This window comes from Micromys minutus (assembly GCF_963924665.1).
Source record: "Micromys minutus genome assembly, chromosome: X".
Taxonomy (NCBI): domain Eukaryota; kingdom Metazoa; phylum Chordata; class Mammalia; order Rodentia; family Muridae; genus Micromys; species Micromys minutus.
Genome location: NC_137970.1, coordinates 25,072,781 through 25,216,959, shown reverse-complemented (window position 1 = coordinate 25,216,959; position 144,179 = coordinate 25,072,781).

Below are 144,179 nucleotides of genomic sequence, written 5' to 3'. Positions count from 1 at the left end.
TGACCTAAGTCAAGTTGCAAAGATTTAATAGAACATTAAACACATTTTTGTTCTCAAATTTCTCTTTCCTCTCATAGGCCATTATGACTAGATAATTTTTAGTATTAAGGCCATAAAATCTTTAAAAATATGATATCCATCTGTTTGAGCTGTTCCAATGCTAAGAAAACAATAAAATTTGAGATTTATTTCTAAAAGACACAACTAGCTCTAAGATGTGAATCTGATAATGATAATGTCCTTACTCCCCAAAACTTCTTAATAAATTTCATTAATAAACGTTATGGTGAGGTAAATTTAAAAGATTTCACGAGATACAAGATTATGTCAGATAAATTGTATGTCAGAAAATGTTTTTATATGACTAAAAATAAGACATTTGCTTCTCTCAAGAGATTTGTGAGCCCTGCACTCTTTATTGTGTATTGGTTAAAAGTCAGAAATAAACTATCAAATGATAAATTTAATGTAAACATGATCATACTCCACTGTATTCATGTATGAAATTTTCAAGAATAACAAACATTTTAGTGTATACCCTTAAGTAAATCAGGCACATCCCTTGGAACCAAGAACAAATATTTTACAAAAATGTAAATATAGGCATTTATATTAGCAATAGGATCAAGACAAAAATCCTCATAGTCAACTCGATTTTCAGCATCTTCTTGTGCCACATGAAGTACTCAAAGTTTTCAAAATCTTTCTTGCAACACGTAACATCTCTGAGTCAAATATGTCAATTTTTTCTTAATCCAGTTTTTTTCAAAACAACGCTGTGATAATTTCTTTAATTATCAAATTGCTCACTAACTAAAGAGAGATTGTTTCACCTTTTATAGACATGTGATATCTTTCCCCATGTCATTTTCCGGATGTTTCTCTGAAACCATTCTGACACTTTGGTTCTCTCTTGCCTTCACATGTAGACTATAATTATCTTCTATGTGTCAAATAAATCAAACAGAAGAGAGATGAAAGACCTAACCTTACCCTCTCCTCTGGCTTTCTACCTTCCGTAGTTTCAGAAATAGCAACATCCTTCATTTTCCAAAGCAGGATTTATATCTTTGATCTACTGTTCTCTGAATTCCCATTAGTAGTAGAGGCATGGTGGTGACTGATTTAGAAGCAAAGCTACTAGCACTACTGCCAAGGCGGTAGAAAATCACTGTTCCTTATTAACAAACAAAATATAGTTAACTAGTAAATTAACCAAAGAGCATACATAGCAGGCTCAACATCCACAAAGGTGATACAAAGTTCTAATGAGGAAAGCATTAATTACAAATGTTGAATAAGTTAATCTGTGGAAAAAAAATCTACTTTGAAACCTTCAGTCTCCATCGAATGTCATTCTTAAAGATTGTGATAATTTTAATTTTCACATATTCTTCACTGGTTCTAAAATCACAGTAAATTGGAGTGAAGTTATAGTCAAACACAAGATAAACTTATTTCATGTGTTATGTTTGTGCTGATAACTGATGATGTTATTTAGTCTAATGAATCACATGTAGTTGGGAAGATGGTAGCATTTTGTAAGCAATATTGGTAAATCATATAAATTAATCCATATATGTATGCATTTAGGCAAAGACATCAAAATTATACGTTGGAGAAAGTGTTCCATTAAAAGATTCTGGGAGAACTAGGAAAGTTCAGAAGTGTGAAACTTGTTTCTCCTCTTAACATACAAAAATATCAACTAAAAAGTATGTCAAATAAATATTAAGATCGAAAGCTATGAAATTGCTATAAGAAAATATAGAGAAAATATTATAAGACAAATGGGAACTATTTTCTTTGTGGAACATATTACAAATATATGCACATATGTATACTTGTAGAGGGTGTGTGTGTGTGTATTTATGTAGGATGTACACATATGTGTTCACATGTATGGAAAATAGAGAGTAATCTCAGGTTCCATTCTCCTGGTGCTTTCTACCTTGTTTATTGAAACAAATTTCCTTTCATTGATCTGGAGATCATCACCTAAGCTAGGTTGGTTGGTCAGAGAGCCCATGAATCTGACTCCATATTTCCAGTATTAAAATTATAGGTGTGCACTACCAAACCTGGCCTTTATACAAGGATCCTGGAGATAGAACTTGTGTCTCATTATTACATGATATTTCATTTTCCTTTCTGTTGCTGTGGTTAAACACTCTCACAAATGAAACTTAGAGGAAGAATGAATTAATTTGGCTTATATTCCATCATTGAAAGAAATCTGGGCATGAATCCAAAGCAGAAATCTGAAATAAAAATCATGTGTGCTGGCTCACTTTTGCTTAGTTATCTTTTCTGTATAGTTCATGACCACAGGCCTAGGGATGGTGCTACCTGCAGTGAATCTCCTACATTAATTAACAATCAAGACCATTCCCCATAGACATGCCCAGAAGCCAGTCTGATTTCCTTTCGGAGGACTTTTGGCAGCATTGGTTGGCAATTGAAGCTAACTAGGACATATGGAAAGTACTTTACCAACTGAGCTCTCTCTTAATGGCTTCCCAAGATTGTTGTAAGACCCTAAACACACCAGAATCAAAAGTAAAAATCAGAGAAATGTGATTGTGCCAAACTAAGAAACATCTTAACATGAAAGGAAACAATCAATGGAGTTATGAGACAAACTACAGAGAAGAAGAAAATACTATTTTGATGAGAAGAAATTCATATACAAAATATAGAAATCACTCAAAACCTTGATCCCAACAAATAAATAATTCAACTAAATATGGGTTCTGGATCTGAATAGAGACTTCTCAGAAAAATCCATAAACATGGCTATCAGGTATATGAAAAAATATTCAACACCATTAGTCATCAAGGAAATGCAAATCAATACCTAAATGAGAGATCATCTTATCTGAGTTAATGTGGCTATTGCTGAACCCCCTGAAATAACAAGAAGAGACGAAATCGCATGCATTAATTGTAGAAAACATAAACATCAATTTAATTGGAAAATTGGAATATAATGGGAAAAGAAGGGGTAGAGGGTGAAAAGGGCCATTTAAAACACAGAAAGGAACAATTATTTCTAGGTTTCTATGATATCAGATTTGTGAGTAGCAATCGCCTGTGACATATTTGACACTAATTAGAAGTGTATGAAAATCCCTATTGTATAGAAGTAATGCTGGAGGAGCTAGCAGAGATTCTTTTCAAGATTTAATCACTACATATTATATGCATGTGTTTTCATCATTGCTGTTAGAGGAAGAAGAGACTGCGTACTGGCCATTTGTGTTCACTCAATTACATTTTATGAACTATAGTAGAATAACACAACCAGGACACTGGTATTGGATGAATACTCAAAATTGCTCAATTGTCTCTAATTTTCCTTGTACTTACTCAAGATACTGAGCGATTCCATAAACACGCACACATACACACACAGACACATACACATAAATTAGTATTTTAAAGACCCACTCACCTTCCTGTTACCCTTTCCCATTTTTAACTATAGGTAATCAGTATTCTGATCTCTTTTGATAGACTATGACTTTGTGACATTAATACTTTTTTCTAAATAAGATTTTAGGGATATATAAATCACCATTTTTAGCTTAATTCTCAAAAGATTAACATGTTGTCTGTATTGATAACTAATTCTTTTTATGTGTGAGATGGTCCATGGTTTCTTTAACTGTGTACTTATTGCAGGACATATGTGTTTCCAGTTTGGGATTGCTATGGACAAATCTCCTTTGAATATTTGTGCACAGATTTTTAAAAGTAAAATAAACATGTTTCCATTGAATAAAATGCCCAAGAGTACACTTATTCATTTTATTGACAATTAACAGTTTAGTTTTATGGGAATATATCTTTCAAGCCATTTTCCTTACAGGCAACACCACTGTACATTCCTACAAGCAATGCATGGTTGATTCTGCTGAATGTCTTTACAGACTTGCCAGCATCTGAAAGGTGACTTTTTAAACTTTTAGTCAATTTAATAGCCGTTTTCTGTACTTTTAATCTGAGTCTCTCAAGTGAACCATTGCTGACTTTTCTAGTAGAACTGGATGAAGGGTTCTGTTGATTTTATAATCTTCAGCAACATTCACCCCCAACTTCAAGCTACAAGCTATCTGCAGCACACCATACCCACGCCCTTCTATTCGACTACCTTTATGACAACCAAAGCATGTCTTCAGAGATTGCTAAATGTCCCCTGGTATGGGGGATGATTGTGTCCCTTAAAAATCCCTGTAATCCACCCTATCATTTTAAGTCTACACAAAACAGGAGTGCCAGTGTTCATTTATCTCCTTTAGGCTTTCTCCTTTATTGAAATTTCCAACTTCTCTTAATGCCCAACTATAATACTCTTTTCCAACCAAATCCCTCAACTCATCATTCAGATCCATAAGATCTGATGACTTACTGGACTAAGACCAAAATGAAATTGCTTTCATATGCTCTTGTACAGGCTATTAACTCTCAAATCTCCTTCCTCGTCTACAAATGTAGCAACCTCAACTTGTTTGTTGGATACTAATTCCAGGGGAGAAGCAAATTGAGAATATTTACAAAATGAATGAAAAACAAACAAACAAACAAAAAAAAAGCCCACACCTGACTTATAGGTGTTAAAGACTGGGGCTGAGGCAAATTAGAAAGAACTCATTTTACAACAGGTAATGCTGATGTTGGGAAAAAACTGTAATTCTAGTTGCTAGACCTGCAGATTTCTACAGACATCTATCATCACTTCAAGTATATGTCAAAACCCTAATCTCCCACTTCTCAGTATATTAGAATGCTGCACATCCTTTAAAGCTCAGATCAAGTGCTATCTCTTCTGTAACACCTTCTGCAATCCTCCCAGCCAAAACAAAATAATCCTTCCCCAGTTTTTGCTAACATTTATCTCCACCTTGATCATTACTGGGACTCATATCTTTCAGTCCATGCTATGATTATGTGTGCATCTGTCCCCATCTTAAGTTAGCTAGCTCCTTGGACTGTATTTAACAGTGGCTTTAGGACCAGGAACAAACTGCCTCTAGAGGAATACCGTGGCTACTCAGAAATTAGAAAGGGTGAAAGGTGGAGAAGCAGCAGGTAGTAGTAAAACAATGAAAGAAACAGGGATTTTTCAAGAGAGGGTTTTTAAGGACATTTGGGTCTAATTGCTCTTTCAAATTTGGATCCAAGAAATCTTTGGGGCAAAGTCAGAAACATGTTGACTATGAAATCAGGTCAGTGGATATTTTGTTATTTATTTTTGAGATTATAATTTCTCCTTTCTCTTTCCTCTCTCGAAACTCTCCCAAATATCCATTCCTGATCTTAAAATTCATGGTCTCTGTCTTCACATGGTTATTGCATGATGGTTTTTGACAAGATACAGTTTTCAGCAAAAAAAAAAAAAAAGAGCTTCAGTTGAGGAAATGTTTCCATAAGATTCAGATGTAAGGTATTTTCTCAGTTAGTGATCAGTGGGGGAGAGTCCAACCCATTTCAAGTGGTGCCAGCCTTGGGCTGGTGGTCCTGAATTTTATGAGAATGCTAGCCATTTAAAGCAAGCCAGTAAGCTTCACCTCCAGGGCTCCTGCATCAGCTCCTGCCTTCAGGATCCTTCCCTGTTTGAATCCCTGTCCTGACTTCCTTCAATAATAAACAGCAATATGGAAATGTAAGCCAAATAAAATCTTTTCTCCTCAACTTATTTTTTCATGGTATTTTTTTTTTAAAGCAATGGAAGCCCTAGCTAAGAAATGTGTTATTCTAAGTAAAATCTATTGAGTCTATATAGTGTAACTTGTATGCGTGTTTTCATAGCTGACTACTTAGGGCCCTATGCCAGTGAATTTATCTCCAATAGTCTCTAACATCTAAGGCTCAGGGAACATTGCGGAAGAGAGAGAGGAAAGATTGTAGGAGCCTAAGGATTAGGGAGTTTTCTGTGAGATTGTGTCTTGTAAGAATGTTAGAAGCTGCACTTATAAAGTCTTACCAGCAATGGACTTTCTTAGTCAGTGATTAACCTCTGTAATCGTCTTGACAGTTTCATAAAACACAGACTGCTTGGCTGTATCCTTTGTGTATTTGTTAGGTCTGATGTAGTGTTTGAGAATATGTGTCTTTAGCAGGTTTCCAAGTGATTCTGGTGCTAGAGGTCCAGCACTAAATTCAGAGAACCAAATGGATTCATAGCATTTATATTGACTGCATGGCTGTCCTTTCATGGTTGCATTACAATCTGTAAATGTTAGCCAAGGTGCCTGGCTACTAAAAGCCAGATAGTACAAGGACTTGAATAGTAGGACTTGAATAGTGGGACAAAACTGTATAGCACTTCTTTGCTTATTTAACTTTAGAATCTTCTATGGGCGTAGGATCTGGAGCTGTCTTAATGATAAAAAAAAAAACATTTAGAGGGGCATTCACATTCATGTTTATATTTCTGAAACATTTGCTGCACAATAGTTAAGGAGATACCTGAAAAAAAGGTATTAAAAATAATGGAAAGATGAGTTTAAAATATTTGTAATTTTTATACAGCCCATCAGAGAGCAGTTTCCTAGTAAGTTTGTTCTGCCATTGCTATTTTGAAGCTAATAGACTAATAGTAGCCTTTGCAAAGTAATGTTAAACAAGGTTTTACAAACAAAAAATGAGGAAATGTTTAGCAAAATAGTCAGTTTTAGGGAAAAAATCTGAGGATGAAGAGATGGAAACTCAGTAAAGTACTTGTCCTTAAGAAGGGGTTGGGGGCAGGAACTAGACACCAGTATCCTCAAAAGCTGGACAAGCTGGTGCATGCCTGTCATTCCAGCACTAGGGAAGCAGAGACAGGAACCTGTCGGCATTGCTGACTAAATGGCCTAGCCGATCAGCTATTTCAAAGCTCAATGAGAGAACCTGCCTCCAAAGAAAGTAGAGAATGATGGAAAGAGCTAAGAATATAGCCTTGTGACAATTTTTGTATTCAAAGATCATTATGCTTAATCTATACTCACCAAGAAAACTGTTTCCATGTTACATTCTGTCCTACATGTACTTCATGCTTATGGTCACTAGTGGGATTTCAATGCCTGCTATCAATCCTCTAAAAGAATTAAGTACTGACAAAAATATTCATATAGTGTTATGCCAAAATACCTTTTAAGATCTGTATATGTATCCCTCTTTTTAAAAATAAAGTTGTAAGAGAGAAAAAAATACCAATATCATCCCTAAATGCATAGACAAAGGTGTTGATGTGCACACACACACTATAAAGGCACAGGAAATTGATATATGCTGCAAATACTGACAATATAGAATTGTTTGCTCTTTTTCTGTCTTTATCTCTCCACTTTGTGTATGCAAAGTCATGAGTCTAGCTGCAGTATTGGGTGATGCCTTGTCGAGCAGCCATCTAGCAACAGACAGAAAAAAAACCTCAGGCTATTGGCAATGACACTAACAATCTCAGAAATAGACTAAGGAGAATCTGATCCGTGCTGTGTAGCCTTGAGATGGCACAGTAGAGCCAGTTAAGCCGTCTGTGGATTCCTGATCCACGGCAACTGACATAACAAATGTGAGTTCTTAGAAGGCACTCAGTTTGGGGGCAATTTATTAAATGTAGAAATAGATTAACTATACAAGGGTTTTCCCACAAAATAATGTTTTCTGTAGAACACTAAAGTGGTGTGCATATGTGCATGTGTGTGTATGTGTGCATCTGTGTGCATCTGAGAAAGAGCAAGAGCAATGTGACACAAATATTTCTGACATCCTAACAGGAATTGTTTACTGCTGAAAAATAGTTTTGCTAATCTGATGCCAAAAAAGCAAGAAACAAACAAAAACCATAAACATCCAGATTTCTAGAATTAATTAGGGTTGTCATTATTTTTCAAACTTCCCAAACCTAACTCTGCCATACCAGTCACCTCTTCACATCAGGATGATAAAATTGTAGCACTTACAATAAAGAAAGGTGACGTGTATTTCCCTATCTGATTTGCATAGAAATCAAATTGTATTCTTTTCAGTTACACAAGACTCATAAATAAAGTAGCTATGTACTGACCATGGCTAGAGACTACTACTCACAAAAAGCATTCATTTTCTTATTCATCCAATTTTCATCTGATGTTTATTGACTGCTTACATTGAGAAACACGCTATTCTACAAACAAAAATAGAAAAATTGCCGTGAAATTCATATACTAATATTTTCCTTTAAGCATACAGGTGATATACTATCTTTACAATAATTTTATTTTAGTATTCTCTCTCTCTCTCTCTCTCTCTCTCTCTCTCTCTCTCTCTCTCTCTCTCTCTCTCTTTCTCTCTCCCTCTCCCCCTCCCCCTCCCTCTGTGTGTGTGTCTGCATATGTACTTAAACATACTTATACAATATTCTGCCAATAACAACAGACTGAGAAGTATTCTGCAACCTATTGCATATGGATACTCAGATAAGACAAAATTGAACTATATATTAAAAGTTCCCGACTACAATTGGATTTCCTGTTTCACTAAATAAGAAAGAAGTATTATTCAAAATAATATCCACATTAGAGAAGTGCTTTTCAAAATGTCATTATCCCCAATATAATCTCTCCCAAATATATCTGCTACTATGATGGCTGATATGAGGAGACAATAGATTGTTGTTCATCTGGCTTACTCAGACCTTGGATCTAGTTAGTTAACTTCCTGGTTCCCTTGACTGAAAAATTAACACATTAAGAAATTACTTATTTATTGCCTTCTTCCAGGTCGCTGGCAACCTTTGAACATTTTAAAAATTACTTTTTGTTCTTTCTGCTCACTGCATTATGCTCTGCCATGCTAATACCCAAATGTGCTTAACCTTGCTGAAGACGAACTGAACAACTTTAAAATAATTTCAACTTTTATTTTAAAACTTCACAAGTACAAAATATTTGCAGCATTACTGAGAAAGCTTTGATGATTTATTTCTGCACAGCAGAGCCAAAAGTATTTTCATTAAAAAATGAACCACTTCTTAATATGAAAATGACTTTTCTCTTTACTAAAAAAAAAACAAAAAAAAAAGCAGTCATTCATTTTAGATTCACGAATAACTGGTTGTGTGATAAATATACCAAATAGGCTTGTGATATTAGTAATATTTTTAGAAATTTTAGCACAATTAAGAAAACATGACAAGTTCTTTTCCCTTTAAGCATCTCCTGCACTTTGATTCCCAAATGGAGTCACAAACGGAAAGGAAGGGAAGTTGTCAATTCCAAAATGTTTGGCCATAACAATATTCCTTGGATGTATAGAAAGCTAAGATTTTGATCTCAATTCCTGAAATACAGTTTTTCTATAAGCAAAATCTTTGAAAGTCTGACAGTACCCACTGTAAGACAATCCGAACAGAAAGTACCTTTTCTGTTTTGTCTTCTTAGTTTAAATTGGAGTGGCTTTGGGATCCCATTTCCCCTCTCAGTCTGTCTCCCTTCCTGCTTCTTCTCTTGATTAAATGATGTTGGCTGCATTCTGATAGGATATGGAAATTAATTCTGTATATGTAGAGATTCTCCCTGACAAATCTGATAAAGGCAACTTCCAGGAGCAGAGTTGGAAAAGGGGGCCTGAATAATAACACAGCACAGGATTAACAAAGGACAAAAAACATGTCTTACTTACAGTACTTACTTAAGCAAATGTCAAAACACTTGAAAAACAAAAACAAACAAACAAAAAACCCAAAAAACAAGAGCAAGGCAAGTCATGAATATTTAAACTGAAGCATGCCACTCTATCGAAGTACCACTTGGAAAGGGAACTGGCCCCGGTTAGTTCACAACTCATATGCAATGTCTATATCTTTATAACGGGAAAGCTGAGTTGTAATTGATACAAACTGCACAGACATTTTCTTTAATCTATTAGTGCCTTTCTGCTCAAAGTGCTGTCTGTGGTGGATTCACTATAACTCATATCTAGACCCAGATAGACAAAACCAGAACCTAGATTTTCACAAGATCCCCAGGTGTTTTCCATGTTTGGGATTCCCCTTCTCCGAATGTCTGTAATGGCTCTCCTTTCAGTGAAGGCCTGATCTAATTTCTGGTACTTACAATGCTTTTCTAGAGTGTAAAATGGCTATAGTTAGCTCAGAAAATACAACTCTAAATAATTTACTAGCCAGTCTGGTCTGCTCAAGAATCTGAAGGGTCCTGAATGATCCAACCATGCTAATGTATAAATATAGAGAATCGCAGATTAAGTTTCAAGAAGAAAAGACTGAAGTAGTTACTGAAGGCTCTAGCAGGTTGGACATGGCAAACATGGTGCTGATGAGTTTGGCCTTGTACCCCTTTCCTTCTTGCTAAGCCATTTGATTGTGTTCCTAAAGCTAGTCACCCAGATATAGACCCCTATTTGGCCACTGACTCATTCCTGCTGACTCATTCCTGAGACCGATCACAAATGCCCAACTACATAAAGAGACCAAGGTCAAGTAATCAAATTCATTTTGACTAACCTAATTGAAATACCCAGTTAGAACTTACCAACACTTCCCAGTTCATCCTAACACAGATATCTGCTTTTTCCTCTTAAAATTAACACTTGCAAAGCTATTTGCTGCGATGTCTGCCCCAGTCAGTCTCAGCAGTCTTGTTTCTTTTCCTTGCTTAATAAAGGATCTCTTTCTTTGCTTTTGGTTTTGTGCTTAGAAGTTGGTGTTTAGGAGTGGTCAGTGCCTAGTCCGGAGTCCAGAGGGGAGCACCCCATCGTATGCAGGCCCATTCAGAGATAGCCCCTGCTGGGTCTTCAACATCCACTGGGCCACCAGCATCATCCATGGGCAGGTCCTGGAAAAGGCATTCATAAAATTGAGACAACTTTAGTTAAAATATTAATTGGAAAAATTCCTGTCATAAAGAGCCATCCAATCTCTTCATTTCCTTTAAACATTCATGCAGCATGTCTTAGAATAAATTTAAATTTCAGCTGCTAGTGGGAAACGTTATCCAAATATGTATGACTATAGCCAGGGGATTGAATCAAGTCAGCATCAAGGAAAGCACAGTGTACTCAGGGCTGATAATGATTTGAGCTGCCAATCACTTTTGAAAGAAACTAACATACCACCAATCTATTGCCACTCTTTAGAAAACCGAGCACCAAGCGATGAAATGACACATTCAAAATTTCACAAATGAATGATAAAAGATGGAATCATAGGCCTGGTCTTATCAATCAAACCAATGCCATCTCTCTGCTCAATGTGCATGTGTGCAATCTGCAAGATTATTTGAGTTGTGAAAATGCACAAGTCCTCAACTTTCCCTGTGAAGACAATGGCATTATCCAGTGCAGTTAACAATACCTTCACCTGCTCATTAGGAAACACAGTTATTTTAAAAGGAATTTCAAAAGCCATGTCCTAAAATAAAAAGAGGTGTAGCCCTGAAAAAAAATAGAGCTGCTTCAAAAGGAGCTAGGTGCCTGCTTGAGTAGTTAATGGATAATTTTAAGCACCTGACTGAAGTTAGCATTTATACCAATTATGTGTGCCAATGGAAGCTTTTCTGGAGAAAAGAAGAGGTGGTTTGAGAAAATTATTTTCCAACTTGAGACCTGCAAAGTCACACTGAGGCAAGTTATTTCTCCACCTGCCTTTGCCAATCAGAAAAGTGGATTGGCAGGAAGTTCAAAGGGCAAGCAAGTTCTCCCCCTGAGCAAGACAGTGCTAGATTCTGAATACTCAGCCAATAAACTGACATAAGACAGCCAGTGTGCTGCCCCCCACCCACCCACATACACACACACAGCTTAGGGGAAACATTGCCCATCAGAAGAAGCTCAAAGCAAATCACTGTCTCAAACTTTAGATGAACTAGTATTGAATTAGGCAAGATCATCATTAAATGTCTTGCTGTTTGCTACTGGTTTTCTCTAACAGCCAACAAACATCCCCTTAGAATATACCACCTTGAAGTAGTGTATATCTTTTAAATTAATAATTTATGTGCTAATCTATGATTATTAGCTGTCCTCAGGGAAGGCTAAATTGTAAGCATATCAACAAGAACTTCTTCCAGTGCACATGATGCTTCTTATTTACCATAGTTCAGAGAAACTAGTGGCATCCTGAAAGACAGACATGAGAGAAAACTGTTAAAGTGGTCACTCATGTGAGACTAGATAGGACATGAGCCTAGGGAAGAACCTACTACTACTATTCTAAAGAAACAGTAAAGGAATGACTCCTGGTGACATACCACTGTGCTTACAGATCAGTGTTTTGCTCAGACCACATCAGAGAAGGTCAGACCACATCTTCCTGTAGGAGATGGGAACTAGCAAAGAGAACATCTTGGCAATGTGCAGAGAGTGAAAGACCTTAGAGCACTCAGTTCTAACTAGGATGTCTTTCTCCAAAGCCCTTCTCTCAAGGCTCAGGGTTATAGGAGGAAGAAGGGGTAGAAAAATGAGAGCCAGAGGTGATGGATGACTCCAAGGAAACAGTATCAACCACACACAACAGGACTGAGACACAAAGGAAAGGAAAGTAACAGTGACAACTCCCACAAGACCTGAACAAGTTAAAGCCAGATGGGGTTCTTCCACTGAGACAGGGAAGTGTTCACAAAGTCCCACCGGGAACCAAGAAACTATTTGCAGTTCATACCTGCTGGCAGAGAGAAAAGTCAGTTTTCTCCAATAGAGTCTCACTGGGTATATCAACCACACTCTAAGGCGGGCACCACAGACAGGAAGACTAAGTCAACACAAAGCAAATGTGTTGGTGCTTTTGTGGACTTCTCGTTTTGTTTTGGCTTTTTTCCCCCTAAACCATTATCTGTATCTCTTTTAAAAATTAATTATTTCAATTACATTTCAAATGTTGCCCTCTCCTGGTCCCCCTCCCTGAGTTCTTCACACAGTCTCCCTTCCCCTTAGTCTCTGAGGGTACTCCCAGCCCTCATGCTACCCTCCAAGCCAACCACCCCACCCTGGGCATCTCCCTTTCCTGGGGCATCAAGTATCTATAGGATATATCCTCTCCCACTGAGGACAGACCACCTTGTTGGCCTTTTGCCAGGTTTTTTGTTGTTGTTGTTGTTTTTTGTTTTGTGGGTTTGGTTTCTTGTTATTGTTGTTGTTGTTTAGTTGCTTTCTAGGTGGAGTCTAAAAACACTTTTAAATAAAAGTTTAACAAAAGAGAAGGTAAAGGTCACTGGATAATAAGTTGAAGCTCTCCTTCCTCTCTTGCTGTTTCACTGAAATACTACAGAACAAAACAGGGGCCAAAATCCCACATTCCAGACCCCAGACTGAGAAAAGATACTTCTGAAGGGATTTCAAAACAGAAACAAAGATACATCAACAACAGCAGCAACAACAACAATCACAAATCCTCAGTAAGTTTCCTCTCCCTGAAATTCTGTTCCCATATGGGAGTGCAACCACAAGGATTTTCCTGTCACAAATGAATCCATCTTCTCTAGAAATAAAAGTACACAACCCAGATACTGCTATTCAGTTATGAACATAGGAATTAACTGTGAGTTGATTTGATTTATTTGCCTTTAGAAACTAGAACAATGAACTCCAACAGCAAACTGCATGCTTATTCCAATTGAGTCAAATGCTGATCATGGCTTCTTGAACAGCCGAGACTTTTCCAGCATTCTTCATACCACCCAGTATCATCTACTACCTTTACCAAATAGGATGCCCCTGTTGGTTGTTAAATAATTCCCCCTAATGAATAGCATGTCCCTGACATTGTTTTCTGTATTCCTCTACTAAAAGAACACAGACCTTGGCTCTATGCCTTGTTTTAGCCAAGAAAACATCAGCAAATGTGATCGAAGCAGAGGTTTGCTACGTGCTTGAGCAGTGACATTTGCTCCCTGGGAGACCTGAGAGTACATGGTAGAGAAGCAGAGCTTTTCCTGATGAGTCACTTCTCCACAAAGCATTCATGTAGAGAAAGGGAGTAAAAACCTGAAACAATAAAACACCCCTCACTTCTGTGAACAGGTGATCACAAATGATGCCTCCACTTATCCAGTCTTCTACCAAGTGATTATGCTATAACTAGGCTTGGATGGGACACTAGCATCAATAATTCTAAAAATTTCTCTAGGCTTTTAGCTTACAGATGCCGGTATATGGTTGTTATTGTTATCATTGCTAATTAAAATCAAGGGATCTTTAATTTGTTTATAATCATTTTTGTACTTTTTTAACTTGGGTTTTGATTCGTCTCCATTTATTTATTTATTTATTTATTTATTTATTTATTATTCACTTTACATCCAAATCATAGCCTCTTCTCCCTCCTCTCTTCCAAGTCTCACCCTCACAAATCCCTCCCCACACTGTCTGCTCCCTTTCTTCATAGAGAAAGTAAAAACCAGTTTAAGTCCCACCCCACCCTGAGATATCTAGTCCCAGCAGGACTAGGTATATACTTTTCCAATGAAGCCCAATGAGGCAGTCCAGATAAGAGGAAGGGAAAAGAGACCAAGACAGTCCCCACTCCAATTGTTAGCTCACCCACAAGAGGACCAAGCTGTGTACCTACTACAAATGTGTAGGGAACCTAGGTCCAGCCCCTGCATGCTCTTTGGTTGGTGTCTTAACTAGAGCTGGAAGTTGTATCTGTTCTTTTGAAAATAAATATCCATTCCTTCATCTTCTACTGTTACTTCTATGGCATTTGAAGTCAAATTTCTAATTCTGCCTAGACCTTGTAATCTGTCTTTGCTACTTCTTGGGTTATCCATTCTTAGGGTGGAGAAGTATAAAAGAAAGAATAACCCACAAAGTAGCAAAGACCAGTTATAGGCAGTGTTTTGTTTATTGATTTTATAATTCTTTAAGTAGTCCTGAGAACACACAGGGTGTCAGAAGAAGATCTAGCCTATTTTCTGTTAACAATGTCTTTCTATTGGCCTAAAATTAGACTTGACAGATAGTAAATTTAAATTTTCATGACTCATTTTAGGTAGTCATATGAATCTATACAATCACCATCTTAATTTTGTTTCATACATTTTTAAAATATCATATAATACTATATTTTATTACATTGTATATGTCTTCACAATTTTGTCATGGCTGTTCATTTAGTAAGAGTGTTCTAAACTTCTTAGTTCATGATAAGCAAAGTATAGCTTTTTTTAAGATCAAAGTTCAGTGTTCTACCATACAAGTCTCCTCCTGCTTGTTAAATCAAAACTATCCATTTCTGTGTTAGTTGATTTTGTTGTTGCTGTAAGGAAAAGATGACAGGGCATTAAGGAAAGGAAAAGTCACTGAAAGGAAAAGTCACGGGGCACCAATGTTGTGAAACGATGACCTCCCGAGTTCAAATCTGAGTCATGGCACCAATGATAGGAGAAGGATGAAGAGAGTGGGGGCATATGGCCCATGGAGGTGCAGCAAGGCCTGGGGGTTAGAAAGATGCCTCTGGGGGTCCATGTTGGGAATCCCTTCCACCTGAGGGAACAGCCACACAATGGTATAGTAGAGAATAGAGCTTATTCAGGTCATGGGAGAGTTAAGTGGATGGTTGAAATAGAGAGAGAGGAGGAGGAGGAGTAGAGACTGGCCATGAGCACATGGAGGGAGAGGGGGAAGGGAAGGGAAGAGGAGGGGTAGGGGTGGGAGAGCAAGGCAGCAAGAGAGAGAGGAGGGGTCAAGTAGCTCCTTTTATAGTGTCAGGTCACTGGGGCGGAGCATACCTGGCTACTGCTGGGTAATTGAAGGGTGGGGTATACCTTGCTGTTGCTAGGTAACTAAGGGATGGGGTTTACAGAATCCCAACATTCCCCCATTTTTGTTTAATTGTAAAATAAAAATTAGAGGCGATGGTGGACCAGGAATAGGGTTGTTGTGATCTCTTGACTGCTTCATGCTTGTTCGGGGCGATGTTTTTAGAGTGTCCAGAAAAGTGGGAGTAGGGATGTTTGTCCAGTCTTAGAGTTGGCTGTTTCCTTGTTGTCCAGGGTCTGTGGAACCATCTGAGGATAGGTCAGAAGGAACAGCTCCAGTGGAAGTGTCTGTCTGCAAGAGAATGCTGAAGCATCTGTAGGTTGCTTCTCTGGAGCTGTTCTAGGTGTAATAAGCACCTGGACTTGACAAGATGCTGGAACACACATATGTATACATTATAGGTAGAGATTAAGTACTTTTGGTTTGGAAGAAAAAGATTTTTCAGGAGCAGTCCTAATGCTGCCATTCCTCCCCTTTTCTTATTATAAAATGGAGAAAAAAAGGGAGGGGGAGGCCAATGGTGAAAGGGGAATAGGGGCATCAAGTCTCATTGGCTACTTCCTGCTGTCTTGGAGCCTTGTAAGCGGGTGCAGCTGGCTTTCACCATCGGGATCCACCTGACAAATGTTCACATCAGGCTCATCTACGGGCAGTGGTTGGTAGTCCTGTAACAGGAACTTATTAATAAGTTGGTTAGAAAGTTTCTGTGTCTATCATTGAGGTAGACAGAGGATTGATAAGATTTGGAGAAAATTACTACAGAATGTGTCTCGATGTCTTAGAACAGTTTGCCATGCCATGAAGAGGGATAGAGGAAAGGTGTGGAGTCATGGCAATGTATGAGTCAGGGTAGCTGAATGTTGAAAGTACTTACTGGGGACCCTGGTTGATTTTTTTTACAGTAGAGCTTACCAACAACTTCTGTCTCCCACCTGGGATCTCATGGACCTTGTATGTGGAAAAAGAGCTGAAAGCATCTCGAGAATCACCTTAAAAGGGTCCTGGTAGGGTCTAGTAATTGGATGACAACAGAAGAATGATGTTTAGCAACAGACTTGGGGGTTTACCTGAGAAGCTGGTAAAGAAAACATGTTTGTGTTAGTAGGTTGACTGGCTAGAAGAAGCAGAGGGGTTGCTAGCAAGCTTGGGTTCAGGCAAATGGGGGGAGGGAGCAAAGGAAATAGAGGCTCCCAACTTAGCTAAAAGATCTCTTTCCCAATAAGGGGACAGGACATGTTGGCACTACCAAAAAGAAATGACTGAGAGGTACACCCCTAAAAATGTAAGTAAGTGGTAGGGTCTAGTGAGTGGTGAGGAAGGTAAAGTTGTCCAATAGGAAAATGGGAAGGGGAATTGGGTCCCCAAATCTCTGGCAGGACCAAGTAAGTGGCCCCGGTGTCCAAGAGGAAGGAGATGGGCTGCTCACATACCATGATAGCTACCCATGGCTTCCTGTTCGTGATGGCAGTGGTCAGGTCAAGGGAGCCTGGGCCTCTTCAGTTGTCCATAGCCAAGCCTAGAAGGCTGGAGGGTTATTTGGGCATGATGTCCCTATGTCTTGCGTGACCTAGGGCAATTGACAGTCCAATGTTCCTCTGGATCGTACTTAGGACATGGCCCCTTTGGCTTGTGAGGGCTGGAGCAAGCTTTTGCCCAATGACCTATTGACCACATCTGTAGCAGGGGCCCGGTGGTGTAGCAGTGGCTGGGGCTGGTCCAGAAGCCTTTGCCAGCATATGGTATTTGCTTGTGAGCCTTTTTACCTTTCCCATGGTACACTTTAAAGGCCAGCACCAAGATTTCTGCCTGTGAAGTTAGGGGTCCCTTCTCAATCTTTTAAACTAGTCTCTTATGTCAGGGTAGCTCTGGGAAAAGAAATAGGTCATTAGAAGTTGTTTACCTTCTGGGTTTTCAGGGTCTAAGTTAGTGTCTATCTGTTTGATGGATCTTGTCTGCATGCTTTTTTTTTCTGCTCCCAAACTCACTGGCTTTCCTCAGGAAATAAATTATTAGTGAGATCCATAGTAAAGCATGGAACATCAGACTATAAGACTGCAGTGCAGAAGAAGACAGATAGGGAGGTAAGGGGCACTGGCAGCAGTGCTTGAGGCCAGGTGTCTGGCCATGGAGGGGAGGGTTTTGAAAAGCTTAGAGTAGCATGAGTAGAAACTGAGGTAGAGGTTTGGATTTTGTGGCGGAGAGAGGATGGCTCATTGGCTGGATTGAGAGCTGTGGTGTCATCTGCCTTATTGCCTCATTGCTAAAAGGAGGCGGGTGGGGCTACAAGAACACAGAGAAGGATTAGAGTGGAGATAGATAAATGCCTGTGCATAGGGAACCTCTTTCCATTTACCAGATCTTTGGCAGTATGAGTGACAGTCTCATAAAATTAATGAGTCTAGGGTGCCATTTTGAGTCATTATCTAGTGGATACTGAGTCCAAACATTGTTGCAGAGGTGTATCAATTTAGATGTCTTTAGCTGAGGTGTCAGTGTTAGAGATTTGAAATTTTCCAGAAGACATCCCAGTGGGAAGCCTGGTGACACATTTTGAGACATTGAGTTGTCCATTGGGAAGGTACAGGGAGGGGCTTCCGGGCTATCGCAAACCAGCATCCCAGTGGATAAACCTCGGTAGGAAAGTTTCGCCTATGTGCAGGGGTCACGAGTCATCACTCGGACTCCTGGTGGCTTCACCAGATCCCAGATCTGGCAGAGAGTGCCCTCGCCAGGCCTGGTCTTCAGCTGAGTGAACCGGCTGCTAGAGCCCTGGGGGAAGGGATAAAGTGAAGGGCACTCCCAAAGGGACCTTTTCAATGGCCAATGTCTGTCTCAAAACTGTGACTATAGAGAATTAACCCTCTTTGCCCACAAAGGCTGGCCAGGCCTTGTTTGGGAAATCGGGGATTCTCTCTGCCAACGGGAGTGATAATCTCTACCAATTTGCCAATGTTTGTGCAGGAATCTTAGCCATGATCTGGTTTCAGAAAAGGTGAAACTTTTTGGCTTAACTATCTCAGTGGCCTACACGTCGAGAGCTATAGTCATGAAAAGAAAGAAAAATTCTTAGATGTACATTTGAAACCCACATTTGAAATCTAGAGGAATCCCACCCCTTAGAATAGGTAGTGAGCTTTAGGCAGATATACTTATCTGGGTGGAGTCTTATTTGGTCCATTGGAGGAAGATCTGATTGGGTTTCCTGTAGATTATAAGTTTATAAAAGAGATAACAACATGAGTTAACAACAAACATTTTTAGGATGAGCCATTATGAAGCAGAAGGAGCAAGAATTATATGTAGTGGAAAAGAAAATTTATCAAGAGGAAACATGAAGCATTAATGGAACCTGAGGTTACATAAGAAAGTAACCATATACCCGAACTACTTGTTAAAACATAGAAATCTGTTTCTTTAGTTATTAAGCTGCAGTTACCTTAGCTGTCAGTACAGTAAGAAATCTGGCTTAGAATAAATAAAACTTTAATCTAGCAGGCAGAATAAGATTGCAAATAATAAAGGGAAATAAAACATGCTGTCTGAGACAAGCACTATTACACACAGGTGAGAGAATGCAGTTGATGCACTGGAGGCACTCACATACAGGGAGGGGGTGTGGTTCTGTGGCAGCAGGGCAAGGCTAAGGCAGGCAGAAGTCCTGGACAAGTCATTCTGGCCAGGGGGCACGATACCCTGCCCCTTGGTGGGTGGGGGAGTACTGGTGCTGGGTGCTGCCGCCATGGTTAGGGGGACCATGTGTGTGATCCGCTAGGCAGGGGGCTGCTTACTAGGAGGCCTGCTTTCCTGGTTTCCCTAGGGACTGCCAGCAGGGCCAGGGTCCCTGTAGAAACACAATCGCCACCCTCCTGCTCGCTGCCTCCAGGGAGTGGCCAGAGCCTGGGGGTACTGGGCACATAGGACCTTTGCCCTGAAGCTCCTGCGGGAGAGGTGTCCTTGGCTGCTGCTGCTTCCAGGAAGCCTGCCTACTGGCAGGTGGTTAGCTCCGGATTCCTGCCACGGGCCCAAACAACCAAGGCTGAACCTCCTGCAGGACCAGATGCCTGCCCACCGGCTCCCAGTGGACAGAAAGAGTCTGGGACAGAGACCAGGACAGAGAAAGCACATGTGGGATAGGAAGAGCTAGGTCTAGCAAACAGTCCCAAGCGGAGGCTAGGGGCGGGGCCAGGCCCTCTATTCACACAGCAAAGTAGGTAACAGATAGCTAGCAAGGGAGTACAATTTATTGACTTGTTTACTGTAAATTAAACCAAAGCATCCCAGGAAATAGGGACAAAGGCAGCAAAGACAAGACCATGGGTGAGGGTAGGGATAGCTGCCATGGCGGTGCTAAACTCCATGGAGGCTGTGCTCCATGGAGGCGGCCCACGGGTGAGAGTCTAGTAAAAGGAAGGGGGGGGGGGGTCCCAAGGGCAAATGTCCTAGAATGAGGGTCAGTAAAAACATCTGTCCTCAGGGGTAGTTCAGGAACACTTTTCTGGGACCTCTTGGATGCTTACTCTGACCAATGTGGGGAGGGAGCTTACCAGGTCTTGAGCTAGTGAGCATCAGGAAGCGAACTTGCATTTTCTTGAGTCCCACTGCACCAATCCAATGTTGTAAAAGTCACAGAATGAAAGGAAAGAGATATCTGGTTGTGAGGAAATCTAATCTCCTCACACGGGGCACCAATGAAAGGAAAAGTCATGGGGCACCAATGTTGTGAAAAGATGACCTCCTGAGTTCGAATCCGAGTTATGGCACCAATGGTAGGAGAAGGATGAAGAGAGTGGGGGCATATGGCCCATGAAGGTGTGGCAAGGCTTGGGGGTAAGGGGGATGCCTCTGGGGGTCCATGTTGGGAATCCCTTCCCCCTGAGGGAACAGCCACACAATGGTATAGTAGAGAATAGAGTTTATTCAGGTCATGGGAGAGTTAAGAGGGTGGTTGAAGTAGAGAGAGAGAAAGAGAGAGGAGAGAGAGAGGGAGAGGGAGGGGGGATAGAGAGAAGTAGAGTCCAGTCATGAGTATGTGGAGGGAGAGGGGGGAAGGGAAGGGAAAGAGGAGGGGTAGGGGTGGGAGAGCAAGGCGGCAAGAACACAAGAACAAGAGAGAGAGGAGGAGTCAAGCAGCTCCTTTTATAGTGTCATGTCACTGGGGCAGGAGCATATCTGGCTACTGCTGGGTAATTGAGGGGTGGGGTATACCTGGCTGTTGCTAGGTAACTGAGGGTTGGGGTTTACAGAATCCCAACAGTTGCTGCTGCTGCTGTGACAAAAATCTCTAACAAAAGTAAATTAAAGGGACGCTAGGTTCACTTTTAGCTCATAGTTTCAGGTCATAGTCCATCATAACTGGAAGTCATAGCAATAGGAGCCCTAGTGATTGATTAATGCATTTGAATGCTAGAGTTCTGTCTCCTCTCCCCTTTATATGGTCTAGAACTGAATCTTCAAGCTCAAGGAAGGATACTACCCACAGAAATCAGATCTTTGTGCACCATTTAACATAATTATGGTAATCCCTCAGAGACCCTTCTCCAGGGTAGATTGTGTCCAGTTGATAATTAAAATTAACTACCACAATTGTCTTACCATGGTTTTCTTTCTTCACTTTGTTGTGCTTTCCATGAATGAAACACAGAGCAAATGGTCCCACCTCCATGGAAGCACCTAAAAAGAAAATTTGTATTACAATTACTGTTTGATGCATTCCACACCTATTAAAGGTATACTGGTCTGTCTTACCCTTAGACTCAGAAGAAGATAACAAACACTGAAAACACATTATTTTTCCTATTGATTTTGCTTCCACATTTTGCTTTCCCCCTCAGTGCCTTGGAACCACTGCACCCCAGTGGGAAAGAATAAAGTCCAGGATGAAGACTGAAATCCAGGTCCACCTCAGTTCTGGGGGTGGGGTAGGGGATAGCGGGTGGGACTTAAAGTTTGGGGAAATGTCTTCTTCAAGGATATCTGTTATTTTTTAGACTATATTCAGATAAACAGCTATCTTAGATGGTATTCCATAAAACAGCTTGTGCTCATTTTTTCAGGGTAAAAAAAAAAAAAAGACTATATAAAGCTTGGAATGTGGGAACTTCTTAGGAAAAGTTTCATTGCCTAAGACTTGCACTTCTGCAGATAACTCATTTGCATAAAGAGCCATTCTAGGAAGTTGAACCTGTAATTTCCCCCAAGGACTAGTTGACCTTCCTTGGGTAGAGGGGGTTGAACTCTCTCAGATAATGTTGGGCAAAGAGGAGGAAGTCCTGATAGGAAAGGGAGTCTTCCATTTTGCATCAAGCTCAGGGAGATGTCTATACATTGTAAACTATTACCTTTAAATAGCAGGATTGTGGAGAGCATTTTTGGTGGACAGTTGGTAGGGGGAATTCTTATTTCACCAGGAAAATCTGAGGCTGGCCAAGGCAGAAGAAACCTGGCTATAGTGCTACACTCAGGAAACTGGCCTAGATTAAGAACGTTAACATTTAAAGCCCAGGGCAGTACATTTGCATTTGAAGCTCTGTACCTGGCAGATTCAAGCACCGCAGTGTCTTTGATCTCCTTTTGTTCCTGATCTTCACACCTGGCCTCCAGAAAGACAGTTACAGGATCTTTGATTGTTAACTTGCTTGTTTCCTGTCTCAGAACTGATATTATCTTATCGCATGTAATTAAAGTGGTTTAAAAGAGGACATAATAAATGAAGCAGCCTCAAGTCTGGCCAAAGTCCTGTTACAATTTTAACTGTCCCTTTTTCTTTCAATCCTCACTCTGTCCCTGGGGAACCTGTTGTTTGACCGAGCTGGTCTCGAACACAGGATCTTCCAACATATTTTGTCAACTATTAAGAGAGTTCTATACTTCATACTTTATTTCTCACAACAATCTTACCTACAAGGGTAGGTTTTATATTAAATCCATTTTATAGATATACAACTTGAGGGCTATATAATCCAAATAATTTGTTAAATATAAATATGCAAGGAAGCTTGAGTTGTAACTGAAATATGTCTTGGACCAAGCAATGGACTTTTAGCCACTATATACTATATACTACTACCTACAGTGAGAAAGAGCATGTAGTAATTTCTGCACCCATCCCTACCTTTCAAAGTCCCAGATGATTCCTTAGTAAAAGAAACTCCCAAATGTTTCTTAAGTTGTAGGGTTTAGAGGCAAAACATCCTCCATTGTACTATAAGACACAATTGTTTCCCACAAATTTATTCCATATGTCTTATACTTGAGATATAATCTGAGCTATTCTGCTTGGCATGGTAATGTGTACAAAGTTAGACTTAGATATGAGCAAGAAGTCCTGATGCATTAGTGCCCAGTAGGATGTCTATAAATAAGAACAATATAGTGTATATTTCAAAAAGCTAGAAAAAAAGGATTTTGAATGTTTACATCAAAGGGATAATAAATAATTGAAGATTTAGGTAGCATTGCTTGGCCTAACCTAATTTGTACATTAAACAAAACATGCATGTGTTACATGTAATTTTATAATGCTCACTTGCTTCTTTCCCAGTGCTGGCAATGGCCCACAGCTAGCTTCGCCAAGCTGCTCTCATCTCTGTTCCTTACCCAGTGCCAGCACGGTTGTCTACTCAGTTCCCACAGCTAGCTCCACCAAACCTTTAATGAGCACTTGGTAGCTGTTCCCTTTCTCTTGCCCACCTGAGTCACCATGAATGGAAAATACCAGACAGCTTTACTATTTTTAAGCCAGCCAGATAACACAACTGCTAGATGAAGAATATCCTGCCCCATCCTCCTTAGCCAAACTCTCAGTTCCCACGAGTTACATGACTGCTACTTCCTCTCTGCTCCATAACCTGCTCCCAATCATTTCTGAATCCCCTTCTATTCCTATCCAGCCTGGAAATCCCACCTCTATATCTTAGCCCAGTGATTGGCTTCTTCTGTCTTTATCGACAAAATCAAAGTACAATTAAGGAACCAGATTTTAGTTATCAGTTCCTCCCCCTACATACTTATCTCAAAATACCACATGGTAGCCCATTTATATAAATAATGTTTTATGTATCCTTTCAAAAATTTGAATAGAAACATTTTAAATAAAGGTAAGAAGAAAATATTTTTGGCCAGAGGCAACAATTATAAATGTATACAGTATTTTATGTACAAAAATAATCATTGAAACAAAAGGGATTAAAACCATAAATCTTCCAAAAACATTTCCAGTAAGATATAAATGGAAATGATGATGGGTTAGTTGGTGATGAGATAGGTCTTGGGAGAGATTGTTAAAAAATTTTTACATAAATTATTCTTTCTGGACTGCAGATGCAGCTATGGTATATATGAAGCCCTTGGCCTAATTGCCAACAACACAAAAAAAATTGTAATAACATGGGTAAATCTTATCAGAAACTAGTCATGGTATTATTGAACCAGTTGTTACATGTTGAAAAGGTCTAGGAAGATATGTAGTGATGATAAAGGAGATAGGTATGATCATTTTAGATTATACCCATGTAAAAAATTCTCAAAGAATAAAATGTGAAACATAATGGATTGACTTTAATATAAGATTTAAGATGTAGTAATGTTTTTTGTTTTGTTTTGTTTTGTTTATTTATGAATATAGGTGTCCTTACATTTGGGGCATAGATGTTCAGAATTGAGAACACCAAGTCTTCTTGGTGGATTTTTCTTTTCATGAATATGAAGTGTTCTTCGCTATTTCTCATGATTCTTTTTGGTTGAAAGTCTATTTTGTTAGCTATTAGAATGGATGGATACTCTAGCTTGTTTCTTGGGTATGTTTGCTTACAAAACTTTTTCCAGCCCTTTATTCTGAGGTAATGTTTGACTTTTTTGCTGAAGTGTATTCCTTGTGTGCAGCACATCCACTCTGTTAACCTGTGACTTTGTTGCCCTTGGTTTTGTGTGTGTGTGTGTGTGTGTGAGAGAGAGAGAGAGGGGGGGGGGGAAGAGAGAGAGAGAGAGAGAGAGAGAGAGAGAGAGAGAGAGAGAGAGAGATTCTCTTCTTTTGATTTTATAGCTGTGAAAATTACTTATTTATTGCATCTTGAGTGTAGTTAGACTCATGAGGTTGGAGTCTTTCTTCTAGTATCCACTGTAGGGCTTGGTTAGTGGAAATATTATTTAAATTTGGTTTCATCATAGGATGTCTTGGTTTCTCAAACTATGGTGATTGAAAGTTGATAAATGTTCCAATCAGCTATGCCTCCATGCCGGTCTATGTGTGTATGAATAAAACAACAACTATTATGACTGTATAGATAATTCATTCAGATGAACACAATGTGAGACTCTGATGTCTCATCCTTTGTCAAAGCCTTGTCACAATAATATAACATGTCAATGCACTGTAACAGCTATGTTTGTCACTGCTGGCCTGTATACACAGGTACCCTCTGTGAGATGGACATAAATTAATGCAATAGCAAACCCTGCCAGTTTAGGGGGAAATGAGCCAAGCTATCTTCACAGGATCAATAGGGAAATACAGCAGGCCTCCTTCCTCCTTCAGCTACCTTGGAGCCTCAGGCTATGTTTGTATCTGTCAGCCTAGATTCACAGACAGGAGCCCAGCATCATTGTTTTCTGAGAGGCTCCCCCAGCATTTAGTTAAATAGATGCAACAACTCACAGCCAAACATTATATGGAGCTCAGAAAGTCTTGCGGAGGAGTTGGGGCAAGGATTGAGAAAACTGGAGGGGATAAAGATCCCATAAAAAGATCATCATTTCAACTAACTTGTACACTTCGGGCTTCCCAGATTTTGAACCACCAACCAAAGAATATGCAAGGACTAGACCTAGGCCCTTTACACATATGTAGCAGATGTACAGCTTGTCTTCATTCAGGTCTCCAGACAGCTGGAGCAGGGGCTTACCCTGACTCTATTGCCTTCCTTTGGAACCTGTTCCCCTAAGTTGTCTGCCTTGTCTGGCCTCAGTGGAAGAAGATGTGACTAGTGCTTCAGTAACTTGAAGCACCAGGGTGTGTTGATACTCAGGGAAGACCTTCCCCTACTCAAAAAGTGAAAGAGAGGGGCTGAGGGGAGGGGATATATGAGGCGGTACTAGGAGGAAAAGGGCTGTGATCAGTATGTAAAGTGAATATCATTTAAGGAACAATGTCCATTTGTAAATGATGGAACATAAGTTATCCTTCCTTAAAGAAACTCAGTTGCCCATGTGTGATGCTATTTCCAAGGATATTACCAACTGGAGTTTCTAGGATTTCTTTATTGACTCACAAAAACATTTTGCTGTATTATCCACCATCACTCTAAAGGCATAAAAATTCAGAGGAGAAAATTTGTTAGATATTGGATGGATTGTGTCCCTTTCAAACTGTGGAGTTTCAAGTGTCAGACATTCATTTATAATCATAGCAACGAGCCATGTTACCTCTCACACACAGATGTAGTAGTTTAAAGTTAGAAGTACAATCACTACTTAATGTTGCCTTGAGCTGAAAGGGGGACTTTAGAATAAGATTCAAGAGAAAAAAATGTAATCTAAAATTGAGCTATTTGATCCATCTGTGATTACAAAGTACCTAAAAACAAGAATAGACATTTTACTTGTATGGCTACTTTGTGCCCTGAGCTAAATTCTTCTAAAAGCACGGAAATAAACCCTTTTACTCCAATACGATAGACTAGCTCATTGTTTTTTTTTCTGAATAATGGAATAAGATAAGCTGAAATAAGAATATTAAATGTCATATTTCCAAAAGTTTGTATGAAAGAAATGTGGAATGTTTTATAATATATTTTGCCAAGTTGAAGTATTTGAGTTAACCACAATTAATTTAAAGTTTTTTTCCACAAATAAAACAGTTCATTTGTCACTATAAAAAATATGGATTTTCGACAGATTCTGGCATTGGTGATGCAGCTCTAAAGTTCTATCACCTGTCTCATCACTAGCAGTTTTTTTAGAACTCCCACCTACATCATGAAGCTCTGAGATTTCCCAACTCAAACCTGGGCATTTTCAGCAATTTTACTTTTTTTCAAGGAAGACATCACACAAAGGATAAATAATTGTAAGCTTTACTTTCCCAAGGCTGTGTAAAATCAATTTATTAGCAACTCCTTTCAAGTCCTTTGCTTGAACTGCTCAGCTCATGATTTCTATCATCTTCTTTTGAATCTAAAAGAACTAAAGAACTATTGGTATTATACATAGGGCATCTTGGGTATCTGGGTGTGGAGATTTTTAATGAGACCAAAACAACAGATACAGCAAACAGCTCTCAGTTGTCTTGATATCAACATAAAATTCAATCTTGGATTGTCTTTCTTTTTAATATGAAACACATTTTGTCCTGGAAAGATTCATGCTATGGAAGTTAGACAGTTTTGCCCTAAATGTCTTCAGTAATTATGTTGACTTTTCTAAGTGAAACTTCATCAAACTATGAATCAAGTCTCACTTCTTCAAACACAAAACTCCAGAGGCCATTTAAAGTCATTTTGGTTACCTGAGTCCTTGTGACAATTTTTTTTCCAGGAGTTTCTTGTTCTTGCTGACCATCATGATGTTACTTTGAAAGCCAAAAACTAAACTGAATTATTATTAAAATTATTTTAGTTCATTTCAATTTTTCCAGTTTTTGTATGGGTACCAAAATATTATATTTGAATCATATTGCAAGATATTAAACAACCATGACATAGCTAAAAAGAATCTGGACCGACTGTCATATTGGCTGGGGTTATATGTTTGTGTGTGTTTCTTCTTTTCATTTGTTTGTTGAGACAGAATCTCATTCTGTCACTCAGGCTTTTCTTGACCAAATGGGTTTCAAAAATTCTTTTTCTCAGCCTCCTAAGTATTGACCACAGGTATATTTCCTCATGCCCAACATTTTTGCCTTGACTTCATATATATATTCCAAACTATTTACAATAGTTTTGTTAGTAATTGTCTCCTTGTGCAGAAACTTCCAGAAGTTTCCTATTGACACTAAGATTGTAAGTATCTTAACATGTCTAAAAAAAGAAGCCTACAGATGTTGACCCCCAGCACAATTATTTCTCCCCATTCTACTCTGTTTCTTATAAAAATAAACTTCCTGTGTTCCACTGTAGTGTTCCAAGACAGATGATCTCATTTGTTGTAGACTGGGCATTATTAGCCCTGTCTTCCAAGATTTTTCTCCATTCTACTTTTCTACAAAATTCTTTCCAACCCATTTGGATGTGTTACATTCTCTATAAAACTTCATCCTATTTTCAAACACATTTAGACATAATTAAGACTTCCCTATTTTCTATGTAACTGTACATATAAAAATTACTGTGGATGGCGAACCACAATGTAATTACAGGTGTGTTTTTTAATATTATTCATACAGCATCAGTGATTTCAAGGGTAACAATACATTTTCAGTCAATGTACAATAATGCTTAACGGAATTCTTGATAAAAGCTCAAAGTCATCTGCTAGTTGAATTACTAGATGCCTAATAATATGATTTGTGGATTTCTAAACACATCTCAATTAGCTCTCTCCAATTCCTAGCTATCCTATTTCTCTAGGCATAGTTCTAACCAATAAACCAAGGTAGCATGAATAAAGTTGCTGTTTTTCCTACAATACATACATACTTACACACATATATACATATATATCTATATATACATATATAGATATAATTTCCCTTACCCTACTTTCTCTTTGTCTCTCTTCTTCTTCCCTTCCCCTTTGCCACCCAACAAGAAGCCAAGTAGTGTAACATGACAGAATTAAAAAATTAACTCCTTGATAAACAGGTCAGTATTTGAAAAAAGACAGGCAAGTGAACAAAAAAACTTATGATTACACTGTGCTCTAAATGATACCTCTGTGTGATCGAGTCATTGAGACTTAGAAACTTGTTAGTGAATCACAGATTTGCACATCCTAGCTAACAAACCCAATTCTAATAAATACAATTTGAAATGTTCTTTAATTGTAAATTCCCCTGAGAAGAACAGAAACACATGACAATAACCCATTTTGATAATAATATCCTTCCCCCTAATCCGGAGAAATCAAACAAAGAAAGGATATATAGTTTTGGAAACCTAAAAGAGCTGAGAAGAAGGCTTGTAGAGGAAGTACTTTCTTGGTTGCAGGACAGCAGGTTTGTTTGTTTGTTTTACTTTTTATTGGATATTTGCTGCATTTACATTTAAGATGTTATCCCCTTTCCTCCAAATCCCATCCTCCCTCCCTCTCCTATTGCCTGCATGAGGATGCTCCCTCTACAAACCACCATCTCCAACCTCAGCACATTGGTGAGCAAATGAACCTTCTCTGGACCAATGGCTGCTGCTCCCACTGATGTCAGAAAATGCTATCCTCTGCTGCGTATGCAACTAGGGCCATGGGTCTCTCCATGCTAACTCATTGGTTTGTGTTTCAGTCTTTGGGAGCTGTGGTGGGTTTGGTTAGTTGATAATGTTCTTTCCATGGGGTTGCAGAGTCTTTAGGCTCCATCAGTCATTTCTCTAGCTCCTTCACTGGGGTCTTCGTGTTCAGTCTGTTGTTTAGCTGTATTCTCCTCTGTATTAGTATGACACTGGCAGTGCCTCTGAGGAGGCATTCATATCAGGTTCTTGCCAGTAAGCACTAGTTGGCATCAGAAATAGTGCTTGAGTTTATTGGCTGTATATGGGGTGGATCTCCAGATGAGGCAGTCTCTAGGTGGTCTTTTCTCCAATCTCTGCTCCTCTATTTGTCCCTTTGTTTCCTCCCATGAACCTTTTGTTCTACCTTAAAAGATAGACTGAGGCATCCATCATCTGGCCATCTTTCTCTTTGAGCTTCACAAGTTCTGTGGATGCTTTCTTGGGTATTCCAAGGTTTGGGGCTAGTATCTAGTTATAATTGCATACATACCATGTATGTTCTTTTGTGACTGGGTTACCTCACTCAGAAATTTCATGAAGTCATTGTTGTTAATAGCTGAGTAGCACTCCACTGTGTAAATGTACCACAATTTCTCTATCTATTTCTTTGTTAAAGGACATCTGGGTTTTTTTTTTCCAGTTTCTGGCTATTATAAATGAGGCTGTTATGAACATGGTTGTGCATGTGTCCTTGTTATATGTTGGAGCTTCTTTTGGGTATATGCCCAGGAGTGGAATAGTTGGGTCCACGGGGAGCACCATGTCCAGTTTTCTGAGGAATTTCAAGACTGATTTTCAGAGTGGTAGTACTAGTTTATGATCCCACCCAAAGTATTGCTCTTTCTCCACATCCTTGTCAGCATCTGCTGTCACCTGAGTTTTGGATCTTAGCCATTTAGACTGGTGTGAGGTGGAATCTTAGGGTTGTTTTGATTTGCATTTCTCTGATGACTAGAGATGTTGAGGAGTTCTTTTGGTGATTCTCAGCCATTTGGTATTCCTCAATTGAGAATTGGTAAAGATCATTTCCCAATCTGTTGGCTGACAATTTGTTCTTTTGACAATGTCCTTTCCTTTACAGAAGCTTTGGAAATTCATGAGGTCCCATTTGTAGATTCTTAATCTTAGAGCATAAGAAACTGGTGTATTGTTCAGAAAATTTTGCCCTGTGCCATATAGTTTGTCTGGCTAAGGGTTTGTTGATCTCATTGATTTTCTCAAAGAACCAGCTCCTGGTTTTGTTTTTTGTTTTTTTTTTTTCTTACAACTTAACTTTTTTTTTTTAAAGAGGAATTCATATACAGATGTTTAAAGGTGTTTTTGCATAATACTATATGAATATTTTGTCAGTACTTAATTCTTTCAGAGGTTTGATAGCATGCATTGAAATGAATAATACTTTTTTTTATTTGATTGGTTTCAGCTCTTAGTTTGATTATTTCCTGCCATCTAATCCTCTTGAGTGTATCTGCTTCTTTTTGTTCTAGAGCTTTCGTGTGCTGTCAAGCTGCTAGTGTATTGTATGCACTCTCCAGTTTCTTTTTGGAGGCACTCAGAGCTATGAGTTTCCCTCTCAATACTGCTTTCATTGCATCCCATAAGTTTGGGTATGTTATGCCTTCATTTTTGTTAAATTATAGAAAGTCTTTGGTTTCTTAATTTATTTCTTGAGTAGAGCATTGTTTAACTTCCATAAGTTTGTGAGCATGTTTTTTTTTTGTTGTTGTTGTTTTTTTTTTTTTTTTTTTTTTTTTTTTTTTTTTTTTTTTTTTTTTTTTTTTTGTTATTGAAGACCAGCCTTAGTCATTGGTGATCTGACAGGATGGATGGGATTATTTTGTAATTATACTTGTATCTGTTGAGGCCTGTTTTGTGACTGACTATATGGTCAATTTTGAGAAAGGTGTCATGAGGTTCTGAGTAGAAGTTATATTCTTTAGTTTTAGGATGAAATCTTCATTAGACATCTGTTAAATCCATTTGGTTAAAACTTCTGTTAGTTTCACTGTGTCTCTGTTCAGTTTCTGCTTCCATGATCTGTCCATTGATGAGACTGGGGTGTTGAAGTCTCCCACTATTATTGTGTGTGGTGCAGTATATGATTTGAACTTTAGTAGAGTTTCTTTTATAAATGTAGCCACCTTTTTATTTGGAGCATAGATGTTCAGGATTGAGAGTTCATCTTGATAGATTTTTTTTAAAGAGTAAAAAGTGTCCTTCCTTGTCTTTTTTGATGACTTTTAGTTGAAAATCTATTTCTTTCAATGTTAGAATGGCTACTCCAGCTTGTGCCTTGGTACCATTTGCTTGGAATGTTTTTCCCAATGTTTTACTCTGAGGTAGTACCTGTCTTTGATGCTGAGATGAGTTTCTTGTATGCAGCAAAATCTGGTTCCCGTTTACATATCTAGTCTGATAATCTATGTATTTTTATTGGGGGAATTGAGTCCATTGATGTTAAGAGACATTAAGGGAATGGGGATTGTTGTTTCCTGATGATTTTTCTTGTTAGAGGTAAAACTATGTGTGTGCTTTTCTACTTTGAAGTTTGTTGCAAGAAGATTAATTTCTTTATTCTCCTAGTGTTAAGTTTTCCTCTTTGTAGTAGAGTTTTCAATCTATTTTCCTTTGTAGTGCTAGATTTCTGGACAAATATTTTATAAATTTGCTTTTGTCCTTAAATATCTTGGTTTCTTCATCTATAGTAACTGAGAATTTTTCTGGATATAGTAAGCTGGGCTGGCATTTTTGTTCTCTTAGGTTCTGCATGACATCAGTCCAGGATCTTCTAGCATTCATAGTCTCTGTAGAAAAGTCTGGTGTAATTCTGATTGGTCTGCCTTTATATGTTACATGTTCTTTTCCCCTTACTACCTTTACTATTCTTTCTTTGTCTTGAACATTTATTGCTTTGACTATTATGTGTAGGGAGGAGATTATTTTCTAGTCCAATCTACTTGGGGGTTCTGTAGGTTTTTTTTTTTTTTTTTGTGTATTCATGGTCATCCCTTTCTTTAGGTTATGGAAGTTTTCTTCTATAATTTTGTTGAAGATATTTAGTGGGCCTTTTAGTTGGGAGTCTTTGCTCTCTTCTACATCGATTAACCTTAGGTTTGGTCTTCTCATTGTATCCTGGATTTCCTAGATATTTTGGCTTAGAAGCTTTTTTAATTTTTGTATTTTTTCTAACTGTTGTGTCAATGAATTTTTGTTATCTTCTGCTCCTGAGATTCTCTCTTTCATCTCTTGTATTCTGTTGGTGATGCTTGTGTCTTTCCTAGGTTTTCCAACTTCAGGGTTTTCTCCTTTTGTGATTTCTTTTTATTATTTCTACTTCTGTTTTCAGTTCCTTCGCCTGCTTGTTTGTACTTTGCTTTAGCTCTTTAAGTGATTTTTGTGTGGTTTCTCTCTGTGTGTATGTGTTTCCTTTTAAAGGGCTTCAACTTGCTTTCATGTGTTCTCCTGGCTTTCCTGTACTTCTTGAAGTGTGTTATTTATGCACTTCTTGAAGATCTCCATCACCATCATGAAGTATGATTTTAAGTCTAAATCTTGTTTTTCTGTTCAGTTGAGATATCCACTATTTCCTGTGTTGGGAGAACTGGGTTCTGATCTAGTCTTAATACTAGTACATAGTACTTAGTACATCTAGTCTTAGTACTGGGCAGTCAGAAGGAGAATATACAAACATTTTAGAAAACTGCTTGATTTTACTGTTTATTCATTTTATTGGTTTATTACAGAGGAAAGATTCAGCATAAAGTAAAGGAATGTGTGAAACAGAGTTCATGATACTTTTAAGTGTAAAGCTACTATTTCTTTTTTTTTGTCATATATTTTTATTGCTTCAATTTGTATGCATGTGCATCTAGTAGTGTGTATTGCACTGTATATGTTTCAGTCCTCTTCCCTTGGGTTCAAAACCAAACACTCAGGGCCTGTTAAGAAGCCACCACATAACGGTCAATATACTTTTACACACATGTGCACATACACACACACACATACCAACATACCAACAAATTAAGATGACTGTGTGCATGAGGCAAAAATAAATAGAAAATACATGTATGTTAGCAGAAAAGTACACAGGACTCAGGAAAATACGGAACATAAAGTGTGGTAAGTTCTGTTTGGTACATTGTAGTTCTCTCAGAAAACTATAGAACACTAGTTACAATTTGGTTACTTGATTTGAAGTTCCAAATTAAGATATTCATAGAGAGAATATGGAGGTGATCAAATGACTATTGGGAATACATTTTTTTGCTATTCTAATATGGGTGTAAGAGAGTCATTAACATTTTTTCAAACTATTGAAACATTGCATTATTAAATGAGCTAAAATCATCCCTTAACTTCATTACCTGAATTTGACTCTACTCTGTTCCAATGCCGATAACTATAAAAAATAATAATCCAAATTGATAGTAGAAATATTCTCTCAAATGCATGTTTATCATTCGCCATTTGTATCATTTGTAATTTAATGCCTTCTACATATTCAAATAGACACAAGTTAGTGCTGCATGTTTAATTTATTGCAATCTGTTTGAGAGAAAATCTTTGAAGAGACAATCCAAGAATATTTTAAAATATATTCTTAAGTTTCTACAACACAACACTTTAAACTAATGTTGCATTTTTTTTTCTGCATAAGAGAACACCATATGCCTATAAGAGACAGAGTATTATAATATTACCCATGAGAACTCAAAGGAAAGCAAGATAACACAAAAGATTCCAACCAGGGCCTCAGAGAGACAGCTCAGTGGGAAAGAGCACTTACAGTATATGAGATATGAATAAAAATCCCCAGCATGCATATCTGAGTTCAAATTTCAAGTATTCATACAAAAATCTGGATATGGATATATAAGCCTACAAACCCAGCTATAGGGTTGAAAACAGGCAGATTCTGTGAACCCACTGGCCAATAAGCCTAGTTGAAATAGCCATTCTCCAGTTCAGTAAAAGACTGCCATAAATGAATCAGACAGAAAAATGGTAAAGACTATACCTAAAAAACCACAGGTACACACATATACACACACAGAAACACACACATACACACATATCACTTTAAGTCACTGGCATAATGCAGAAAAATAAACATTTTCTTCAAAGTTTATGTATTCAGAATCATTTTAACTGTCTGTAATATGAAAATTTAGTATTTTACTTGATATTTCCCTTATAGCAATTTCTGGTATATTGTTTTAGTTGCCATTCCTGTTGCTGTGGCAAATTCCCTGACCAAAGTAACTTAAGTGAGAAAAGGAATATTATGTCTCACAGTTAAAATGTATTGTCCATTATGACTGGGAAATCCTGGGTGTGGGGGATAACTTGAGACAGCTGGTGATATCATTCAGTCATGAAGCTAAGAGCAATGATTGCTACTGCTCACCTAGCTTCTTTTTATATAGTTCAGTACACAAGACAAGAAATGATGCTGCTCTACCTAATTAATATTACCCCTCTAAGGTTTTTGGAGAGGCTAAGGTAATCTAAATTGCTCACCGGTGTGCCTGAATGTATTGTGCCCAGATTGTAAGATCCCAAAAGAAACCACTAAGAACCATGACTCCAATGCAAGCACATGAGAGTCTTTATTCAAGCTTGGGCCACAAACATTTCTGATGCAACAAGATAGGAAAGTAACCCCCAGGTGTAGGTAAAGGGATGTTATAAAGGACAAAAAAAAAAAAAAAAAAAAAAAAAAAAAAAAACCTGCAAGTGGGGATTTCTAAGCCTTGGTATTATGAGAGGGGGTAAAGGATTGTTGCCCTTCAAGCTAATTGGTTTACAGGGGCTGGTTAAACTGCAAGGAGGGAGCACATATAAAAAAGTGTCTTGGCCTGGGAGAGACTTACATTCTCTTAGCCCACTCTGCTGCCAGCCAGCTGCAGCTTCTGTGTCTGCTTTGCTACTGCCAGGGACATTTTGTGATTTTTCTCAGACCTCAAAGGTAGGGGCCATGCCTATTTTAAATTAACTTAACTTAGTTAAGGGCAACTTAACTTAGAATAAAGTCTCAAAAGCAAAATGTAGTTTATTGTGTAACCTCAGTCCATTCAAGGGTCTACCTATTAGGTGAATGATATCCTGTTAAGGTGATAATAAATACTAAGCATCAGATATATTATGTTATTTTTTATCATAAGAAACAATTTTAATGGTTGGTTTTGTGTGTCAACTTGACACAAGCTAGAGTCCTCAGAGAGGAAGGAGCCTCAGTTGGGGAAATGCCTCCATGAGATCCAGCTGTAAGGCCTTTCCTTAATTAATAATCAATGTGTGGAGAGCCCAACCTATTGTGGGTGATTATATCCTTGGGGTGATAGTCCTGGATTCCATGTAAGAAGGTTAGCTGAGAAACAGCAACTCTGCATGACTCCTACTCTGTTTGAGATCCTGTCCTGACTTGAAATATATGCTGAACAAACGATTTTCTCTATAACTTTTTTTTGTTATGGTGTTTTTATCACAGCAATAGAAATCCTAGTTAATACAACACATTTTTAAATGTAGATTATTGCCCCATATATAGACATCTCTTTTTTTACTTCCTTATCATTTGCCCAGGAATCATGAAATTGGCATTGAAGTCCAAAAGTCTATCAAGTGTGTCAAACCTCAGGCCTATGATCTTTTTGGTCAAAGCATATCTTTGAATTCAGCACAATACAAAATCATAAACTTGTTAAAATTGTAAAATTTTAAAAATTATTTTTGTAACTAAATTGTGTGGTTCTGGAGCATGAACTTTGTAGATAATAATATGGTGTCACAACGTCAAAAGACTGGGAATGCTCAGTCTGGGGTCAATAAATTGTAGTCCAACAATAAAATCTAGCCCATTTTTTTCTAGCCTTTAAATATGATTTTATTAGAACATGGCCATGATCATTTGCACTATATTGTCAGAGTAGAATTGTTCTGAATGACTGCATAGTCCATAAAAGTTAAATATTTATTTTCTGACTCTTTACAAAACAATGACCAAACAACCATCCCTCATCTAAATGATCTCCTTTCTTTCTACCTACCACCATTTGATAAACAACAACAACAAAACAATAACAACATAAAAATAACAAGGCTGGAAACATGGCTCAGTTAGCAAGAACACTGGTTGCTTTGGTCATGAGGACCCAAATTCTAATTCTTAGCATGCACAAAAATGTTAAGGGTGGCCATGGTGCCAGTAAACCCAAAAAATGGGAGAGAAAGGAACTAGGGTAGGAGAATTGCTATGGTTTACAGGCCAGCAGCTGAGATCCAGTTTCAGTGAGAGGCTCTGTCTCAAAATAATAAGGCATACAGCAATGGAGGATATCTGTCCCATCCAGCAGGTCAGGTTATTCAGGGTCCTGAAGAAGCCTTCGTCCTAGAAGTCATGGGGGTGAGAGAGAAAGAAGCCAAGCACGTAAAGAATGACACAGAGTCAGTCTGGATGGTGTCAAGGCTTCATTGAGGATAGAATACTTACAGCTTATATAGGCTTAAGCAGGGGGAAGGCAGAATGCAGTGGAATTTTACAAAATCTTCAGAACACGGAAGAGGGTGGTGTTGCGGTCTAGGCTGAAGGTCTCCTGCTTTTTCTGGAACACCCTGTTTTGTCACCAGGGAGTTATTCTTGGCAGGGTCCATTGTGGAGCTTCCCAGGAAGGCTCAGGTGAAAGGTCAGGTTCCCACAGGCGGGGGTACAGCTGCTCACAGGCTGCTATGTCAAGATGGCTGTAGTTTGGCTATATTCTTAGCCATGGCTCCCTATAGATATCAAACTTCTTATTCCTTCCTCACACTCTCACTCACCTACACAAAACCATGCACACACATACAAACACACACACCATATATATTCAAGAAAATGTAATTAATGAATAAATATTAGCAAATCTCAATATTCTTTCATGGAAATGCCTAAGAATAGAGGAATACAGATTATTCAGCAGTTGAATTTGATTCTCATAAACCTTGCAGCAATATCAAGTAATGGGGCAATATAAATAAATATGCAGCATAATGCCCATTTGGGATTGACTCTAATTCCTTGACTTAATCTGCCTCCCCCATAGAGAATCTGTGCTTCCAAATACTGAAGGTCCTTGTCCCCAGTTAGTTTTTGATAGATAAGTAAAGATCCAATGGCCAATGCCTGTGGCCATGCTAATTGGGGATTATCTTGATAGTTAATTGATGAATGAGAACACTGTGGGTGGTACCCTCCTAAAAGGTGTTTCTAAACTGCATTATAATATTACTTGAGTATAACCCAGTAGTCCACAAGCCACCTAGTAATTAGCATTTTTTTAAGTCTCTGCTATTTTGGCTGTGAGGTGAGTTTGAGGTTTTGATATATAGAAAATCATGAAGGCCTGCTTTCAAGTTCCTGATTTCAGTTACTACCTTGGCTTCTCCCATGATAAACCAAGGAGTGTAAGCCAAAAAAAGTCTTTACTTCCCAAAGTTGTTTTTGATCAGGGTGTTTTATGACATCAACATAAAAGAAACTAGAAAATCACTCTTACCATAAAAATATCCCAAACAGATGAAAGAGACATAATGCATTTTTGTGTCATCTCATTCACAAAGCCATGAGCAACCAATAAGGAGAAATATGAAAACATGTGAGTGATCCCAGTTTAGATGAGCAGAACCATTTCAATTAATCCATACATATAAGCAATGGACACTTTACTAAAAGGTTTTGGTCACAAAGCAGTATGGAAACCTAAGCTGATATAAAACAAAATGACTTATCTCAGTGTTTCACCAATTTGTCTTAACAAAAACTAATTACAAATGTTTGAAAATACAACCAATTGATACTGATAAATTTGAGGATGCATAAAAGTTAACCTCAAGATTTTAAATACAGTAATTTTGATTAATTGTCTGAATTCTATCAGGGTGACTAAAGAAACCATAGTACATTTGGATTATGATGAGTTCCATTTCCAATTCAGTAATCACATTACATTTGCCTAGCTCCAAATCTTTTGCAACTAGTTCACCAAGATTTTTGGAACCTCTCTCAGAAATATTTTTTTCTTTCCCTCATCTACTTTACCTCTAAAAAGGTGCTCCCGCATCCCCCCATATACTCCCAACTCACCCATTTAGCATTCCCTACACTGAGGCATCACACCTCCACAGGATGAAAGACCTCCCCTCCCAATGATGTCAGATAAGGCAATCCTCTGATACACATGTAGCTGGAACCATGGACCCTTTTGTTGGTGGTTTAGTCCCTGAGAGCTCTTGGGTAGGGGGAGGTCCGGTTAGTTGATAGTGTTGCTCTTTCTGTATGGTTGCAATCACCTTCAGCTCCATCAGTCTTTCCCCTAACTCTTCCATTTGGGTCCCCAAGCCCAATCTGATGACTGGCTGTGAGTATCTGCATCTCTTAGTCAGATGCTGGTGGAGCCTCTCAGAGGACAGCCTTACTAGGCTCCTGTATGGCAGTACAGCTATAATGTTGGGGTGTGGTGTCTGCAGATGGAAGGGATCACAAGGTGGGGAGGTCTCAGGATAGCTTTTTCTTCTATCTCTGCTCTGCTTTTTTCCTTGTATTTCTGTTAGAGAGGAGCAATTCTGAAATCAAAAATTTTGAGATAGTTGGGTGACTCATGGACTGAGGGATGTGCCTATCTAGTAGAAGTGGTCTCTTCAGATTCTATCTCTGCTTTGTTGGGTATGTATTTCTTTCTAATCGAATCCCCAGTGGATCCTGGGAAACTCTAGATTTCCTGGTGTCTGGGACTTTCTAATGGCTCCCCATTGCTAACTGCTAAATATTTTTATTCATTTCCCTGACCCTCTGGACTTCTCTAATATCTTTTCCCATACCTGATCCTCCCTGCCTTTTTATCCCTCCCCCTCATCTGCTTCTCAGGTTTCTCTCTCCCTATACCTCTTATGATTATTTTGTTCTTCCTTTTAAGTAGGATGAAGTATCCAAACCTTAGTTCTCCTTGTTGTTAAACTTCATGTGGTCTATGTGTTGTATCATGGGTATTATGAGCTTTGAGGCTAATATTCACTTACAAGTCAATACGTACCATGTGTGTTCTTTTGGGTCTGTGTTATATCACTCAAGATTTTATGTTCAAATTCCATCCATTTTCCTGCAAATTTGATGATATCATCTTTTTAATAGCTGAGTAGTATTCAAGTGTATAAATGTACCACATTTTCTGTATCCATTCTCCCTTTGAGGGACATCTTAGTTGCTTCTAGCTTCTGGTTATTATAAATAAGGCTGCTATGAACAGAGTGGATCACATGTCTTCCTACATGTGGGAGCATCTTTGGGTATATTCCTGGTAGTAGTATAGCTGAGTCTTGAGGTAGAACTTTCTCCAATTATTTGAGAAACCACTGGAATGGTTTTCCAAAGTGGTTTTACCAGCTTGCAATACCACCAACAGTGGAGGAGTGTTTTTCTATTTCTCCATATCCCCAACAGCATCTGCTGTCCCGAGTTTTTTGGTTTCTTTATCTTAGCAATCATGATTTGTGTGAGGCAGAATCTTAATGTCTTTTTGATTTGCATTTCCTTGCTGACTAAGTACGATGATCATTTCTTTGGGTGATTCTTGACCATTAGAGATTCCTCAGTTGAGAATTCTTTGTTTAGCTCTGTACCATATTTTTATTTGGGTTATTTGGTTCTCTAGAATTTAACTTCTTGAGTTCTTTGTATATTTTAGATATGAGCCCTCAGTCAGATGACAGGTTGGTAAAGATTTTTTTTTAATCTGTAGGTTGCCATGTTTTTCCTATGGACAGTGAATTTTACCTTACAGAAGCTTTTCAAATTTAAGAGGTCCCATTTGAGCATCTTTGATCTTAGAGCCTGAGCCATTGGTGTTCAGTTCAGGAAAATTTTCCATGTGGTGATGTGTTGGGGGCTCTTTTCTAATTTTTATTCTATTAGATTCAGCATATCTGGTTTTATGAGGAGGTTTGTAATTCACTTGGACTTGAACTTTGTACAAGGAGATAAAAATGGATCAATTTGTATTCTTCTATATGCTGAATGCCAGTTGAACCAGCACCACCTGTTGAAAGTGCTTTCTTTATTCCACTGGATGTATTGGGCTTCTTTGTCAAAGATCAAGTGACCATAGGTGTGTGGGTTTAATTTAGCTTTTATCACTATTGCTCTGTTGTGCAGATTGAGGTCAGGGATGGTAATTCTCCAACAAGTTGTTTTCAGAATTATTTTCACTATCCTTGGTTTTTTGTTATCCCAGATGAATTTGAGAATTGCAGTTACTATCTCTATAAGAATTGAGATGGAATTTTGGTGGAGATTGCAATGAATCTATAGATTGCATTTGGTAAGATGGCCATTTTTACTCTGCTAATCCTGTTGATTCATGAGCATGGGAGATCTTTCCATCTTCTGAAATCTTATTCAATTTATTCAATTTCTTTCTTCAGGAATTTGATGTTTTTGTAGTATAGATTTTTACTTGCTTGGTAAGAGTCACGGAACGTTGTTTTATAATATTTGTGACTATTGTAAAGGGGATTGTTTCCCTAATTTCATTTGCACCCCATTTATCTGTTGTGTAAAGAAAGGATACTGTTTTCTTTTTTTAGTTAATTTTTTATCCAGTCACCTTGCCAAATTTGCTTATCAGTTGTAGGAATTCTCTGGTGGAACTTTTGGGATTGATTATGTATACTATCATATCATCCACAATAGTGATATTTTTATTTCTTCTTTTCCAAATGTCTTCCTCTGACATCCTTTTGTTGTCTCATTGCTCTGGATAGAACTTCAAGTACTATACTGAACAGAGAAGGTAAGAATAGGTAGACGTTTTTCCCCTAAGTTGAGTTGTATTGCTTCAAGTTTCCCTACACTTAATTTTATGTTGGCTATGTGTTTGGGATAATTCTTTTTATTATATTTAAGTATGGGCCTTCATTTGCTGTTTTCTACAAGACTTTTAACATTAAGGAGTGTTGTATTTTGTCAAAGGCTTTTTCATCATTTAATGTGATTTTTCTTTGAGTTTGTTTATATTGTACATTGTGTTGATGAATATCTGTATATTTCAAAATTCCTTCATTACTTGGGTTAAGCCTACATGATCATGATGGATAATCCTTTTGATGTGTTCTTGGATTTGGTTAGTGATAATTTTATTGAGCATTGTTGCATTGATATTCATAAGGTAAATTGGTCTGAAGTTTACTTTTTGAGTTTTTGTGTTTAGGTTTCAGCATAACTTCATCTTCATATAATAAATTAGGTAGTGTCCCTTATGTTTGTATTTTGTAGAATTGTTTGAGAAGTATTACTATTAGACCTTCTTTGACAGCCTGATAGAATTCTGCACTAAAAGCATCTGGTCCTGGGCTTTTCTTTGTAGGGAAACTTTTAATGACTGCTTATATTTTGTTAGGGGTTATGGGACTGTTTAGATGGTTTATCTGATCCTGATTTAACGTTTGTATCTGATATCTGACTAAAAAATTAACCATTTCATGTAGATGGTCCAATTTGGTTGAATATAGGCTTTTGTAGTAGGATCTGATAATTTATTAGATTTCCTCAGTTTCTGTTGTTATGTCTCCATTTTCATTTCTTATTTTGTTAATTTGGATACTGTCTCTGTGCCCTCTAGTTAGTCTGGCTAAGGGTTTATCAATTTTGTTGATTTTCTCAAAGAACCAGCTCCTGGTTTTATTGATTCTTTGTATAGTTCTTTTTTATTCTACTTGGTTGATTTCAGCTCTGAGTTTGATTATTTCCTGCCATCTACCATCCCCTTGGGTGTATTTGCTTTTTCTTGTCCTAAAACTTTCAGATGTGTTAAGTTGCTGGTGTAGGATCTCTCAATTTTTTAATGAAGGCAGTCAGAACTATGAGTTTTCCTCTTAGCACTGCTTTCATTGTGTCCCATAATTTGGGTAAGCTATGGCTTCGTTTTGATTAGGTGGGAAGGAGGGAGGGACCTGGGAAGTAACGTGGAGAAGGGAGTGAAAGGCAAAAGGGAGAGGGGAACATGATGTGATATTGAGTGGGGAAAAAGGACTGAAGCCCTGAGGGCCAGCAGAAAAAATGGATATAGGCAACCTCGGGAGGTTGGAAGGACACTCCAGAATGTACCAAAGACATGAGAGGTGAGAGACCCTTAAGACTCAAAGCAGGGAGAACTCTAGATGAAATGCCCTACAGTGGGGAGAGGGAACTTGTAGAGTCCACCTCCAGCAGAAAGACAGCATCAAGTGAGGAATGGGATTGCCATCTCACACTCAAAACTCTGACCCATAATTGTTTCTGTCTGAAAGAACTGCAGGGATGGAAATGGAGAAGAGTCTAAGGAATGGACGGTCCAGCAACAGGCCCAAAGTGGGATGCAGCCCAAGTGGAGACCCCAAGGCCTCACACTAATTCCAAGGTTATAGAGTGCTCACAAAAAAAGGACCTATCATGACTGCCCTCCAAAAGAACCAACAAACAGCTGAAAGAGTCAGATGCAGATATTTGCACCTAAACAGAAGCTGGTGACCCCTATGGTTGAATTGGGAAAAAGGTGGAAGAAGCTGAGGAGGAGGGTGACCCTGAAAGAGGACTGACAGTCTCAATTAACCTGAACCCCTGAGATCTCTCAGACACTGGATCGTCAACTATGCCACATACACCAGCTGATTTGTGGCCCCAACAAATATATAGCTGAGGACTACCAAGTCTGGGTTCAGTCAGGGAAGATGCACCTAACCCTCAAGAGACTGGAGACCCCAGGGAATTTAAAGGTCTGATTATAGATAGGTAGGGTGGGGTCATCCTCATGGATACAGAGGGGCAAGGAGGAGGTATGGGATGTGGAACAGTCGAAGAGTGAACCAGGAGGGAAATCAAATCTGGAGTGTAAAAAAGAACTAAAGAAATACAGTAGTAGTAGTAGTAGTAGTAGTAGTAGTAGTAGTAGTAGTAGTAGTAGTAGTAGTAGTAGTAGTAATAGTAGCAGTATCAGCAGCAGCAGTAGTAATTAATACATTCTAAAATGTCTTTAATTTGTTTCTTTATTTCTTCCCTAAGTTATCATTGAGTAGATAGTTGTTCAGTTTCTGTGAGAATATGAGCTTTCAGTTATTTTTGTTGTTATTAAAGTCTAGTCTTAGTCTGTGGTGATTGATATAAGGTATCCAATTAATTCAACCTACTTGTATCTGTTGAGGCTTGTTTTGTTCTGATTATGTGGTCAATTTTGGAGAAGATTCCATGAGATGCTGATAAAAACATGTATTCTTTTGGTTTAGGGTAAAATGTTCTATAGATATATGTTAAGCTATTTGGTTCATAACTTCTGTTAGTTTCAGTATCTCTTTGTTTAGTTTCCGTTTCCATGATCTGTCCACTGGTGAGAATGGGGTGTTGAAGGCTCCCACTATTATTGTGAGGTTCTGCTTTGAGCTTTAGTAAAGTTTCTTTAATGTGTGTGCCCTTGCATTTGGGGCATAAAGATTCAGGATTGAAACTTCTTATTGGTGAATTTTTCCTTTGATGTATATGAAGTATACTTCCTCATCTTTTTTGATAACTTTTGGTTGAAAGCCTTTTTTATTGAATAATAGAATGGCTTCTCTGGGTCATTTCTTGAAACTATTTGCTTGGGGAAAAAATCCCAGTCTTTTATTCTGAAATACTCTTTGTCTTCACTGAGGTGTGTTTCCTATATGGAGCAAAATGCTTGGTTCTGTTTATGTATCAAGTCTGCCACCCTATATCTTTTATTGAGCAATTGAGTCCACTGATGTTGAGAGATATTAAAGGTCAGTGATTGTTGCTTCCTGTTATTTTTGTTGTTAAATATGGAATTATGTTGTGTGTTTCTCTTCTTTTGGGCTTGTTGTGAGAAGATTAATTTCTTGATTTTTCTTGGATATAGTATTCCTCCTTGTGTTGAAGTTTTCTATCTGTTATCCTCTGTAGGGCTGGTTTAGTGGAAATATATTGGTTTTTCCATCTATGGTGATTGAGAGTTTTGCTTGGTATAGTATAGTAGCCTGGGCTGGCATTTGTGCTCTCTTGTGGTCTGTATGACATCTTTTAAAAGATAAAAGATCTTCTGGCTTTTAGAATCTCTGTTGAGAAGTCAGCTGTAACTCTGATAGGTCTGCCTTTACATGTTACATGATGTTTACCTTTTTCCATTTTTATTTTTTTGTTCTGTACATTTAGTGTTTTGATTATTATGTGACAGAAAAAATTGCTTTTCTGATCCAAACTGTTTGGTGTTTTTTTAGGATTCTTGTTAATTTAACATCTATTTCTTTAGGTTAAGCATGTTTTCTTCTTTGATTTTGTTGAAGATAATCACTGGCCCTTAGAATTATTTGGCATCTTTACCTTCTTCTATACCTATTATTCTTAGGTTTGTTCTTTTCATTGTGTCCTGAATTTGCTGGCTGTTTTTGTTGTTGTTGTTGTTGTTTGTTTTGTTTTTGATTAGAAGCATTTTGTACTTTGTATTTTCTTTTTTTCTGTGTCAATATATTCTATGGTATTTATTATTCCTGAAATTCTTTCTTCTCTCTCTTGTATTTTGTTGGTGATAGCTTGCATCTGTAACTCCTGATCTTTTTTCTAGGTTTTCCATCTACAAGTTTGTTTCTCTTTCTGTTTCTTTGTTTCTATTTCCATTTTAATCTCCTGGGCAGTTTTCTTTAATTCCTTAATCTGTTTGATTGTGTTTTTTCTGAATATCTTTCTCTTTTCTGTTACTAGCCTCAATTTAATCATAAGGTGAACCTAAGCTCAGGTTCCCAGTCCCTGGAGGGGCTGGAGATTTCCCAAGAGTAGACCACCTTCTGTTATTTGTTGTTTTTGTTTTTGTTGTTCCTACAAACATGACTGTCACTAATAATGTCTTCTGCCATTCATCTTGTGCTCCTCAAAACATAACACATGTGCCTACCAGACAGCAAACAAAAAGATATGATTGGTTAGACTGTGACACCCACATTCTGTATCAGTTGACTTAGTAAATTACATAAGGAAAGCACTTATCCATAAGCACTGATTGGTGGGAAAATGTAGCTTTAACCTGGTATAAAGTTTCTTGTTTTCAAACTTAAACAGTCTAAAACACTCTGGCTCACAGTGGGGAGGTGAGTGCATGGCAGGTCAGACATTAGGTTCTATGTATGATAAGCCATTTAATTACAATAATTTTTTGTCATTTGTGTTTGATTTCAGTTTGAAATTTCAAAGGATCCCGTAACACAAAGGGATTACCACATTGCTTACACTCAGAATTTGTCTTCAGTATTGAATATTTTCATGACCCTGAAAACTGTAGAAATGTGCAAATGCTTCACCATATTGAATATATTCATATGGTTTCTCATTCATGATGAACCACACTTGGGAAATTTAAAAGGTCTTCATCATATTAAATATATTCATAGAGTTTCTATCCAGTATGGAATCTTTCATGATGATAAAGACTGTAAAAATGTGTGAAGGCTTTGCCATACTAAATACACTCAAAGAATTTTTCTACAATATAACTTTTTTCATGATGTTGAATATGACTGACATGCAAAGGCTTTAGCTCATTTCTTACACTCATGAAATTTTCCTCCAGTAGATGTTCTTTATTAGATTCAAAGATAACCATGATTTGCAACATCTTTACCATGTTGATTACATTCATAGGATTTTTCACTTGTATGGGTTATGTGTTCTTTTATGATATGAGACCACTTTTACATGAAAACCTTTATCACACTGACTACATTCATAGGGTTTCTCTCTAAAATATCTTCTTTCATATATTTGAAGATGACTGCAATCTACAAAGGCTTTTACCACCTTGGTTATATTCAAAGGGTTCCTCTCTAGCATGTGTCCTTTTTTGTGTTTAAAGATGACTGTTATATACAAAGGCTTTACTGCATTAATACAATTTCTCTTCTATATATGTGCTTTGATGATATTGGAAACCACAGCTGTGTTAAAAAGCATTACCACATTGGGTTTGTTCAGAAGATTTCTCTCTTGTAGTGCTAGTTTGTCTTTGAACATCATTACATGGTACAAAGGCTTTGCTACATTGGTTACAATCATAAGGTTTCTCTCCTGTATGTGTTTATTTATGTACTAGGAGCGCATTGCTATATGAAGAAATCTGGAGTGGTGGCTCAGAGGTTAAGAGCACTGACTGTTCTTCCAGAGGTCCTGAGTACAATTTCCAGCAATTACCATATACAATCGTATCCTATTCCTCGTCTGGTATGTCTGAGGATAACTATACTGTACTCACATAAAATAAATAAATATTGGGGGCTGGAGAGATGGATCAATGGTTAAGAGTACTGGCTGTTCTTTCAGAGGTAATGAGTTTAAATACCAGCAACCATATTGTGGCTCCCAACTACTAGTAATGAGATCTGGTGCCTTCTTCTGGTGTGTCTGAAGACAGCTATATATAATAAATAAATCTTTAAAAATAGAAAGAGTGAATTACTTATTGAGCTGGAGAGATGGTTCAGTAGTTAAGAGCACTAGCTGCTATTCCAGACCTCCTGAGTTCAATTCTTAGCAAATACATGGTAGCTCATAACCATCTGTAATAGAATCTGATGCCTTCTTCTGGTGTACAGGCATACATGCAAGCAGAACACTTTATGCATAATAAATAAATAACTCCTTTTAAAGAACTATTATTATTATTTTTTTAAAAAGAGGTAGAGCCAGCCCACCACCATCAGAACTCACCCAGTCTGCAGACAGTGAGCATTCAGGAGCAATCTCTCTCCTGAACCAATGGATGTGTCCCACTTTCTCTCAACTGATTATTTTGAAGAGACAGCTGGGAAATCTCAGGGTTCAAGTATGGTGGTGCTACCTGGGACCAGATCCTTCAAGACTTCATCTGCACCCAGAGCTAGAGCCTATCCACCAATATCCAGACTCATGGCTTGCCTGCAGAGAGCTGTGTATGCAGAAGCACTCTCCTTTCTGAGGCCACAGGTCCACAGACATACAGGAAAGGCAAACTCCAGACAGAGACACCAAATTCAACTAGAGTCGAAGATAACAAGATGACAAGAAGCAAGTGCAGGAAACCAAGCAATGAAAAGCAAGACAATCTGGCAACATCAGAACCCAGTTCTCCCACCACAGCAAGTAGTGGATATCCCAACATACTAGAAAAACAAGATGTGGACTTAAAATCAAACCTCATATTGATGATGTTAGGTCTCAGGAAGCACATGAATAACTCCCTTAAAGAAATAAAGGATAGCACATGTAAACAAGTAGAAGCCCTTAGAAAATTATAGAAAAACATGAGCAAACAAGTAAAGATGTTAAAAAAAAACAGTCAGGATCTTAAAAAGCGAAATAGAAACAATAAAGAAATCACAAAGGGACAACTCTGGAAATAGAAAACCTAGGAAACAGATCAGGAAGCATAGACGCAAGTGTCACAAACATAATATAAGAAATGGAAAAGAGAATCTCAGGGGCAGAAAATACGATAGAAAACATTAATACAACAGTCAGAGAAAATGCAAAAAACCAAAAGCTCCTAATCAAAAACATAGAGAAAATTTAGGACACAATGGGAAGCCCAAACCTAAGGATAATTGGTGCAGAAGAGAGCAAAGACTCTCAACTAAAAGGCCTACTAAATATGTTCAACAAAATCTTAGAGGAGTACTTCCTTAACCTAAAGAAAGAGATGACAATGAAAATACAAGAAGCCTACAGAACTCAAAATAGATTGGACCAGAAAAGACACTCCATCCAACACATAATAGTAAAAAATGTCCAAAACAAAGAAAGAATATTAAAAGCAGAATGGTAAAAAATTAAGTAACATATAAAGGCAGATTGATAAAAACTACACCAAAATTCTCAACAGAGACTGTGAATACTATAAGATCCTTGACAGATGTCATACAGAGCCTAAGAGAATACAAATACCAGCCCAGGTTACTGTATCCAGCAAAACTCTCAATTACCAAAGATGGAGATACCAAAATATTTCAGGAAAAAACAAATTTGTACAATATCCCTCCACAAATCTAGCCCAATAAAGGATAATAGGAGATAAACTCCAATAGGAGAGAAACCCTAGAAAAAGCAAGAAAGTAACTATCTTGCATCAAACAAAAAAATAGATGAGCACACAAACATAATTCTACCTCTAACAATAAAAAACACAGGAGACAAAAGTCACTATTCTTTAATATCTCTTACCATCAATTGACTCAATTCCCCACTTAAAAATAGTCTATCAGACTGGACACATAAATAGGATCCAGAATTTTGTTGCATACAGGAAACTCATCTCAGAGACAAAGACAGATACCACCTCATTGTAAAAGGCTGGAAAAACACTTTTCCAAACAAATGGTCCCAAGAAACAAGCTGGAGTAGCCATCCTAATATGGAATAAAATAGATTTTCAATCAAAAGTCATCAAAAAGATAAGGAAGTACACTTTTTACTCTTCAAAGGAAAAATCTATCAAGATGAATTCTCAGTCCTGAACATCTAGGTTCCAAATAGAAGGGCACCCATATTTATTAAAGAAACTTTATTAAGCTCCAAGTATTTATTGAACCAGACACAATAATAGTGAGAGACTTCAACACCCTAGTCTTATCAGTGGACATATCATGGAAGCAGAAACTGAACAGAGACACAGTGAAAATAACAGAGTTATGAACCAAATGGATTAAACATACATCTATAGAATATTTAATTCTAAAACAAAGAATATACCTACTGTCTTCTTGGTATCATCTCCAAATCTGACCATATACAACTTAAAACAGGCCTCAAAAATACAAGATTGAAATAATCTCATACATCCTATCACATTACTCTGGACTAAGACTGGTCTTCAATAACAACAAAAACAGCAGAAAGCTCAAATAGACATGGAAGCTGAACAATGTTCTACTCAATAATAACTTGTTCAAGGAAGAAATAAAGAAATTAAACACTATTTTTAAGAATTTAACAAAAACAAATGTACAACATACCCAAACTTAGGGGATAAAACAAGAGCAGAGCTAAGAAGAAAACTAATAGCTCCAATTACCTCAAAACAAAACAAAACAAAACAAAACTGGAGAGAGCATACACTAACAGCTTCACAGCACAACTGCAAGCTCTAGCATAAAAAGGAGAATATAACCTCAACAGGAAAAGATGGAAGGAAATAATCAAACTCAGAGCTGAAATCAACCAAGTAGAAACAAAGATAACTATACAAAGAATCAACAAAACCAGGAGCTGGTTCTTTGAGTAAGTCAACAAGATTGATAAACCCTTAGCCAGAAAAACTAGAGGGCACAGAGAAAGCATCCAAATTACCAAAATCAGAAATGAAAAGGGAGACATAATAACACAAACTGAGGAAATTCAAGAAATCATCAAATCTTACTTCAAAAGCTTATACTCAACAAAACTGGAAAATCAGGAGGAAATGGGAAATTTGCTAGATAGATAAAAGGTACCAAAGTTAAATCAGGATAAGATTAATTATCTAAACAGTCCTATAACCCTTAAAGAAATACAAGAAGTTATCAAGTCTCCCAAAACAACACACACACAAACACACACACACACACACACACACACACACATACACACACACACACACAAGCAAAACCCTAGGACCAGATGGTATTAGTGCAGAATTCTATCAGACCTTCATAGAAGACATAATACTACCAAAACTCACAAAATAGAAACAGAGGGAATACTACTCAATTTGTTCTTCAAAAACACAATTATGTTCATACATAAACCACATAAAGACTCCTCAAAGAAAGAGAATTTCAGACCCATTTATCTCATGAACATTGGTTAAAAAAAAATAAAGAATTAAATTCTTGCATAGCAGAGAGGTTTTATTAGTTTGGAACCCCACCAAGAGTGGACAAGTGTTACTCTTTCTCCGCAACCTCACCAGCATCTGTTGTCATCTGAGTTTTGGATCTTGGCCAATCTGACTGGTGTGAGGTGGAATCTCAGGGTTGTTTTGATTTGCATTTCCCTGATGGCTAAGGATGTCCAGCACTTCCTCAGATATTTCTCAGCCATTCGATATTCCTCAACTGAGAACATTTTGTTTAGCTCTGTACCCCATTTTTAATAGGGTTATTTGATTCTCTGGTGTCTAGCTTTTGAGTTCTTTGTATACCTTAGATATTAGGCCTCTATCTGATGTGGAGTTGGTAAAAATCTTTTCCCATTCTGTTGGCTGCCATTTTGTTTTCTTGACAATGTCCTTAGCCTTACAGAAACTTTGCAGTCTCATTAAGTCCCATTTGTTAATCTTTGACCTTAGACCTTGAGCCATTGGTGTTTTGTTCAGAAAATTTTCTCCTGTGCCTATATGTTCTAAAGTTTTCCCTACTTTCTCATCTAATAGTTTCAGTGTATCTGGTTTAATGTGGAGATCTTTGATCCACTTACACTTGAGCTCTGGAAATCAGTCTGGCGATACCTCAGAAAATTGGACATAATACTACCTGAAGACCCAGCTATTCCACTTCTGGGCATATACCCCAGAGACACCTTAGTACACAACAAAGATATATGCACCACAATGTTCATAGCAGCTCTATTTATAATAGCCAGAAGCTGGAAAGTACCCAGATGTCCTTCAGAAGATGAATGGATACAAAAATTGTGGTACATTTACACAATGGAATACTACCCAGCCACCAGAAACAATACTTGACCAAATTCTTAAGAAAATGGCTGCATCTAGAGAATATCATTTTGAGTGAGATAACCCAGTCACAAAAGAACAGACATAATATTTAGTCACTGATAGTGGGATGCTAACCCCAGAGGCTCGCACTGCCCCAGAAACAACTCACAGACTGTATGAATTCCAAGAAATAAAGAAAACAAAACAAAACAAAACAAAAAAATCTTTATACAACAAGAAAACTTTGACTATTTCCATGTTACATTTTGTTTTACATGTACTTTATGCTCATTGTAACTATTAAGTTTTCAATGCCTACTATCAAACCCATGAAACTACACACACACACACACATACACACACACACACACACACACACGTGTGTGTGTATGTATTCTAAATATATATATATATATATATATATATATATATATTCTACATACATATATAAATAAATTTTATATATATATATATATATATATATATATATATATTGCAACACTATTAAAACATCATGTTCTTAAAGATCGTTTTCAGTTCTTACAAATACCAGCTCATCTGAAAAGCTGGTTGCACAATATTACATATAAGAGCAGAGAATGTGTACAAATAGTCCGGTTTATTCCCCAATGTTAACTTTTAGGCCAGCCCTTAGGGAAAACCTAGTTTTAAAAGAAAATACATGTTTGTTTAGGGACATCATTTAAAATTTAAAAAGTGATGAATATACAAAGAAAAGCCAGAAGAAGAGATTGTGAAAATCTCAACACAAAACAAAAGAGTAATGTCATATGAGATATGTAGGGGTTATGGGAGGAGAATCACAGGTATCAAGAAAGAGACAACATGCCTGAAACTTGCATTACTGTTTGGATTTTGTTTTCTAACTCCCAGGTTTCTGTGTGCTGATAAGGAGAAAGTAAAAGTCATTTTTAGTAGGGTTTGATCAATCACATAACAGAGATACACAGTGAAAAGATAGGGCATGGAGAACTCAAGCAAGCACAAAAATAAGGTGTGAAAGAGTAAAAGGAGATAGGGGATAGACTTAAAGGGGAAATAGTGGCAATTTAGAATTAGGAAATAAGAAAAATGGCCAATGGTTGGCTGTAATCATCTGTCTCTGTATTTGTCAGACTCTGGCAGAGCCTCTCAGCATACAGTGATATCAGACTCCTGTCAGCATAAACTTCTTGGCATCTGCAATAATATCTTGGTTTGGTGGTTCTATATGGACAGGATACCCAGGTGGAACAGTCTCTAAACTGCCTTTCCTTGAGTTTATCATCCAAATGTTGTCTCTGTAACTCCTCCCATAAATATTTTTGTTCCCCCTTTAATAAGGACTGAAGCATCTAAGCTTTGGCCTTCCTTCTCCTTGAGCTTCATGTGGTCTGTGAAATGTATCTTTGGTATTCTGAGTTTTGAGCTATTATCCACTTAACAGTGAGTATATACTTTGTGTGTTTTTGTGATTGTGTTACCTCACTCAAGATTATTTTATATAGTTGAATCCATTTTCCTGAAGAATGTTATAATGTCAATAATTTTAACAGCTGAGTAGTAATCCATTGTGTAAATGTTATACAATTTGTTTATCCATTCATCTGTTAAAGAACATCTAAACAAGAAAAACACTCAAAGAACTCAAAGACCTAGAGGAAAACAGAACCAAAGAGATGAAGAAATGGAAAAAGGATTTTAAAACAGTAATTGACAAAATAAAGAAAACAATAAAAGAGATAACCCTAGAGGTAGAACACCTAAAAAAAAATCAGGAGTCACAAAAGCAAGCATTTCTAATAAACTACAAGAGATGGAAGACAGAATCTCGGGGGCCGAAGACAACATTGTAAACATAGACAAAACAGCCAGAGAAGATGCAAAAACCAAAAAGCTCCTAACCCAAAATGTCTGTGACATCCAGGAAACAATGAGAAGACTGAACCTAAGGATAATAAGAATAGAAGAGGGAGAAGAGTATCAACTAAGAGGCACAGTAAATATCTTCAACAAAATCATAGAAGAAAACTTCCCTACCCTTAAGAATGAGATGACCATGAGCATAAAAGAAGCCTACAGAACTTCAAATAGAGTGGACCAGAAAATAAATTCCTCCTGACACATAATAGTCAAATGACCAATTACCCAAAGCAAAGAAAGAAGACTAAAAGCAGTAAGGGAAAAAGGTCAGGTAACATATAAAGTCAGACCAATCAGAATCACACCCGATTTCTCAACAGAGACTATGGAAGCTAGAAGAGCCTGGACAGACATCATGCACACCCTAAGAGAGCACAAGTGCCAGCCCAAGCTGCTATACCCAGCAAAACTATCAATCACCATAGATGGAGAGATGAAGATATTTCAAGACAAATCAAAATTTACACAATATCTGACTACAAACCCAGCACTATAATGAATTACAGGTGGAAAACCCAACACAATGAGGGGAAATACATCCTAGTAAAAACAAGAAAACCCCTAAGCAATAAAACCAAAAGAAGAAAAAGACACAGACACAACTCAACCCACTAAAGCAACAGAAACAACTATTCCTTGATATCTATTAACAAAAATGGACTCAACTCCCCAATAAAGAGACATAGGCTATCAGACTGGATACATAAACAAACTCCAGCATTTTGCTGCATACAGGAAACTCATCTCAGAAACAAAGACAGATACTATTTCATAGTAAAAGGGTGGAAAAAAAAAACTTCCAAGCAAACAGCCCCACGAAGCAAGCTGGAGTGGCCATCTTAATATCGAATAAAGTAAATTTCCAATCAAAAGTTATCAAAAAAGATAAGGAAGGACACTTTTTACTCATTACCTGGGAAATCTGTCAGGAGGAACTCTCAATCCTTAACATATATGCTCCGAATAGAAAAGCACCCACATTCATAAAAGAAACCCTACTAAAGCTCAAAAAATATATTTCACCCCACACAATAATAGTGGGAGACTTTAATACCCCACTCTCTCCAATGGACAGATCATGGAAACAGAAACTGAAAAAGGACACTGTAAAACTAGCAGAGACTTTGAACCAACTGAAATTAATAGATATCTACAGAACACAGCATCCTAAAACTAAAGGATACAACTTCTTCTCAGCACTTCACGGCACCTTCTCGATAATTGACCACGTAATTGGACACAGAAGGAGCCTCAATCGATATAAGAAGATTGAAATACTCCCATGCATCCTCTCAGATCACCATGGTCTACGGCTGGTCTTTAACAACAACAAAGACAACAAAAAGCCCACATACACATGGAAACTAAACAACTCTCTGCTAAAGGATACCAGGGTCAAAGAAGAAATAAAGAAAGAAATTAAGGATTTTCTAGAATTCAATGAAAACAAAAGCACAACATACCCAAACCTATGGGATGCAATGAAAGCAGTACTGAGAGGAAAACTCATAGCCCTAAGTGATACCAAAAAGAAACTGGAGTGAGCATACATCAGCAACTTGATAGCACAGCTAAAAGCCCTAGAACAAAAGGAAGCAGATACACCCAAGAAGAGTAGAGGGCAATAAATAATCAAAATTAGGGCAGAAATAGACCAAATAGAAACAAAAAGAACCATTGAAAAATATCAACAAAACCAAGAGATGGTTCTTTGAGAAAATCAACAAGATTGATAAACCCCTAGCCAGACTAACTGGAGGGCAAAGAGAGAGTATACAAATTAACAGAATCAGAAAGGAAAGTGGAGACATAACAACAGAAACTGAGAAAATTCAAGAAATCATCAGATCCTAATACAAATACCTATACTCCACAAAATTGGAAAATCTGGAGGAAATGGACTAATTCCTAGACATATACAAGATCCTAAAGTTAAACCAGGACCAAGTAAACCATCTAAATTATCTCATAACACCAAAAGAAATAGAAGAAGTCATCAAAAGCCTCTTAACCAAAAAAAGCCCAAGTCCAGACGGGTTCAGTGCAGAATTTTATTAGACATTTATTGTGGACATATCACCAATACTCTCCAAACTATTCCAGAAGATAGAATCAGATGGAATACTATCTAACTCATTTTTTGAGGCTACAATTACCCTCATTCCTAAACCACACAAAGACCCTACAAGGAGAGAGAACTTCAGACCAATCTCATTTATGAACATTGATGCAAAAATACTCAACAAAATCCTTGCAAACCAAATCCAAGAACACTTCAAAAGGATCATTCACCATGACCAAGTAGGGTTCATCCCTGGGATACAGGGATGGTTTAATATGAGGAAGAGTTTTACTTTCCCTCTTCCATTCCTTCATATCTTTGGTTCTGTTTTCCTCTAGTTCTTTGAGTTCTTTGAGTGTTTTTCTTGTTTCCTCTTTAAAAGCTTCTGATTCTTTTTGCTTTTCCTCCCGTTCTTGTTTAAGTATCTCTATCAGTGTCTTGAGGTATGATTTCAGGTTTGTGTCTTCTTTTTCTGGAGTGTTTGGCATTCCTATGTTTGCTGTTATGGGAGAGCTGGGTTCTGGTGTTTCAGGTTGTCTTGGTTTCCTTGGGATATACTCTTTCACTTTCCTCTTGTCATCTTGTTGTCAGTGATATGTTCTTACCTTTCCCTTGTATCTGGTCTCTGACCCTGGATCTCTACTGGTCCAGGTGGCAGATGGTTCGAGCCCTGTTTGCACCCCAAAGCCACCAGGTGGAAGCAGGGCGGGGGTGTGCTTTCCTTGTGCACTCTGCAGAGATCACTCTGCTCCCTACTGCCCAGATCTCCTACTCACTAGTCTTTAAAACTTTAGAAACTGCTGGTCCAGGTGGCAGATGGACAAAGCCCTTGGCTTATTTTTATTTTTATTTATTTATTTTTATTTTTATTATCATGTTTTTGGTTGGAGGACTTTTAATGACTACTTCTATTTCTTTAGGGATTATGGAAGTTTTTAGATGGTTTTTCTGGTACCTGTTATCTATCTAGAGAATTGTCAATCAAGATTTTCCAATTTTGTTGAATATAGACTTTTGTAGTAGGATCTGGCAATTTTTTCTTAAATTTCCTCAATTTCTGTTGTTGTGTCTCACTTTTAATTTCTAATTTTGTTAATTTAGATACTGTTTTTGTTCCACAAAGTAGTTACTGAAAGGAGACTGACATGAATGTCTCCAGAGAAGTTCTGGAAAAGCATTACTGATATTGATGAGGATACTTGCAGCTAACCATCAGACTGAGCCCTGGGACCCCAATGAAGGACTGAAGGAGAGGATGGGGTTTGAAACCCCATAGGAAGAACAATAATATCAACCAAGCAGACCCCCCAGAACTCACAGGGACTAAAGCACCAACCAAAGAGTACACATGAAGGGACTCATGTCTCCAGCTGCATGTGTAGTAGAGGATTGCTTTGTCTGGCACCAACAGGAGGAGAAACCCTTGATCCTGTGAAGGCTTGTTTTTCCAGTGTAGGGGAATGCCAGAGTGTTGAGGTAGGAGTTGGTGAGTGGGAGGGGATGCATCCTCATAGAAGCAGGTGCAGGGTGGGTGGGAGAGGGGGAGCTGGGAAAGGGGATAGCATTTGAAATATAAATACATAAAATATCCAATAAAAAGGAACAAAAAATGAGGTACAGAGCATAAAAGAGTATTTTCAACAGAGGAATCTCTAATGGGTAAGAAGGACTTAGAGAAACATTCAATGTCCTTAGTCATCAGGGAAATGCAAATAAAAGTGATTTTGTATTATACCTGCTGGAATGCCTAAGACCCAAACTCAAGAGACAGTATAAGCTGGAAACATTGTGGAGAAAGGGGAATACACTTTCATTGCTGCTAGGAGTGCAAACTTGTATAACAGCTTTAGAAATCAATTTGGTGGTTTCTGAGAAAACTGAGGATACCTCTGTATCATGACCCAATACCACTCCTAGTCATGTACTTTGAGAACTCTCTGTGTTTTCTAGACTCCCCCCCCCTTTTTAATAGGTCATCTGGGTTTTCATTTGTTCATTTCTGGTTTTGCTTTTGTTTTGTTTGATTTAGACTATTTTTAGTTTAGGTCTTTGTCTATTTTGCAAATTAACTCTCTGTCAGACTTATAGCTGGCTCCCATTCTACGGGCATTCTCTTTAACCTGGTTGGTTCATTCTTTAGCTTTTCGGAAGGATTTCAGTTGCATGAAGTCTCAGTTGTTAACCATGACCTTAATTCTTAGAAAACTGGAGTTCTATTCAGGAACTATCCTTTCCTACACCTGTATAATGTAAGATACTTGGTATATTTCTCAAGATAAAGTTTCAGTGCTTAAGGTTTAAGTCTTTGACATATTTAGAATTATATTTTTTGCAAAGTGATAGATATGGTTCTGATTTTATTCTACTGCATGTAGGCATCTAGTTTTCTCAGAACCATTAGTTGAAGATGCTTTCATTTCTCTAGCATATGTTCTTAGCCTCTTTGTCAAATATTAAGTGACAAGAAAAGATACTTTTATGAAAGAAAATAACATCAAAGGTCAAATTTTCAGAGAAAAGATATAATGAAACTGAATAAAATGAATACCCAGGAAAGAATGATCATTACAGTTTACTGATGAAGTTTGAGCAGAAATATGGGAATTATTTGTCAATTATTGAGGTGTTTCTCCTACTATAGTATAATGGAGAGTTAATTTATAAAGTGTGTGGCTGAAACTTAAAGGTATCTCATCTGAAAGCAGATTAACCAGAGCTAAAGAATGTGAATGAAACAACGTGTAGGATTTGATGCCCATAGAAGAGTAGAGATTTAAAATATTCCTTTGACAAAAGAAATGAATAGATACATAGGAATATAGATTAAGACTGACAGGCTGGCAAATGTGGCCTATAATTATTGCCAATCTATAAAATGTGACCGGCTCCCAACATGTACTACTGTTTGGACTTTGTTTGAGAGTTCTACGTTTTCTACAATATGGAAGAATAGACAGTTACTAAAAGGGAATCAAGATCTCAAGCATAGAAATGAAGCTTAAAAGAGTGTGAAGAGATGAGGATGCTCTTAATGACAGAATACAGAATGAAAAAAATCCAAGAACAGAAGAGAAGTAATTTGATTACATTGGGAATTAACACTTTTTATTAAAGTTTTGAATCTGACTATAATATTTCTGGAAGAATGAAACAAAAATAAAATAAACACAAAGCAATCACATTGTACCAATATAGACATGCAGGCAAACTATTCCTATACATAAATTAGTACAACAGGGGGTCACAACATAGTAGTGAATACCTTTAAAAAAGAAATAGTGCATTGTAAGACTTACTTAAAATGTATCTTATCAAGGAAAAGATATGCTTAGCAAAATAAGAGAAGCCCCCTACTCTTAACAGTAGAATTCTTAGAGTTCCCCAGGTCCTCCTATGTGAGAAATTGGTCAAATCACTTCCTGTAATTAATACCAGAAAAACTGAAATGGGAAACCAGAGGACTCGGGGCAAGGAAGCATATGAATGCAAATTGTAAATGGTTCATCTTTAATGTTATAGCTCCTTTTATAACAGAGTTAAGAGTTTAGAGTTGAGCAAGGAAGCCTGGTTCTCAGGTCAGCAAGTTCAAGGTTAGGTAAAGTAGAAAAACATCTGAGGTATTTGAACATCATTTATCTCAAGTATTCTCTAGAAGTTGAGTGATGCTTATGTTCCTCCCCACATTTGTTGACATTTCAAATATATTTATTGAGAAAAATCAATATCTGGTGTTCCCATGTCATGTTATAAATTTATTATTTCCTTACATAACATTAATTTAAATCTTAACATTATGTACAGATGTTGAGCTTCAGTGTTTTTGGAACTCTTACATAGTACCTTCAAATTTTGTAAAAGTTAGTGTTCAGGGAGGAGGATTCCAGGTTAATTCTACCTGCCTTCCTCCAACTCCTATACACAGAGTATGTGGTGTCTTCAGCAAAAGTGTTTAACCATTGAGTTCTGGGAAAAAAACAGAAAGCAATAGCAACTGCTATCATTTTTCTGGGTGTCTCATGTACTCCTCTGGCTTTCCCATGTCTGACACTGGGATTTTGGTAGATAGTCTGTGGCTTACACATGTGCTTACATATATTATATATACATTTAAATAAAGGTTTTCTTATGGTTTTATTTTAATTAAAATAGAATTACATTATTTATACACCTTTTAATCTCCCAATCTTCTCGTGTGCTCCCCCTTCGTTCATTGAAATTCATGACCTCTATTTACTTAACAGTATATATATTCTGCTCATTCTGTACAATGTTACTTGTGAATATATGAATTCTTGGTATAATTTATTCCTCCTCTTTCCTCAATTTAAGCTCCATCATTTACTATCCCGTTCTATAGAGTTCTTCCCCAAAGTATTACAGAAGATTCAAAATTCATGTTGTCTTCAAAAATAGAGACACACCTTTCACCTACATAAGGGCAAACCAGGGCTGTATCAGTAGCCTGCTAAGGTATGGGGCATCTCTTGGACAACGCTGACTAACTCAGGATAAGGCTTTTTATGCCTGGCGTTAGGATTTTTATTAGACAGATTTTGGGCATACAAACATTGTTATCAGCCCAGATTTGAACATTTAATTTAAACTATATATATATATAATTATACACATAATTATGTGTAAATAGAGTATTTTAGATAGTTAATAGTATAATTTCTCACAAACTTCTTACTGTAATTTTACTATTCTCTCTATATTCACCTACTTTGTTACTCCCTAATTACAACTCCCAATTCTCCCCATCAATTTATTTGTATTCTGTTATTCCAATCATTATTGTTCCCTCAGCACCCTCTACCTCTGCAGCAGTCCCCCTTTACCAGCCTGGATTTTGCACTTATTCTAGAATATATCTAATGATATAACTCCATATCACATCTGATGATTTGGAGTTAGGAGCCTCCCATGAGACATGTGATGTTTGTCTCCCTGGATCCATGTTACCTCCCTCAAAATTATCTTTCATCATTTTATTAATTTACCTGAAGAGTTTCTGATTTCTTTTTTTTTTTTTACAGCTGAAAATTAGTTCATAGTGTATATGTACCACATTTCTATTACCCATTCATTGGGTAAAGGGTATTTTGGTTGTTCACATTTTTTAGCTATTGTGAATTTGATAATAATGAAGATCTGTGGAGTAAGATGTAAAGTCCTTTGAGTACTTGCCAAGGAGTAATAAATGTGAATTGTTGGGTAGATTTAATTTTAGCTTTTGATAATTCTCTACTAATTTCCATAGTGGATGCAACATTTTGTAACATTAGATGAGAGTTTTCTTTTCCTCATATCTTTACTAAAATATGTTATCAACTGTCACAGTAAAAAGTGTAAATTTATAATAATAAAAAGAAAAAGAAATAAAACCATGATCAATCTAAGGGAAGCAACCAACAGATATACTCAGTTATAATTGCTATGAACCACAACAATGATTATCATGGCAGAATCACAACAAGGGTGCAGTAATGGTAGACATACCTTGGAAGTAAACAATCAAACTTAAGACCTGCTCAAAAGTTAGTCTCCAGGGAAACAAATAGCCCTAATAAATAAAGGGCAACATAGACAAACAAAGAATTCTCAACTGAAGTGTATCAAGTGGCCAAGATGCTTCTAAAAAAGGTTCGACACCCTAGGCATCAGGGAAATGCAAATTAATAAAAAAAAATCTGAGATTCTACCTCACACAAGTCAGAATGGCTAAGATAAAAATCACAAGTGACAGCAGATGCTGGCAAGGATGGGGAGAAAGAAGAGCACCCCTCCATTTCTGGTGGGATTGCAAGTTAAGTTGGTACAACCACTCTAGAAATCAGTATGGTGATTCTTTAGAAAATTTGACATAATACTACCTGAAGACCTAGCTATACCACTTCTGGGCATACACCCCAGAGACACTCCAACATATAACAAGGACATGTGCTACACAACATGCATTTCAGGCTTATTTATAATAGCCAGAAGCAAGAAAGAACCCAGATCTCCTTCAACAGAAGAATGCATACAGGAAATATGGTACATTTACACAACAGAGTACTATTCAGCTATTAAAAACAACAACTTCAATAAATTCTTAGGCAAATGGATGAAACTACAAAATATCATCCTGAGTGAAGTAACCAGATCACAAAAGAACACATATTGTATGCGCTCACTGATAAGTGGATATTAGCCAAAACTCAAAGTACTTAAGATACAATCCACAGACCATATGAAACTCAAGAAGATGGGAGACCAAAGAGTGGATGCTTCAGTCCTTCTTAGAAGGGGAACAAAATATTCACAGGAAGAAATACAGAGAAAATGTGTGGAGCAGGGACACCAAAGGAAAGGTCATCTAGAGACTGCCCCACCAGGGGATACATCCTATATACAGTCACCAAACTCAGACAGTATTGTGGATAGTAAGAAGTACATGCTTTCAGGAGCCTGATATAACTTTCTCCTGAGAGGCTTTGCCAGAGCCTGAGAAATACAGAGTCGAATGTTCTCAACCAACCATTGGGCTGAGAATAGGGTCCCCAAGGGAGGAGATAGAAAAAGAACTGAAGGAGTTGAAGTTTTTCAACCACATAGGGAGAACAACAATTCCAACCAACCAGTTCCCCTAGAGCTACCAGAGACTAAACCATCAACCAAAGAGTACACATGGAGGAACCCATGGCTCCAACTGCAAATGTAGTGGAGGATGGCTTTATTGGGCGTCAGTGAGAGGAAAGGCCCTTGGTCCTGTGAAGGCTAAATGTAGGAGAATGCCAGGGCAAGGAGGTGGGAGGGAGTGGGTTAGTGGGGGAAACACTCTCATAGAGGCAGTGGGGGGTGGGATGGGAGGATTCCAGAGGGGAAACCAGAAAAGGGGATAACATTTGAAATGTAAGTAAAGAAAATATCCAGAAAAAAAAAAAACTCCTTAAAAAGAAAACTTAACTACCTAGGGATAGTTAAGTCCTAGACCTCCAATCACCACTTTATTAAATCACCATAATCCCTAAGCACACTCTAAGTATCTGCCCTTGTATTCACTGATGGAATAAGTGGAATCTTGACCTGTCATCCAGAAAACATTTTTTTTTTTTTTTTGCAACACATAATGATCATTACATATAACCACAAAGTAGGATCAAGACTATTTTGGAAGCAAAGGGAATAATAAGAGAAATAAGGGGGAAATAAAGTGTATATGGTATATATTTCTTTTGTGTAGCTCAACCCTACCCAAAAAACTACAGGCAACTAAAGAAAACCAAGAGTAGGAAAAATTGGCTTCCCCAGGGATGAGAATACCAACTAATTACCTAGAACCAAATAGTCCTGAAAACATATATACAAATAAAATTATACAGATTGAATATGTTATATTAATAAATATATACACACACACACATATATATATTAATGTAGCAGCAATTAATACAAAACAAGGCCATAGATTTGAAAGAGTGCAGAGATAAGGGTGTATGCAAGAGTTTGGAAGAAAAAGAGAGAAATTATATAATCTCAAAAGATAAAGGAAACAATATTAAAAAAAATAAAATTAATCTAAAAATCTAAGAAATTGAAGTAGATGAGGAAATCTAACATAGCAAAACTTTTTTAGTTTTGCATAATCATTATTGAAGCTGACTTTGGGGCATGCACATACCTTATGTCTGAGAAACAAACATTTACTATTAGAAGATGGTGGATGGTTATTACTGCAGCCTAAATGGTTATATTCTGAAAGGTGAAAATGTCTTAACTATATATTATATAATTATTGACGGCTAAGATATTTGAGTACAATACATGGAACCAACTCATGTGTATATCAGTAGAGGAATAGACGAAGGAAATTGTGCTTTACGTGCACACATACATATAAAGCAATTCTATTCAGCCATAAGGAGGTACAAAAGTATGTATAACAAGCAGGAAAATGTATGCTATTAGAGAGCATCATATTAAATTAATTCAGACTCAGGAAAAAAATCACATTGTTTTTCATATGTTGATCCTAATACACACACACACACACACACACACACACACACACACACACACACACACACACAGAATTATGTGCATGTGACCCCAATAGGAAACACTAGGAACCAAAGTAAAAATAATAGAAAGAAAGTGAGCTAAAATAAAGAATATATGGTATAGTTGAGGTAGTCAAAGTGCATCATGTCCACAAACAAAAATATTCTTATGGAACCCAGTATTATATAAAATGAATGTATGCCAGTAACAAAAAAATATGACATAGAACTGAATATCTCTTAACTTTATCTTTTAGTTCTGAATGTCATAAATATACCTCAAATAGCTTTGTTTTCCCATGTATGTATGTATGTATTTATTCACTTTATATCCCAATCATTGCCCCCTCCTCTAAGATGGCTTCTTAAGTGAGACAATGCATAGTTCAATACAGGCTCTTTAGACATGATTGTTACTAATAGAAAGGTCATGAATTAAAGACAATAATGCAGGAGTTAGCTTGATGTGGCAAGTGATAAAACAAGCATTGAAAAAAGTAACAGAGAAGTAGGGAGACAGGAAAAGGAATAATAGATTTTTATGAAGTACTTAGTTTGGGGGGTTACAGCAAGCTTCCCTAACAAGAATTTCTTCCTGTATAAGATGCATACCAATATTACTGACTGGGAGGACCTTCTTCTGCATCTTGATTTTTCTTCCCAGAAGAGATAAAATGGCTACTGTGCTCTGATTCATTTCACAGAACAAGAAGCACACACTATGGAATGTGATTACATTGCAAATATGCTGGAAAATGATTTCATGAATCCGAAATTTTCAATCACTCTTCAGAATGACAGGCAGAGGGAGAAATGCCAAAACAAGTTTCTCTGAGAACATTTAAAAATCAATAAAGTCTATTTTTCCTTTTAATGCATACTTTCCTTGAGATTTAATGAGGGAAATTTAGGTTGAGCCTAACAAAGGATAATCAAGAGAATTAATTAAGACTCTGTACATGTTTTTATATATAGAAAGGGGGCAAGTCAGCAAACCAAAACAGGCAATACCATCTATTGGGCATGGGAAATCATGCATTTCCTTTTTCTTTGCTTCCTTCTTTCTTGTTCCTACCTGATATTTAACTGGCCTTCTCTCTTCCTCCCTCTGTGTGAAAATTTGTTTCTACTGTCCTTATTTTTAGTGATATTCATCAGTCTTATGCTCTTCTAAACCTACAAACATTTCTTCTAATTTTCTGTCTTGGTTATGTTTTTTGCTTCTCTGTAAATGGAACCTTTCCTCTTCTGAAATCGGGTCTCTCCCTGCTTTCATCTGTCTTGCAGAACCCTCTACATAGATGTCCTACCATATTTATTTTATCCTGTTCCTTTTCATTTTATCTGAACCATCATTCCTTTTACACTGATGTAGAAGCAACACAATGAACCAAATGGGAATAATAAGAGAGAAAGAAGAAAAATAAAAGCTATGTAATATGGGGTATAACTGGCCACTATAATTTTTTTGAATCTTTAAAAAAACTTTTATGCTATGAAATAGGTACTATTTTTTTTGAGAATATTCTAAATTTACTTGTGTGTATCCAAACTCCTTACTGTTTTGACTCCAGCTCTCCAAAGCCATTTGGCTTAAATTATACATTTCTAAAATGATTTCACTTACTCTCTTCCATGCTAGAATTTTTAAGCCAGAAAGGCCAGAATAGTATCTGTTTTGATCTCTTCCCAGTCTCTAGCATATGGTAGGCATTCAGTAAAATAGTGTTGAGTCAATGAATGAGTGGCACAAATAGAGCATATCAAGTGCCTTAACTTCATACATTCTATGAAATACCAGTGTTCAAAAATCACCTCTACCAGGATCTAGGCGGTTCCTTATGTATCAACATCTCCTTCACTCCTGACCTGTAAACAAACACTCATCACTTTCTAGTACTTTCATCTTGAGAATCCATAGCTTTCTTTCTCCATCCGTGCTATTACTGCATTGTTTATATCCTCACCACTTTTTCCCTAAATACATTATGCTCTTCTAATCCTTTGCCATCACTGTAGGATATTTTCTTAAAGTACAAAAGTAACCATTTTACTATGATGCTTAAAACCTATTAGTAGACTCCCTATTGCTCTTAAGATGCAATTCATGAGCTTAAACTTGATCAACCAAGTTCTCCAAAACCTAAATCTTCTCTCAGCTCTCCTTGACCTAACTTTTTAAATCTTTACCCAATGTCTCTTCTAATCCAGAAATAACAGTATCCCAAATCACATTCTTGTAATCATACATGGTCTCTTTGTCTAGACAGATTTTAGAGAGGCTTTCTACTTACCATGGCCCTTTCTCCTCTGAGAATTTTAGAGAATATTCCTAGACAAAAAACCTGGTACTCTATACTAAGAACTCTAAAATATCTTGACTATGGCCCCTAAAGTCTTCAACAGCCAATTCTTGTTTCTTCCTTCCTCCTTCCCTTCCTTCCTTCTTTCCTTTATTTCTTTTTTATTGGATATTCTCTGTATGTTCATTTCGGGTGTTATCTGCTTCCCCCTTCCCCCAGTCCCATCCCCACTTCTCCTTCTATTGCCTCCTTGAAGGTGCACCCTTTCCCAACCACCCTCTCCCACCTCAGCAACTTGATGTTCCCCAACAATAAGGAAATGAGCCTTTGATAGACCAAAGGCCTCTCCTCCCATTGATGCCAGAAAATGCTATCCTCTGCTGCACATGTAACTGAAGCCATGAGTATCTCCATGAAAGCTCATTGGTTAGTGTTTTAGTCCCTGGGAGCTGTGGTGGGTTTGCTTAGTTGATAATGTTGTTCTTCCCATGGGATTGCAGACCCTTTCAGCTCCTTCAGTATTTTTTCCAGCTCCTTCATTGGGGTCCTTGTGTTCAGTCCAATGGTTAGCTGCGAGCATCCTCTTCTGTATCAGTATGGCTCTGGCAAAGCCTGTGAAGGGACATCTATATCAGGCTCTGATCAATAAGCATTACTTGTCCTCAGCAATTTTGCTTGGGTTTAGTGGCTGCATATAGGGTGGTTCCCTAAGTGAAGCAGTCTCTGGATGATCATTTCTCCAACCACTGCTCCTCTATTTGTTCCTTTTTTTCCTCCCATGAGTGTTTTACTCTTCCTTCTGAGAAAGACTGAGGCATCCACCTTCTGGCCTTTCTTCTTTTTGAGCTTTATAAGTTCTGTGAAATGATTTGTGGTATTCCAAGATTTTTGGGCTAGTATCTGCTTCTCAGTGAGTACATACTATGAGTATTGTTTGTGACTGGGTTACCTCACTCAGGATAATAACTTCAAGTTCCATCCTTTTGCCTAAGAAATTCATGAAGTCATTGTTTTTAATACCTGAGTAGTACTCCATTGTGTAAAAGTACCACAATTTCTGTATCGATTTCTCTTTTGAAGGACATCTGGTTTCTTCCCAGCTTCTAGCTATTATAAATAAGGCTGCTATGAACATGGTGGAATATGTGTCCTTGTTATATGTTGGAGCTTCTTTTGGTATGCCTAGGAGTGTTATAGCTTGGTCCTCAGATAGTGCTATATCCACTTTTCTGAGAAACCGCCAGACTGATTTCCAGAGTGGCTGTACCAGCTTACAACCCCACCAACAGTGGAGGTGTGTTCCTCTTTCTCCACATCTTTGTCAGCATCTGCTGTCACATGAGTTTTTGATCTTAGCCATTCTGATTGGTGTGCATTGGAATCTCAGGGTTGTTTTGATTTGCATTTCTCTGATGACCAGGGATGTTGTGCATTTCTTTAGATGGTTCTAGGCCATTTGATATTCCACAGCTGAAAATTCTTTGTTTAGCTCTGCACCACATTTTAGAAGAATTATTTGATCCTCTAGAATCTAGCTGCTTGAGTTCTTTGTATGTATTGAATACTAGGCCCCTATCACATGTAGAATTGGTAAAGATCTTTTTTTTCCAATCTGTTGGTTGACGTTTTGTCCTTTTGATCGTGTCCTTGGCTTTATAGCTTAGAGCATTAGCCATTGGTGTTCTGTTCAGGAAAATTTCCCCTGCGCCTATGTGTTCTAAGGTTTTCCCCACTTTCTCTTCTAATAGTTTCAGTGTACCTGGTTTTATGTCGAGATCTATGATTCACTTGGACTTGAGCTTTGTACAAAGATATAAGAAAGAATCGATTTGCATTCTTCTATATGCTGACTGCCAGTTGAACCAGCACCATTTGTTGAAGAGGCTGTCCCTTCTCCATTGAATGTTTATAGCTCCTTTGTGAAAAATATAGTGACCGTAGGTATGTCAGGTCATTTTTGGGTCTTCAATTCTGTTCCATCTATTTACTTGCCTATCTCTGTACCAATACCATGCAGTTTTTATCACAATTGAGCTGCTTACAGTTTCGAGGTCAGGGATGATGATGATTCCCCTAGAAGGTTTTTGGGTATTTTTTTTTGAGAATAATTTGTGCTATTATGGGTTTCTTTTTTATTCCAAATGAATTTGCAAATTACTCTTTCTAACTCTCTGAAGAACTGAGGAGGAATTTTGATGAGGTTTGCATTGAATCTGTAGATTGTCTTAGGCAACATGGCCATTTTTACTATGTTTGTCCTTCCAATCGATGAGAATGGGAGATCTTTCCATCTTCTGAGATCTTCTTCAATTTTCTTCTTCATAGACTTGAAATTCTTGTCATACAGATCCTTCACTTACTTGGTTAGGGTCACCCCAAGGTATTTTTCATTCTTTGTGATTCGATTCTCTCATTTCTTTCTCATCCTGTTTATACTTCGAGTACAACAGCTACTTCTTACTGTCTTGTCTTTGTTCATTGACCTGTCTTATAGGTAAAGTTCAAGTCTTAATCTCCACAAGTGCCCTAGATTAACAGCCCAATGACTATAAGTTATTTATGCAAATAATTCTAAGTTCAGAATACATAATGATCTCTCAAAGTCAATAAATTTTAACCCAACTTAAAATAAGCAAAATATTTAGCTCTTTATAAAAGATAATATAAAGATATTACCTCTGATGATACTATACTATTAATTTTAAAAGCTATACAAAGTTATAAGCACCCTCTGGTTATTTTAATCATGATGTCAAGGTTTAAGCTGATAAGTTACTATAGGATAATGATTCTTAACATCCTGACTTTAATTCATTTTGTATGTTTAATGAAGCCTGTGTTCCATTGTATATGGATACACACTTGGCTGTCTAGCTCAGCAAAGGTACATTGCTGAGGTTGCTCTCCTTTTCCTCCCTATATTGTGTATAACTAATACCCAACAGGACACTTTAAAGCATATGCAGGGAGTGATGGAGTCATATTGTCATGAATGGCTCTGATTTCCTAGCTAATTAAAATTCATGACCTCTCTTGGTTGTGAAGATGCTTAAAATCTCATGTATGCTAGTGTGACATCTTAAAAATACAGAATACTGAACATATAAATCAGATAATATTAACAATACATCTACATTTGAGACTGCATAAATTCCCCAGGAATGTAAATGTTATCATTACAGGGAAGAAACAAAAAGAAGTCTAGAAAGAATGTGTTACTGGGTAGGAAAAAGGGAAAAAGTAACATATGCAGGAAAGCACAAGCTTTTTGAAATAGGGCTAATTTATAGTTACAGAAATGGGACCAAATGATTGAACACTGAAAGAAAGATCTTGTTTTCTCAAGACAAGACTTTGCCATGTTGTAAGAAAAATAAATAAGGAGCAAAGCCCAGCAAGTGAGCACACTATCAAGATTATTTCCTAATAGAACCTGCTAATCAGCCATTGTGGGGCAGGTGGCTGGTGAAGTGTACCCAGGTTCTCAGCTGAGATAAGGGTATAATGAGTGCCATGGTAGGAAGCTTCCTAGTCTCCATAGAATCAGGAATCTTCATGCCTCCATAAACACTGCACTACCCTTTGGGATGTCAGCCACGCCCCAATTTCCTCCTCCACAGTTGAGATAAGCTCAGTCAGGCCCCAAGTCCTTTTCAAGTAAGATGTGACCTTTTTTCAGCCTTCTAACCTGGACAGGATACTAGCAAATTCTCTAGGTTTTAAGTACACAGGAGACATTCAGCCTCCTATACTGATCAAGTTACTTGATTTTCCCTTCTCCAACATTCAGACAGCCAGCATTGGAGTACCCATCCCTTATTATATAAACTAATCTAATAAATCCCCTTCAACATACATATTCATCTATTGCTTGTGTTTCTCTAGAGAAGCCCAACTAATAATGATATGAGTAACACATAGCCCATACTGTGAGTGTAATCATGTACAAACTATGTCTATATATTTCAAGGTCTTCCTGTGCAAAATAGGAATACAGTAGCACATATATCATTAGATTACTTCTGTGAAGATCCAATTATATGTAAGATGCTGTTAACAATATTTAACATACAGTAAATTCTCAAATGTTATACAATGAGCATGTGCAAGTGTATAAAAAAGTTAACAGAACTTATACTTTTCTTTATGCCCAATTAACCAGAGACAGGAATAGTCAAATATAAAGAAGATGCAAATTATATTCACATCTTTGAAGAGTAAGAGGCACAAAACCAAAGCAAGCACAACTCATGAATTCATACAAAACTCCCAAGGGCAATGGGTACAAGAAAGGGGCTGTCAGCTATTGCAAATTACAGATAAACAAGGAGAATTGCTCAACCAACAGTGAATAGTTCATCTTCAGAGATTGCCATTAGGTGAGCTTTGTGTCTCATCTAGTTTATAGAGCAGTTAATGATACTACTGAACTCTTGCTAGGATGCTCAAATGTTTGGGAGGGGAGATATTTGGGGCAAGGGCATAAACATTTAAGTTCAATTCAGACAATAAGCAATGTGATCCAATAAAAAGAAACAAGAATGAACTATGACTTAAACAGTACAAAGTCAGGCCTTCAAAAAATATGACCAGTGCCAGGGAATAAGCTGCCTAATTCAAAAGTACTTTGAACTGAGCACCAAAGCTAGAACAGGGTGTTAATGTAAGCATGCCATAGCAGTTTGTCATTGTAGGGAGGTATTTGATCTTGTCACCTCCAGGTCTTGTAGAGAAACTGGATTTGAAATTGTGGCATGCGGAGAAAAAAAAGAATTGCAGAGCATCATATTAAGTGAGATAATCCAGACTTAGAAAGGCCAATATCATACACTTTATGTCATAGTAAGAAAGAAGAAAGGAGAAGAGAAAAGGAACAGGTAAGAGAGTAGTTAAGGTAAGGGAGAGGGCACTGGAGGAATGAATACATTTGAAAAACTTGTTCAAAACCTTAATGATAAAAATCCATCATTTTTGGTCCAAGAAAATTTGCTACTAGATTTTTGGAAAAAGCCTTTCTCCATCCTAACAAGAAACACTTCCTGAATAATGTTTTTAAGACAATTACTGGTATATTTGTTAAGTACATAGTACAGATTCCAAAATAGTCACTACTGGAAACATTTTGAAATGTCTATTTTTTATGATGCTGTAGCCTTAAGCTGTGGAGAGCACAGCTGTTTCACATTTTTTCTCCATTGCCCTGGATCACAGGGGTAAATCTCTGAGGGACAGTCTGTGCTCATTTCCCTGGAAACACTGTAAAGAAAGGACATATTCCTGATTCAGTGTATTCAGAAGCTCATGGCAGAGGTCTTTGTAAAGGCTCAAACCATAGTACTGCAAACGTCAACAACAGGCAGGGTCAATGGAAGGGCTGATTCATGCGAAGTTGATAGCTCCAGGGTACTTTAATTTTATCTTTCTTCACACCTTCAATCCTTTCTTTGCCTGAAAATATTTTATATTTTTTGCTAATGGGTCAAGGAAGCACTGTGATCAAACTACTAAATACCAAGGTTTAAACCATCCTGATACTTTGTTTCAATTCCTATTCCTATTTAGAAACCCTGGAGTGCTGTTTAACAATAAGTGCACACTTACTTTGTATTTCTTGAGGAAGGGTCTTTCTTTGTAGCCCTACCTGGCCTGGAAATCATTCTGTAGCTCAAGCTGACATAGGGCTTGTAATCCTCTCAGCTCCCATATCCTGTTATTACAGATGTGTGCCAGTATATCCAGCTGAGGTCTTGCCTTTCGAATCATTTCTCTGGTACTTCTGATGCTGCTGACCTTGGGACCACTATTGGATTGCAGGAAATCATTAGCTATTGTATTTAACAATTTAATGGGCCTTTTCCCAAAGTTTGTAGGCATAGGTCGTGCCTTACCTCCTTTAAAAAATTTGAAGTCACAATGTGCTTGAAGAAAGGTAGAGATGAAAAATATTGCAAGCAGTTGTTGAAGAGGGAGCTACCACGTAAACAGAAAGTCAGGGCACCATATCATTCTCTCTGGGAAAAAAAAAAACTGCCCAGGAATGGCAAGATGAGGTCAATCATATTGTGTTCTTCAGGCACCAAATAATGGCTTGTGGGACTTTGGCAAAAGATCCCACACAGATCTCTGGTCAGAGATGGGAGTGGCTTCTGCCACCTCCACTGCTGGGTCCAGCTGGATGTATGGGCTCAGGCAAGCAGAGAAGGGGAAATTGGTTCTGCAGCTGCCACAAGGAGCTGGGCCAGGCTGAGCCCAGCCAGCAAGAGTCTCCAGTGCCAGGTGAAAGAAGCTTCAGGAGAGAAAACCTCTTCCCAAATGGTGGTGCTAACAGCTCTTATAACAAAAGCTATCTGACAATGGAATGATTTTTGAACACCTTTACTCTTGAGCACCCTACCCCATTTATACAGTCTTTGAAATGGTTCCGAGTCTGACAACCTGTACTTTCTATTGCCTTGGTTTGAGGGCTTCGTAAAACCTTTTCTACATATTTTGGAGTGGTCCTGCTTCTGCCTGAAGCTTACATGACCTGTAAACTGGAGGCTGATGTTAGTGAAGGATGGTGGCAGCAGTGGCAGCAGCAACAGCAATGAAAACACAGAAACAGAAACAAACAGATAAACGGAGAAACAGAATCAACAGGCACTGTCCTACTTAATCATCAGCAACAAGTGAGGGCAGATAGACAAATAGCACTAAAATTCCCCAGGCCTCTTTATATCTGGGGCATCTACTAGAAAGTGCTGCCCACTGGGGGGGGGGGGTTGGGGAGGTCTTCTCTCAATTAGTCCTTAAATCTCACTTTTCACGGAGTAGCTACCTTTCTGTGTTCTGTAACAAGTACTCAGCAAACATAGATGAATCCTTATCAACTTTGATTATGCAATAAAAATTATAGTTTCTTAGTATGCATTGGTAGTAGTATTGTTTTTATAAATCACTAAAAATGAATGAAACTACTGCTAATAACTTGAAAACACAATTTAAAAGATGTTTTGAATATTTGAAATGTTGGATTGTTCATAACCACTTGACCTTTTTCCAGTTCTAGAAATCTCTGATTCGACATGTTACAGGCATTTGAAAAAGCCATTATGCAAATGGGGGTATCATCTCTCTTCAGATATTTGTTGTAGGCATTATGCAGACACAAAAATAGCATAATGAATTCTCTCAAAGGGTTCACCAATTTTGCAAGGGTGTGTGCATGGGGCAAAACATAAGCTAGATACATTGACTAACAAGGAAAATGTTAAATGGACCTTTAAGAATGTGAGGACAACACCAAACTAGTGCATGATTATACCTTAGCAATTCAGGGAAGGGACACATAAGACCAGGTTTGGAAAAACAATCTAAAAGAGTAAGGAGGAAAGATGGATTTAAAGCTAGAGTATAAAAAATCAGCACAATTAAATAAGGAAATGCAAAAGGGGTTGATAGCATTGTAGATTAAAGGAAGCACTTTGGCAAGTACCTTCATTATGCTTGGTTAGTGACTCAGTGTTGGGTAAAAAAACAACTTAGTTTGAAATTTGTGATTTTGTATGCTAAGGCAAAGCAGTAGAAGATGGAATTGCAATGCCTGTGACATTCTTACTGTTAGGATTCAGTCTAAACTCCACCTCAAAGTTACCTGGCATCAGCCAGGTATGCTAGGCCCCACAGTTACCTGCCACTATAAAAGGGGCTGCTTGATTCATCCTCACTCTCTTGCTCTTACTGCTTTGTCCCTCCTCTCCTGGTTCCTTTCCCCCCTCTTTCTCTATGTGCTCATGGCCAGCCTCTTCTTCTTACTCACCCCCTCACATACTCCTTATCCTCCTCCTCTACTTCTTTTTTTTTTCTTCCTCTCTCTCTCTCTCTCTCTCTCTCTCTCTCTCTCTCTCTCTCTCTCTCTCTGGAAAGAATGACCAACATGGGCCCCTCTGAGTCATTCCCTTTTCCCCACACCTCATCACACCTCCATAGAACATATCCTTCCACTCTCTTTATGTTTTTAATAACACTATGTCTATGAAGTTCACACTGAAGATGAGATGACAACTATTAGTTATGTGGACTATTTCAAAATTGTAATTATGCCGTTTTCTTCTTGCCATCTTAGTTTCAACAACCCCTCCCTGTTCATCTCTCCTTGCTCTTTTAAATACCTGTGCTCCCATTTTATTAGCCATTGCTATATGAATATGTGGTTTGTGTGTGTGTGTTTGTGTGTGTATGCATGTATGTGCCTGTATAGGCTGCTTGGTCTGTATTATATTATTCATATGTATATTTTAGGGCAGACCATTCAGTGCAAACAAACAAACAAACAAAAAAAAAAAAACAAAACAATTGCCATGCCAAAACAGGAGGAGAAAAGCCACAAGGTTTCAACCCTACACAAAGAACTATAAGTAACAAAAGAATACTTACACTGAGAAAATAGTTTCCCCAGGGAAGAACATATCCATTGGCTATCAGTAGACTTTCTTTAGGCAACAAAAGACAAGGTTTTGAGGTATGTCTGATGAAGTAGAATCTTTGCTGAAATACTAATTTGTATATCCCAATCTTATTCTACAAGGTATCTAAATGGGTTTTTCAGCTAATGTATCAAATTGGGACACTGAAATCAAAATATGCTCTAGAGTGAATAGAGCTTGGATAGAACTGGGACACTGCTCCAAGGCTACATTCCCAGGGAAGCAAGAAGTCACCACTACCACAGATTCTAGGAGTAGCTTCTAAATTTCAGACCTTTTCAGAATAGTAGCAAAACTCAAGACCACAGAGAGCCTAGAAAGTCTCTGAGAAGAATTAGAATTTTAGTTTTTGTTTATGACAGAAGTCAAGCTTAACTACATGTTTAGTTCATTGACAGATTTGATGATCAGCAACTTAACTACTCTTAACCAACAAAAACATTTGGGCCACAAGAAAGGAAATAATATATACATGCTAGAATAACTGTTTCTTGCCAACATTTATATTACTTTATACAGTTATAACTTCTCATAACACATTATATGTTGCATGCAACAAATTTACATAGTTTTATATCTCAATGAAAAATAGTAACATTTCTAAAAGGAAGAAGATTGGAAAGGTCTCAGGTCATGAGTTTCTCCGTGTAAAAATCTGATACATGCTAACTAGGCTCCAGAAATGGGAGGATAAAAATACAAACCTAGAATTTGGTTGCAGTTCATGTTGAAAAGAAAACCAAAATTTAGAGGTTATTAAGTAAGCACCTGGAACAGAGAGCTTACTGAAGAGCAGCCTAAGAGAAACACCTTAAGTATACCCAACAGTAGACTCATAGCTTACCCAGAAGGTAATGAAGAATAGTCTGCTTTCCTGTTGAAGTACCTGTGGGAAGTCTGTCCAAGGAAAGTACATCAAGAAGGACTGGTTGAGCCTTTAATCGAAAACAAAAAAGCCTCTGATAATAAACTGCTCCAAATTCTCAGTGCAAACTGTAATCTTACAAAAAGAAGCCATATGTGTAATATTTAATACAAGCACATTGTGTAACATTCAGAGTGCATACGAAAATGAGCTGTCTCCTACTGAGCAATGTATGTGACTAGTAAGAACACTATATGAGATGAGGGGGAAAAACGAAAAATAAAAAAGACTATTTAGTTCAGATCTGTTTTGAAACAAGCAATAGTTTCTATTGTGATGTAAAGGATCTTTAAGTCATTACTTCCTCTAGAAGATTATCACAAATGAGATCTGAAAATCACATTTTTATACCAAATGTTATTCTCTGGCATCATATTTGCAAAATGGAAATTTGATTGGAAAAGTAGAAGCTGAAATTAGTTTGTACATTTATCTAAATTATTTTAGTATGTTTATTGCCTTAAATTATTTCTAACAATAAAACAATTAAAAAAACAGTTTTATAGAACACATGTAATAAAATACTTTATATAGTGGCATAATCTTCATTTAAACAGGTCTCTAAACATGAAAGGGGGGTAAGAAACAGTGTGTGTCTATCTCAAGCAGCAGCTGTATTCTTGCTAGAGTTTATAAGCCATTGCATTCCCACTCATCTCTTAATGGAATGAAAGTGCCTTTCAGAAGTATAGATGCTTTTGACTTAAAAACTGCATCTCGTTTCCCTATAATCTTTGTCTCAAGCATTTTGTCTTCTAAAGGATGACAGAGAAAAAGAAAGGGAGTACAACATGGAAACTGAACTCAGGGTCAAGATACTAACAAAGGAAATCTACCAAAGAAGGCATAAAAATAATAGTAGCAACGAGCAACAGTATATGTTCTGCACAAACAGGAACAACTTCTAAACCATTTTGCTTCTAGAAATATGTAGAGAAGGTGCTATTGTTTGGTTGGCTATGGTACATTTTTAGAGGAAATGGAATAATTTGGAGTATGCACAAGATTTCTGAAGAGAACAGAGTTACCGTGTGCTGCTAACAGCATGGTTGACTAAGAAGGAAAGTTTCTGCTGGCATCTTAACATGGATTGGCTAAAAACTAAAAGTAATAGCAAAGTAGAATAGTAAGATCAAGGGCAAATGGGAGTGGAGAGATTGCTCAGTGATTAGGAAGACTTATTGTTTCAAAGGATCCAATTTCAGTTCCAGGCATTCACAACAGGCAGCTTACAACCCAGTATAACTCTAACTCCAGAACAGCAAATGCAATCTCCTTCCTGGCCTCCAAGAGCACATAAGCATTCATGGTAGACACACAAAACATAAATAATAATAAATCATTAAAAATATTTTAGACAAACATAAAACAAATGTTTAATAAAAAAAAGACAAACATCCTTTTTGATGTAAACACCACTGATAGTTTTTCTTAAATTTAACATGTGTTACAATGATTTCAACTTACCTTTTCCGACAGACAATATAGTTACAGCCAATACAGTGTGACCTTATGGGAAGAGATGTGTAACAGCAGATGGTGGGCATTTTTTGCTTTTTTAATTAATTAATTTACTTATTTATTTCTAAATTGAACAACTTTATTTTAAAAAACAAAGATAAATGTACAGACTAAGCATTTATGATTAAGTATGCAAATAAACATTTGTCAGCACTTGATTTGTTTTAAAGGTTTGATAGTATGCATTAAAATCTTACTAGTTACAATGAGCATAAAGTACATGTAAAACAAGACATAACCTGGAAATAGTCAAAGTATTCTTGGTGTGAAAAGATTAAGCGTAATGGTTTTTCATTTTCTATTTTTTTTTTTTTTGGCTTTTATTTTTTCTTGAACTCCATATAGTCTGTGACTTGTTTCTGGGATATTCAGAGCTTTCTGGGGTTAGTATCCAATTATCAGTGACTGCATATTATGTTTGTTCCTTTGTGACTGAGTTACGTCACTCAGGATGACATTCTATAGATACATCTATTTTCTTAAGAATTTCATAAAATCATTGTTTCTGATAGCTGATTAATAATCCATTGTGTAAATATACCACAATTTTTGTATCCATTCATCTACTGAAGGACATCTGGGTTCTTTCCAGCTTCTGGCTATTATAAATAGGGCTGTTATGAACATTGTGGTGCATGTGTCTTTGTTGTATGTTGGAGCTTCTCTGGGGTATATGCCCAGAAGTGGAATAACTGGGTTTCCAGGTAGTACTATGTCCAATTTTCTGAGGAATCGCCAGACTGATTTCCAGAGTGGTTGTACCAGTTTACAACCCCACCAGCAGTGGAGAAGTGTTCCTCTTTCTCCGCAACCTTGCCATCATCTGCTGTCATCTGAGTTTTGGATCTTGGCCAATCTGACTGATGTGAGGTGGAATCTCAGGGTTGTTTTGATTTGCATTTCCCTGATGGCTAAGGATATTGACCACTTCCTTAGATGCTTCTCAGCCATTTGATATTATATTCCTCAATTGAGAACTTTTTGTTTAGCTCTGTACCCCATTTTTAATAGGGTTTTTTGATTATCCGGTGTCTAGCTTCTTGAGTTCTTTGTATACCTGGGATATTAGGCCTCTATCAGATATGGGGTTTGTAAAGATCTTCTCCCACTCTGTTGGCTGCTGTTTTGTTTTCTTGACAGTGTCTTTAGCCTTACAGAAACTGCAATCTCATTAAGTCCCATTTGTCAATCTTTGACCTTAGAGCAGCAGCCACTGGTGTTCTGTTAAGGAAATTTTCTCCTGTGTCCTTTTTCCATTGCATGTTTACAGCTCCTTTGCTAAATCAAGTGACCATATATGAGGTTTCAAAAGCCTAAGCCATTCCATTATCATTTAACTCTCCCCCACATCCTCTCCTTCTGGGTGTTCCTCTTTCTCCCTCTCTTTCTCTCCCTCCTCCCTCTCCCTCTACCCCTTGTGTCTATGGACATGGATGTAAGCACTCAGCTACCTACCCAGAACTTGTCATCTTAGCCAGCCTCCCATTCCATGAAAGTGATAGTCTTACTCTCTGAAATTGTAAGCAAGCCCTCAAGAAACACTTCCTTCTGTAAGTCACCTTAGTCAGGATGTCTCAACACAACAATAGAAGTGTAACTATGACAATAGGGCTTAAATGGCCCTGTTATACAAGGTAAATATCTCTTCCTCTGAGTCTCTAATTTTAAATAAAAATGTGTTGTTTTTATTAAAACAATGTTCAATAAGCATTGTTTTGGGTTGGATTTAGTGTAAATATGCATTAAAATTATGGATATGCATATGAGATTTCTTTTTAGTAGTAAGTGATAAAACCAACTTGTATTCTATTTATCATTTTCATTAAAAATTCAAGCAGCATTAACTTCTCATTCACTTGCACATCTCCTCAGGGATTCTTCTAGCTTTTTGTTAATAAAATGCTTTAGCCAGCAAGATGTTTTAACAGTCTATTTGTAAATATCATTCACACAAATGAAAATTTATAACCACAAGGCTTGTAAATGATGTGTTATAATTCAGAGGCACTATTAGTTGAATGATTCAACTGATACCCTAAGCATTTGCTTGTTTAATTCACATTCAGTGAACATGTATTTCTTTTAAAAATATGGTGTCTATGAAACTGGAAATAATTATTCTAGTGAATTAACCTAGATGCAAAATGAAAAAAAAATTCTTTCTTATATGCAAATGATATATTTAAATATTTAGATAACAACATTTAAATTGAAGTAACCACAGAAGGAAGGAAAATGGTGAGGGCACATGCTGGGGCTTTCAAAGGATGAGGTCTAAAATACAGGTACTATGAAGGGTAAATTGGTAACAATGAATAAAGAAGGGGGAAATTATGTAAGAGATGAGAGGGCATAGTAGAAGGAAAAGTGTATGAAGAAGATGCTAACAGTAAAGACATTTGAAAATTTGAAAAAAAACTTTATGTAAATATAATACATTGAAAAATTATATATATATTTTTCAGACTGTTATATATATATATATAACAGACTGCATATTATGTCTGTTCTTTTGTGACTGGGTTATCTCATTCAGAATGATATTCTCTAGATGCAGCAATTTTCTTAAGAATTTGGTCAAGTATTTGTTTCTGGTGGCTGAGTAGTATTCCATTGTGTAAATGTACCACAATTTTTGTATCCATTCATCTTCTGAAGGGCATCTGGGTTCTTTCCAGCTTCTGGCTATTATAAATAAAGCTGCTATGAACATTGTGGTGCATATATCTTTGTTGTGTACTAAGGTGTCTTTGGGGTATATGCTCAGAAGTGGAATAGCTGGGTCTTCAGGTAGTATTATGTCCAATTTTCTGAGGTATCGCCAGACTGATTTCCAGAGTGGTAGTATTAGTTTGCAACCCCACCAAGAGTGGAGAAGTGTGCCTCTTTCTCCGCAACCTCGCCAGCATCTGTTGTGATCTGAGTTTAGGATCTTGGCCAATCTGACTGGTATGAGGTAGAATCTCAGGGTTGTTTTGATTTGCATTTCCCTGATGGCTAAGGATGTCTAGCACTTCCTCAGATATTTCTGAGCCATTCGATATTCCTCAACTGAGAAACTTTTGTTTAGTTCTGTCCCCCATTCTTAATAGGGTTATTTGATTCTCTGTTGTCTAGCTTTTTGACTTCTTTGTATACCTTAGATATTAGGCCTCTATCTGATGTGGAGTTGGTAAATATCTTTTCCCATTATGTTGGCTGTCATTTTGTTTTCATGATAGTGTCTTTAACCTTACAGAAACTTTGCATTCTCATTAAGTCCCATTTGTTAATCTTTGACCTTAGAGCTTGAGCCATTGGTGTTTTGTTCAGAAAATTTTCTCCTGTGCCTATATGTTCTAAAGTTTTCCCTACTTTCTCATCTAATAGTTTCAGTGTATCTGGTTTAATGAGGAGATCTTTGATCCACTTACACTTGAGCTTTGTACAAGGAGATAAGAAAGGGTCTATTTTCATTCTTTTGCATCCTGAGTGCCAGTTGGACCAGCACCATTTGTTGAATAGGCTGTCCTTTTTCCATTGAATGTTTACGGCTTTTTTGTCGAAAATCAGGTGACCATATACATGAGGGCTCATTTCTGGATCTTCTATTCTATTCCATTGAACCACATGCCTATTTCTGTACCAGTACCATGCAGCTTTCAGCACAATTGCCTTGTAATATAGCTTGAGGTCAGGGATAGTGATTCCCGCAGATGTTTTCTTGTTGTTGAGGATGGATTTCGCTCTTCTGGGTCTTTTGTTGTTCCATATGAAATTGTACATTGATCTTTCCAATTACATGAAGAACTGTGATGGAATTTTGATGGAGATTGCGTTCAATCTGTAGATTGCTTTTGGTAGGATGGCCATTTTTAAAATGTTGATCTTTCCAATCCATGAGCATGGGAGATCTTTCCATTTTCTGAGATCCTCCTCAATTTCCTTCTTTAGAGGTTTGAAGTTCTTGTTGTACAGGTCCTTCACTTGCTTAGTTAGAGTCACACCAAGGTATTTCATAGTTTTTGTGACGATTGTGAAGGGTACCTTTTCCCTAATTTCTTTCTCCACATGTTTGTCCTTTGAGTATAGGAAGGCTCCTGATTTGTTTGAGTTAATTTTGTATCCAGCCACTTTGCTGAACTTATTTATCAGTTGTAGGATTTCTCTGGTGGAATTTTTGGGGTCACTTAAGTACACTATCATGTCATCGGCAAAGAGTGATGTTTTTATCTCTTCCTTTCTGATTTGTATCCCCTTGATCTCCTTTTGCTGTCTAATTGCTCCAGCCAGGATTTCCAGTACTATGTTGAATAGGTAGGGAGAGAGTGGGCAGCCTTGTCGAGTCCCTGATTTTAGTGGGATTGCTTCAAGTTTCCCACCATGAATTTTGATGTTGGCTATTGGTTTGCTGTATATTGCTTTTATTATGTTTAAGTATGGACCTTGAATTCCTGTTCTTTCCAGGACTTTTAACATTAAGGGGTGTTGAATTTTGTCAAATGCTATCTCAGCATCTAGTGAGATGACCATGTGTTTTTGTTTTTGAGTTTGTTTATATGGTGGTTTACATTGATGGATTTTTTTTATATTAAACCATCCCTGCATCTCAGGGATGAAGCCTTCTTGGTCATGATGAATGATCGTTTTGATGTGTTCTTGGATTCGGTTTTCAAGTATTTTGTTGAGTACTTTTGCATCAATGTTCATAAGTGAGATTGATCTGAAGTTCTCTTTCCTTGTAGGGTCTTTGTGTGGTTTAGGTAGTAGGGTTATTGTAGCCTCAAAAAATGAGTTAGGTAGTATTCCATCTGATTCTATCTTCTGGAATAGTTTGGAGAGTATCGGTGTTATGTCCGCAATAAATGTCTGAAAATTCTGCACTGAATCCATCTGGACCTGGGCTTCTCTTGGTTGGGAGGCTGTTCATGACTTCTTCTATTTCTTTAGGTGTTATAGGGTTATTTAGATGGTTTACGTGGTCCTGGTTTAACTTTGGTATCTTGTATCAGTCTAGGAATTCGTCCATTTCCTCCAGATTTTCCAATTATGTGGAGTATAAGTTTTTGTAGTAGGATCTGATGATTTCTTGAATTTCCTCAGTTTCAGTTGTTATGTCACGACTTTCCTTTCTGATTTTTTAACTTTGTATACTCTCTCTTTGCCCTCTAGTTAGTCTGGCTAGGGGTTTATCAATCTTGTTGATTTTCTCAAAGAATCAACTCTTGGTTTTGTTGATTTTTTTCAGTGGTTCTTTTTGTTTCTATTTGGTCTATTTCTGCCCTAATTTCGATTTTTTTCTTGCCATCTACTCTTCTTGGGTATATCTGCTTCCTTTTGTTCTAGGGCTTTTCGCTGTGCTGTCAGGTTGCTGATGTAAGCTCTCTCTAGTTTCTTTTTGGAAACACTTAGGGCTATGGGTTTTCCTCTCAGTACTGCTTTCATTGGATCCCATAGGTTTGGGTATGTTGTGTTTTCATTTTCGTTCGATTCTAGAAAATCCTTAGTTTCTTTATTTATATATTCTTTGACCCTGGTATCCTTTAGCAGAGCGTTGTTTAGTTTCCATGTGTATGTGGGCTTTTTGTTGTCTTTGTTGTTGTTAAAGACCAGCCATAGACCATGGTGATCTGAGAGGATGCATGGGACTATTTCAATCTTCTAATATCGATTGAGGCTCGTTCTGTATCTAATTATGTGGTCAATTTTCGAGAAGGTGCTTTGGGGTGCTGAAAAGAAGGTGTATTCTTTTACTTCAGGATGATTTGTCCTGTATATATCTATTAATTCTAGTTGATTCAAAGACTCTGCTAGCTTTGCAGTGTCCTTGTTCAGTTTCTGTTTCCATGATCTGTCCATTGGTGAGAGTGGGGTATTAAAGTCTCCCACTCTTATTGTGTGGGGTGAAATGTATTTTTTGAGCTTTAGTAGGGTTTCTTTTATGAATGTGGGTGCTTTTGTATTTGGAGCATATATGTTAAGGATTGAGAGTTCCTCCTTACAGATTTCCCCGGTAATGAGTAAAGTTTCCTCTTTATCTTTTTTGATGACTTTTGGTTGGAAATTTACTTTATTCTATATTAGAATAACCACTCCAGCTTGCTTCTTGGGGCTGTTTGCTTGGAAGTTTTTTTCCCACCCTTTTACTTTGAGATAGTGTCTGTCTTTGTCTCTGAGATGAGTTTCCTGTATGCAGCAAAAGGCTGGATTTTGTTTATGTATCCAGTCTGATAGCCTATGTCTCTTTATTGGGGAGTTGAGTTCATTTATGTTAATAGATATCAAGGAATAGTTGTTTCTGTTTCCTGCCATGATTGCTTTTGTGGGTTGAGTTGTGTCTGTGTCTTTTTCTTCTTTTAGTTTACTTGTTTAGGAGTTTCCTTGTTTTTACTAGGCTGTATTTTCCCTCATTGTATTGGGTTTTCCACCTATAATTCATTGTAGTGCTGGGTTTGTGGTCAGATATTGTGTAAATTTAGATTTGTCTTGAAATATCTTCATTTCTCCATCGATGGTGATTGATAGTTTTGCTGGGTATAGCAGCTTGGGGTGGCACTTGTGCTCTCTTAGGGTGTGCATGTTGTCTGTTCCGGCTCTTCTGGGTTTCATAGTCTCTGTTGAGAAATCGGGTGTGATTCTGATTGGCCTGCCTTTATATGTTACCTGACCTGTTTCCCTTACTGCTTTTAGTATTCTTTCTTTGCTTTGGGCACTTGGTGTTTTGACTATTATGTGTTGGGAGGAATTTCTTTTCTGGTCCAACCTATTTGGAGTTCTAAAGGCTTTTATGCTCATGGTCATCTCATTCTTGAGGGTAGGGAAGTTTTCTTCTACAATTTTGTTGAAGATATTTACTGTGCCTCTTTGTTGATACTCTTCTTTCTCTTCTATTCCTATTATCCTTAGGTTTGGTCTTCTCATTGTGTCCTTTATTTCCTGGCCATTTTGGGTTAGGAGCTTTTTGTTTTTTGCATCTTCTCTGGTTGTTTTGTCTATGTTTACAATGTTATCTTCTTCCCCCGAGATTCTCTCTTCCACCTCTTGTAATCTATTGGAAATGCTTGCTTCTGTGACTCCTGATATCTTTTTTAGGTATTCTACCTCTAGGGTTATCTCTTTTAGCGATTTCTTTATTGTGTCAATTTCCGTTTTAAATTCCCTCTTCCATTCCTTCGTCTCTTTGGTTGTGTTTTCCACTAGTTCTTTGAGTTCTTTGAGTGTTTTTCTTGTTTCCTCTTTAAAAGCTTCTGAATCTTTTTGCTTTTCTTCCCGTTCTTGTTTAAGTATCTCTATCAGCATCTTGATGTATGATTTCAGGTCTGCATCTTCTTTTTCTGGAGTGTTTGGCATTCCTATGTTTGCTGTTGTGGGAGAGCTGGGTTCTGGAGTTGCCAGGTTGTCTTGGTTTCCTTGGGATATACTCTTTCGCTTTCCTTTTGTCATTGTGTTGTCAGTGATATGTTCTCGTCTTTCCCTTGTATCTGCTCTGTGTCCCTGGGTCTTCACTGGTCCAGGTGGCAGATGGGCCGAGCCCTGTTCTATGCCTCAGAGTCGCAGGGTGGAAACAGAAGTTCCAAAGTTCTGTTCCTGGTCCCTGGAGCAGGCAGGGCTGGGGGTGCACTTACAGTGCGCACTCCGCAGAGATCTCTCCCCTCCCTGGCTGCCCAGGTCTCCTACTCACAGGTCTTTAAAGCTTTAGGCGCTGCTCTTCCCTGTGGCAGATGGGCCGCGCCCTGTTCTGTGCACTGAAGTCGCCACCAGGTGGAAACAGTAGTTCCAAAGTTCTGTTCCTGGTCCCTGGATCAGGCACTGAAGTCCATGCTGGGTGGAAACAGAAGTTCTGTTCCTGGTCCCTGGATCAGGCAGGACTGGGGGTGTGCTTACAGTGCACACTCCGCAGAGATCTCTCTGCTCCCTGGCTGCCCAGGTCTTCTACACCATGAACAACTCTTTAAGAGGAGAAAATTAACTTGGTCAGACAGCATAACTACTAAATAAACACAGTGACAATTATAGGTTATATTTTTTCAAGTGTCTACTCAATGAGATACCATACCCCTAAGTAATATAGGCTAGTGATACTGGTTTGGTTACCAGTTCTAAACCTGTGGGTCACAACCCCCTTAGCAAATCTCTATCACCAAAGGTATTTACATTATTATTCACAAGAATGGCAGAATTATAATTATAATAGCACTCAAGATAATTTTATTGTTAGGGGCATCACCAAAACATAAAAATCTTAATTAAATAGTTAAAGCATTAAGACTGATAACCAATGCTCTAGATGGTAAAATTCTGATGGTAAGACCCTCTAGCTGAAGATGCTACATACCTAGTCATAAAATATAGAGAAATAAAGTCCATACTGATCTGAAAACTTTATTCCTAGTAGCTAATTTTTTAACACAGGAAGCTCCAATTATTATTTCAACAGCGCAGCTATGTAGCAATGTGTAAAATCATGCCCAAAGCTGGAATATATAATTGGCGTCAAATATTAAATGTGTATGTATACATGTGTGTATATGTATATATGTATACATATAGACAATAAAGACATATAGACTCCTGCTACTCAAATTGGAGATCTGTGTGTCATCACCTAGTTAAACAATTCTTCATCACTGGATATTATTTTTTTTTACTATTTTTATTGGATAGTCTCTGTATATCCTCTTTTTCCCCACTCCCATTCCCTCAAACTCCTTTGCTATCATGAAGATGCTCCCACTCCCAACTACCCACTCCCACCTCAGTTCCTTGGCATTCTCCTACAGCGGGAAAGCTAGCCTTCACTGGAGCAAAGATATCTCCTCTCATCGATGCCAGAAAATACTATCCTCTGTTGCATATGCACCTGTGTCCATGGGTCTTTCCATGTGTACACATTGTTTGGTGTTTTAGACTTTGGGAACTCTGGATGGTTTCTGTGGTTGATATTTTTGTTCTTCCCATAGAGTTGCAAACTCTTTCCATTAATTCTGTCCTTCTCTAGCTTTTTCAGTCCTATGGTTAGCTGCAAGCATCTTCATCTGTATTAGTATGGCTCTGGCAGGGTCTCTGAGTAGGCATCCATATCAGGCTCCTGCCAGTGTCTTGTCAGGTTTTCTATTCCTGCACAAACCATTGTGACTAAGAAGCAAGTTGGAGAGGAAATGGTATATTTAGCTTACACTTCCACATTGTTGTTCATCACCAAAGGAAGTCAGGACTGTAAACAAAGCAGGTTAGGAAGCAGGAGCTGATGCAGAGGCCATGGAGGGATGTTACTTACTGGCTTGCTTCCTCTGGCTTGCTCAGCCTACTTTCTTATAGAACCAAGATCTACCAGCTCAGGGATGGCACCACCCAAATTAGGTTTGGCCCTCCCCACTTGATCACTAGTTGAGAAAATGCGTTACAGCTGGATCTCATGGAGGCATTGCTTCAACTGTGTCTTCTTTCTCTGTGATAACTCCAGTTTTGTGTCAACTTGACACAAAACCAGCTACTACAGCAGGCAAACACTTTGTGGCATTGGAAATAGTGACAGGGTTTGGTGGCTACATCTTGGTTGGATCCCCAGCTGAGGCAGTCTCTGGATGACCTTATCTTCAGTCCCTACTTCTCTACTTGTGTCTGTTTTCCTCCCATTATTATTTTGTTCTCCCTTCTAAGAAAGACTGAAGCTTCCATATTCCAGGCTTCCTTCTTTTTTGAGCTTCATAAGGTCTGTGAATAGTTTCTTGGGTATTCCAAGCTTGTTGAACTAGTAACCACTTATCAGTGAGTGCATACCATGTGTTCTTTTTTGACTGGGTTACCTCACTCAGGCTGATAGTTTCTAGTTCCATCTATTTGCCAAATAATTTCATGAAGTCATTGTGTTTTATAGCTGAGTAGTACTCCATTGTGTAAATTTTGTACCACTTTTCTGTTGAAGGACATCTGGGTTCTTTTCTGCTTCTGGCTATTATGAATAAGGTTGCTATGAACATGATGGAGCATGTGTCCTTGTTAGAAGTTGTAGAGTCTTTTAGGTATATGTCCAGGAGTGGTAAAGCTGGGTTCTCAGGTAGTAAGTACTATGTCCAATATTCTGGGGAACATCTAGACAGATTTCCAGAGTGGACATAGAAGCTTGCAATTTCCACAACAAAGGATGAGGGTTTATCTTTCTCCACATCCTCACCAGCATCTGATGTTACCTGAGTTTTATTTTTATCTTAGCCATTCTGACTTGTGTGAGGTGGAATCATAGGGTTGTATTTATTTGCATTTTCCTGATGCCTAAGGGTGTTGAACACTTCTGCGGGGCTTCTTAGACATTTGATATTCCTCAGGTGAGAAATTTTGTTTAGTTCTGTACCCCATTTTACGAGGATTATTTGATTCTCTGGAGTCTACCTTCTTGATTTCTTTGTATATAATGAATATTAGCTCTCTATTTAGATGTAGGATTGCTAAAGATCTTTTCCCAATCTGTGGGTTGCCATTTTATCCTATTGACAGTGTCCTCTGCCTTACGGAAACTTTGCCATTTTGTTGAGGTCCCATTTGTTTTTTGATCTTAGAGCATAAGCCATTGTGTTCTGATCAGAAAAATTTACTCTGTACCTATGTGTTAGAGGCTCTTACCCCTTTTTCTTCTATCAGTTTCTGTGTATCTTGTTTGATATGGAGGTCTTTGATCCACTTGCACTTGAGCTTTGCACATGAAGATAAGAATAGATCATTTTGCATTCTTCTGCATGCTGACTGCCAGAAGAACCAGCACCATTTGTTGTAGATGCTGTCTTTTTTTCCTATTGAATGTATTTAGTTGCTTTGTCAAAGATTATGTGATCATAGGTGTGTGGGTTCATTTCTGGGTCTTCAGTTCTGTTCCATTGATCTACCTGCCTATCACTGTAAAAATACCATGTAGTTTTAATCATGATTGATTTGTGATACAGGTTGACTTTAGGAATGATGATTCCCTCAGAAGTTCTCTTATTGTTGAAGATAGTTTTCACTTTCCTGGATTTGTTGTTGTTGTTGTTATTCCAAATGACCATTTTTACAATGTTGATCCTTCCAATCTATGAGCATGGGAGACTTTTCCATCTTCTGAGATCTTCTTCAATTTCTCTTTGCAAAGACTTGAAATTATTGTCATATAGAACTTTTACTTGCCTGGTAATGGGTCACAACAAGGTATTATTTGTGAATATTGTGAAGGGTGAAGATTCACTATTTTTTTTTTCCTCAGCTTGTTTGTCTTTTGAGTAGAAGAAGGACACTGATTTGTTTGAGTTAATTTTATATCCAGCCACATTGCTGAAGTTGTTCATCAGATGTAAGGTTTCTCTGGTGAAAATTTTGGGGTTAATTAAGTATACTACCATATCATCTGCAAATAGTAATATTTTGACTTCTTCATTTCCAATTTGTATCGCCTTGACATCTATTTGTTGTCTAGTTGCTCTGGTTAGGAATTCCATTACTAGAATAAATAGGTAGGAGGAAAATAGACATCATTTTCTAATTTCAGTGAGATTGCTTCCCCATTTAGTTTGATGTTTGCTACTCATTTGCTGTATATTGCTTTTAGTGTGTTTAAGTATGAGCTTTAAATTCCTGACCTTTTCAAGACTATTAACATGAAGGGGTATTGAATTTTGTCAAATGCTCTCAGCATCTAAAGAGATGATCATGTGGATTTTTCTTTTAATTTGCATATACAGTGGATTACTTTGATAGATTTCTGGATATTGAACCATTACTGCATAACTGGGATGATGGCTACTTGATCATGGTGATGATCATTTCAAAGTGTTCTTGGATTCTGTTTGCAAAAATTTTATTGAGTATTTTTGCATCAATGTTTATGAGAGAAATTAGTCTAAAGTTATCTTCTTTGTAAGGTCTTTGTGTGGTTGAGGTATGAACACAATTTTGACTTCAAAGAATGAATTGGGTAGTGTTCTTTCTGTTTTTATTTTGTGGAAGAGTTTGGAAAGTATTAGTATTAGGTCTTCTATGAAAGTCTGATAGAATTCTGCACTGAAGCCATCTTGTCCTGGACTTTTTTTTTTTTAAGTTGGGAGACTTTTGATGACATCATCTATTTCTTTAGGGATAATGGGGACTGTTTAGATGGCTTATTTGATCCTGATTTAACTCTGGCAACTGGTATCTGTCTGGAAAATTGTTCATTTAATCCAGATTTTCCAGTTTTTTTTAGTGTAGGCTTTTGTAGTAGGGAATCACAATTTTTTCATAATTTTTATTACATACTTTGTATTGACATTTGAGATGTTATCCTTTACCCTGCCCTGCTCCCCTCCTCCTCTATATGCCTTCACAAAGGTGCACTCCCTCCTAATCATCCTTTCCACCCCATTGCCTTGGCATTCTCCTATATTGGGAAAACATGCCCCCCCTGGGCCAAAAGGTTCTTTTCTCACACTGATGCCAGACACTGCTATCTTCAGCTACATATGCAACTGGATCAATAGGTCTCTCCAAGTGTGCACAAAGGTTGGTGTTTTAGTTCATAGGAGTTTTGGAGGGTTTGGTTGTGTGATAATATTGTTCTTCCCATGAGTTGCAAACCCTATCAGCTCCTTAGGCCCTTTCTTTAGCACCCTCATTGGGGCCCTGAGTTCAATGTGATGGTTAGCTGAAAGCATGCTTAGCTGTATCTACATGACCCTAACATACTCCCTGAAGAGGCATCTCAATCTGGTTTCTCCCATTAAGTTCTTCTTAGGATCAGGTATAGTGCATGGATTTGGTGGGTGCGTATATGGTAGATACCAAAGTGAGGCAGATTCTGAGTGATCTCAGAATCCATGTACCTCTATTTGACCTTGCATTTGCTCCTGTGTTTTGTTTTCCCTTCTAAGAAGCACTGAGGCATCCCTATTTTGGCCTTCCTTCTTTTCAAGCTTCATAATGTCTGTGAATTATTTCTTAGGTATTCAGGGCTTTTGGGGGCTAGGATTCACTTATTAGTCAGTGCATATCACATGTATTCCCTAGTGACTGGGTTAGTTCCACCCATTTGCTTATGAATTTCATGAAGTCATTGTTTCTAATAGCAGAGTAGTACTCCATTGTGTAAATGTACCACACTTTCTGTATCCATTCCTCTGTTCTTTCCAGCAAAATATAAAATGGCATTACTTTTTATGTTAATTACACAAACATGTAAAAGTGAAAACAGAAATAATCTTTAGATGAGTTCAGCTTCTAACATTCCTCTCTCTACATATACATACATACATACATACATACATACATACATACATACATACATACATACATATTAGCTAGACTCCTTGCCCCCAGGATCTGTTTGTCTTTGCCCTCCAGTACTGGTATTATAGGCAAAGGACATACAATAGCACCCTAGCTTTTACATAAGTGCTGTGTATCTAAATTCAGGTTCTTGTATTTTTGAGGAATGCATTTTACTCTAAGGCTAATTCTCCAACCTCGGGACTGATATTTCTTTGAGATCATTTTTTCTTTTGAGTAATTTTTGTGACTTAAAAATAATGAATTATGTAATTTTAAAATTAATTTGGGTACATCCTCCTGTGGATAGAAGAGGAGATATGGAATGGGGAGCCATCATGGGAAGAGCATGAGGAAGACAGCTGCTGGACTGTAAAGAAAGATTAAAGAATAATTCTAATGATGAAAATAAAATAAAACTTATTTTAGAATAGTGGACAATATTAAAAGACATTGAGGTCATATAGCATATAAAAACAAACCTTTCACCTAATTCAATAAATTACATATACCAAAATAATTGATACTACCTATAGATATCACATTGCTCAAACTTCAAAACTTACCTCATTCATCATTAAATTTAGCACTTCATTCATATATATTAATATATTTCTTGGAGAGCTTATTTTTACTTTCATGGATTATTCTATTGTATGAACAAAAATAACTGAGATGTTTTGATTGATGATTGGTATTTGAGTCTTTTCTGATTTTAGCTGTCACAAAATTATTTCCAATGGTAGTATTTCATTGACATTTATATGTGATATGAGAACTGATTCAGAACATAGACATATGAATAAAGTTAAGTACTTATTTCACACCACTGAGTATCTGAGTTTAGATACTCAGCATCTATGTAAAAGCTGGGTATGGTGGTAGATGCCTATAATCCCAGCACTTTGGAAACAGGATACTGGAGGCCTGCTTGCTTACCTTCTAGAGTCAATGAGAAGCCTTGACTCCAAAGAGGAAGTATTGTTAAGATGGTTGCAATCCTAATATTCTGAGTTCAAATCTAGAATCCATATGATGTAAGGAATAAAGACCTCCCACAAGTTTTCCTCTGACCTTAACACAAACCATGTCAATTTACCATGAATACACACGCTCACATACATGTATATGTTCACACATAAATAAATAGGTAAATAAATATCTTGACACTATTGCAAATGCTTTTAATCTAGCACTTGAGGCAGAGTCAGGAAGATCATTTGAGTTCAAGGCAACCTGGAGTACATAGTAAAGGCTAAATAGTAAAAGCCTGATTCTAAAACTAAAATTAAATTCACAAATATGATTAAAAATTAGAGAAGGTTTTGAAGAAAAAAATCTAATATCTACTTTTGACCTGCATACACACACACACACACACACACACACACACACACAAACACATGCACACCAATATGAATAAAATTTCTAGGTTGTAGTACAGATATTATATTAATATGTAGTGCCAGACTGATCTTTGAAATTTTACAAAGTTACATATATATATATATATATATATATATATATATATATATATATATATATATATAATCAATCAGTGTATGCTTATAACCAATAGCATACAGAGGTTTTAATTTGAATTCCCTTATTTGCTAGTATATTTGAGACAACACTTTTTGAATAGCAAAGATATTTCCTGAGAATTGCTTATTTATGTATTCTAGACATTTTACTTGTGGAATTTTTCATTCACTAATTTCTTTGATAGGAATCATAAATGCAACCATATAGTAATCATATAGAAGTTTAAGTTCTGAGACCCTTAGCCACCTGAAGCAGCAAAGATTTGGAAACACAGGCCTGGTGATATTACTCTGTGAGTAACCAAGGTGCTGAAAAAGTGCCCCTGCAGTCCACAGAGGCCCTGGACCTCTGGCAGAGAGACTCAGGATTCGCCCAGATTGTTGTATCCATGGACCAAACTCTCGGGACCTTTGCCACTTATAACAACATATATCTGGGGACACAGGCCAGGTGAGATTATGCTGTAAGGGACCAGAGCTCTGAGAGGACTGGGCAGAGCACGTGGAAAACAAACCCCTGCTGCCCGCAGTAGAGCCTGAACTCTGGTACTCAGGGTCCACCCGGAGAGCCTAGGCTCACAGACTAGACACACTGCCCCACAGTAAGGCACAGGTCCTTGCCAGTGGAGGCCGGGGTCTGCCCGGAGAATGGTAATGCTTGAAGTTCAACTCTATAGGCCCTCATACACCTGGACCAGAGGGGAGCCTGGCACTTGGACCCAGGGAGAGGAAACCAGGAGTTCTCAGAGAGGAGAAAGTACTTTGCTATCTATAAAAGGGTCCTTTGTGGCCTAGAGAAAGAGCTAGGTCCCTGCCATTAGTACTCAGGACCTGTGGGCATAGGGATGAGCTACCAGGACAGCCTCACAAGTGATCCTACACCTGAGCCCACAAAGACAGAGCTGAGTCACTGCTACCAGAATTCACTGCTTGCCCACTAAAAGCCAAACACTCAGAAGCAGTTTTCTTCCTCAGCCCATGGGCCCTCAGGTCCATGGGAGAGACAGCTGCCAATCACTGACAACAAGACCACATACAATTACAGACAGGAAGATGGCAAGAGGAAAAATGAAAGAACTTAAGCAATGGAAATGAAGACAACCTGGCAACAACAGAACCCAGCTCTCCCACCACAGCAAGCAGTGGATTGCCGAACACTCCAGAAAAAGAAGACTCAGACCTGAAATCATACCTTAAGAGGATGATGGAGATCTTTGAGAGGAGCATAAATAACTCCTTCAAACAAGTACAGGAGGACAACTATAAGCAAATAGAAGCTTTTAAAGAGGAAATATGAAAAACATTCAAAGAACCACAGGAAAACAGAACCAAAGAGATGAAAAAATTGAAAATGAAATTAGAAACAATAAAGAAAACACAAAAAGAGGCAACCCTGGAGATTGAAAACCTAAAAACGAAATTAGCAGTCAAAGATGCAAGCATCTCCAACAGACTACAAGAGATGGAAGAGAGAATCTCAGGGGCTGAAGACAACATTGAAAACATAGACAAAACATTCACAGAGGATGCAAAAACCAAAAAGCTCCTAACCCAAAATGTCCAGGAGATCCAGGACACAATGAGAAGACCAAACCTAAGGATAATAGGAATAAAAGAGGTTGAAGAATATCAACTAAGAGGCACAGTAAATATCTTCAACAAAAGTGTACAAGAAAACTTCCCTACTCTTAAGAATAAGGTGACCATGAACATAAAAGAAGCCTGCAGAACTCCAAATAGATTGGACCAAAAAAGAAATTCCTCCCAACACATAATAGTCAATACAACAAGTGTTCACAAAAAGAAGGAATACTAAAAGCAGTAAGGGAAAAAAAGGTCATGTAACATGTAAAGGCAGACAAATCAGAATTACACTCGACTTCTTAACAGAGACAATGAAAGCTAGAAGATCCTGGACACACATCATACTGACACTAAGAGAGCACAGGCATCAGCTCAGGCTACTATACCCAGCAAAACTCTCAATCACCATAGATGAAGAGTCCAAGATATTCCAGGACAAAACTAAATGTACACAATATCTGACCATAAATCCAGCACTACAAAGAATAATAGATGTATAACCCAAGAAAAGGAGGAAAACTACATCCTAGAAAAAGCAAGAAAATAACTAAGCAAAAAAAAAAAAAAAAAAAAAAAAAAAAAAAAAAAAAAAAAAAAAAACTAAAAGAAGAAAGACACGCAGACATAATTCTACCTATCAAAGCAAAAAGAGCAGGAAAGAGAAACCACTATTCCTTAATATCTGTTAACAAAAATAGACTAAATTTCCCAATAAAGAGACATGGACTATCAGACTGGAGACATAAACAGAACCCAGCATTTTGTTGCATGCAGGAAACTCATCTCCAAGACAAATACAGACACTATCTCAGAGTAAAAGGCTGGGAAAATACTTTCCAAGCAAAGGGCCCCAAAGAAAGAAGCTGAAGTAGCCATTCTATTATTGAATAAAGTAGGTTTTCAACCAATAGTTATCAAAAAAGAAAAGGAAGGATAATTTTTACTCATTGTAAGGGAAATATCAGAATGAATTCTCAATGCTAAGCATATATACTCCAAATATAAGAGCACCCTTATTCATAAAAGAAACCCTACTAAAGCTCAAAACATACACAGTGAAGACTTCAACACCCCACACTCATCAATGGACCGATCATGGAAGCAGAAACTGAACAAGGACAGAATGAAACTAGCAGAGGTTATGAACCAATTGAAATTAATAGACATCTACAGAACATTTAACCATAAAACAAAAGAATACATCTTCTTTTCAACACTTAATGGCACCTTCTCAAAAACTGACCATATAGTTGATCACAAACCAAGGCTCAATAGATATAAGAAGATTGAAATACTCCCATGCATCCTATTACATCACCATGGACTAAGGCTAGTCTTTAATAACAACAACAACAACAACAAAAAAAAAGCCCATATACTCATGGAAGCCGAACAATACTCTACTCAACAACACCATGATCAAAGAAGACATACAGAAAGAAATTAAGGATTTTCTAGAATTTAATGAAAATGAAAACACAGCATACCCAATCCTATGGGATTCAAAGAAAGCTGTACTAAGAGGAAAACTCATAACTTTGAGGACCTCCAAAAAGAAAATGGAGAGAGCATACACTAGCAACTTGACAGCTCAGTTGAAAGCTCTACAACAAAAAGAACCAGATACACCCAAGAGGAATAGATGGCAAGACATAACCAAACTCACAGCAGATGTTAACTAAGTAGAAACAAAAAGAAGAATTCAAAGAATTAAGAAAACCAAGAGCTGGTCCTTTGAAAAAAATTAACAAGATAGATAAACCCTTAGACAGACTAACTAGAGGGCAAAGAGTATATCCAAATTAAAAAAAAAAATCAGAAATGAAACGGGAGACATAACAACTGAAACTGAGGAAATTCAAGAAATTATCACATGCTACTACAAAAGCCTATTCTCAACAAAACTGAAAAATCTGGAGGAAATGCATGAATTCCTAGATAGATATCAGATACCAATGTTAAACCAGAACTAGGTAAATCATCCAAATAATCCCAGAACACCTAAAGAAATAGAATCAGTCACCAAAAGCCTCCCCCCCCCCCAAAAAAAAGCTCTGTACCACATGGGTTCAGTTCAGAATTCCATCAGAATATATCAAAGACCTATTACCAATACTCTCCAAACTATTCCAAAAAAATAGAGTCAAATGGAACACTACCCAAATCATTCTTTAAAGCGACCATAAACCCTAATTCCTGAATATAACAAAGATCCTACAAGTAAAGAGAACTTCAGACCAATCTTCCTTATGAACATTGATGCAAAAATACTCAACAAAATTCATGAAAACTGAATCCAAGAACACATCAAAATGATCATTCCTCATGATCAAGTAGGCTTCATCCCTGGGATGCAGGGATGGTTTAATATACGGACCTCCATCAATGTAATCCACCATATAAACAAACTCAACGATAAATACCACATGGACATCTCACTAGATGACCCTACCTCTCCCCCTACCTATTCAACATACTACTGGAAGTCCTGACTGGAGAAATTAGACAGCAAAAGAAATCAACAGGGTACAAATCCGAAAGGAAGTAAAAAAAATCATTATTTTCAGAAGACATGATAGTATAATTAAGTGTTCCCAAAAATTCCACCAGAGAACTTTTACAGCTGGTAAAGAACTTTGGCAAGGTAGCTGGATATAAAATTAACTCAAACGAATCTGTAGCCTACCTCTACTCAAAGGACAATCATGCTGAGAAAGAATTTAGGGAAAAGAAACCCTTCACAATAGTAACAAACAATATGAAATACCTTGGTGTGACTCTAAGCAAGTGAAGGACCTGTATGATAAGAACTTCAAATCTCTAAAGAAGGAAATTGAAGAAGATCTCAGAAAATGGAAAGATCTCCCATGCTCATCGATTGGAAGGATCAACATTATAAAGATAGCCATTTTACCAAGAGCAATCTACAGATTCAGTGAAATATCCATCAAAATTCAAACTCAATTCTTTATAGAGTTGGAAAGTGCAATTTGCAAATTCATCTCGAATAACAAAAAACCTAGAATTTCAAAATCCTTCCTCAACAACAAGAAAACATCTGTGGGAATTACCATCCCTGACCTCAAGCTATATTACAAGGCAATTTTATTTAAAACTGCATGGTACTGGTACAGAGATAGGCAGGTTGACCAATGGAACAAAATAAAAGATCCAGAAATAAACTCTCACACATATGGTCCCTTTATTTTTGACAAAAGAGCTGTAAACATTCAATGGAAAAAAGACAAACACTTTAACAGATTGTGTTGACTCAACTGGCACTCAGCATGCAGAAGAATGAAAATATACCCTTTCTTATCTCCTTGTACAAAGCTCAATTGTAAGTGGATCAAAAATCTCCACATTAAACTTGTGTACTGAAACTATTAGAATATAAAGTAGGGAAAATCTTAGAACACATAGGCACAGGGGAAAATTTCTCGAACTGAACACCAATGGATTTGCTCTTAATGAGATTGCAATTTTTTGTAAGGGTAAGGACACTGTCAAGAAAACAAAACTACAGCCAACAGATGGGGAAAAGGTTTTTACCAACCCTACATTTGATAGAGGGCTAATATCCAATATATACAAAGAACTCAAGAAGTTAGACACCAGAGAATCAAACACTTCTATTTAACAAACAAAATATTCTCAATTGAGGAATGGCAAATGGCTGGGAAGCATCTAAGGAAGTGCTAGGCATCCCTAGTTATCAGGGAAATACAAATCATAACAACCATGAGATTCTACCTCACACCAGTCAGAATGGCTAAGAACAAAAACTCAAATAACAGCAAATGCTGGTGAGGATTTGGAGAAAGAGGAACACTCCTCTACTGTTGGTGGTGTTGTAAGCTGGTATAACCACTCTGGAAATCAGTCTGGAAATTCCCTAGAAAACTGGACATAGTCCTACCTGAAGATCCAGTTATTCCACTTCTGGGCATTTATCCCAGAGATGATCCAACATACAACAAAAACACATGTACCACATTGTTCATAGCACCTCTATTTATAATAGCCAGAAGCTGGTAAGAACCCAGATGTTCTTCAGTAAATGAATGGATGCAAAATTTGTGGTATATTTACACAATGTAGTACTATCAGCTATTAGAAACAATGACTTCGTCTCTTTGTCTCTAGGGACTCCCCTTTTTTCCTGATCTTCACACCTGGCCTCCAGAAAGACGTTTACAGGATTTTTGATTATTAACTTGCTTGTTACCTGACTTAGAACTAATGTTATCTTTCTGCATGTAATTAAAGTGATTTAAAAGAGGACTGAATAAACAAGGCTTCCCTTCAGCTTCAAGTCTGCCTGAAGTCACTTTACAATTTTGACTCTCTTTTTTTCTTTCAGTCTTGGCTCCAGCCCTAGGGAACCCCTGTTGTTTGACCGAGCTGGTCTCAGACACACTTGTTGCTGTTAAGTGTATCTACCTGTTGCTGGTGCTGTCCTTTGCTGATACTGGAATCCAGCTCCCTCAGTGTTCCACCATGGAATGAAGACTAGTGACTCTTCATGACTCCTCCAGGTTTCCTCTTCCAGACTGGGACTACTGCAACATCCAACTTCAGAAGCTACCATGATTTCAACCTTTGCATTATGCAGACAGCCACCGCTGGACTACCTAGCTGATCTCTCAGGCAGTAAAGCCATATGCCAAGGACAACATTCAAACTAAATAAAAACTGAAAGATTACCACTGCTACTACAAGGATTTGGACATGTTGACATGGGGTCTGAATTATGTCACATCATACTAAATTCAACATGTCCACGTTGGGATCCTTAATAGAAGTCACAGGGAGCATTTATTTCCTGGCTTACAACTGAAAGCTTTTGCTAACTCCTTTAAATCTTCTGGGATTTATACAATCTCAGGCCCAAATACAACTTTTTGTTTTTAATTTTGTGTTTATTTAGTCAGAGAGGAGGGAGGGGAGCAAACCCTTACCACTGAGGAAGAGGGGTACAGAGAACATTCTGTAGTAGACTATTCACTCTCCTCCTACCCGGGAGGTGTTGGGCTGTCCAGCTAAGGTTCTCAGGCTTAGTGGCAATCACCTTTACCCAAATCTTTTAATATATTTTGCATCATTTAGTAAAATAAAGACAGTAACTCAAGTAGACACCCATATATCTCATAAGATATAGACAACTGACTTGAAATAATGACCTAAATGTTTAAGAATAAGGAAATGGAAAGAAATGGAAACAAACAGGAAAAAAAATGGCACCTAATCTGACTTGCATAGAAATAGAAAGGTCAAATAGGCCAGCGAAGAAGAATGATGTCAAGGAAGAGGAACAACACATGTAGGGATGAGACATGGGAAGTTTATCATGGAGAATGAAAAGGAAATCAGATAAGGATGAATAAAGCATAGAGGCTTTGAAAGTAGATGCACAAGGTTCACTTTAATAAGGCATGTGGAGACATAACCTGAGAAGCTCTGGAGGAAGGAGTATTTAAGGCTGGGGAAGGCAGCCATGGAACAGAGATACAGAAGGAGGTAGAAAGTTGACAACTAGCAATTGCTGACACCTTCTAGGATAGAAACTATGTCACTAGGACATGTGAAAGAGGTAGAGAATAAAGTTTAACTCATATCCTTTTATTCCTCTAATTTTTATACAATGTACATGTGCAAGCTAGAAACATGTTATTACAAACATGTATGTAAAGTGATTTTTATGGACCCATAGTACTATGAAATAAAAGCAGGCATCTGCCTCCTCAGAGGCTCTGCCAGAGCCATACTGATACAGAGGAAGATGCTTGCAGCTAACCATAGAACTGAACACATGGACCCCAATGAAGGAGCTACAGAAAGGACTGAAGGAGCTGAAAGTGTCTTCAACACCATGGGAAGAACAAAATTATCAACTAACAAAACCCACCACAGCTCCCAGAGACTAAAACAGTAACCATGTTCACACATGGAGAGACCCATGGCTCCAAGTGCATGTGCCACAGAGGATAGCATTTTCTGGCATCAGTGGGAGGAGAGGCCTTTGGTCCAATGAAGGCTCATTCATTCTCCTAGTGTAGGGGAACACCAAGGCGCTGAAGGGAGAGAGGGAGGTTGGGAGAGGGAGCACCTTCATGGAGGCAATGGGAGGGGAAGGGAGGATGGGAGGGGGGAAAGGGAATAACATCTAAAATGTAAATACAGAGAATATCCAGTAAAAAAAAAATAAAGTAAAAAAAAAAAGAGAGATTAAAAAGCAAAAAAAAAAAAAAAAAAAAAAAAAAGAAAGAAACAATGACTTCATAAAATTCCTAGGAAAATGGTTGCATCTAGAGAATATCATCCTGAGTGAAGTAACCCAGTCACGAAAGAACAGACATAATAAATATGCAGTCACTGATAATTGGATACTAGCCACAGAAAGTTCTGAATACCCCAGAAACAACTCACAGGCCATATGAAAGTCAAGAAAAACAAAGGCCAAAAAGTGAAAGCCTCAGTTTTTCTTATGTAAAACAATAAGTGTATAGCACCCTCTCAGAGTGTGGTACACCTTGACCTTAAATCATTAATAATCCAAGAGCTAGAAATATAGCCTTATGGCATTTTTGGTATTCAAAGATTTTTATGTTTAATCTATACACACCATGAAAACTCTCACTGATTCCATGTTATATTCTGATACTTTATGCTTATGGTAAGCAGTGGAAATTCAATGCATGGTATCTAACCTCTAAAAGAATTAAGTATTGTTAAAATATATTCAGATAGTGTTATGCCAAAATGCTTTTAAAAATTTGTACATGTATCTCTCTTTTTTTAAATGAGTTGTAAGAAAAAAAAGTTTAAGTTCGGCCTTACTTTGGAGTGAGAACAACCTGAATAATAATAATATGTGATTGCTAATATGGGATATGCTAAAAGTTGCCAGTGTTCTAGATCCATCTTAGAAGGACAAACATATTCCATGAGAACAGGGTCAGAATCAGGATGTACACACTTAGGAATAGTGTCACCCATATTTTCTAAGACCTTGGGTATTATTTGTGTTCTAGTCATATTGTTCATCAGTTATATAACCTATTAAGTAAATTCAATAACTGCAACATTTCTAAAGATCCACTTAGCTCTATGAAACTAAAGGTATGAAGAAAGGAAATGGGTTTCAATCTAGACAGCTAACTTCTAAGGCACTGATTTAAGTGAGATACAATAGTTAAGTACAATTATTGTTCTGGAATGAACTTAAAGATTATTCATAGCCACACAAAATTATGCATGCATGTGCACATGCACACACACACACACACACACACACACACACACACACACACACACACATATACACAGTTCATTTTAAGAAGGACAGTTCAAAATATTTTGAAGAAAATAAAGATTTTTTTCTTAAGTGTTTTATGAATTTTAGTAAAATGGATAGAACTGAAGAACTTTTCATTCAAGGTGAAAATGTGACACTGAAAGGCAAATGTCAAAAGGTCCCATTCAGGCAAGTAAACTTAAAATGTTGATCTCACAGAAGAGCAGGAATCAGTAAGTGCATGAGGCTGGTAAGGATATGAGGAAATTCAGCTGTTTAATTGGATGAATATGTTCCAGCACTCTGTATTATTGTGCAGTTACCACAGTTCACAATTAATATTTTACAAAGAATTGAAAGATGAAAAATTTTTGGATCCAGATACAGGAAATTATAAAGAAATGTGAATGTTAACTATCTTGATGATTGTAGGTCATGCATATGTATTAACTTATCTTACTGTATTCGATTACTATGCACAATTCTTATATGCCAACTTAGAAATAGGGTAAACATGGGCTGGGTAGATGGCTCAGTTGTTGAAGGCAATGCTCACAATCAAAACATCATAAAAAAGCTAAATTCAACTTAAAAATAGGAAACTGGGTGACTATACATCTTTACTCAATTTAGAAAATTATTATTTTATATTTTAATAGACTGGTAAAATGTATGTACATATCATAAACAGGCTTTAAAGTATGTTATACATAGATTTTGGTCATTTGCAAGTTGTAGTGATCTTTTTTTTATTTTACATATTACTTTATTTATTCCCATAACAATATTTCTTTGTGATTAAATAAAACCAGCATGATTTTAAAAGAATAATAGTTCTTAAGTTAAAGACCTAAACTTAACAAATCAGTGGCACGTAGGTTTAGGGTGAATACAATATTAACTACTCACACTTATACATACAAATGAACAGAATTTATATTCATATAAAATATATGTACACATGTTGTGTACATATCATCTAAATTAAAAATTGAATTGCAGTTAATTGTAGTGATCACTTTAATGGTACTTATGTTTCATATGGATTTTTGTCTTTCCTTTTCCCTCTTTATTGAGGTAGAAATAATAAACAAAAGTAGTGTGTACTTATAAGAAAAAAACAAATTTTTCAGAGAGATGGGAAGCTATCAGTTTCTGTTTAGCTAAAAAATGAAGATAATATTATTCATCTTGTCGGATTGTCATAAGCATTAGGGATTAGGGATGAGTCGGCTGAGCATAGTGCCTGGAGCTGAGCAAGTACTTTGTAAACACTGTCTCCCTTTATTCTATTTTGTCCAGAATTTCAGGATTATGGGATTATTTTTCTTGTCACAAATATCAGTATGTTATTCTTTATCTTTTCTTTTATTGAAACAATTTTAAAGTCATTGTCAATTTACTACACTCACAATCTTCATAACTCCCCAAATGAGCTTACATTGTATGAACAATGAATCATTTGTCTTACTTTGTATTGAAATTCCCCACACACGTTCACATATGATGTGGGGTTAGAGTTCACAGTTATGTGGAACAGTATGTCACTTACAATGTTTCATAAGGTCTGTTATATAAGGATCTCTTCCCAGACCACCCATTTGCTGCCTCAAGGCAGTTTTGGTCTTGAAGGTCACATAAGCACAGGTATAAGAAATTCTTGCAAAGTAGGAGTAAGTTCTGAGGTTAATATGGTTACCTTTCTTATAGTAAAGAGGGGAAATGTGGGTGCATTGGTAAATTGGAGAAAGTTTTATAGTTTACTTCTTGTTCTTGACTATATTTCTGATAGGTGACAACTTGAGAAAACCCTTCCAAATGGAGATTTTTTTTCTTCAAAATACTGGTATATCAACAGCTTCCTCTAAAAAGTGAACATTAATGTGAAAAAAGCACCTAGGAGATATTTTTGCTTTCCCCCAAACCCAAAAGTGGAAATATTGAGAGTTTAAAAAATTAATTTAAGTAAATAATATTTTAGCCCTTCCAGTCTGATCTTGAGCCCTGAACAGACCTTGGCCACTGGTACTGCACCCAATCCCACAACACTCAGAAAAATCCCATCACCCAGGTGCTCTAACATGCCCATGATCACAGGTTAGGAGGACACAATATGTGTCCCAATACACAGAGTAACTGGGTCCCCCTGGATCCAGGGACTCAGCAAAGCCCACCCGGTCAGTGGCCAGGTCCCTTCTGGTCTGAACATGAGTTCTGAGCAGACATTAGGTGTTGTTACTGCTTGCAATCCCGTAATACCCAGAATAAGCCGGTGACCCAGGTACTCTAACATGATCAGGATCAGAGGAACACAGGATCACAGTAACACAGGTGTAGTAATGGACCCAGGATCACAGGATCTCAAAGGAACTTGACTCCCAGGCAGCACATCCAGGAACACTGGAACTCTGACACACAAGGACATCAGGAGTTTGGGCAAACTGAGATGCCTGTATCTCAGAGGCAGCTTAACATCCAGGAACTCTGACACACTCAGGATCCCAGGATCACAGAATCACAAGATTACAAAGACACCTGGACTCTGAGGAGTTCTGACACAACCAGGATCTCAAGAAGGACAAGCTCCAGTCAAAGACAGCTAGGGCAGGTATCACTTGAGATAACCAGATGGTGACAGGCAAGCACAAGAATATAAGAAACAAAAGAGAAGCTACTTGGTGCCATCAGAACCCAGTTCTCCCACTACAGCTAGTCCTGGATATGCCATCATACCTGAAAAACAAGGTTCAGGTTTAAAATTATATCTCATGAAGATGAGAGAGGTTTTGAGAAAGGACATGAAATGATTTCTCCCTTAAAGAAATACAGGAGAATACTACCAAATAGAAGAAGGAATTGAACAAAACCATCCAGGATCTAAAAATAGAAATATAAACAATAAAGAAATCATAAAAGGAGACAACCCTTGAGATAGAAAACCTAGGAAAGAAATCAGGAGTCATAGACACAAGTATCACCTACAGAATACAAAATATAGAAGAGAGAATCTCAAGGGCAGAAGATATTATAGAAAATATTGATACAACAATCAAAGAAAATGAAAATACAAAAAGGTCCTAACCCAAAACATCCAGAAAATCCAGAACACAATGAGAAGACCAAACCTAAGGATAATAGGCATAGAAGAGAGCAAAGATTCCCATCTTAACAGAACAGAAAATATATTCAATGAAATTATAAAAGAAAACCTTTATAAAAAAAGAGATGAAAATGAACACACAAGAAGCCTGGAAACTCCAAACATATTGGAGGACAAGATAAATTCCTCCTGACGCATAATAGTCAAAACATCAAATCCACAAAACAAAAAAAAAAATATTAAAAGAAGTAAAAAGGGTCAAGTAATATATAATGGTAGACCTATCAGAATTATACCAGACTTCTCAATAGAGATCATGAACGCTAGAAGATCCTGCACAGATGTCATTCAGACCCTAAGACAATACAAATGCCAGTCCAGGTTACTATATTCAGCAAAACTCTCAATTAACATAAATGGAGAAATCAATGTATTCCATGGCAAAAATAAATTGATATAATATCTGTCCACAAATCCAGCCCTACAAAGAATAGTAGTTGGAAATCTCCAACAAAAGGAGGAAAACTACACCCTAGTAAAGGCAAGAAAATTTTCTTGCAACAAAGCCAAAAGAAAATACCAACAGAAATAATTCCACCTCTAAAAAATAACAGAAAACAACAATCACTATCTCTTAATATCTCTTAATATCAATGGACTCAATTCTTACAATTAAAAAGTAGTGTAGCAGACTGGATACAGAAACAGGACCCATCATTATGAAGCAAAGAGGAAATTAATCTCAGTGACAAAGACAAACAGTAACTCAGAGTCAAAGACTGGAAAAAAATTTCTAAGCAAATGGCCCCAAGAAATAAGCTGGAGAATGTGGGGCGCCGCCCACACATTCCCACACATTCTCCATTACAAGATGGCGCTGATATCCGGCTGGAGTTAGCAGTAAACAAGCCATGTGCGCACGTGCTGGGTAACTTTCCACTTCTTGAGCTCCGCCTCTTCCGTGGCGTCATAGGGCCTGATGAGTTTCAACCAATCAGGGGGCTCCGCGTCCAAGGCAAGGACTGATCCCTTTATAAGGGGACGGGCTAGATAGTTCCGCTTCTTCCCCTCTCGTTGGTCCCTCTCCCGGTGTTCCCGTTCGTGGTCTGGTTCGTGGGCTCGTCCGTCTTGTTCGTCTTGTTCGTCTTTTGGTTTTCTCCGTCTTCTTCGTCTTTTCGTCACGTGAAGCAAGTACTGGTTTTCGAGAGCAATAAAGTTTACCGCAGAAGGATTCTATTTCGTGTGCCACGTCGTTCTTGCAGGCGAGACGGTTACGCGGGACAGGAGAATATTGAATATGGAATAAAATTGACTTTAACCCAAATGTTATCAAAAACAGGTAAGGAAGGACACTTCAATCTCATGAAAGGAAAAATCTACCAAGATGAACTCTCAATTCTGAACATCTATGCTCCAAATGCAAAGGCACCGACATTCATAAAAGAAACTTTAGTAAAGCGCAAAGTATGCATTACACCGCACACAAAAATATCAGGAGACTTCAATAAGCCACTCTCTTCAAAGGAGAGATCATGGAAACTGTACCGGAACAGAGACAGTATGAAACTAACAGAAGTTATGAGCAAAATGGATTTGCCAGGTATTTGTAGAACATTTCATCCTAAAACAAAAGAATATTTACCTTCCCTGTACCTCATGATACCTACTCCAAAATTGACCAGATAGTCGTTCACAAAACAGGCCTCAAGAGATAAAAGAAAATTAAAATAATCGGATGTGACCGATCATATTACAAAGGACTAAAGCTGCTCTTCAACAACAACAAAAACAACAGGAAGACCACATACCCAAGAAAGATGATGAATGTTCAACTCAATGATAATTTTGTCAAGGAAGAGATTACAAACTTTTTAGAAATTAATAAAAATGTAGGCACAATATACCGAAACTTATAGAATATGATGAAAGCAGTGCTAAGAGAAAAACTCATAGGTCTGAGTGCCTCCAAAAAGAATCTGGAGGGATCGTACACTATCAGCTTGACATCATGCCTGAAAGCCCTAGAACAAAAAAGAAAAAATGAAATACACCCAAGAGGGGTAGAAGGCAGGAAATAATCAAACTCAGGGCCAAATTAAACCAAGTAGAAACAAAAAAAATTATCCAAATAAATAAAAAAATCAAAAGCTGTTTTAATTTAAGAGATAAACACCTATTCAGACTAACTAGAGGTGACAGGAAAAGTATATTAACAAAGTCAGAAATAAAAAGGGAGATATAATATCACAAATAAAATAAATTCAAAAAAATCATGAGATACTACTACAAAAAAAAAAAAAAGCCTATACTCAACAAAACTGGAAAATCTCCATGAAATGGACAATTTTCTACATAAATACCTGGTACCAAGGTTAACTCAGATTCATGTAAACTATCTAAAGAATGCCATAATCCCTAAAGAAATAGACATTCACCAAAAGACTTCCAACAAAAAAAGCCCAGGAGGATATGGATTTATTACAGAATTCTATCTGACCTTCAAAGAAGATCTAATACCAATATTCATCAAACTATTTTACAAAATCGAAACTAAGGAATGCTACTAAATTCATTCTATGTAGCCACAGTTACACTTATACCTATACTACACAAAGTCCCAACAAAAAAAGAGAACATCAGACCAATCTCTCTTCTGAACATTGATGAAAACATACTCAATGAAATTCTCAACAACCGAATTCAAGAACACAGCAAAACAATCAACCATCGTGATCAAGTAGGCTTCATCCCAGTTATTCAGGCTTGGTTCAATATATGAAAATCCATCAAAGTAATCCACTATATAAACAAGCAAACAAACAAAAAGATGAAAGTCTACATGTGCATCTTATTAGATGCTGAGAAAGCATTTGACAAAATTCAACACTTCATGTTAAAAGTCTTGTAAAGATCAGGGATTCAAGGCTCATACCTAAACATCACAAAAGCAATATACAGCAAACAGGTAGCCAACATTGAACTAAATAGAAAGAACCTGAAACAATTCCACTAAAATCAAGTACTAGATGAGGCTGTCCACTCTCTCCCTACCTATTCAATATAATACTGGAAGTTCTACCCAGAACAATTAGACAACAAAAGAAGGTCAAATAGGAAAGGAAGAAGTCAAAATACCACTATCTGCAGATGATATGACAGTACACTTAAGTGACCCCAAAAATTCCACCAGGTAAATTCTAAACCTAGTAAAGAACTTCAGGTAATTGACTGGATATAACATTAACAAATCAGTAGCCTTCCTCTACTCAAAGGATAACAGGCTGAGAAAGAAATTAGGAAAACAAAACCCTTCACAATAGTCACAAATATTGTAAAATACCTTGATATGAGTCCAACCAAGCCAGTCAAATATCTGTATGACAAGAACATCAAATCTCTGAAGAAAGAACACAAAATAAAAGTTCAGAAGATATGAAGATCTCCCATGCACATGGATTCATAGGATCAACATAATAAAATTAAAAATTTTGCCAAAATCAATCTACAAATTCAGTGCAATACCCATCAAAGTCCCAACTCAATTCTTCATATGGTTAGAAAGAACAATTTGCAAATTCATTTGGAGTAACAAAATAAAACAGGATAGCAATAAACTATTCTCAACAATAAAATTACTCCTGGGAGAATCACCATCACCAACCTCACGTTATATTACAGAGCAATCATGTTTTTAAAATGTATGGTATAGATACAGAGAGGCAGGTAGATCAAGAGAATAGAATTCAAGGCCCAGACATGAACCCACACACCTATGGTCACTTGATATTTGACAAAGGAGTTAAAAACATTCAATGGAAAAAGGACAACCTCTTCAACAACTGGTGCTGGTTCAACAGGCAGTCAGCATGCAGAATACAAATTTATCATTTCTTATCTCTTTGTACAAAGCTAAATCCAAATGGATCAAAGACATCCACATAAAACCAGGTACACTGAAACTAATAGAAGAGAAAATAGGGAAGATCCTCTAACACATAGGCACAGGGGAAAATTTTCTGAACAAAACACCAACGGCTTATGCTCTAAGATCAAGAGTCAACAAATGGGACCTCATGAAATTGCAAAACTCCTGTTAGGCAAAGGACACTGTTAATAGGACAAAATGCCAGCCAACAGATTTGGAAAAATCTTTACCAATCTAAACATTCAATAGAGGGATATTATTCAATGTATACAAATAACTCAAGAGGTTAGTCTCGAGACAATCAAATAATCCTATAACAAAGTATGGGACTGTGCTAGCCAAATAATTCTCAGGTGAAAAATATCAAATAGCTGAGAAGCACCAAAAGAAATGCTCAACATCCCTAGTCATTAGGGAAATGCAAATCAAAACAACACTGAGATTCCACCTAATCTCAGTCAGAATGACTAAATTCAAAACTCAAGTGACAGCAGATGCTGACAAGGATGTGGAGAAAGAAGAGCACTCCTCCACTCTATATGATTGCAAGCTGGTATGACCAATCTGCAAATCCATCTTTCAGTTCCTCAGGAAATTGGACAGAGTACTACCTGAGGACCCAGCTCTACCACTCCTGGATATATATCCAAAAGATTCTCCAACGCATAACAGAAAAACCTGCTCCACTATGTTCATAGAAGCCTTGTTAGTAATAGCCAGAATCTGGAAAGAACTCAGATGTCCTTCAACAGAGGAATGGATGTAGTAAATGTGGTACATTTACACAATGGAGTACTACTCAGCTATTAAAAACAGTGATTTCATGAAATTCTTAGGCAAATGTATGGAATTAGAAAATATCATCCTGAGTGAGGTAACCCATCACCAAAAGTACACATTAAGTGGATATTATCCCTAAAGCTTAGAATACCCAATATACAATCAACAGACCACATGATGCTCAAGAAATTAGAAGACCAAAGTGGATGATTCTTTACTTTTTAAAAGTAGGACAAAGTACTTACAGAGGAAATACACAGACAATGTTTGGAGCAGAGACTGAAGGAAAGGCCATCCAGAGACTGCCCCATTATTGGTTCTAGGCCATATGCAGTCACCAAACCCAGACAACATTGTAGATGCCAAGAAGTGCATGCTGACAGGTGCCTGATATAGCTGACTCCTGAGAGGCTCTGCCAGAACCTGAGAAATACAGAGCTGTATGCTCTCAACCAGTGCTAGCACTGAAAATGGGGTCCCCAATGGAGGAGTTAGAAAAGGACTGGAGATGACTGTGTTTTCAACCCCATAGGAAGAACAACAATATCAACCAACCAGACCCCCCATAGCTCTCAGAGATTAAACCACCAACCAAAGAGTACACATGGAGGGACCCGGCATCAGTGAGAGGAGAGAGGCGCTGGTTTCTGTGACGGCTCAATGCCCCAGTGTAGGTGAATGCCAGGATAGGAAGATGGGAGAGAGAGAGGGAGTGAATGAGTACAGGCACATACTCATAGAGGTAGGGGGATAGAATAGGTGGATTCTAGAGGGTAAACAGGGAAAGGGTATCACATTTAAAATGTAAGTATAAAAAATCTCTAATAAAAATAATATTTCAACGTATAGGCATCATAATTTTCACAGCCTCACATTTTCTATGAACTGAGACAATGGGGTAGCAATTTATGCAGGAATCATAATAGTAAAAGTCTAGTTTAACATATTTTTTAAACTTTATTTTAAAAAACAAAGATAAAAAAATTAAACATTTTTGCATAAATGTGTACAAATACAATTGTGTCAGTGCTTGGCTTTTTTTTTTCTTTTTTTTAAGGTTTGATACTCTGCATTAAGGTCTTACTATTTACAATGAGCAAAAAGTACATGTAAAACAGGTTGTAACCTGGAATTAGTCAACGTGTTCTTATGTGTAAGGTTTAGCACGGCGGTTTTTTTTTTGTTTGTTTGTTTGTTTTGTTTTTCTTTTCTTTTTTTTCTTGAACTTCACACAGTTTGTGAGTTGTTTCTGGGTCAGTCCGAGCCTCTGGGGTTAGCATCCCAATATCACTGACTGCAAATTATGTCTGTTCTTTTGTGACTGGGTTATCTCACTCAGAATGATATTCTCTAGATGCAAGAATTTTCTTAAGAATTTGGTTAAGTCATTGTTTCTGGTGGCTGAGTAGTATTCCATTGTGTAAATATACCACAATTTTTGTATCCATTCATCTACTGGCTTATAAATAGAGGTGCTATGAACATTGTGGTGCATGTATCTTTGTTGTATATTAAAGTGTCTCTGGGGTATATGCCCAGAAGTGGAATAGCTGGATCTTCAGGTAGTACTATGTCCAATTTTCTGAGGAATCGCCACACAGATTTCCAGAGGGTTGTATAAGTTTACAACCCCACCAACAGTGGAGAAGTGTTCCTCTTTCTCTGCAACCTTCCCAGCATCTGCTATAATCTTAGTTTTGGATCTTAGCCAATGTGACTGGTTTGAGGTGGATTCTCAGTGTTGTTTTGATTTGCATTTCCCTGGTGGCTAAGGATGTCGAGCACATCCTTGGATGTTTCTCAGCCATTCCATATTCCTCAATTGAGAACGTTTTGTTTAGCTCTGTACCCCATTTTTTAATAGGGTTGTTTGATTCTCTGTTGCCTAACTTTTTGAGTTCTTTGTATACCTTGGATATAAGGCCTCTATCTGATGTGGATTTGGTAAAGATCTTTTCCCATTCTGTTGGCTGTCATTTTGTTTTCTTGACAATGTCCTTAGCTTTACAGAAACATTGCAATCTCATTATATCCCATTTGTTAATCTTTGACCTTAGAGCTTGAGCCATTAGTGTTTTGTTCAGGAAATTTTCTCCTGTGCCTATGTGTTCTAAGGTTTTCCCTATTTTCTCATCTAAAAGTTTCAGTGTATCTGGTTGAATGTGGAGATCTTTGATCCACTTACACTTGAGCTTTGTACAAGGAGATAAGAAAGGGTCTATTTTCATTCTTTTGCATGCTGAGTGTCAGTTGGACTAGCACCATTTGTTAAATAGGCTGTCCTTTTTCCATTGAATGTTTACTGCTCCTTTGTCAAAAATCAGGTGACCATATACATGAGGGCTCATTTCTGGATCTTCTATTTTATTCAATTGATCCACATGCCTATTTAAGTACCAGTACCATGCAGTTTTCAGCACAATTGCCTTGTAATCTAGCTTGAGGTCAGGGATAGTGATTCCCGCAGATGTTTTCTTGTTGATGAGGATGGATTTCACTATTCTAGGTCTTTTGTTATTCCAGATGAAATTGCCCATTGATCTTTCCAACTCTATGAAGAACTGGGTTGGAATTTTGCTGGGGATTGCATTGAATCTATAGATTCCTTTTGGTAGGAAGGCCATTTTTAAAATATTGATCCTTCCAATCCATGAGCATGGGAGATCTTTCCATTTTCTGAGATCTTCCTTGATTTCCTTCTTTAGAGGTTTGAAGTTCTTGTCATACATGTCCTTCACTTGCTTACTTAGAATCACACCAAGGTATTTCATAGTTTTTGTGACTATTGTGAATGGTATCTTTTCTATAATTTCTTTCTCCATATGTTTGTCCTTTGAACATAGGAAGGCTACTGATTTGTTTGAGTTAATTTTGTGTCAAGCAACTTGCTGAACTTATTTATTAGCTATAAAAGTTCTCTGGTGGAATTTGTGGGAACACTTAAGTACACTATCATTTCATCTGCAAAGAGTGATGTTTTTATTTCTTCCTTTCCAATTTGTATCCCCTTGACCTCCTTTTGCTGTGTATTTGCCCCAGACAGGACTTCCAGTACTATGTTGAATAGGTAGAGGGAGAGTGGGCAGCCTTGTCGAGTCCCTGATTTTAGTGGGATTGCTTCAAGTTTCCCACCGTTAAGTTTGATGTTGGCTATTGGTTTGCTGTATATTGATTTTATTATGTTTAGGTATGGACCTTGGATTTCTGTTCTTTTCAGGACTTTTAACATGAAGGGGTGTTGAATTTGTTAAATGCTTTCTCAGCATCTAGTGAGATGACCATGTGATTTTTTTCTTTGAGTTTGTTTATATGGTGGATTACATTGATGGATTTCCTTATATTAAACCATCCCTGCATCCCAGGAATGAAGCCTACTTGGTCATGATTAATGATCGTTTTGATGTGTTCTTGGATTCAATTTGCAAGAATTTTTTTAGTATTTTTGCATCAATGTTCATAAGTGAGATTGGTCTGAAGTTCTCTTTCCTTGTAGGGTCTTTGTGTGGATTAGGTAATAGGGTTATTGTAGCCTCAAAAATGAGTTAGGTAGTATTCCATCTGATTCTATCTTCTGGAATAGTTTGGAGAGTATTGGTTTTTTGTCCTCAATAAATGTCTGATAAAATTCTGCACTGAACCCGTCTATACCTAGGCTTCATTTGTTAGGAGGCTTTTGATTACTTCTTCTATTTTTTAGGTGTTATGGGATTATTTAGATGGTTTACCTGGTCCTGGTTTAAATTTGGGATCTTGTATCTGTCTAGGAATTCATCCGTTTCCTCCAGATTTTCCAAATTTGTGGAGTATAGGTTTTTGTAGTAGGATCTGATGATTTCTTGAATTTCCTTAGTTTCAGTTGTTATGTTTCCACTTTCCTTTCTGATTTTGTTAATTTGTATACTCTCTCTTTGCCCTCTAGTTAGTCTGGCTAGGGGTTTATCAATCTTGATGATTTTCTGAAAGAACCAGCTCTTGGTTTTATTTTTTCAATGGTTCTTTTTGTTTCTATTTGGTCTATTTCTGCCCTAGTTTTGATTATTTCTTGCTGTCTACTCTTCTTGGGTATATATGCTTCCTTTTGTTCTAGAGCTTTTAGCTGTGCTGTCAATTTGCTGATGTATGCTCTCTCCAGTTGCTTTTTGGAAGCAAATGGGGCTATGAGTTTTCCGCTCAGTACTGCTTTCATTGCATCCCATAGGTTTGGGTATGTTGTGTTTTCCTTTTCATTGAGTTCTAGAAAATCCTTAATTTCTTTATTTATTTCTACTTTGCCCCTGCTATTGTTTAGCAGAGCATTGTTTAGTTTCCACGTGAATATGGGCTTTTTGTTGTCTTTGTTGTTGTTAACAACCAGCCTTATACCATGGTGATCTGAGAGGATGCATGGGAGTATTTCAATCTTCTTATATCGATTGAGGCTCCTTCTGTGTCCAATTATGTCATCAATTTTCAAGAAGGTGCCATGGGGTGCTGAGAATAAGTTGTATTCTTTTACTTTAGGATGATATGTTCTGTAGATATCTATTAATTCCAGTTGATTAATAGTCTCTGATAGTCTTAGATTGTCCTTGTTTAGTTTCTGTTTCCATGATCTGTCCATTGGAGAGAGTGGGGTATTAAAGTCTCCCACTATTATTGTGTGGGGTGAAATGTATTTTTGAGCTTTAGTTGGGTTTCTTTTATGAATGTGGTGCTTTTGTATTTGGAGCATATATGTTAAGGATTGAGAGTTCCTCCTGACAGATTTCCCTGGTAATGAGTAAAAAGTTTCCTTCCTTATCTTATTTGATAAATTTTTGTTGAAAATTTACTTTATTCGATATTAGAATAGCCACTCCAGCTTGCTTCTTGGGGCTGTTTGCTTGGAAGTTTTTTTCCCACCCATGTACTCTGAGATAGTGTCTGTCTTTGTCTCTGAGATTAGTTTTGTGTATGCAGCAAAGTGCTGGATTTTGTTTATGTATCCAGTCTGATAGCCTATGTCTCTTTATTAGGGAGTTTAGTCCATTTATGTTAATAGATATCAAGGAATAGTTGTTTCTGTTTCCTGCCATTATTGCTTTTGTGTGTTGAGTTGTGTCTGTGTCTTTTTCTTCTTTTAGTTTTCTTGTTTAGGAGTTTTCTTGTTTTTACTAGGCTGTATTTTCCCTCATTGTATTGGGTTTTCCACCTATAATTCATTGTAGTGCTGGGTTTGTGGTCAGATATTGTGTAAATTTAGATTTGTCTTGAAATATCTTCATCTCTCCATCTATGGTGATTGATAGTTTTGCTGGGTATAGCAGCTTGGGCTGGCACTTGTGCTCTCTTAGGGTGTGCATGATGTCTTTCCAGGCTCTTCTAGGTTTCATAGTCTCTGTTGAGAAATCGGGTGTGATTCTGATTGGTCTGCCTTTATATGTTACCTGACCTTTTTCCCTTACTTCTTTTAGTATTCTTTCTTTGCTTTAGGCACTTGGTATTTTGACTATTATGTGTTAGGAGGAATTTCTTTTCTGGTCCAACCTATTTGGAGTTCTGAAGGCTTCTTTTATGCTTGTGGTCATCTCATTCTTAATGGTAGGGACGTTTTCTTCTACAATTTTGTTGAAGATATTTACTGTGCCTCTTAGTTGATATTCTTCTCCCTCTTCTATTCTTATTATCCTTATGTTGGTCTTCTCATTATGTCCTGGATCTCCTTGGACATTTTGTGTAGGACCTTTTTGGTTTTTGCAACTTTTCTGGCTGTTTTGTCTATGTCTACAATGTTGTCTTCTGCCCCCGAGATTCTCTCATCCATCTCCTGCAGTGTATTGGAAATGCTTGCTTCTGTGACTCCTGATTTCTTTTTCAGGTGTTCTACCTCTAGGGTTATCTCTTTTAGTGTTTTCTTTATTGTGCCAATTTCCATTTAAATTCCTTCTTCCATTCCTTCATCTCTTTGGTTCTATTTTCCTGTTTTTTTTTTTTTTTTTTTTTTTTTTTTTTTGTGTGTTTTTTGAGTGTTTTTCTTGTTTCCTCTTTAAAAGCTTCTGATTCTTTTTGCTTTTTATCCCATTCTTGTTTAACAATATCTATCAGCATCTTGAGATATGATTTTAGGTCTCCTTCCTCTTCTTCTGGAGTTTTTGGCATTCCAATGTTTGCTGTTAAGGGAGAGCTGGGTACTTGTTTTGCCAGGTTGTCTTCGTATCCTTGGGATATACTCTTTTGCTTTCCTCTTGCCATCTTTTTGTCATTGATGTGTTCTTGCCTTTCTCTTGTATCTGGTCTGTGTCCCTGAATCTCCACTGTTTCATGTGGCAGATGGTCTGAGCCCTGTTCTGCGCCCCAAAGTGGCAGGGTTGGAACAGAGGTCCCAATGCTGGGTTTCTGGTTCCTGGATCATGCAGGGCAGGGGCGTGCTTTCCGTGTACACTCGGCAAAGATCTCTCTGCTTTCTGGCTGCCCAGATCTTCTTCTCAACAGTCTTTAAACCTTTGGGAACTGCTGGTCCAGGTGGCAGATGGTCTGAGCCCTGTTCTGTGCCCCAAAGTCGCAAGGTGGGAACAGAGGTCCCAATTCTGTGTTTCTGGTCCCTGGATCATGCAGGGCAGGGGCACGCTTTCTGTGCATACTCAGCAGAGATCTCTCTGCTCCCTGGCTGCCCATATCCCCCCCTTTCCAGTGTTTAATCCTTTTGGAACTGCTGGTCCAGGTGGCAGATGGGCCAAGCCCTGTTCTTTGCCCCAAAGTCACCGGGTGGGAACAGTGGTCCCAATGCTGGGTTCCTGGTCCCTGGATCAGGCAGGGCAGGGGTGCGCTTTCCGTGTGCACTCGGCAGAGATCTCCCTGCTCCTGGCTGCCCATATCTCCTTCTCACCAGTCTTTAAACCTTTGGGAACTCTCTAGTTTAATTTCAAGGTTTGAATCTCAGCTTATCTTTCCAGTAATATTTTTAAATGGTAGCCAAATCATATATGTTATTCTAGAAGACTCTATAAATTATAATTTAAACAGACCTTAATGTAAACATTTTGCTTCTGAATACCAATAAGAATACAATGTCCTTTACTTTAACATTTCTCTTTCCTGTTTTGCTTCTGTTTTAAAATCTGTACCTTGGTGCTTTCTCAGGTCTTCCACATACTTTCCTCATCAAACTTCAAAATACTTTATAATGTTGAAAGAATATGAAAGTAACGACAAATAACTCTGCTAAGAGGAGAATGACTCCTAATTCTTCCAAACAATTTAAATGTTCACAAAATAATTTTTAAAACAAGTAAATATTTATTATCATTAATAACAAAGATTCACTAGTTATAAAATATTAAGGGACATTAACAAAGTAACAAAATTAATCACTTTTGGTGATATGTTTCCAGTGAAGGGAGATTCTCGTCACCCTTGCCTTGAGACTTTCTATACAAAGGGGGAGGGCTTCCCATTATCTGAGGAGAAGAGGAAAAGGATAATGGGGGTAAAAGCAGTTGGAAGGGTGAGACTGGAAGGATAGGAAAGAGCAGGGGATACTATCATGGTATGAAGTGAATAAAAAATTACTGAAAACAAAATCTTTGCTACCTACTTCCCATTTAGTAGTAGCTCTATCTTCAGAGAATTTGAAATGGGTCAATTGGAATGTTGAAGTCCATATGGGGTTATTCTAGAAGAAGAAAATGGTCACATTTGAAATGTTCATCTTATGTTTACTTTCATCTCTTGGAATAAATTCTCAAAGCTTTGATTTTTATCTTTCTGGTGAATTTGATGGAGAATAATAACTACTACATCTGCATAAAATAACTAACTCCTCCTTTCCTGTATCTCTCTTTCTCACTCCACCATGAAATAAAAGTATTGGGAGGAGAGGTTAGGGAAAAGAAGCAAAATAAAAGGCTACAGGACTGAGAGTGATTATTAACCCTGATCTTAAAATAAGAAGAAGGATTGCTTAAGCATCCTACAGTTGATGTGAATATTAGTCTGAAACCACATTATCTACAAATGCAGCAAAAGATTAAGACACTTAAAAGAGAATTGAATTGGTTTCAATGTCCCCATAAAAAGTACTAGACACAATTACAAATTTTACTCTTCTGGTCAGTGAATACCATTTCTTGGAGTGGATAGTTTGGAGGATAGCAATGTGAGAAATATCTTCATACAGTGATTATAAATTCTAAGTTGTATTATTGACTCATCATTCAGAAATTTCATTATTACTCTGTGCCTGATGAAATGATCATGTATTTGATAACACTGTAAAGTGTCCCTGAGCCTTCTCTATATTGTGCTGAAGGTCATTAATGCATGAGAACCAAAAACAGTCATCTCAGCCACCTCTAAGCTTTCTTTTTCTCACTCTAGCAATCTCACTGATTGAATGTCACTAATGTGCCTGCATTAATGTCCTTGACAAAATCCATGCCCTCCTCAGTTCTTTCTTATTTAACCCAAAAACTTTTCATGGGGCTGTATTCAAAGAAGCATGTTAGTTTCTATTTACTTTGGCCATCATTTCTCAAGGATCAAAATTCTCCATGCACATCCTGTTTTTAGTACAATGTTCTATTCTGGCAACAGGGAGATGGCAGATAAAGCTTTGGATGGTAAACTCCATTGAAGGTAGTGTGCTTAATATGTTCATTTATTCGTTCACAAAGATTTACTAACTCACTCCTGTATGCTCAGGGCAAAAGTACTGAATAGGATTGCTGCAAATGAAGACTAGCAGCAAGACAGATAGACTGCAAAATAATCACAAGAGTTGGGATGCTATAAAGTATCACATGCATGATTCAACAAGGGATATGTGGCAACTAGTAAAGACCATTTGGAAGATATGACATTTTAACAAAATATGGAAAGTTTAATAAGAGTTCAAACAAGTAAAGGTTGGAAAGGATCATACAGAACAGACAATGTGTGCATGAATTCTTAAAGGCAAAAAGGACCATGACTCTCAGAAAAATAGTTTCTTATGCAACCCTGCAAAAAATAGAGCTGTGGTAATGAGGGTTGAACATCATGATTAAAATTTTGTTAACCTTCAAATACATACAACTCTTGCAACAGAAAGCATTTAATTAGGGCTTGCTTACATTTTTGGAGGCTTAGTTGGAATATATCAGCATGCATGCAGACATGATACGTGGGGAAACACCTAAGACTTTTACACCTTGATCCACAAGCAGACAGAGAGACAGAGAGAGGGGGGAGAGATGAGAGATGCATTACAGAACTATGCCTGGCTCTAATTTATAGACTGATCAGAGAATGATAAGACTTAAGCGCAAGGACTTCAGTTATGAACAGACTTCAAAGATCAGCTTCTAGCAACATGGGAAGATAAGATAATAATGGGACAATGATCTTACTGCGGGTATCTAACTACTCAGAAAAATGAAAGATTTAAGTAATTAAGTGTGGTCACAGGAAAAAAATGACAAAAATGAAAAATGAACTAAAATCATAAACAATCTATCAAAATGGCTTCCCTGATGACTTAGCTGTAAGCTTGGGATGAATGCATAAGTAGGAACAACAATTTTGTTGCTGTGGGGTGTTCACTGGGGAAGACTCCTCAGACATCAGTTTAAGCCAATAGAAAGTCTAGATTAGCCCGCCTGTGATTATACTGGGTGTTCACGATCCCAGAACAGTACTGAGCCAGCCTTTCTCAGGGTGAGCTTTTAAGCATAAAAATCATGTTCTGGGTTGATATACTTTAGTTAATAAGAAGAGTTAACCAGATGTTGAAACACAGAAGCCAAACTCAAGATAAGTAAAGTATGTTTAGAGACGTTCCAAGAGCTATGGACTTTGATGGAACAAGCCTTTGTTTTAGTTTTAGCAGATTGTTTTCTCTAATGGTACTTCCATCATAGAATCAGTTGGATTAAGATGTCTGGCCCTATGAAGGTTTAGCATCCTGTTATATTATAGAGATGAGCTTGAGTGACATAGAAATTAGAACAAAGATCCCCCAAACTGTTGGATCAATGAAATGATGAAAGCCTACAACAGGAGGATACAAGAAACTTTCAGGGGACAGTTGTGATTACTACTTCATTAACATAAGAAAATTGTGCCCTAAAGCCTGGAAATAATCTTCAAAGTGGGTATTGAAAGATAAGATTAAATAAATTTTCTTCATCAATATTATACAACATTATTTTAAAAATGGTAAAATTATTACAAAACTTTAGACTTTGTTACTCGAAGCATCACAGGTACCAAGGTAGTAGTAGGTTATTTAGGCTAAGATAGTAACATAAATAGAAAAGTTAAATGCAAAGCATGTTTACATGAAAGGTAACATAAAATATCTAAGAGAATTTGAATGAGTCTAAATGTACCAACAAGCACATGAAATGAAAAATGACCAAATTCCCCAAAGGCGGGGAGTGTCAATTTGAATTACGTCAAGATGCATGTATTCTTGAAGAATAAAAAAAAAATGTGAAATACGTTTTCTACAAGCATGGCTATAGATGAATATTAATAAAAATGGAACTTCAAGAAGTTTATATTTGGTGGTTTAGTGAGAATTACTACATTAATTTAAAACTTTAATAGGATAATACAATTCTTATCTGTACAGATTTCATAGTGTATCCTCAAAATCCTTAAAAAAAATTACTGGGGTTTAAGAAATGTTAAATGTTATAGCCATTTAAAATTGGTAAAGCAAGTAATTGGTAAATAATACAGCCGGCTGAACAAGCCATGAGGACCAAGCCAATAATAAGCAGCATTTCTCCATGAACTCTGATTAGCTCCTGCCTCCAAGTTTTCTGTCTGCTTGAATTCCTGCCCTGACTTCCTTTAATGATGGACTATCGCATGAAAGTGTAAGCCAAACCTTTTCCTTCCCAACTGGCTTCAGCCATGGTGTTTAATCACAACAATTATACCCCTAACTTATATATCTTTGTATGTGTTCTGGGAAATTTATAAATACTCTTTTTAATAATTTCTTGGCCAAGAAGTGCATGATCTGAACTGGGAGCATAATGAATTGCTACCATATAGTAACATTAATTTACCACCTGCTTGGTGAACATGACGGTGCTAGGGAGGGGAGAATTGGTGAGGTAATGCATATGTGAAACAGTAAACAGCAAGGAGGTGTTACCAAGGCAAGCAGCAGCAACTGCTTTCATTCCTTTTTAATATCTTGCAGTATAATTTACTTCTTTTATAATGATTGTACACATGTATAAAATTACCAAAGAGTGAAACACATTAAATTTATGAGATGCACAAAAATAGCTTATTAAAGTCTAATAAAATTCATATATCATCATCACTTAGAGTGTACATAGAGTATTATACAACTACCATTGTTATCTAACCCCAGAAAGTTTAATTATTCCAGGATAAAATCTCATTCATATTAGCAATTACTCTGCATTCTCCCCTCTCTTTCCAGCTCCTAACAACTTCTAATCTTCTTTCAAATTCTATGGATTTGCTAATTGTAGATATTCCATTCAAATACCAATAATGCAATGTATGGTTTCCCTGGTTGGCTTTTTTCATTTAGCATACTGTTTTAAGATTCACTACCATAGTGTAATATAAATCAATATTCTATTCTATTTTATTTGTACATTGTATATATTTTTATTACTTTTTTTAGAGTCCAGTCTTTGTTCACCCCCCTTCCTGGTCCACCCTCCCACAGTTACTCATTCCATTCTTCCTTCTCTGTCTCCAAGAGTATGTGCTACCAAAGCTAGGGCTCCCCTCTTCCTGGGTCCTCTTATTTTTATGCAATATGTGACAATAAGAATAAAGCACACATTATTCACTCAAGAATCAGTTATTGAACATTTGAGCTCATTTTGTATTGTGCATATTACAGGTAATGCTTGGTGCTCATTGACATGTGTTTTCCATTTCCTTGAGTTTAAATCTAAGAGCAAAAGTACAGGGTTATATAGTAATTTCGTATTTTGCATTTTTAGGAACTGCCAGACTTTTGCAGAACAGTCTCCATTTTACATCTCCATAGATATGTAAAGCTTTGCATGTCAGTCTGTGCAAGCATCAATGAAGGAGACAATTATTCATACCAGTGAAGTATCCATGGCTACTACCACTAAAAGGCAGGAATATTTGGGTCAGAACAGCATGAATAGAAACTCACAGCTGGACAGTTTGCATTGAGAAAGATGGAACTTGTAGCTGCTGCATCACAAAATTGCAAAGTTAGAGGATCTAGAAACTTGAAAACTAAGTTTGTTCCCAGCTATTAACCATATCATGGTGGATGAAATTTTGAGACCAGGTCTCTACAACTAACAAGTGAGATTTTGAGACCAGGTCTCTACAACTAACAAGTGAGATTAACATTTATTATCATGTCAAAATTTCAGATTTATCATCATAAAATTTAAGGGGCAAGAAAAATATTTATGTTAGATTTAGGGCATAACAATAGGTCTAACCAAGACAGTGTCTTTGCTCAGCATCAACATGGATTATAGAGTTAGTCTCAGTAAAGTCTTGAATTATTATTACATTTCTTTACTTACGGGGAACACATGCTACAGCACATGTATGGAGGTCAGATGAGAAATGTCCTTGGCAGGTTTTCTCTTTCAATCTTATGGCTCATGGAAATCAAAGTCTTTAAAAGTGAGTGGACTTTTATTTTATTGAAGTATCATCTTTCTTTCATTGTTTCTTGTTTATTTTTAGTTTTGTGTTTTAATTGCAAAATTTCTGCCTATCCTTTCCTTCCCCCAAGCCCTTCTAAGCACCCTCTTCCCTTTCTTAAATTTGTGGTCTCTTTTTTCATCAATTGTTGTTGTATACATACTTTCATTTGTATATACATGTATTACATATATTCCCAAATATAACCTGTTGAATCTATATAATGTTACCTGTATGTAAAGAAGGATAATACCAATAGATCATGTGTTTTGGTAATCTCTTTAACAGCCCTGACCAACAGCTCTAAAGAAAATGCCTCAAGTCTGATATTGGGCTTATTGTCAAGTAGTATTTTTCTCTTAAAGGAAGCACTGTTGGATAAGATGAGACATATATTTTTAAGACTATATTTTCCAGCAGATGAGAAATTATTTAATATTTTGTATAAAGATTTAAAGATTATTTATGGCCAAAAATGTGATTAATATTAGAAAAAACTTTTTGCACCAGTGAGAATGAATACTCCTATGTGGGAAGATCTGTTAGATGCAACTGACCTATAGCATAATCTAACTTTGAGGGTTTTTTGGTAAACTTTACAAGATTCATCTAAAGATGAAAATGTGGTATTGAAACTTCCATTATAATACTGTGTCCTATTTAATCTTTCATACATTTTATGAATTTGACAATCCAAATATTTGGTCTATAAATATTTACAGCTTGAGTATCTCCTGAATGACCTATTCTTTTTATTAACATATAGTGACCTTTATAATTTCATCTATTAATTTAGGGTTGAGATATCTTTTAACAGATATGATAATAGTTACATCAGCTTATTTATAACTGCTATTTGGCATGGTAAGTTGACCTCCATCCTATGACGACTTTTCTTAAAGGGCTGTGGTTGTGAGGTATGTTTAATGAGACATGAAAATGAATTCTTGGTTTTTTTTTCAACCCAATCAGTTAACCTATGACTTTTAAATAAAATTTTATTGGACATTTTCTGTATTTATATTTCAAATGTTATACCCCTTCCCACACTCCCCTCCCTCCTCCCCCTCAACTTGTTTCCATGAAGGTGCTCCCTCTCCACACCAGTACCTTGGCTGATGATGATGATGTTCTTCCTTGAGGGTGCAAATCAATCAACTCTTTCAGTCCTTTCTCTAGCTCTTTCATTGGGGTCCTCATGTTCAGTCTGATGTTTAGTTGCAAGCATCCTCATGTATCTGTATGACTCTGGGAGAGCCTCTGAGGAGACATCTATGTATGACTTCTGGCAGTAAACACTTTTTGGTATCAGCAATAGTGCTTAGGTTTGGTGGCTGTATATGGGGTGGTTCTCCAGGTGAGGCAGTCTCTATAGATCTTTGCTTCAATCCTTGCTCCTATGTTTGATCTTGTATTTCCTCCCCTGTTTAATTCTCCCTTCTAAAAAGGAATGAGAAATCCACATTCTGGTCTTCCTTCTTTTTGAGCTTCATAAGTTCTGTGGAGGGCTTCTTGGGTATTCTGAGCTCTTTTTTGGGGTGGGTAGTATCTGCTCATAAGTGAGTGTATACCATGTGGGTTTTTGTGACTGGGTTACCTCACTCAGGATGATAACTTCAAGTTTCATCCATTTGCCTAAGAATATCATGAACTTGTTGTTTTTAATAGCTGAGGACTATTCCATTGTGTATATGTCACAAATTCTGAATCCATTCCTCTGTTTAGGAGCATCTGGGTTCTTTCTTGCTTCTATCTATTATAAATAAGGCTGTTATGAAAATTATTGAGCATGTGTCCTTATTAGATATTGGAGCTACTTTTAGGTATATGCCCAGGAGTAATATAGCTGGGTACTCATGTAACACTATGTTCAATTTTCTGAGGAACCACCAGACTGATTTCTAGAGAGGTTGCACCAGTTTACAATACTACCAACAGTGGAGGAGTGTTCCTCTTTCTCCACATCCTTGCCAGCACCTGCTGTCTTCTGAATTTTTGATCTTAATCATTCTGACTGGTGTGAGATGGAATCTTAGGGTTGTTGTGATTTGCAATTCTCAGATGACTAGGGATGTTGAGTATTTCTTTAGGTGTTTCTCAGCCATTCAATATTCCTTTGTTGAGAAGTCTCTGTGTAGCTCTGTATCCGATTTTTAAATAAGATTCTTTGATTCTCTAGGGTATAGCTTCTCGAGTTTCTTTGTATATATTAGACACTAGCCCTCTATCAGATGTAAGATTGGTAAAGATCTTTTTCAATCTGTTGGTTGATATGTTGTCCTTTAGACAGTGTCCTTGACCTTACAGAAGATTTGCAATTTCATGAGTTTCCATTCATCGATTCTTGATTTTGGAGCATATGTCTTTTAAATGATGAGTTGAACCTACTGGCATTTGAAGTTATTATTGCAAGGATATTTATATTTCTTAAGAATTTGTTGGCTGTTGTTTTGGATGTTTGGATTATTGATAGGCCTTTTCCTCTTTCCCAGTTAGTATTAGGGGTTTGCTGGTTTGCAGAGTTTAACATGATGAATTAAAACATGGCTCTTTTATGTTCATCCATATATAATATTCTTTAATTATTTTATACAATGCTGGTTTAGTTTTCATGTATGACGTTAATTTGTGCTTCTTATAACATGTTCTTTTACTCAATAAATTATAATAAGTAATTTTTCTGGTTATACTAATATTTGTTGAAAATATTTAGTTTTATGGATTTAAATATTATTTTATGATTCCCTAGATTTTCTATTTGATGATGATGGTAAATCTTTGTAATTCTGATGTTTCTGACTTTGCCTGTGATATGATCCATGATAGAAATTTATACTAAAGATTAAATTAAATAACATATATTAGGGCAGAGAATCAGCAATTGTTTCTTCATATTTCTTCCTCATTCATTCTAGCCAATATGCTTAAAGTTCCCGGGGGGGGGGTAGGTGGTTGGAAATGAAGAAATAACCAAGAGAATGAAATACACAGACAAGTTAGGCAACACAGCCTAGAGACAGAGCAGCTTAATAACATGCATAAATAACATTCATATCATTATAAGTATAGAAGTTGGTCCTATTAAAAATAAATATTCAAAACATTCATTTTCACATAAAGAAGAAAAGTAGTTAAATGTCTGATTTAAGGAATGTGTGTGTTTATGTGAGAGTTCATCTCTGGATCATCTATTCTGTTCCATTGATCTAACTGCCTATTTCTGAACCAGTACCCTGTGGTTTTTAACACACTTGCTTTGTAATATAGCTTGAGGTTAAGGATGGAGATTCCCACAGAAGAATTCTTGTTGCTGAGAAAAGATTTTGATATTCTAGGTTTTTTGTTACTCTAGATGAATTTGCAAAAAGCTTTTTCCAACTCTATGAAGAATTGAGTTGGAATTTTGATGGGGATTGAATTGAATCTGTAGATTGCTTTTCAAAAGATGGCCATTTTTACCATGTAGATTCTTCCAATCCATGAGCATGGGAGATCATTTCATCTTCTGAGATATTCTTCAATTTCCTTCTTCACAGACTTGAAGTTCTTATCATACAGGACTTTCACTTGCTTAGTTAGGGTCACAGGAAGGTATTTCATATTGTTTGTGAATATTGTGAAAGGTAGAAGAATGTTACTGATTTGTTTGAGTTAATTTTATATCTAGCCACTTTGCTGAAGTTGTTTATTAGCTCTAAAAGTTCTCTGGTAGAATTTTGGGGGTCACTTAATTACACTATCATGTCATCTGCAAATAGTGATATTTTGACTTCTTCCTTTCAGATTTGCATTCTTTTGATTTCCTTTTGCTGTCTAATTGCTCCGGCCAGGACTACCAGTACTATGTTGAATAGGTAGGGGGAGAGTGGACAGCCTTGTCTAGTCAATGATTTTAGTGGGATTGCTTAAAGTTTCTCACCGTTGAGATTGATTTTGACTATTGATTTGCTGTATATTGCTTTTGTCATGTTTAGATATAGGCCTTGAATTCCTACTTTTTCCAAGTCTTTTTTTATTACAAATTTATTTTAAAAAGAGAATGATACATGTACAGATTTTAAAGAGCATTTTGACATAAAACTATATGAACATACTTTTGTCAGTACTTGATATTTTAAAGATTGATAATATGCATTGATATCTTACTAGTTATCATAAAAATAAAGTACATGTAAAACAAGATGTAACATGGAATTAGTCAAAGTTTTTGTGGTGTATATAGATTAGATATAATGATTTCTCAATACCAAAAATTGCCACAAGACTATCTTCTTTTCTCTTCAGTTATTAATGATTTGAAGTCTAGGTGTACCCTACTCTGAGTGGGTGCTATACACTTGTTGTTATTTTATCTACGAACTGAGATTCCACATTTTTTCATTTCTGTTTTTTTTTTGTTTTTGTTTTTGATTTTTTGAGTTTCATATGATCTGTGACTTGTTTCTTGGGTCTTCAGAGCTTTCTGGAGCTAGTATACAATTATCAGTGACTGCATATTATGTCTGTTCTTTTGTGATTGGATTACCTCACTATGAATTATATTCTCTACATACATCAATTTTCCTAGGAATTTCATGAAGTCATTATTTCTAATAGCTGAGTAGTACTCCATTGTGTAAATATACCACAATTTTTTGTATCCATTGATCTACTGAAGAGAATCTGTGTTCTTTCCAGCATCCGGCTATTATAAATAAGGCTGATATGAACATGGTGGAGCATGTATCCTTATTGTATATTGGAGAATCTTTTGGGTATATTGCCAGAAGTGGAATAACTGCCTCTTCAGGTAGGATTGATTATGTCTAATTTTCTGAGGAACCGCCAGGCTGATTTCCAGAGTGGTTGTACCAGTTTACAACCCGACCAACAGTGGAGGAGTGTTCTTCTTTCTCCGAATCCTCACCAGCATGTGCTGTCATCTGAGTTTTTGATCTTAGCCATTCTAACTGTTGTGAGGTAGAATCTCAATGTTGTTTTGATTTGCATTTTCCTGATGACTAGTGATGTCAAGCACTTCATTAGATGCTTCTCAGCCATTTGATATTTCTCAATTGAGAATTCTTTGTTTAGCTCTGTACCCCCAAGTCTTTTAATGTGAAGGAGTATTAAATTTTGTCAAATGCTTTAGCATCATCTAATGAGATGACCAGGTGTTTTTTTCGTTGAGTTAGTTTATATGGTGGATTACATGGATGTATTTCCATATATGAAACCATCTCTGCATCCCAGGAATGAATCCTACTTGATCATGTTGAATGATCATATTGATATATTCTTAGATTCAGTTTGCAAGAATTTTCTTGAGTATTTTTGTGTCAATGTTCATAAAGGGGATTGGTATCAAGTTTTCTTTCTTTGTAGGATCTTTGTGTGGTTTAGGAATAAGAGTTATTGTGTCTTTGAAGAATGAGTTGGGTAGTGTTCCATCTGATTCCATTTTGTGGATTATTTTGTAGAGTATTGGTATTAGGTAGTCAATAAATGCCTGATAAAATTCTCCTTTTTTTTTTTTTGGAGATTTTGATGATTGCTTCTATTTCTTTAGTTTTTATGGGATTGTTTAGATAGTTTATCTGGTCATGATTTAAATTTGGTATCTGGTATCTGTCTAGAAATTTATCAATTTACTCCAGGTTTTCCAGTTTCATTGAGTATATTCTTATGTAGTAGAATCTGATGATTTCTTCAATTTCCTAAGTTTCTGTCGTTATGTCTCCCCTTTCATTTGTGATTTTGTTAATTTGGGTACTCTCTCTTTGCCCTCTTGTTAGTCTGGCTAAGGGTTTATCAGTATTATTAATTTTTTCAATGAACCAGCCCCTGGTTTTGTTGAATTTTGTATGGTACTTTTTATTTCTACTTGGTTGATTTCTGCTCTGAGTTTAATTCTTTCCTGTTGTCTACTCCTCTTGTGTGTGTCTGTTTCTTTTTGTTCCAAAGATTGCAGCTGTGATGTCAAGTTGCTAGTGTATGCTCTTTCCATTTTCTTTTTCGAGGCACTCAGAGCTATGAGATTTTCTCTTATTACTGCTTTCATTGAATCTCATAGGTTTGAGTATGTTGTGCTTTCATTTTTATTAAATTCTAGAAAATACTTAATTTTTCTTTATTTCTTCCTTGATCATGCTATTGTTGAGCAGAGCATTGTTTAGCTTCCATATGTATGTGGGTTTTGTTGTATTTGTTCTTATTAAAGACCAGCCTTAGTCCATGGTGATCTGAGAGGATGCATGGGCGTATTTCAATCCTTTTATATCTATTAAACCTGGTTTTGTGACAGACTATATGGTCTAGTTAGGAGAAGGCACCATGAGGTGCTGAGGAGAACGTGTATTCTTTTATTTTGGGGTGAAATGTTCTATAGATGCCTTTTAATTCCAATTGGTTCATAACCTCTACTAGTTTCATTGTGTCCTTGTTCAGTTTCTGCTTCTATGATCTGTCCATTGATGAGAGTGGGGTATTGAAATCTCCCACTATTATTGAGTTTGATACAATTTATGTTTTGAGCCTTACTTGAGTTTCTTTTATGAATATGGATGGTCTTGTATTTGGAGCATATATGTTTAGGATTAAGAATTCATCCTGATGAATTTCTTCTACAATGTGTAAAAAGTGTCCTTATCTTTTTTGAAAACTTTTGGTTAAAAATCTACTTTATTCTATATTAGAATGGCTACTCCAGCTTGTTTCTTGGGGCTGTTTGCTTGGAAGTATTTTTACCAGCTTTTTACTCTGAGATAGTTTCTGTCTTTGTCCCTGAGATGTGTTTTCTGTATGCAGCAAAATGCTGGATTCTGTTTATGTATCCAGTCTGTTAGTCTGTGTCTCTCTCTATACTGGGGAATTAACTCAATTTATTTTAACAGATATTAAGAAATACTGATTGTTATCTCCTGCTCTTTTTGCGGTTAGAGGTAGAATTATGTCTTTGTGTCTTTTTTCTTTTGGTTTTCTGTCTTTCTTTAGGGTGTAATTTCTCTCATTCTGTTGGGTTTTTTCATCTATTTTTTTAGGGCTGGATTTGTGTTCAGATATTGTGTAAATTTAGTTTTGTCCTGGAATATCTTTGTTTTTTCCAACTATGGTAAGTGAGAGTTTTCCTAAATATAATTACCTGGGCTGATATTTGTGTTCTCTTAGAGTCTGTATCATGTCTGTCCACGATCTGCTAGTTTTAATAGTCTCTGTTGAGAAGACTCTAGTAATTGTGATTGGTCTGCTTTTACATGTTACATGTCCTTTTTCCCTTACTGCTTTTAGTATTCTTTCTTTGTTTTGAACACTTGGTATTTTGACTATTATGTGTCAGGAAAAATTTCTTTTCTGGTCTGATGTATTTGGACTTCTCTAGGCTTCTTTTATGATTATGGTCATCTAATTCTTAAGGCTAGGAAATTTTTTTCTATGATTTTGTTGAAGATATTTACTGTGCCATTTAGTTGATATTCTTTGCCCTTTTCTATTCCTATTATCCTTAGGTTTGGTCTTCTTCTTGTGTCCTGTTTCTCCTAGACATTTTGGGTTAGAAGTGTTTTGGTTTTTCTATCTTCTCTGACTGTTTTGTCTATGTTTTCTATGTTGTCTTTGACCCCTGAGGTTCTCTTTTTCAGCTCTTGTATTCTGTTGGTTTTGTGTGCATTTGTGACTCCTGATTTCTTCTTTAGGTTATCTATCACCAGGTTTGTCTTTTTGTGTGTGTTTTCTTTATTGTTTCTATTTTCATTTTCAATTCCTTCACCCATTTGTTTGAGTTTGCCTGTAGTTCTTTGAGTTATTTTCTTTGTGTATTCTCTTTGAGAGCTTCTATTTATTTATGTGTGTTCTCCTGTGATTGTTTAAGGGAGTTATACACAAACTTCTCTGATATTTCTTACATCCTCATGAAGTATGATTTCCAGTCTGAATTTTATGTTTTTTTGAATTGTTTGGCATTCACTATTTGCTGTCTTCAGTGAGCTGGGTTCTGATCTTGACAGGTTGTCTTGGTTTCCATTGCATATGTTCTTTTGTTTTTCTCTTGCTATCTTGTTATCTGTGATTATACATGGACTTGTTGTCAGTACTGGTACCTGTCTCTCCTATGGATCTGAGGGCCCGTGGGCTAAAGAAGAATTTTTTTCTGGGTGTTTGGCTTTTTGTTGGCAAGCAGTGAGTTCTAGTGGCAATGACTCAGCTCTACTTTGTTGGCTCAGATGTAGGTGCTCTACTAAGGCTTTTCTGGGAGCTCAGCCCTCTGTCCACAGGTCCTAAATACTACTGCAGGGGACATGGCTCTTTCTCTAGGCCTAAAGGATGCTTTTCCAGATAGCACAGTACTCTCTGCTGTCTGAAAACTCCCAATGTGCTCTTTCTGGACCTATTTGTAAGGCTCACCTTTGGTCCACGTGTAAAAGTACCTGTGGAGCTGATCTTCAAACACCATCTTTCCTGAACCCCTATTTCCTCTGACAAAAACCTGGGCCTTACTGTGAGCTGAAAAGAAACCTTTTATACAAACACCCACAAGCAATCTCTGAGCTCTGGGTACTCATGGCACAACCTCACTAGGCCTGTGCCCCAGGTTCTTTCCTGGTATAGGTGGAAAAGTTCTTGTGTGTCTAGTACGCAAGCAGAGTCTTTCCAGGCAGATCCTGATTCCCTCCGACAGAGCCCTGGCCCTTATTATGGGCTAGAGGACAACCTTTTACTCGAGCACCAATAAGCACTCTCTGCACTCTGGGTAATAACACCCCAACCTCACCAGACCTGTGCCCCAGGTTCTCTGCTGGTCCAGGTGGAAAAGAGCCGATGTGCCTAGTCCACAAGCACAGCCTTTCTGGGAAGATCCTGATTCTTTCTGACAGAGGCCCGGCCCTCACTGTCCCCCCCTTTCATTTCTGATTTTGTTAATTTGGATATACTCTCTTTGTTCTCTAATTAGTCTGGCTAAGGATTTATTGGTCTTGTTGATTTTATCAAAGAACCAGCTCCTGGTTTTGTTGATTCTTTGTATGGTTCATTTTTGTTTCTACTTGGTTTATTTCTGCTCTGAGTTTGATTATTTTCTGCTGTCTACTCTTCTTGGGTGTATCTGCTTCTTTTTTTCTAGAGTTTTCAGCTCTTCTGTCAAACTACTTATGTATGCTCTCTCCAGTTTCTATTTAGAGGCAATCAGAGCTATGGGTTTTCTTCTTAGTGCTGCTTTCATTGTATCCCATAGGTTTGGGTATGTTGTACTTTTATTTTCATTAAAATAAAAAAAAGCCTTATTTTCTTGGTTTATTTCTTCCCTTGCCCTGTTATTATGGAGTACCACATTGTCCAGCTTCCATGTGTATTTGGACTTTTTGTTGTCTTTGTTGTTATTAAAGACTAGCCTTAGTCCATGGTGATAAGATAGGATGCATGAAATTATTTCAGTCTTCTTACATTTTCTGAAGATTATTTTGTGACAGACTGTATGATCAATTTAGAAGAAGGTACTGTGAGGTGTTGAGAAGAATTATATTCTTTTAAGATGAAATCTTTTATAGATGTCTGTTAAATCCATTTGCTTCATACTTTCTGTTAGTTTCACTGTGTCTCTGTTCAGTTACTGTTTCAATGGTCTGTCCCTTGATGAGAGTGGGATGTTGAAGTCTCCCTCTATTATTGTCTGTTGCAATATATGCTTTGAGCTTTAGTAGAGGTTTTTTTTTTTTTTGGAATGTGTGTGATACTTTATTTGGAGTATAGATGTTTAGGATTGAGAATTCATCTTGATAGATTTTTTTCCTGTACTGAATAAAATGTGTCCTTATTTATTAAAAAATAACTTTTGGTTGAAAATCTATTTTATTCAATACTAGAATGGCTACCCCAGCTTATTTCTTAGGACCATTTGCTTAGAAGGTTTAATCCCAGCATTTTAGTCTGAGGTAGTGTCTGAGATGAGTTTCCTGTTCTCAGCAAAATCCTGGATCCTGTTTACATATACAGTCTGGTAGTCTATTTCTCTTTCTTTAGGAATTGATTCCATTGATGTTAACAGACATTAAGAAATAGTGATTGTTGTTTCCTGTTAATTTTATTGGTAGAGGTAGAATTATGTTTGTGTATCTTTCTTCTTTTGGATTTCTTGCATAGTTATTTTCTTTCTTTTCCTAGGGTTCAGTTTCCTTCCTTGTGTTGGATTTTCCATCTATTATCCTTTGCAGGGATGGATTATGGGCAGATATTATGTAAATTTGGGTTTATCTTGGAATATCTTGTTCTCTCCATCTATGGTAATTTAGAGTTTTGCTGGATATTATAAACTGGGTGGGCATTTGTGTTCTCAGATTCTGTATGATGTCTGTCCAGGATCTTCTAGCTTTCATAGTCTCTGTTGAGAAGTCTCTAGTAATTCTGATTGTTCTGCCTTTATATGTTACATATCCTTTTTTAGTATTCTTTCTTTGTTTTGAAAATTTGGTCTCTTGACTGTTATGTGTCAGGAAAAGTTTCTTTTCTGGTTGAATTTATTTGGAGTTCTGTAGGATTATTATATGTTCATGGTCATCTTGTTCTTAAGGATAGGGAAGTTTTCTTCTATGCTTTTGTTGAAGATATTTACTGTGCCTTTTAGTTGATATTCTTTGCTTTCTTCTATACCCATTTTCCTTAGGTTTGACCTTCTCATTGTCTCCTGGATCTCCTGGACATTTTGGGTTAGGAGCACTTTGGTTTTTGCATCTTCTCTGACTGTTTTGTCTATGTTTTCTATGTTATCTTTGGCCCTTGAGAGCATCACACTCGCTGTGCTCAGAGAACTCTCTGTGTTCCCTTGCTGGACAACCAGCAGGTCTGTTTCTCAGGTTTAACCTTTAGTCCAGGTGGAAATGCACCTGTACAGCTGATCTGTGATCTCAGCCTATTGCAGGCAGATCCTGAGTCCTTTTGGTAGAGACCTGGCCCTTACTTTGGGCCAGAAAGGACCCTTTTCCAGAGAGCGGCATGCTCCCTGCACTCTGAGAACTCCTAGTGTGACCTCCCCAGACCTGTGTCTCCAGCTCATCCTTGGTCCAGGTGGAAAAGCACCTGTGCAGCTATTCTGGTAGCTCAGACTTCCAAGAGCAGATCCTGAGTACTGAGGACAGAAAGTGATCATATATTTTTTTTCTTTGAGTTTGTTTATATGGTGGATTTTGTTGATGAATTTCTGTTTACTGCACCATCCCTGCATCCCTGAGATAAAGCCTACTTTATCATAGTAGATAATTATTTTGATGGAGCACCAGGAAATTTAATGTTGGAACCAAGGTTTGTGAAAGAAGAGAGATATCTGATCATGAGAAAATTTAATGTCCTTATATTTGGCACCAATGGTGTGTATATAAAATATAAAAGACAATGTTACAGGTTTCAGCACCAATGTTAGTTAAAAGATGAAGGGAGTGGGGATATATGGCCCGTGGAGATGTGGTGAGGTTGGGGTAAGAGGGGTGCCTCTGGAGAACCCATGTTGACAATCCCTTCCCAGCCATGCAATCGTATACTACAGAACAGAATTTACTCATGTCATGGTGAGGAGAGTTAAAAGGGTACTAGAGGCAGAAAGAGAGAGAAGGGAGAACTAGAGAAGTAGATGGTGTCCATGATCATGTGGAGAGAGAGGGAAAGGGAATGGGGAGAGGAAGGACAAGGGAAGTGAAGAGCCAGAAACTAAGAGGCCTAGAAAGCAAGAGAGAGAGGAGGGGGCAAGAAGCCCCCTTTAGTTCTAGGTTACTGGGGCAGAGAATATCTGGATATTACCAGGTAACTGTAGGGATATGATTTACAGAATCCTAACAGTTTGTGTTGAAAGACACAAGAAAAAATATAAGAAAGATAATATTGCTCTCAAGGTAAGAACCTACTCAGCTAATCCTATAATTTATAAAAAGGAAAAGGCAGAGAAATTTCCTCCACTTATAAAGCAATTGCAACAGAAAGCTTATACGAATGTTAATTTAAGGTAGGCTATAGGTTTTATCCTAACCAGGCTGCTGAATTGGCAAGCTTTGACTTAATAGTTCTGGTTTTAGAATCATAAATAATACATGAATAACAGGGTTATAGTAACTTCCTCCAAAGTTAAGGAAAGCTATGGAGGCCAGGAATGGCCTTGCATGGAGCTGTAAAAGTAAAGCCTAGATTTTGTTGGAGATCCTACATTGGAGATGTCACAGCCATGGGGGATATCTGCCAAAGAAAGCTGAAGATAGTGAGTAGAACCAGATAAAGACAAAGAAAATGTTGTGTTCATCAAAGCTTGAAAGCATGAGCCTTCTAAGCCATTTGATATTTTACCTAGAATCACAGAATTTGGGGATTTTCCTGTTGTGTTTTTACCATGCTTTGGATGGGTATTTCTGCAAAGTGTCTCCATTCCTTCCTTTTGGAATTGTAATATATATATATATATATTGTATCATTGTAGGTTGAAAGTATTGTGATGTCTATTTTTGGTTTTAAATTTGACTACATATGGAATGAACTAATTTTTTTTTTTTAAATTAAGTCATTCAAAGTGTGAATACTCATTTTCAATCCACATCTTTTGGGAAGAACAACCTTTAATCTGTGGTATACTTTCTTCTGGGAAGCCCATTTTAAAGACAAGGAAGAAAAAGATGTGGGATTTGCCTGTTTGCTCTCACTCAATTTCAGCATATACTAAAGACCAGCTCAGACATCCAGCCTCAGAGAATAAACAACTATTGCATTCTTGGCCCTTCCATTGGTAGACAGCCATCTCTGGACAAGCTTAACCACAGAATGTAAACTATTCTAATAAAGCTCCTTTGTTTATATGTATGTGTATGTGTGCATGTGCATATGTGTGTGTGTGTGTGTGTGTGTGTGTGTGTGTGTGTGACAGAAAGCAGAATATGTTAGTTTGAATGAGAAAAGCCCACACAGAAATATGTGTTTGAATACTTGGTTCCCAATTGGTGGAATTATTTGGGAAAATTTAGGTGTTATGGCCTTGTTGGAGGAAGTGTATCATTAGGGTGGACTTAGAGATATCAAAAACCCATTTCATTCCAAGTCTCTTTTACTCTCTGCTTCCAACTTGTAGATCAGGATGTAAACTTTTAGCTAAATGTACCAGTGCCATGTTTGCCTACCCACTGCAATATTCCATATTAGGATGGTCCTGGCCTCTATACTTCTGAAACCATGAATCACAACAAATATTTTTATATGTTGTTTTTGTCTTGGTGACATTTTACAGTGATAAGACAACAAAAGGAGATCAAAGGGATACAAATTGGCAAAGAAGTCAATGTGTCACTTTTTGCAGATAATTTGATAGTATATATAAGCAAATCCACAAATTCTACCAGAGAACTTCTACAGCTGATAAACAACTTCAGCAAAGTAGCTGGGTATAAAATTAACTCAAATCAGTAGCCTTTCTTTGTACAAATAATAAATGGTCTATGAAAGGATGTAGGGAAGCAACACCCTTCACATATGTGAATAATATAAAATATCTTGGGCTAAATCTAACCATACAAGTGAAAGTACTGTATGACAAGAACTTTCAGTCTCTGAAGAAAGAAATCAAAGAAGATCTCAGAAGATGGAACGATCTATCATACTCATGGATTAGAAGGATTCATATAGTAAAAAGGACATCCTACCAAAAAAAATCTAGAGATTCAATGCAATCCCCATTAAAATTCCAACACAATTCTTCAAATACATGGAAAGAAAAATTATCAATTTCATATGAAAAAAAACAACAAAAAGCAGGATAGTGAAAAAATTCTCAACAATAAAAGAATGTCTGTGGAAATCACCATCACTGACCTCAAGCTCTACTACAGAGCAGTAAGTGATAAAGGCTATATGGAATTGGTACCCAGGCATACAGGTTGGACAATAAAATAAAATTTAAGACCCAGAAATAAAACCACATACCTATATACCCTTCATCTTTGACAAAGAAGCCAAAAACATACAATAGGAAAAAAAGAAAGCATCTTCAATAAATAGTTCTCCTTTAACTGGCAGTCTGTATGTAGAAAAATGAAAATAGATCCATATTTGTCACCTTGCACAAAGCTCAAATTCAAATGGATGATAGACCTCAATATAAAACCAAATATAATGAATCTAATGGAAGAGAAAGTAGAAACAAGCCTCAAACTCATGTGCATTGCAGGGGGTGGGGGTGGGTGTTTCCTAAACAGAACTCCAATGCCCCAGCGTTGAGATCAAGAATTAACAAATAAGACCTCATGGAACAAGAAAGCTTCTGTAAAGCAAAGACATAGTCAATAGGACAAATCAGCAACTCACAGATTGGGGAAAAACAAAACTTCACTAACCTTATATTCAACAGAGGGCTAATATCCAAAATATATAAAGAACTGAAGAACTAACCTCCAAAGTACCAAACAAGTCTATCAAAACACCACGGGGTATATAAGTAATCAGAGAATTCATAACAGAGGAATCTAAAATGACTGAGAAGCACTTGATAAAATTTTCAAAGTCCTTAATGTGTTTCAAAACCACCCTGAGATTCCACCTTACACCAATCTGAGTGGCTCAGATCAAAATCAGTTGACAGCATATGTTGGGGAGAATGTGGAAAAAGCAGAAAATTCCTCCATTGCTGGTGGGATTCCAAGCTGGTACAACCACTCTGGAAATCAAACTGGAGGTTCCTTAAAAAAAATTGGAGACATTTCTACCTGAAGACACTCTTGGACACATACCACAAAGATGCCCACCATGCCACAAGGGCACAGTGTCCACTATGTTCATAAAGGCCTTAAGTGTAATAGCCAGAATGTGGGAACAACACATATGCCCTGCAATAGAAGAATAGATACAGAAAACATGGTTCATTTACACAATGAAATGCTATTCAGCTATTAAGAACAAGGACATAATGAGTTTTACAGGCAAATGAATAGAATAGAAATAGAAAATATTATCTTCTTCAGGGATGTATATCAGGCTCAAAACACATGAGTGGAATGTAGTCACTAATAAGAATATATTACCCTAAAAGGACAGATTATCCAGAGTACAGTCTACAAAACTCAAGAAGATTATCTATCTGAAGGGCCCAAGTGATAATGTCACAATCGCACTTGAGAGGGAGAAGAAGGTAGTCACTAGGGGGGAGGAGAGAGGAAGGGAGGGACCTGGGTGGAAGCAGAAATAAGGAGTTGAAAAGGGGAACATGATCACATATTGGAAGTTGGGAAACAGGAGTGAATGCCCGAGAATCAGTAAAATAAATAGAAACAGGTAATATTTTATTTTCCTTTTTTAAATTTAATTTTATTTTTTACAACTTTATTTTAAAAAACAAAGATAAATGTACAGATTTTAAGCACATTTGCATAAAAGTAAACAATACATTTTTTGTCAGTACTTGTTTTTTTTTGTTTTTTTTTTGTTTTTTTTTTAGGGTTGATAGTGTGATTACGATCTTACTAGTTACAATGAGCATAAAGTACATGTAAAACAAGATGTAACCTGGAAATAGTCAACGTTTTCTTGGTGTGTAAAGATTTTTTTTTTTAAATGAGCAAACAGTACATGTAATACAGGGTGTAGCCCAGAATTTGTCAATGTGTTCTTGGTGGGTAAGGATTGAGCATGACTTTTTTGTTTGTTTGTTTGTTTTGTTTTGTTTTCTTTTCTTTTTTTCTTGGACTTCACACAGTCTGTGAATTGTTTCTGGGGCAGTGCGAGCCTGTGGGGTTAGCATCCCACTATCAGTGACTGCATATTATGTCTGTTATTTTGTGACAGGGTTATCTCACTCAGGATGATATTCTCTAGATGCAACCATTTTCTTAAGAATTTGGTTAAGTCATTGTTTCTGGTGGCTGAGTAGTATTCCATTGTGTATATGTACCACAATTTTTTGTATCCATTCATCTTCTGAAGGACATCTGGGTTCTTTCCAGCTTCTGGCTATTATAAATAGAGCTGCTATGAACATTGTGGTGCATGTATCTTTGTTGTGTATTAAAGTGTCTCTGGGGTATATGCCCAGAAGTGGAATAGCTGGGTCTTCAGGTAGTAGTATATCCAATTTTCTGAGGTATTTCCAGACTGATTTCCAGAGTGGTTGTATCAGTTTACAACCCCACCAACAGTGGAGAAGTGTTCCTCTTTCTCCGCAACCTCAACAGCATCTGTTGTCATCTGTGTTTTGGATCTTGGCCAATCTGACTGGTGGGAGGTGGAATTTCAGGGTTGTTTTGATTTGCATTTCCCTGATGGCTAAGGATGTTGAGCACTTCCTCCAATGATTCTCAGCCATTCAATATTCCTCAATTGAGAAGGTTTGTTTAGCTCTGTACCCCATTTTTTAATAGCATTGTTTTATTCTCTGGTATCTAGCCTTTTGAGTTCTAAAGTTAAACTAGGACCAAGTAAACCATTTAATAATCCCATAACACCTAAAGAAATAGAAGAAGTCATCAAAAGCCTCCCAACCTGCCCAGGTCCAGACAGGTTCAGTGCAGAATTTTATCAGACATTTATTGAGGACATAACACCAATACTCTCCAAACTATTCCACAAGATAGAATCAGATGGAATACTACCAAACTCATTTTTTTGAAGCTACAATAACCCTCATTCCTAAACCACACAAAGACACTACAAGGAAAGAGAACTTCAGACCAATCTCACTTATGAACATTGATGCAAAAATATTCAACAAAATCCTTGCAAACTGAATCCAAGAACACATCAAAATGATCATTCACCATGACCAAGTAGGCTTCATCCCTGGGATGCAGCGATGTTTTAATATAAGGAAATACATCAATGTAATCCACCATATAAACAAACTCAAAGAACAAAATCACATGGTCATCTTACTAGATGCTGTGAAAGCATTTAACAAATTCAACACCCCTTCAGGTTAAAAGTCCTGGAAAGAACAGGAATCCAAGGTCCATACATAAACATAATAAAAGCAATATACAGCAAACCAACAGCCAACATCAAACTTAACGGTGGGAAACTTGAAGCAATCCCACTAAAATCAGGGAATCGACAAGGCTGCCCACTCTCCCCCTACCTATTCAACATAGTACTAGAAGTCCTGGCTGGAGCAATTAGACAGCAAAAGGAGATCAAGAGGATACAAATCGAAAAGGAAGAGATAAAAACATCACTCTTTGCAGATGAAATGATAGTGTACTTAAGTGACCCCAAAAATTCCACCAGAAAACTCCTACAGTTGATAAACAAGTTCAGCAAAGTGGCTGGATACAAAATTAACTCAAACAAATCAGTAGCCTTCCTATACTCAAAGGACAAACATGTGGTGAAAAAAATTAGGGAAAGGGTACCCTTCACAATAGTCACAAAACTATGAAATACCTTGGTGTGACTCTAACTAAGCAAGTGAAGGACCTGTATGACAAGAACTTCAAACCTCTAAAGAATGAAATCTAGGAAGATCTCAGAAAATGGAAAGATCTTCCATGCTCATGGATTGGAAGGATCAACATCTTAAAAATGGCCATCCTACCAAAAGCAATCTACAGATTCAATGCAATCCCCATCAAAATTCCAACCCAGTTCTTCATTGACTTGGAAAGATCAATGTGCAATTTCATATGGAACAACAAAAAACCTAGAATAGCGAAATCCATCCTCAACAAAAAGAAAACATCTAGGGAAATCACTATCCCTGACCTCAAGCTATATTACAAGGCAATTGTGCTGAAAACTGCATGGTACTGGTACAGAAATAAGCTCGTGGATCAATGAAATAGAATAGAAGATCCAGAAATGAGCCTTCATGTATATGGTCACCTGATTTTTGACAAAGGAGCCAGCCGTAAACATTCAATAGAAAAAGGACAGCCTATTCAACAAATGGTGCTGGTCCAACTGGCACTCAACATGCAAAAGAATGAAAATAGACCCGTTCTTATCTCCTTGTACAAAGCTCAAGTGTAAGTGGAATCAAAGATCTCCACATTAAACCAGATACACTGAAACTATTAGAGGAGAAAATAGGGTAAACCTTAGAACACATAGGCACAGGAGAAAATTTTCTGAAGAAAACACCAATGGCTCAAGCTCTAAGGTCAAAGATTAACAAATGGGATTTAATGAGATTGCAAAGTTTCTGTAAGACTAAGGACATTGTCAAGAAAACAAAATGGCAGCCAACAGAATGGAAAAAGATCTTTACCAACTCCACATCAGATAGAGGCCTAATATCCAAGGTATACAAAGAATACTTTTCATATTTACTTTAGAATTATTGTATATCATTTACTTAATTGATAGTACTAATTAACATTATAGTACATTATATCACTATTATGATATTATTATCAGGATATTAAAAGATACAGATCTCAACCACTGGAAAACAGTAATCTTATTTTCTTTCTATTTTTACACAGTTTTATAATTTCAAAGCAAAAGCCATATAAGTAGAATCATACACTAAGTAGATTTCGGGGTCTGTCATATTCTGTCAACAAAACCACTGAAAAATTCTGCCAACACACACCTACAATGCTATATGTATTATTCCTTCCCTTTTGCTGCTCAGTAGTAATCTCTTCAATGTTGCTATTTATCTTAGGCAAGCTGCTCCTTTCTTTTTGACTTTACTTTTCCCATCTGTTAAAAAAAAATAAGACGTCACATGAAATTATATAAATGTTTTTCTATTGTAATACTTTTTATTCTATGCTTTTATGTGTCCTTTGTGAACATTCTTTTTTACATCACATTTTATTAGTAGTAAAAAGAAACTGTTACAGGATGGTGCAAGACTGCCACAAGTGAGAGTAGGCATCCCAGGTGAGGGGGGACAATTTGTTTTGCTATTACAGATTTTATATTTAATAAATGATTATTGGAGTTAGCCTTGGGCTTTGGTGATAATGCCCTTTATGTTCTCCCGTACATCAGAGTTAGCTTCATTGCCCAGGCTTAATCATTTGCTTTTTGGCTTAGCTTAAATATTTGGTGGGCTAGAGCCAAAGTTGAGGTCATACTAAAAGGAAGCTTCTCAAAGCAGTCTAAATTGTTTAATCGTATATGATTTATGTTTCCTTTCCAAAAGCAATCAGACTAAAAGTTGAAAGCTTTGCAGATTATGTTCCAGGTTAGCAATTATGAATTCTTTAAAAGGTGCTGGCTAGTGTTGTGATGGAGGCCGAGTGAAATATGAGGTCTAACAGATACTCATATTCTTACTTGTGAAGTAAGGAAAAAGAGCTGACTGGTTGCTATCCATCTTTTCATCATTCCTTCTGTAATCTTAGTGTCCTTCTCACCAGTGCCTCCCAAATGCTTATGTATGCAAGGCAAAGTGGATCAATAAAACTCCCTTAATCTCATCTCTCTGTGTTTTGTCTGGAGCAAGTTCAGCCTATATATGACTCTGAGATCGGAGCTTCCATCTTACGTTGCTTAGAAGACCAGCAGAACTCATTTGATGCTTCTATATCATTAATTACCTGCACTTTTACAGGCACAGTACGTTCTTGTACTCTCAAAAGAGACGTTTAATCAGTCACTTGTAATTTCTTATGCCATTTTCTGATTTGTTTATTTTATTTAGTGGAATTTAGTGTTTTCAGACCAAAGCATCTCAAAGATTTCTGACTTGGGCTCTGCAAATCCATGGGATACCTCCAGCTATCTAGGATTTAAAAGTCTCCCTAAACAAAATGGTAGCTAATAATGAAGAGCAAGAATGTTAGAGACAGGAGGGGTGAAAAATAGATTCTGAGCTCTCAAAAAATCACAACTTTCAATTTCCAGGGAGTTAGAAGTCATTATGAATGGTCGCATGACTTCTCAAGTTTAGTGATATTTCACTTTTGTCCTATTTGCAGTGATTGAGCACTCTCTAAGGACAAGTACTGGCTCCATGAAGAGAACGCTGCAAGAGATAGTGAAAGGAATACTGATAATTATATACTGTTGACTAAGCTCTTTTATTAGGGAGGAGTTGGGTTTAAAATGAAGTCACATTGTATTTTCAAGTGAGATAATCCTAGTTTGGGATTATTGATTGAAACAATTTTACAAGTGATGACTTTTTTCTTTCAGAGGTAAGGATCTCCTATATCTGAATTAGTGCTTTAAACTTTAGTTCTGGAAAGTAGGTAACAGTAATGGGGTACCAAACGTTGTGACCTAGAGAGATAAGAGACACATAGAGGTTTTTTTTGTTGTTGTTTTGTTTTGTATTTTTTCATTTTCTTTCAGAATAGTGTGTAAAATAGTTGGAGCTTACCATTTGTGTTCTTCTGTTTTCACTTCCTTATCTTTTTCTGTAGAGCTCCAAGTACTAGTGAGCCATCTAGCCCCATCCAATAGCCTGCTAGAGTCTGTCACACCACATCCCTAAATGTGTCAGGAGAAAACAATATCATTCTTTCTCTTGCTTTCTGGCCAACTTGAAAGGCTGTATTCCAGAAATGCTGCTTTAAAGCTACCATTGCTCCTATTTTTTTTCAACTTTGCACTCTTTTTTTATAATTACATTTTATTTTAAAAATAAGTATGCAACACATGAAGAACTATTATGAATATTCAGGCACAGTGTATCACAGGAGGCTCTGCTCCCTGCTCCTACACTCTTCTCCCTACTCTGTTACTTCCTTTTGTCTGCTGTCTGCTTTTTTTTTAAATGACTTTATTTTACAAAACAAAGATAAATGTACAGATTTTAAACATGTTTTGCTTAAAATTATACATTTTTGTCAGTACTGTTTTTTCAGACATTAAAATAAGTTTTACATAAAACCATGTGAATATATTTTTTTAGTCAGTACTTGATTTTTTTCAAGGGCTTGACAGTATGCATTGAAAACCTAATAGTTACAATAAGCATAAAGTACATGCAAAACAAAACGCAACATGGAAATAGTCAAAGTCTACTTATTTTGTAAATATATGTATATTTTTTTGTTTTCTTTATTTCTTGGACTTCATACAGTCTGTGAGTTGTTTCTGGGGGACTGCAAGCCTCTGGGGTTAGCATCCCACTATCAGTGACTGCATATTATGTCTGTTCTTTTGTGACTGGGTTATCTCACTCAGGATGATATTCTCTAGATGCAACCATTTTATTAAGAATTTGGTTATGTCATTGTTTCTGGTGGCTGAGTAGTATTCCATTGTGTATATGTACCACAATTTTTGTATCCATTCATCTTCTGAAGGACATCTGGGTTCCTTCCAGCTTCTGGCTATTATAAATAGAGCCGCTATGAACATTGTGGTGCATATATCTTTGTTGTGTATTGAAGTGTCTCTGGGGTATATGCCCAGAAGTGGAATAGCTGGGTCTTCAGGTAGTACTATATCCAGATTTCCAGAGTGGTTGTATTAGCTTGCAACCCCACCAACAGTGGAAAAGTGTTCCTCTTTCTCCACAGCCTCGCCAGCATCTGCTGTCATCTGAGTTTTGGATCTTGGCCAATCTGACTGGTGCGAGGTGGAATCTCAGGGTTGTTTTGATTTGCATTTCCCTGATGGCTAAGGATGTCGAGCACTACCTCAGGTGTTTCTTGGCCATTTGGTGTTCCTCAACTGAAAACGTTTTGTTTAGCTCTCTACCCCATTTTTTAATAGGGTTATTTGATTCTCTGGTGTCTAGCTTTTTGAGTTCCTTGTACACCTTAGATATTAGGCCTCTATCTGATGTGGTGTTGGTAAAGATCTTTTCCCATTCTGTTAGTTGCCATTTTGTCTTCTTGATGATGTCTTTAGCCTTACAGAAACTTTGCAATCTCATTAAGTCCCATTTGTTAATCTTTGTCCTTAGAGCTTGAGCCATTGGTGTTTTGTTCAGGAAATTTTCTCCTGTGCCTATGTGTTCTAAGGTTTTCCCTGCTTTCTCATCTAATAGTTTCAGTGTATCTGGTTGAATGTGGAGATCTTTGATCCACTTACACTTGAGCTTTGTACAAGGAGATAAGAACGGGTCTATTTTCATTCTTTTGCATGCTGAGTGCCAGTTGGACCAGCACCATTTGTTGAATAGGCTGTCCTTTTTCCATTGAATGTTTACTGCTCCTTTGTCAAAAATCAGGTGACCATATACATGAAGGCTCATTTTTGGATCTTCTATTGTATTCCATTGATCCACATGCCTATTTCTGTACCAGTACCATGCAGTTTTCAGCAAAATTGCCTTGTAATATAGCTTGAGGTCAGGGATAGTGATTCCCGCAGATGTTTTTTTTGTTGTTGAGGATGGATTTCACTATTCTAGGTCTTTTGTTATTCCATATGAAATTGCACATTGATCTTTTAAATTCCATGAAGAACTGGGTTGGTATTTTGATGGGGATTGCATTGAATCTGTAGATTGCTTTTGGTAGGATGGCCATTTTTAAAATGTTGATCCTTCCAATCCATGAGCATGGGAGATCTTTCCATTTTCTGAGATCCTCCTCAATTTCTTTCTTTAGAGGTTTGAAGTTCTTGTCATACAGGTCCTTCACTTGCATAGTTAGAGTCACACCAAGGTATTTCATAGTTTTTGTAACGATTGTGAAGGGTACGTTTTCCCTAATTTCTTTCTCCACATGTTTTTCCTTTGAGTACAGGAAGGCTACTGATTTGTTTGAGTTAATTTTGTATCCAGCCACTTTGCTGAACTTGTTTATCAGCTGTAGGTGTTCTCTGGTGGAATTTTTGGGGTCACTCAAGTACACTATCATGTCATCGGCAAAGAGTGATATTTTTATCTCTTCCTTTCCAATTTGTGCCCCTTGATCTCCTTTTGCTGTCTAATTGCTCCAGCCAGGACTTTCAGTATTATGTTCAATAGGTAGGGGGAGAGTGGGCAGCCTTGTCAAGTCCCTGATTTTAGTGGGATTGCTTCAAGTTTCTCGCCATTAAGTTTGATGTTGGCTGTTGGTTTGCTGTATATTGCTTTTATTATGTTTAAATATGGGCCTTGGATTCCTGTTCTTTCCAGGACTTTTAACATGAAGGGGTGTTGGATTTTGTCGAATGCTTTCTCACCGTCTAGTGAGATGACCATGTGATTTTGGTCTTTAAGTTTGTTTATATGGTGGATTACATTGATGGATTTCCTTATGTTAAACCATCCCTGCATCCCAGGGATGAAGCCTACTTGGTCATGATGAATGATGGTTTTTATGTGTTCTTGGATTCGGTTTGCAAGGATTTTGTTGAGTATTTTTGCATCAATGTTCATAAGTGAGATTGGTCTGAAGTTCTCTTTCCTTGTAGGGTCTTTGTGTGGCTTAGGTACGAGGGTTATTGTAGCCTCAAAAAATGAGTTAGGTAATATTCCATCTGATTCTATCTTTTGGAATAGTTTGGCGAATATTGGTGTTATATCCCCAATAAATGTCTGATAAAATTCTGCACTGAACCCGTCTGGACCTGGGCTTTTTTTGGTTGGGAGGCTTTTGATGACTTCTTCTATTTCTTTAGGTGTTATAGGGTTATTTAGATGGTTTACTTGGTCCTGGTTAAACTTTGGGACCTTGTATCTGTCTAGGAATTTGTCCATTTCCTCCAGATTTTCCAATTTTGTGGAGTATAAGTTTTTGTAGTAGGATCTGATGATTTCTTGAATTTCCTTAGTTTCAGTTGTTATGTCACCACTTTCCTTTCTGATTTTGTTAATTTGGATACTCTCTCTTTGCCCTTTAGTTAGTTTGGCTAGGGGTTTATCAATCTTGTTGATTTTCTCAAAGAACCAACTCTTTGTTTTGTTGATTTTTTCAATGGTTTTTTTTGTTTCTATTTGGTCTATTTTTGCCCTAATTTTGATTATTTCTTGCCATCTACTCTTTTTGGGTATATCTGCTTCCTTTTGTTCTAGGGCTTTTAGCTGTGCTGTCAGGTTGCTGATGTGATCTCTCTGCAGTTTCTTCTTGGAAGCACTTAGGGCAATGAGTTTTCCTCTCACTACTGCTTTCATTGCATCGCATAGGTTTGGGTATGTTGTGTTAT